Source organism: Girardinichthys multiradiatus, chromosome 23, assembly GCF_021462225.1.
Source record: "Girardinichthys multiradiatus isolate DD_20200921_A chromosome 23, DD_fGirMul_XY1, whole genome shotgun sequence".
In the NCBI taxonomy this organism is placed as follows: domain Eukaryota; kingdom Metazoa; phylum Chordata; class Actinopteri; order Cyprinodontiformes; family Goodeidae; genus Girardinichthys; species Girardinichthys multiradiatus.
In genome coordinates this window covers 17,839,767-17,983,945 of record NC_061815.1, presented here as the reverse complement: position 1 = coordinate 17,983,945, position 144,179 = coordinate 17,839,767, and the positions used below count along the sequence as shown (strand labels likewise).

Here is a 144,179-nt window from a genome sequence, read left to right as displayed (position 1 = left end):
TCACGATTGTGTCCCAATTGTTGTTGATCCTTCATAAAACATTAGAATGTTATATCTTAATGTTTGAAGCCTGAAATGTGGCAATAGGTTGACCAGTTCAACAGGGCCGAGTTTTTTTGCAAGGCACTGTATGTTGGAGCAGAGCCCGATCTAAACCATACAATGCACCTTTAGGACCAGGGTTGAGAACCACTGCCCTAGACTACTGATATACACAGAGAAGTGCATGCTGATCTCAGTGGCTATGCTGTAAATGTTCACATTCTGAAAGCAGGGAAACAAGCCCAAATCATCAGCCCACTTACTCTGTGCTTGACAGTTAGTGTTTTCTAAATGTGGTGCCATGCATTATGACCAAATGTGTCTGTCCAAAGTTTGTTTTTCCAAAAGGGTTTTTAGATGCCTTTCTGCAGACCTAAGCTGTACTCCTGGAAATCCTTGTTCTTTTTTTTCAAATGTGCAGCCATAAAATTAAACATTTGACATGCTCAGTTAGGCCTGAGGAGTCTGAAACAGTAAGCTTGAGTTTTTGTTTTTTTTCCTGGACTGTAGAATCTGACCTCATAGTGAACATTCAGTGGTGATCACTCCTTGGAGGACTTGCAGCTGTCCTGAAAGCAGTCCATTTGTGAATAATTTCTCTCAGTTTTAAATTATTAGTGATGAGCTTTGTTATTTGTAAATGACCTCATAATGTTTCTGAATTTTTGGATAGCAACAACTGCTTCTGTAAGGAATGCTGTTGTGTTTGCATTATTCCCATTATGCTAATGCACCTGATTGCTCCATACCAAATGTCTAGTCTGCTTATAACAAGGTTGTCCATTCTCCCGAAGATCATTAATTCAAATGTGCTTGATTAGTAGTTCCTGTGTACTCCTTTTTGGTTTTTTTTTTTTGAATGAATGCTCGAAAGCTTCTTTAGTAATTTATCTTAGTTTGTATAAAACAAATAATATTTCATCTAAAGCTGGTTAAGTATGAGACCCAGACATTGGCTGTTAATTTTAACTTTGTCCTATTGTGTAGACCTCTGACTGTGTAGTGCTCTGAAAACGTATCTGCCCCCTTACTAATTGCTTTTCTTTGGCATTTTTGTCACACTTGAGATAAGACAGATATAGGTAACAAGAGGAGATACAAAATCAGAATCAGAATCACCTTTATTGCCAAGTTCGTACATACAAACAAGGAATTTGACTCCGGTACACTTTGCTCTCTGGGGTTTTTTTTTATGCGTTATAAGATATATTTATGCATATATCTTTATGTCCTTAAATACATATATACAAATATGAACATATACAAAGGTGCATTTGCACCTTCAGTATGAAGTTGTTTGGTACTTTTTTAAATGTTCATCAGAGAAACAGCCTGGAGGAAGAAACTGTCTCTGTGGCGGCTGGTTTTAGTGAACAGTGCTCTGTAGCAACGGCCTGAAGGTAAAACTCTAAACAGTTTATGTGCAGGGTGTGTGGGGTCTGCAGAGATTTTAGCAGCTCTTTTCCTGACCCTAGACCTGTATAAGTCCTGGATGGAGGGAAGGTCAGCCCTGGACCTGTCCTGTTTTGTGAGCCAAACCACACTGAGATGGATGAAGACAGGACAGACTGAATGATGGCAATGTAGAAGATGACCAACAGCTCCTGTGGAAGGTTGGACTTCTTGAGTTGCCTCAGAAAGTACAGTCTCTGCTGGGCCTTCTTTCGAACAGTGTCTATGTGTGAGGACTATCTCAGATCCTCAGGAGATGGTGGTTCCTAGGAACCTGAAGTGGTCCACAGCTGACACAGTGTTGTTGAGAATGGTGAGGGGGGTGTATGGGGGTGGTGTTCTCCGAACGTCCACCACCATTTCCTGTCTTGAGTGGGTTGAGTTCAAGGTAGTTCTGACTACACCAGTGTACCAGCCGATCCACCTGCTGTCTGTATGCAGACTCATCACCGTCCTGGATCAGTCCAATGACAGTGGTGTCATCTGCAAACTTCAGGAGTTTCACAATTACTTTAAATGAAGATTATATTTATTAAAGGAAAAGATAACTGCTTTCTAAATGTAGATTAATCTTTCTAGGTTACATAAAAACCTTAAATTTATTGTTTTTTGAGTTATTCTTTACTAGTTGTTGTGCTGTGGATCATTGTCCTGCTGTAAAACCCGAGTGTGCTTAAGATGACGTCCAAAACGTGGTGGGGACTGAGAAAAAATGAATGCGTTCAATACTTGTGTTGACCAGTGTATTTTTTTTCCTCATGTTTGACACATTGCCATGCAACTTTAAAATCAGACATCAGCATCTTTGTGAAGATTCTCAACATCACTTATTTCTGGCGTGACGGGTTCTTGTAAGCAAAGAGCTCTAAGTTACAGTCATCCAAAGGTGGTGTCTTGTATTACATCAGGTTTGATGATTCCTTGAATGAGTCTAATAAAAAAGCCTGAGCAAAAACTAAGCCTTTGGTAGGTTCTGCCTTTAGACCCAAAAACGTCACCCTCACTGATATTCTCCAAATATACTGACTGTAATATCCTCCAGAATTGTGTTACTTGAGTCAGCAGCATAATTTTTGGCCTCTCTTCCTCCATTTGACTGAATTTTAGATTTATGAAACTGACAATATTCCCTTGCTGGTCCTATAAGTAACCAAAGTGTTATTAGGTTCTGTTGCTTTTCTTTTCCTTGCTATTAGATGATAAGCACTGAAAGTATCACTAAGTTTAGGTGCCAAAATACATCATTGTGGCTACAGCAGGATCACTGCTTGGTGTAAAATACAGCCTTCCAAACACTGCACCCTCCTGGCATTTCATGATGAGGTGAGAGTGGTGCCAGGTACTGCTCTGAGGAGCTGAAAAAAACATAGATCCATGGTTTCCAAAACAAAATGTACATAAAAATGACTTTTTCTTTTTGAAAACTAGTTGCTAAAGGTTATAAAGAAAACAATGAATTTCAAATTTATTTTAACATTTTTTCTGTAATTTGGTATTTTGCTTTTGACATCTTATCTCCATACATCTTCCTCCTCTGCATCATATTTAAGTTGGCTTGACTTATTTTTTCCCCCCTTCAAATACCTTAATTCCTATCATGTAAATTTCAGTCCATCTCAGAGTCAGATAAAAGTCAGAGGACTTTTGGCAATGATAAGCACCACATTGTTTGTGCAAGGGTCACACAGAAATGTATTTCCGTGTTGTTGTGCCTTTTGATCTTGTGGAATTTTATACACAGTGTGACACATGTGCTTTTAAGATGAGAAATAGAGAATCCATAAAAGTTGTGCGTCACATCCCACGCAATGCATGCCATATAACCATGAGGTCTGGTGATGCCGTGTGGGAGAATGTTTGCAGTGCACGAAAAGCCCATGTCTGAAACCAAGGTCTGTGCTGCAGAACCACATGTACTAATTAGACCTGATACAAAGCCTGATGTGCAGTGATTGAAAGCAGGCTCATCTTAACTCAGGACAGAGTCCTATTGCACTGCTGTCGAGAGCTGGAGGGTGGGATTTTTTTTCCACTCACTAGTTCTAAGGTCAGCCTCTTGGTATTCACACAAACTTTCTTTGGTCTTAATTTAAAAGGGATTAACTGATGCAGATCTGTGGACTTTAAGCATTTATATCTTATTAGCCGTGAAAAGGGATTTGGCAGTTTGCATTGTGCAGGTCACAACCAGCTGCCTATGTGGCGTCAGCAATCAGCAACACACAGAAATGTGTGGCTTGCATCAGGCTGCACAGCTCATGGCACCATGCCAACCATGCCAGGCACTTGCCTGAAGCTTCGTACAGCATTCCAGATTTGCTACACTTTCGTGCCTTGCTTGATAAACTGTAAGCACTGTTTATCTGTATCTCTCTCTCTTCCTGTCATTACTTGTTCATATTTTTTTCATTTAATAATTATTTTTCTAGCGTTGTCTGGTCCTACTGTATCTTGTTGGAAAACAGAGCTTCGGGAAAGTATGAAAAGGCAGGCGTTGCAGGACGGTTATTAATAAGCTGTTTTTGCTGGAATGCAGATCATGAACTGGAACGGCTCTGTAATCAGACAGAAAGCCAAATCTTTATTATTGAGATAACACATTCAGTGCTATATCTAGATATTATGTTTTTAATGACAAAAATGCCACATGTCGCTCTTTTTTCTGAACACTATCCAGGATGTAAAACAGTCAACACACTGTTGACTGTTTTACTGTTGACTAAAAACTAAACTTGATCTAATGAGATACAGCATAGAACAGTCCAATACCTGATGAAAGGGTAAGATTTAGGTGTGAATGCTTGCCAACAATAAACAAACACAGCTGGACTGATTGTTTTTCCCACTTTTGCCTTTCCAGCATTTTTCTTTGGAGACTGCCATTCGCTTACACAAATGATACTCCACCAACCCCTTCATTGATCCAGAAGGTGGAATAACTCTCCCTTAACGGGATCATGGTGAGTCACAATATTACATTTCTGTTAGATTTTTCTAACAGCTAAACATCCGGTTAAGTTGTTAACATGACTGACAGGGGACAAAATATTGACGCTGGCACTTGTTGTAGCACCTATGAAGGGTGCAATCACACACAGCAAAGCACAGTGTTAGTCAGATTCTTAATTTCAGATTAACAAAACTAAAATATATCATCACAGTGTCAACAGACTTCCTATGCAGCCTTGCTGCTGCTGTTTTTGAGTTGTATGGATGGAGACTATCACTTCATGGACTTAAAGACTATCCTTATATCCGCACCAAAAATGGTCTGCATAGTTACATTTTACACACCACAGTTGTGTTTTAAAGCCAAGACCTTTCCTTTAGAACTTTGAACTTGGCTTTAAAAGTCCTACAAGGCAAGGTAAAAGATACTGGTTCAAAACCTACAACATATTGCATATAATCCATATTCCACTATCACATTTCCATGTGAAAAAGCAAATGTTGCTGTATCCCACCCCTTAAAATGCATTTAAAGAACTGATACAATGCTTAACATTGTATCGTAATTTTCTACATTCTATATTATATACAGATTGCCAATGTGGACAGATACAGCCAATAGCTTCTGTTTTGCTGCTTGTGTTTTATATCAAACCGCTAATGCCACAGGTCAACTTAGAGGGGACGTATTATGCAAAATCCACTTCTTAGCCCTTCAATACATTATGTTGAGTACGTGCAGACTGTAGGAATGCAGAAAAGTAGAATTTAGTCTGTCCTGGTGCGGCGTAGATATCTTTATATTCTGTTTGGGTCATATTTTCCTCTTTGTCCGCTCAAAGCATTTCAAGGACGGGGGCTTGACACAACCTTCGCTAGTGTCAAGAAAAATTTAAAGAAAGACTTCATCTAATAAATGGCTGAGTTCCTTCTGTCTATGGAAACAACAGACACAGCAAAGCAGTAAGCTGCAAATAACGCTAAAATGACAATTCAATATGAAAAGACTCACAAAGAAAGGGATGGCAATTAGAAACGTTTTAATGATGAGAAATTACATGGTCATTTCTTTGGTGCTCGGACCTGGGAGGAAGACAAGAATGCTGAGAATGACATGAGCTAAGATGATCATTTGTCAGGCATAGATTTAGAGATGTCTTCCCCCTGATCCAACACTGGTGGTGGATTGGCGGCCAGGGAGCGAGGAAGCCAGGAGGAGATGCGAAGGAAGATGGTGGAGGTGGGGTGGAGGAGGGATGAGCTCAGCTGACAAGCGAGGATGAACATTGCTGAAGGTCCTTTAAAACCGAGGCGTCGGAAGGTGATTGGATGATGAATAAGACGGACAGGATGCTGATTGGAGACACACAGAAGAGTCATTGGATGGTGGAGGCGGTGAAGGTGAGTCTTTCATTCTGAATTTTCATCTAAACTCCATTAAACTTTAATTTAGACATGAATTTATTGTGTGTTGGTATTACATCCTGGCCATTGTTTTAATAGCAGTACCATCGTGCCTCCTTATGTTAGTGCTGTGTGCTGCTTTTAGCTCCTTCAGGACATGACCGTACTTCGTGTTTTGAATAGTATCATGACAGAAACTGTTTTGCATTGTTTTTGCCTTTTTTGTTTTGTTTCTGCTCTGCTAGATAATTACACGTGTGTTATCAAACTACAAAAATGGCCAAATGGGGTAGAGTGGAGCCTCAGTAACATTTAAAGGGACCGCACCAAAACGAGTTGCTCTCAGACACACCTCAGAACAGGGGTAAAAGAGGAGCCTGTGGCACTACAATAACAAGGAATTCCGACCAAAGCATTGCAGTTCCACTTTATATAGACCACAACTGATTTGTGGTGTGAAAATGAAGGATTTAAAAGCATGATATGTCCCCCTTAAACTATGAAAATATTATAGCTTCCAGGAGGACCACTTGCCAGCTGTAACAAGTGTTTCTCTTTAATTATTAACAGATTGCAGCAAACTGAAGACTTTCTTTTAGCTCAGCCCCCTTTCACTGTAAACAACTATAGATGTCCAGACTTGCTCCTGGTCTATGTAACAGCTTAACTCAAAAACAATTTCAGCTGATTCAGAAAACTTTAATTTCTCTGACTGCTGTCTGCTATAGGTGGAATAACAGCTCATCGTTCTGTGTTGCAGGCTAACTTTGGTACAAAAAGGCAGCAATGTCCCAGCCATGGAACGCCTGGCTTTAGAAAGATGCTGATGCTGTTCATACTGGTCAGCATCTGAAAAAGAGCAGGAGCTCTTCCTGACAGAAGATAAATGCAGGAGAGATGCATGATTGTCCTGTGATTAAGCTACCAGTTGGAACCACTTACGGCAGCACAGATATTTTATACAAGTCATTTCAGCAGCACCGACTCAAGCCAACAGTAATGATGAGTTGCAGTGCAAACCACATGGTGGATGCTACATTACAGTGGCCTCCACAGACCTCTGGCTGTCTTTATGGAGAAACACCTTACTATTACGCTGATTTCATGGTTGAATCAAACATCTTTTGCTTTCCAGGCACCAGAAGACAGTTGCTGTGTAGCAGTGATGTGAATATTATGCATTCACAGGAAAAAAAGTGTCTATGTATACATTTTAACAGTTGAAATGTCAACCTACATGGAGACTTTTGTCTTCTTTAGCTTGTTTCCTCCTATCCCTTGTATGTCTCCATCTTCAAGTGGCTTCTCCTTCATGTTGTCAGCTTTCTCAGCTGAAAAAAACAAGTTGAATTACTGAGCAAGAGAAAAAAAAAAGAGACCAAATAACAGCTCTGAGAATGTTTGGATTGTGAAACCAGAACATTAGTACAAACCATAATTACTGGCCCAAAGAGCCCAGTGCCTCTCCAGAACTTCACTCTCACAGGCAATGATGTAACGCCAGCCATTTCACATGAAGCATTTACTTGTTGCACTATTCAGAGTCTATTTATACCTTCTTCGTCCACTCAAAATAAAGCAGCTTATGTTAGGCTGATGTCCTTTAAATAGCCTGTTTGTTTAAGCTGGACAAATTAGAATACAACTTGCCCAATGCAATTTTGGAAAATGTTTAATGTCCCTAAAGCCTGCAGAGTAGAACAAGATATGATTTATTTCATGAAATGAGAGAAGGAGATTTAATGCTTGTTTGTCACAATACTTTGCATTCAGATAAAGAAGCTGTGTTATAAAACATGTTTCACAGTGTATTTCACAGTATTCAGTACCAATACAAACTTCAAAGTGTTTTATTAAGTTTTTATGTGGTGAACCAAGACAAAGTAGTGGATAATTGTGAAGTGGAAGTAAAATGGTACAGTGTTCAAATTATTATGATTTTTTGGAACAAAGCGTTACAAGCATTTTTATTTAGCCCCTTTCTCTTTGATACTACCGAATAAAGTGCACTGCAACTAGTAGGCTTCAGTAGCCACCTCATTGGTAAGTTGAGCTCACCTGTATATAATAACATCTGTTCTGTGCAGGCCTCAGAGGTTGGTTAGAGAACATTAGGGGACAAACAGCATAATGAAGACCAAGGAAGGCACCAGGGGTCATAATGGTCAGGGGATCTGTTGTTGTTTAAGGCAGGGCCTACTTACAAAACAAAAACCAAAGTTTTAAACATGTCATGGAGCACTGTTCCCTTCATTCTCCAAAAATGGTAAAGGTATGGCACAACTGCAAACTTACCAACACCAGACTGCTAGGCTGGGCAAGGAGACCATTAATAAGAGCAACAGCCAATGAACCCTTACTCTGGAGGAGTTGCAGAGATGGATAGTTTAGGTGGGAGAGTCTGTTGACAGGGCAACAAGTAGTTGTTTATGCCACAAACCATGATTTTATGAAAAACGACAATGAGAAAGTCATTATTGAAATAATTCCATAAGAAGATTTGCCATTTCTCATAAGCCATGTAGGGGATGGAGCAAATATGTGGAAGAAGGTGCTCGGCACTGATAAGACAAAAACTGAACTGTTTGGCCTACATGAGAAACATTATATATATGGCGGAAAAAAAACACGTCGCCTGGAAAACATATTCCCCACTGGAAACATGGTGGCGGAGATGGATGGAGCTACAGTAGATACAGGGTGCTCCTGGAAGAAAACCTGAAAGAGGTTGCAAAACATTTGAGACTGTGGCAGAGTTTCACCTCCCAACAGGTCACCAACACTAATTATACAGCTGGAGCTACGACTGAGTAGTTGAGATTAAAGCTTAAACAAGTTAGAATGTTCCAGTCAATGTCCAGACCTAAATATAGTTGTGAAACTATTGCAAGGACCAAAAAACATTCACAGACATTATCCAACCAACCTGACTGGGGGCGATCAATTATGCGAAAAGAAAAATGTTGCAAAAATGTGCAAAGCTGGTATAGGTACGTTTATTCCAATAGGATATGTAATAATGTAACTGGAGCGAAAGGTGTTTTGACAAAGTATTGCCTCAGGTGGCCTGAATACAAATGCACACCATACTCTTTTACTTTGAGGACAGTTTGTAAAAACAATGACATTGTATGCATTTTCTTCAACTTTACAATTATGCACTACTTTGTGCTGGTCTATCACACAAAATCCCAATAAAAAACATTAAAGTTTTTGGTTGTAGTGTGACAAAACTGAAGAGTTCCAGGAATACGAATGCTTCTGCAAGGCTCTGTAGATGAGACATACTTTACTGGGTGGTACAACCTGTGCCATCCAGGAGAGATACTTTTACTACCCTTAATCCGTGTATGACTGAGCGGGTGTGTGGGGCACGTGTGCTTGTGGTGGCAACCAGGCCTCAGTGTATACTGTGCAGCAGAATAAACAAGCCTGTCTGTGTTCACAGGCTGTAATTAAAGCCGTATAAAAGTACACACGCATGCAATAACAGCACACGTCAGTGTCTCTCAGCATGGGTTTGACAACAGCTGACCTAAACCATCTATGGCTTGCATCTCTGCGCAGATATATAGTAAGGCATAAAAACTTGGCACGAGCTTAGCTGCACAGGCACAGAGCAGCAGGGCTTACCTCTATGAAACCGCATACGATAAATACAGCGTAATAACATGCTGCTGCGTCTAACGGCCGCCCTTCACCGTCCTGCTTCAGTAAAGCTGTCCTCACAATGCAGCGCTGTGTATCCTCTGCCACTGCAGAGTATGTGGACTGGACTGGCTTTTTTCAAACCTCCTTGAGGCTCAATAACATCATAAATGAGATTAGTCTACACATATCAGACATAAAACCACATCAGGTCAAAGCCAATGAGAAGATGTTTGGCTACAAAAAACATACAGTATGGCCCAGAATAAAGAGGTCTATATCAAGACATTATAAATTAAAGACTTCTGCTACCTATGGGGAGGTTTCAGTAATTTATTTATTCAGTCCCATTGATCCCAACTGAGATATCATTATTACTGTCCCAAGGCTATTTAGTGGTATGGTAGGTTTATGCTTGCTTTATAACTCAACAGAATGTGTAAGGTTGATGCTCTGGACTGATATGCTTTATATAATCACAACTGGCTGAATGAAATGCTAGCATAATATGGGTGTTATTTGAGTGGAAGAGTATGGGGTGTGGATCTACGCTTGATGAACATGATCGCCTTTAATTGTGTGTGTTTCTAAGTGCATATGCACGTGAGCTCCACAGACTCAATGTGCTATCCACAATGGTTTTTAACCAGCTTTTGCCCTCTGCTGGTGCAGTTTAAGCAGCACTGTATTTGTCAGCCTCTCGACCTAGTTTAAAAGCATATATTTGAATATTTGAATTTACTTTTTTGGCCTGCAAATTAGCTCCCAATCATAAATCAACCACTCATAAAAAGGTTCCTGAAGTTTCCTCTGAGGCATATTACAACCAGACAGACCAACACAAAGTGGCACATGATTGTGAAGTGGAAAGGATTAATTGATTTTGATTTTTACAAATGAAAGTATGAAATTACGAGGAGCTACAGAGATACACAGTTCAGGTGGGAGAATCTGCTGACAGGACATTTATTAGTCAGGCACACCACAGGCCTGGCATTTGTGAAAGAGTGGCAAAAACAAAACTTGTTAAAATAAACCCATACGCAGTCTTGTTTGGAGTTTGTCACAAGCCATGCAAGGGACACAGCAAACATGTGGAAGAAGATTCTGTAGTCAGAAGGGGCAAAAATTTTACATTTTGGTCCAAATGCAAAAACAAACACTGCACATCACCTGGAGCACATCACCCCTACAGTGAAACACGGTGGAGGAAACTGCATGCTTTGGTGATGTTTTTCAGAAAACTGTCAGAGGTTACTAAAGTCCTAAAACTATGGCAGAGGTTCATCATGTAGCAAGAATATGATCCTAAACATACAGCCAGAGCTACCATGGGATGGGTTAGATTAAAATACAGTCAATGTATGTGTTGAAATGTCCCAGTAAAGCCTAAACTTAAATTTAACTGAAAATCTGTGGCAAGATTTTAAAGTTTTTTGAAAGCTTTTTTGTCCATTCTGGCTGACCTTGAGCTATTTAGCAAAGAAGGATAGGCAAAAATTTCAGTCTGGCAAGTTTCTGGTGGTTAAGTCTTGGCTCCTGTGGCCTGGCCAGGCAGAGCCTGAAAAGGCGGCAAGGGGGCCCCCACCTTGAGGGCCTGTAGCGAGAGAAGTGGAGGTTGGCTGCTACAGCCTACTCAACTACATCTACAGCAGACCAGCAAGCAGTCTATAGTGGGTGGCCTTGGTGTGCTGATTTGCAGGAAAGAAGCCAGAGTTACTGTGTGAGGTTGAGCATTACTAATTTGAGATAGTTGGACTCTGGAATCCAACTACTGGAGAGGGGCTACACTCTCTCCTACTCTTGCTTAGGTGTGGGAGTTTCCCAGTGATTTAGAGGGTTTCCTTTTTGTGGCATGGAGGGAAGGTTCTGACTGTTTGTGCTTATGTGCCAAACAGCGGGTCACATTACCTGAACTTGTCATATCCTCTGAGCTGTGAGCTGCTGGTTTTTGCTGGTGTCTCTCTCTCCAGCAGGAGGTGACTGGCAGGTGCTGTTCCACAGCTGCAGATAATCAGCACTAATCAGGAGGAGCATTAAGAGAAGCAGCATCCTTGAGGCTGATATCAGATTGTTTTTGCTCACCAAGCTTGGTTATCCAATCAACCTTTGCTAACACTTTGTCTCAAGACTACTTTCTAATATTAACCTTCACCAAGGACATTGCCTCTCATTCTGGTTCAAGTTGCCTTCTCCGATCTCCTCGCACTCCCGCCTAAGGACTCCAGAAGTAATCACCTGGGATGTGAATCGGCTTGCTGCTTCTCTGGTTAGTCTCCTGTTATTCACTGCTGGATCTTCCTCAGGTATCTCTCGCTCACCTGCCTGTCCACCCAGGCCAATGCTCTTCATCTAACAAAGGACACCAGCAAGAACCAAACTACCTAGCGTCCATCCTCCAACAGCAGCACACTCTGTCTCAGATGATAACATCATCACCTCACACTCGTTTCCACTCATTAAATGTAAGACCCTCAACCACACTCAATTCAATTCAATTCAGTTTTATTTATATAGCGCCAATTCACAACACAGGGCTGCACGGTGGCGCAGTTGGTAGCACTGTTGCCTTGCAGCAAGAAGGTCCTGGGTTCAATTCCCGGCCGGGGGTCTTTCTGCATGGAGTTTGCATGTTCTCCCCGTGCATGCGTGGGTTCTCACCGGGTACTCCAGCTTCCTCCCACAGTCCAAAGACATGCCAGTTAGGTTAATTGGTCTCTCTAAATTGCCCCTTAGGTGTATGAATGAGTGTGTGCGTGGTTGTTTGTGTGTTGCCCTGTGATGGACTGGCGACCTGTCCAGGGTGTACCCTGCCTCTCACCCATAGACTGCTGGAGATAGGCACCAGCTCCCCCGTGACCCACTATGGAATAAGCAGTATAGAAAATGACTGACAAATTCACAACACATGTTGTCTCAAGGCACTTCACAACAGTCAGGTACATACATTCCAATTAATCCTAACCATTGAACAGTGCAGTCGGAGTTAGCTTTTTATTCAAATTGGATAAAAAGTTTTTCTGTCTAAGGAAACCCAGCAGATTGCACCCAGTCAGTGACTTGCAGCATTCCCTCCTCCCGGATGAGCATGTAGAGACAGTGGACAGTCACTGGTGTTGACTTTGCAGCAATCCCTCATACTGAGCATGCATGTAGCGACAGTGGAGAGGAAAAACTGCCTTTTAACAGGAAGAAACCTCCAGCAGAACCAGGCTCAGTGTGAGCGGCCATCTGCCACGACCGACTGGGGGTTTGAGAGAACAGAGCAGAGACACAAAAAGAACACAGAAGCACTGATCCAGGAGTACTTTCTATGGGAAGGAAAAGTAAATGTTAATGGATGTAGCTCCTTTAGTCGTTTCACCTAGAAAGAAAGAACAGATAAACTCTAAGCCAGTTTTCAAGGTTAGAGTCTGAAAGAGAGCACATATAATTAGTTACAGTTAAGCTCAGTCAATCGCCATGTCTAGGAGAGAGAAAGGGTTAAACACTAAAAGACAGGGCCATGTGGATCATCGGTAGATGGTGATCATTAAGTTGTTGCCAGCAGAAGCTCGGACGATTCCCCTCTCCAGAAAGGTGTCACAGGTAGACACAGAGCCAGGCCAGGTGTAGCTTCTAGGAATACAGTAATATCCTCTGGCTGCCAGTTATTAACTTCATTCTTTCCTTCCCAGTGCACCCCCTGGAGGCCTGTGTGGAACCTGCATTGAAACTCAGCTTGCTTCATCTGTTTAATAAATCTTGCTCCTCAATCCATCGAGTCCATACTTGTTGCTTCCACCAGAATCAGAGTAAACAAACATGACAGAACTTGTTTGAGCCTCTGGATGGTGTTCTGGGAGATGTGCAATCTGTTGCTTTGTTGTGATCATGGGGGATTCAACATACATGTAGGCAATGATGGAATCCGCTAGGGGGGTGTGATTGAGAGGAAAGGCCTCCCTGACCTAAGGTCAAAAGGTGTTTTGTAATTGGATTTCGTTGGTTGGCTTACAGTGTCCAAAACAAATACCCTGTTCAAGCACAATATGGTCCAAAGGTGTACATGGCACTAAGCTCTGTTCAACAAAGGTCAATGACTGAATTATTTTTATTATATCACCAGACATATAGTGTTATGTCTAATCGAGTGAAGAAAGAGTTGACTGGTCACCACTTGGTAGTGAGTTGATCAGCTGGCAAGGGAAGCTTTCCGACAGACCTGGGAAACCCAAGTGGTGAGAAACTTCTGGCCAAGGACCCAATATGAAAAATCTCACACCTTTTCGGAGATGATATGCAATACGAACAGGTCATGCTGATGGTTTCCCTTGCAAATGTATCCTCCAGTAGCTGTGTCCTGTAGGGCATTGGTGCCTGTTGCTTCAGCAATTACAGGTCCCATTTGTGGACACCAATGGTGATGGAAGCTGTCAAGCTAATGAGGAAACCCCTTTAGGGCTTTATCGGCTCTGGGGCCCCTGGAACAGCTTGGAATGTATTGGGTGGCCAGAAGGATTGCTTATTCTTTTGAAGCACTTTCAGTTCACTTCAAGGAATTTCTAGAAAACCATTCAATGAGTCATAAATGGAACTCAAGGACCATGCTACTTTTGGTCTGTAGGGACATGGAAGGAGTATGCCAGGAAAAAGGCGAGTCTGTTACCATGGCAGAAGTCGCTAAGGTAGCTAAAGAAGTCTACAGATGCAGGTTCCCAGGAGTGGACAAGATATGTGCCAAAATCCTGATGGCTCTGAACACTGTAGAGCCGTTGTGGTTGATGGACAAGAAGTGTCTGACCAGTTGTCAATATCAGATTGAGGAGGAGCAGTATGGTTTTCGTAGTGGCCGTGGAACAGTGAATTAGATTGGCTACTCAAACTCTTGAGGCCGTAGTTCGCCGAAGATGGTTCTCAAAGGTGGATTGTTCCCTCCTGGTCTAGGGTGAGTCTCTGCCTCAAGCAAAGGAGTTCAAGTACTGTCTCTTGGTTTCCTTTTCACAAGTTAAATCATAGAGATGGATAGGCACATTGAATAGGTAAACATGGTCCTTGTCTGCCATAAAATGTTGCTCTGGGTGTTCAACCCTTGCATATAGCATGAGATATGGATCATGACCCAAAAAACAACATCCCAGATACAAGCCAGTGCTTGCTAGGATACTTCCTAGACATCTCCATTTCTGGGTACAACCCACTGTAAGGAGTCTCAAGGACAGATTAAGAACACAGTGGAGGGACTTTGTGTCTCTTCTGGGCAGGAACTGCCTCAGTTAGAGAGGGGTTTGGGTTTCCCTCCTGGACTTGTTTCCCCTCCTGCCCAGTGTTGAATAGGTATAACCCAATGGATGGATGGACTTCAGCAAAGAACCAAATTATTGTAGATATTTAGATAATTTGTTATTATCAGCCAGACTTGTTAAAGCCAACTTTATATGACAGACATAACCTACAATTTCCGAATCTAAAAAGTTATTTTCAAAAAGGTATCAAGTCAAAAGTTTGTCATGTCTTGGAATTGTGTTATTTGAGTGGAATTGTGTTTTGAGCGTGCATACAAGAAACCTTGAGCGACAGAAGACAAAAGAATAAAAAGGTAGGTGTTAAAAAATTCTGACAGGGGACTTGAGAAATGTGTTGTCCTTCAGTTAATCATTGGCTGTATGCCAGATAAATTCCTATTAATGTAGATAGTAAAGCCAACAGATTGATGATGGGCCATAAGTCCCACGCATTTCCCATGCTCACTCACACCAAGCAGCGAGTTCCACCTCGCTGTCTCACCCCTCTCCCTTTCATTCTCTCTCTCATTTTCATCCTGCCATGTCCTCTTCCCATCTCCTTTTCATTCTGGCTTCCATCAGACACCACTGTCATTATTGCCACTTTGTTTTTAGCTCATTTTCAGCCTGACCTCATCTCTGGAGGACGACAATTATGAAATGGGTACATTGTGTTTTAACGTTGATTTCGCGGTCAGTGGCTCGCTCACGTTTCCTGGTCTTTTTTGTTCTCTGCTGCCCCATGCCCAATCCCTCCATCCCCAAACCACATCACCCAAACTCACTCCTTGAGCCCCAACATATACATGAGTCCATTACCAGAAAGGTTTAAAAGTGATCATATGAAAGGATTTTGGAACATGTCAATACACTTCTAAATGTTAAAGGAGTGTTTAGTATAAGGTGCAACACACACGTAGCCTGGCATTGCAAAGAAATATATAAGTGGAGCAAAAGCATCTGAGGAGTACTGTTTCTTATGCTCAGTCTGGTGACCACCTACATTCTGGTTTTATAAATGTGACCTGGTTTTAGAAGGATGTCAAAGCAGGTGGCAGATGGTTCAAACAGCAGAGAGGCAAAAACCTTGGGGAGGTTGAAAACTGGGCAAGAGGACTGTGGGTCAGCACATCAGTTTAATCCTGGTGCTTCCTGACAGGAGATAAAGTGACTTAACTGATGTGTTATGACAAAATGTATCAACAGGGAGAAGTGACCTGAGACATATGAGCCTTTTAGTAACCCTTTAATAAGAAATAGAAGACACATGCCTAAATCTGCACCTTTTACTTCCCATTCGTTTTGCCAGAAGCACTCATCACTGGCTGTACATTTCAGATTGAAAGAGCAGCATTCAGGGAATGTAAATAATGCTGTACGTGCTTCGGCGTTGCCACAGAAATGAAGCACATAGGTGTTAAGAAATGCCAGTCAGCCTCTCCATGGCTCCTTCAGTCCAGCTCCTGGCAGTGCGCTGGCAAGGCCAAGGCCCAGGAATGCTGTGCCTGTCTGTCAACAAGAAGCAGCCTTCCCTGGCAGATACCGCAGAGGAATTTGGTAACCTGGCCTTGGGTGGATTTCATAACCTGGCCAGAGGCCTGAGGACTGTGAGAAGATTATGTTCAAGAGCTGTATACGTTTGTGTGTCTGCAGCAGAAATAAGTTCAGAATCACTGCAATGTGAAAAGATTCTGTACTGTGTCACCTCACAGAGACTGTTTTTCTCCTAAACTGAACAGAGACAGTTCAAACTGTTTCATTATAGTGAGAAATGCAGATTCCATATTTGGGAATCATGGTTACAGACATCTGACTAGAAAGTTGGACTGTGTGTTTTTTGAAAGAGTCTTGATCAGACTGTTTAGGATCACAATAATCCCTGAGTTTGATTACAACAATCTGAAGCAATCGACGAGCTGTCTTGTTACCAAATTTGTTATCAAACTCCCACCTTAGTGCTTTGTTATTGAAACGTTGCTGTCATGTATTTCCTGGGTTGATTACATCAAAACAGTGTATGCCAAAGTATTCATACCCTATAACGTTTTTCAAACATATTACAAGCCATATTACAAACATATAACAAGCCGAAACATAATTTAGTTGGATTTCATGTAACAGACTAACACAGAGAACTGAATAATTGTTAAGTGGAGGGAAGTCATACATGGTATTCAAATTCTTTACAAATCGAACTTTGAAATGTTTGGTGTGCATTTGTATTATTCAGTCTGTTACATTCTGATACCACAAAGTAAAATCAAGTGCAAAAGATTACCAAGAGACATCTGTTAACTCTGGAGGAGCTGAAGATTCAAACGTATTGTTAGAGAATCTGCACTCCACAAATCTGGCCTTTGTGGAAGAGCAACAAAAAGAAAAATATTCCTTAATGAAAGTTTTAAGAAGTCACGTTTGCAGTTTGGCACAAGCCAAGTAAGTGGCAAACGTGGAAGACGGTTCTCAGGCCAGATGATTTGGTCCAAAACATTAACCTCTATCATGAAGCATTTTGTAGTATTGCTCTGGGGCAAAATACGGTAATGTGGAAAACTAACACAACACATCCTCCTGATGACACCATGTGATGAAACATGGTGATGTGGGGATACATTTCTTCAGCAGGGACACGGAAGCTGGGTTAGAGCATTTATGCTGGCCTATTTTTGGGAAAATACGTTTTTTCCATGTCATCTAACCAAGAAAAATAGCTTAAATTTTTATCACTGTTCTTTTCATGTAATATAGATATGTGTAATTTTATACATTTACACTGATAACCCTTGCAAAATGTCCAAAGAATTTGACATGACACTTGCTGTACCTTTAAATAATTAATCAAAGGACATAGAGAGCTTCTGTAGTCCTCAAAGCTTCTTTTTTTTCAAACCCTCTTTCCTTTTTTTCTTTCAGACTAAATTTCACAAGAGTTCTGGTTCAAAATTGATGCAATTAAGCATCTTGGAACTCATAATTGAGAAGAATTTAGGTGCAATAAACTTGTTTTCTTTATATCTCTGGGGGATTCTGTTTTAATGAAGTAAATATGTATGCTTTCTATATTTTAGTGCACTCATGAAACAACTGAGCCCAAACATTTTGTTCTTACTGAGACAGGTACACTCAAGGGGGTGCTACTGAATTATTAACATCTTCTATGTCCTGCATCTCTCTACTCTGTTCTTTAGCTCATTCTGCTGACCGACGCTGTCCTTCATCCTCTCCTCCCCCACCTGATGTCCCATCCAGCCAGGTTCCGACCTGATTCTGTTGCTCCGATTCTTATAATGAATGGTGTTCTCTATGTGGGGCCTGAATATGTGCGGTGGACCTGAGGGAGCACCCCCTGAGTGATGATTCTGTCTGCCCAAGGCTAACTCTCTACCTCTCACATGCAAGTCTTTCTTCTCTCTCTCTCTCTCTCTCTCTCTCTCTCTCTCTCTCTCTCTCTCTCTCACACACACTCACACACACACACACACACACACACACACACACACACACACACACACACACGGCTAAAATGCTGGGAACACAAGGTCTTGGTGTGTCAGGCCTCTGTGGCAGGGGCAATTAGAAAGGTCCAGACGGAGCACAAGCTCTTTCTCATGCTGTCCCCATTAGTGAGGGACAGACAAGTAGTGAGGACAGACAGGAAGAGGACACATAACAAAAATCAGTATCACACACACAGTTGTTGTAAAGTATCCTTAACATCACTAAAACTTTTAAGATAAAGCTGTCTCCTAGCTACTAAAAGAGTTGTGGTTTGGTCCAATCAGAAATTATTTTTTAGCTCCCCTGCTGTGTCTTTCCATTTTTCAATAAAACAAGACAAACCCGCATCATCATGGTAGCATCCCTGAAGCCAACTGTGAAATACAAGGAACAATAGGGCATAGTGGGATGAAGCAACGTCCCTACGTGCCTAGCCAAGATTATGACACAATCATTGAAGTTTTGTATGCTACACTTGCCACACAAGAGGAAGTGATAAAACGTGATCCAAAGTAGAACATGTGTTTATGTGATTTCTGACAGGAAGCAGTCAATTCATTGCCAAAGACAAGTTGGCCTTTGCCAGTGAGTGTATGTCACAGCTAACAGTTTCTGTGTTGACATGTGTTTGTGTCTCTTATGCTTGACCACAGACATGCGCAGAGACCGGAGCACGCCACCTTTGCTCCACATTAATTATCTATTGAGCCAAGTGTGGAACTGAAGCTGCCCTGGCAAGCTATTATACAGGTCATTTAGCTTGGTTGCAATGTCCTTACCTCATCTTTTGGTCAACTCCAGTTGCATGGAAAATGGGGCTGTCAGCATGTTAAATAATCCCGGTCAACGGCACCAAATGCTGCTCCAGGAGGCTTCCAGTTAACTGCGGCAGAGCTCAGGCCCCTGTGGATGGACTGATCACTGGAGGACTCTGTCACAATGATCTCACAGACCTGTATCAAATAGGAAACAAATCCCCAACAGATCATCACACTTTTATAGCTTTCAAAACACCACTGGAGAAGAATCTGCAGATAAACAAATATTTTGTGTATTCGGTCCAGCAACACAAGATAATGAATAAGATGATGGTTTATGTATTTGAGTTGGGGAAAAGAGGTGTGCTGCTGCCCTCCAGTGGTGGATTTTCATGCTTCCTCAAAAAAGTCCTGCGTGGAACCATAAAGTATCACATTTAGTTCTATATTCATAAAAAAATGAGAATTACAGGTGTAAAGAAGGAAGTCAGTCCTCATCATAATATTGACATTTTACAATTTATTATACAATGGGATACTTCTTATGCTATAAGAAACATGTTTTCTCTAATTTACAGTTTTATTAGATGTTCTTACTTTATTTTATATTAAGACTATATTTGTATCTATTTTAAATGCACTCTGTAAAGCACTTTTTAATCGGTGAAAGGTGCTACATAAATGAAGTTTACTTACGTACCTACTTAATAATTGTACACATTTTGTCACCTTATAACAGCAAATATTCAAATTGCGATTTTATCTGACAGACTCACACAAAGTAGTGCATAATTGTGACAAAGAAGGAAATTTATATAATGCAAGTCTTCTGTAGTATGTTTGCACCAGCTTTGCCAGTCAGATCTGAGCAATCTACCAATTCTTCGCAAAATAGCTCAAGCTCAGTCAGATTGGATGCAGGGCATTTGTATACAACAGGTTAAGCCTTGCTATAGAGCCTCATATTGATCTGAATAATGACTGGACATATCTAATACAAAACAAAATAAAAAATAAAAAATCACAATTTCTTGGAATGCCTGTTATCCTGATTTGTTTCAGCTCCTCCAGAACCGTGCAACCATTTATTCATCCCTTTTTTACTTTGGAGTTGTGTGAAATGTCTCCCTTCTTTTGCTTCCTGTACTCTGAGCCTTGGCTCCAGTCTCAAGCCTCTACCAGGTTTTCTTCATTTATTGCCCTTTTTTCAGTTTGATCCAATTTCCCATCAGCTTTAACCATCTTCCCTGCAACGTCTCCACGTCTCCCTGCACATCATATGGTGGTGCAATGTTTTCCACCACTGTTGTGACTGAGAATCTGAAAATGTTATTTAATATTTTAATATTTTATCAAATAATATTTTGGTCTGTTAAGGGTTGTCCTGTGAATACCAGCCCAGTAAGGCGATGGTATTAGGACAAAATAGAAAGTTGTGAGCCAAGATCTGACATTATTGAACAGCAAAACTCTGCACACACACAGAATGAATTCACACAATTTCTTAAAATACAAGAATTTAACAAAAATAAGTCAACTCAAAGTCAAACATATTTCAATCAACAAACTCTTTACTATGCTAAAACAACCCAACTAAAGTACTAAGCAGAATTAAAGAATAACGAAGACTAATGGGCTATGTACAATATAAACAAGTTGATTAAAGATGATTGGAAATCATGACTGAAGGAGTGATGCAACATTACCATGCAATGTTTATGTCTGAGAACCAAGGATTATCTTGAAGAATCTGGAAGTGAAGTTAAGTTAGTCTTGGAACCAACTTAGGCAATAATCAGCAAACATTTAGACAACCATTCACAATGCAAGATAAGATAAAATATTTTAATAAAATAATGTTTTAAAGAATGATTTGCTAAATAAAACCAACCTTCTGGATGACCAATTCTCAACGGTGTCTCATTAGATGCCTTTATTTATTAAAATAATATTCAAAGAAATATTATTAAGGAAGTGGTAAAATATTCAAGGGAATATTTTGGAAAAGAGCCAAATCTTTCTGGGGAAATGGGGCTTAATGGTGTTTACTTAGTTATCAAGTTTAGTAAAATAATGTTTAGGGAACTATTATTTACTGGACTGAAAACTAACAACATTTCTGGGTAAATATTCTATAGCACCAACCACATGTTCTAAGCTGTTAGCAGTTAAAGCTAACAAAGAAGCTGATAGCTTAGCACCAGAATCAAACACACACCTTTAAAAATACAGTCAATAAAAGGGTTAACATGCATAAGCGCGGACGGCGCGTTATGATCGATCTTCTGTGTTTAAAATCACCCTTTAACTAAAGTTTGTCTTAACTATAAAAACACACAAACACAACACAAAACTGAGCACATGTGCTGCAGATAGCCTGCTAACACCAAGATAGCTGAGTTTCACACAAACAAAACCAAACTTCATAAAATGAAAAACGTTTAGATCATTAATCTTTCTCTATTACTTCTATCTCTCTGCCCAAACCCTAACCTCGTCTGAACCATGCTGAGGAGTTGTCCGAGCGACGACAAATTTTGAAGAAAGCTCTGAACAAAGGGTTAGCTTCCAGCTTCCAGCTAATCCCCGGAGCAGTGGCCGGGCAGCCCGTTCTGTCCGCTGACCACACTGCACTTTACCACGGGATGAGGCTCCTGTTGTCGTCCTTTCAGACCGGGAAAAAACGCTCCACTCGGCTTGTAGAGACAGCGTCTCTACTGGGGTCTTCTTTGGAACACAGTTTGCTTCTGCAGGCCTCAGAGAGAAAGTAAAGCAATGCTTATACCTTAATTTCCCCTTTTTATGAATGAATACCAGGTACACAAACCGTAATTCATCCGTACTTAACTTAGTGCATATGATCGCATGATCTTATGACACCCTTAGATCCAGTTTGAAAAGTTTATGTCTGTTTGCCAGCAAAGAGACAATAGCGCGCTGTGCCTCCCCTGTCCAGATGATCACCGGTGTGGAAGAGGCAGGATGTAGCAAGAGCGGTGCTTTTATTTGGACAGTGATGTCACAGCAAGTCCGCAGTTACCCCGTTTCCTGGCTGTGTCGGAAGTCTGTACTGGCCTTTCATGTTGTTTCCATGGCTGTGGGTCCCAGCATCACTCAATAGCATTTTGCAGGTAGCCCAAAAAATATAACTTTGGTCTCATCTGACTCTTCTTCCACATGTGGCAAACAACAAATAGGTGGGCAGTCATGCCATACTCGTTTTCTGGTGATAGACTACACCGAGCTCTGTGAGATCCCAGCTTATATTATTTTATACCCCGCTTTAAACTTCTCCACAACTTTCTCCCTGACCTGTCTGCTGTGTTTCTTGGTCTTCATTAAGCTGCTTGTTTACTAATGTTTTCTAACAAACCTCTGAGGTCTTCACATAACTGCTGGATTAATACTGCAAAGGCCATTAGTTGCGTTTGATTTGGTGTAGGGGTAGCTGAAAAAAGGGACTGAAAATAAATGCATGCCACACTTTTAAGATTTTTATTTGCAATAATTTGACATCTTATTTACTTTAACTTTGCCATTTTTGTGTACTTATGTTGGTCTGTTGCACAAAATTCCAATGAAAACAGTCTAATTTGTGGTTGCAATTTGACAAAATATGAAAAGGTGGAACACTTTTGCAACCCAATCTAAATATGAAATGTCCTTTGACACTTTTTATTTTATTATTATTGTACCTTAATGTCACACTCAAGGTTATTTAAGTCAATTATGAGGTTGTGGAAAAATTATAACCAAAAATATATGCAGCTACTACGGAGAGAGTACTGGGTCGCTCAGATTAAATGCAGGTGTCAGACTTAATTATCTTGAGGGTCAGAAAAACTAAGAGTTTCTGAATTTTGCTGAACTGGACTTTGCTTCGGAGGTTTTTGTTCTAATTCTTTGTCAGTAGTCTGCTTGTAGACCGTTAACGCGAAAGAAATAACTTGCTGCATTCTGTTTGCTTAAAGTCCCTTCATCGTCTCATAAGCTACAACACAGGATCCCTTCTCTGACCTCAAACATCAGCTGCTAAGAGTTGTAGACAAAACTAAATTAGGCACAGAGTAAGATCCATCCTCTGTTTGTCCCCCGAGGGCCCTCACATCACCTTGAACTTAGCAGAAGGCTGTGTGAAGTGCTGCCAAGTCTAAGAACATGAACTCTGGACTGTGTGTGACTGTGAGACTGGGCTTGGGGAGATGGGCTGGAGAAGGTAGAGGATGGAAGGGAGATGAAGGAGATGTTGCTGAATTCATCACAGACAAGACAAATGATGCATAGACAGATGACACTTAACATGGTGGCCAGATCCAGTGAGTTTCCAGTTACAGCAGCTTGAGTTTGGCTCCTTACTGTTACAGTCATGCTGACAATGCTGACCCCTGGATGATCTTTGCCCAAACAGGACTGCTATATTTTTCATTCTCCGAGATAAAGTCAATTTATTCCAGAAAGAATAAACACAACATGGCTCAGCAGTCACAACATTCTAACTCATACAGCAGCAAAATACCAAACATTAACCAACTAGCCAAGACACAACTTTACTTATAATTCCAGTCAGTTTGTGAAATGTGTAGCCCAGTAACTAATGCTATGCGATATAGACACATAATGAATACATAGTTGCCAAGATCCCTGCTAAGCTGGACTATGACACATCAGTGGATACATGCAGGGAAACAGAAATACAAAGTATTTAACTTAATTGGGAATCTGTTAATGCTTTAGCAGCAGTTTGCAGCTAAATGATGTTCAGCTGCAATTTGTGTTCGGTTTGAGATGCAGTCATTTTTGGGTTGGTGTATTATCTAAATACAGGCCAGGATAAAGCTACTCCACTCATATTAACTGTGTACAGTTTCATTTGTATTTGTAAAAGGGTCAAAATAATGGTATTTTTCCTGAAAGAAAACAATTAAATTTTAAGACCCAAACGGAGCACAAGCTTTATTATAAAGCTCTGCACTGAGTCCTTGCATAACTTATAAGTTATATAGTTAGTTCATTCTTTTGTGTTTAGTTTCTTAATTTATTATTATGTTCTGTTCTTTGCATTTTGTATGTTTGCATTTATTTCTATTAAATCACTGTATTCTTTTGCCCCTGGTTATGTAATTGATGTCTTAGTGTAGCTCTTTTTGTGTTTATTAGTCTCCCTCCCACAGACTCCCTGCTTCCCCTCTGCCTCAGGTGCTCTACATATTTCCCTGAATACCTCACCTGCATTCTGTGTCATTCTCCACTCTGCCCTCAGCATATGAGCTTACTGGTTGTCATTGTTCTTTACTGGGTCCTTCTTTAAGACTGTCCATTTCTCTGTCTATTTTAACACCTGTAATCTACAACCTGCTCCTCCTGTGATTCCATGCAAGTGTTCCTTTTGTTGATCATTCTCTGCACTTGGGTCCTGCACACCTACAAACATGACCTTCTATTTTGAAAGTACCATGGCTTGCTGGAAATCGGCTTCCAGAATAAAACATATTGAGAATAAAGTTTGCCTTTTGTCTCCTCAGAAGATTTCACGATCTCCCCAATTAAGACCTTTCCTTCTTAAATTTGATTTTATTTAGGATAGTTCATAAGACCATATTATCTCAAAGTTTCTTGAAAACACTTGGCTGGTAAAAGTAAGTTGAAATGTTGAATAACCAGGACAAGATTACTTTATCAGTCAGTCATTTTCTACCACTTATTCCATAGTGGGTCACGGGGGAGCTGGTGCCTATCTCCAGCAGTCTATGGGCGAGAGGCAGGGTACACCCTGGACAGGTCGCCAGTCCATCGCAGGGCAACACACAAACAACCATGCACACACTCATTCATACACCTAAGGGCAATTTAGAGTGACCAATTAACCTAACAGGCATGTCTTTGGACTGTGGGAGGAAGCCGGAGTACCCGGTGAAAACCCACACATGCACGGGGAGAACATGCAAACTCCATGCAGAAAGACCCCTGGCCAGGAATCGAACCCAGTACCTTCTTGCTGCAAGGCAACAGTGCTACCAACTGCACCACCGTGATTACTTTATATCTGCAAGAAAAGTTTATTTGAATTGCTGTAGTTTATGCGCTCTCATAATATCTTTCTGATTGTGAGTAAACATGAAAGTTTGCTTCTCAAACGCAGCATGATCTGTCAAGGTAAAAAAGAAGTGTGTCCTATTTAAATCCTAGGCTTTACCATATTTTTTATGCATTGAACGTTTTTTGGGATGTATTTGGTTTTTCATATTATTTCCGTTTAGGCCTAATATTTGTTTAACAAATATTAAAATGATGCAATCAGTGATGTGTTTCTTTACACTTGAGGTTCAATATAAATAGTTTTAGAATCTAGCTAAGATAGACAGAATTAGCAGAAGGTGTACATTATTTTGCAAATGGACATTTATTTACTTTTTAAATCATATTTAGCTTTTAAGACATTTGTGTTGCTGCTATTTACTTTAAGATAAATGTTTACCAAGATTTTTCATGAACAAAGCACCTCGCTGTCATTAAGACTACAAGAAGGAAAATTCAAGAAAGTCTGAAACAAATTCAAATAATTTATCATGACAAAACAGCATTCTTTTGAGCTTTTTTATTTCATTCTTACCATATTTTGACTATTCCTTTGTTTTTGAATATGTATTTTTACATTTCTATGTCATACATACATTTTACTATCACTCCTACAACAAATGTCTTGTTCCTAATGTTTTCTGTATCCCTATTGCTTTATTTCTCTATAAATCACTTTGATTTATCCTGTGTATGAATAAAGTAATTCAAAGAAATGCATTGCCCTTAGTTGAACACGTTTTTTTAGGATCACTTTTGTCTTTTTGTAAGCACTCTGTTCAGATCATTTTCATATAGACTGCACTGTGTTACTAACTGCCTGCTTACTAAATACTGGATGCATGTAATTACAATTTAAAAAAGTAGAAAAGAACAATAACGAATATTAAATTTGCAAAATGGAAAACTTCACACCCTGAAGTCCACACAAATAAATGCTAAAAAGAACATTTTAAAATCTATTTGTATGTATTTCCATTGATATTTCAATCAATAATCTATTAGGTTTTTTGGGGGGGCTGTCTTATGTAGATTTGCAACTGTAGTTTAATTATTTATTTCAGCCTATACTAGTCACTTTTTTCAGAAGAATTTGAACCATGGCAAAAACCACCCAAGCTCCTCCAGTAGGAGGCCCCCAAGAGCTGTTGACTTCTTACGCAGAATACTTCAAAGCTTCAAATTTGTTACATTTGCTTAAAAAAATAGGCCCACTTTTAAGTTCACTCCAAAAATGTCTGAATATCAGATTAAAAAGAATTTAGGATTTCTTACAAGTTAAAGATGTATTTACTGTTTAAAAGAACTGACACTCATTTTCATTGTTTGATGGGTTTGTTAATCATGCTTTAAGCAGTTAATTAAATAATTCTTTCTGCTTGTGAGTGCTGGAGTCTCATCCACACCCACAGTAACCGCTATTAATTTCAATATTAAAAATATAGAATGTTAAATTCTTAATACGTCCTACACAATCCTGGTGAGGACTGTGGACTTAACAGTTATCCAGCAGACTACAAAAAGGCTGCCTGTGCCGTATACAAGCATATTTGTGGAATGTTGAGAGGAAGGAAAAAGTGAGGTGGAAGGAATTCCACAAGCAGCAGGGATAGTTGCAGCCGTGAGAGGATTGTGAAGGAAAACCCACTCACTATCACGTTTGAATTGCATTTTTGAATTGAATTACTGCAAAAAATTTATTTTTCAATATCTACATTGAGATCCAACTAAAATAAAGTCAGGCTTTTCTTCCACCAGCGCTGACTCCAGCCACAGTCAGGCTGTGCATCGACATCAAGAATGGGCTTTCCATCACAATCTTTCCAAAGCTGCAGTTATTTCTGTTATCTGTGCACATTGTTCTGCCAAACGTTTTCCTTCCACTCAACCTTCCATGTAGATATTTGGATATAGACCTCTGGGAACAGTCAGCTTTTTAAGCAATGACCCTTTTTGTGGAGGGTGTCAGTGACTGTCTGCTGAACAATTGTCACAGTCTTCTACATGATTCAATAGTCCATCCCATTCCTGTATTAAAAATCCCTTTAAAAAACCGAATGGTGAGTTTTCATTAGCTGTAAGCCATAGATGTATTATTTAAATATGAAAATATGCGTTTTATTTTCTAAATTGATTACTGAAGTAAGTTTTTTTTATGATTTTCAAATTTATTGAGATACACCTGTATATAATACTGATAAACCTGCTTGTTCAGACATTTTAACGACGTGGCAATATACATTTGTGGCCTAATTAAAAAGACGTATTCTATGATTTGTCTCCTAATCGCTCTATTCAGTCCGAAATAGAGTCTAATAAATGCATATAAGTTAGTGGAGCAACATAGAAGGGTTTTGGGGGGGGGGGGGGTTAGGATGTGGGAGGTTAGGGGGTGGTCATGCACACCCTCACTCCGACACGCATCCTTTAAAAATACCCACTCATTCGTGCAGCGGAAGTTTTTAACCGACCTTATCTGCAGCTTTATCTGAGCTAGAGATGTGCTGCAGAAAGACAGGTCAAAGGGGGCCGTTGGGCTGCTGCAGGAAGGGGCATTAGGGATATGAAACACATGCCAGGCCTGTCATGTTCAATTTACAGTTGACAGAATAAATTAGTGTCCAGTAGAGTTGAGGCTTTGCTTGGATTGTGAGGACAGTTTGCTCAGCATTCTACTGATCTTTGAGTTTAATTTCTGCAACAAACGACGGAAAAAAATGTGGCAAATGCACTCTGACTCTATGGAAATCAATCACGATGGAAACATTTCTCAACGTCTTGTTTCACTCTCTTTCCATGATTATTATAGAAAGAGCAGGGCCAGTGTTGACTCTCGCTGCAGCCGAGAAGATTTTAGGGCCATTCATCAGCTGGCGAGGCGCACAAATAGTCTTAAAAACTATAAACACCACAGCCGGCTTGGAGACAGGGGGACCCATTTCCCCCGTGGCTGCGCTAAACGCTGAAGATAAAACAAACGATAATACTGTCTGTCTCCTGGGACCGTCTCCACAGGCATTAATGCTGGCTTTAATGCCAGAGGATTGAGAAACGCATGGAGGCTATGCGTCAATACGCATATAGAAACAGGTCATTAGTTAATTACAGCGGATTTTGTGGTTGGTGAGCATACATTTTCATCAAGGAGGAACATATTTTTGTTTCTGTATTATTTTGGACAAAACAGCAGAACTTTAAAATTGGAAAAGGTAAACAAAAAAGAATCTAAGGCCATGAATACATTTTAAGCAAGCCAAAAGTGTCACTCCTGACACTTTCTTAGGATAACCTGACCGGCAGCGTGGGTGGGAGTGTGTGCGTGTGCGTGTGTGTGTGTGTGTGTGTGTGTGTGTGTGTGTGTGTGTGTGTGTGTGTGTGTGTGTGTGTTTGTGTACGGATTTGTTGTCATTTGTTATCATATCCAGATAAGACAGACAGCGGCTCCAGAATCTCTTGGAGGCAGACAGCAGCGTGTGTCGCTCCTGGTTTCAGGTTCCGTTCTCAGGGACCCCAAACTGTTGTCTGAGCTCCTTGTCCCACCCTAAACGCTTGTCTGCCCCATTTCCCTTGATGAAGGACAAACTGACGCCTCAAAACCTACAGGACTTATCAGACGCATTAACCTTTCTTAATTAGACCAAGTTATGAAAGTCTGGGATAAATGTCTCGCTTAAACAGCTTTCACGCGCAGAAATTTGATAAATCGTCCCTCTTGGGAATTGAAAGTTTGTGTAAGATCACTATATGCATGCTGGGCTTGAATACAATGTTATGACTAAAACTATACATGACAGGGGAGGTTCAGTCAACCAGTTATATAAATTAGTTCATAATTTTGCCAAACAAAAAGGAACAGAAATTTAAGTTAATGATCTACCTGAAATTACTGTAAATGAGATGAATAAAGTCCGTATTTGGTTATTGTATACGTATTTACACCCCCTTGAACAGATTTAAAAACAAATTGTGAAATGTAAGGAAAAGGTTTTTAAACGGTTTACAAAAAAATCTGAAAACCGGTGAGTGTTTGTATTCAGCCCCCTTTACTCTGCTACCCCCAAATAAAATCGATTGTAACCAATCACCTACATACCTCAAAGGCTTGTCAGAGAGACCTCAAAGGTTTGTTAGAGAACATCAGTGTGCCACGCCAGATGTGGAGGTGTTTAGAGCACAGTTTGGTAAAAAAAAATGATATTCTAAGGTTTGCAGATCTTGCAGAGCACTGATCAGTCCATCAACTGAAATTAGAAACCTGTTGACAAGAAGCCATAGCAAGTGCAGTTTGCAGTTTGACATAAGCCACAGTGGACACAGCAAACGGGTGAAATAAGGTGCTTTGGTCAGAGCGGACAAAGATTTTGGGCTATATCCAAAATCTTATGTGTGGCAAAAAAAACTAGGTCAACCTAAACACACCAGGCCTATGATGAAACATGGTGATGGCAGCACCATGCTGTGGGAATACTTTTCTTTATCAGGAACAGGGCGCTAAAGGGTAAGACAGATGCAGCTAAATACAGAGTAATATTTAAAGAAAACCTTTTGAGACTGGAAAAGGTTTGACCTTCAGCAGGACAATGACATAAACCAACAACCAGAGCTAGAATGAAATAGATGAAATCAAAGCATATACAGGGGTTTGAATGAACCAGTCAAGGTTGAGACCTAAATCCAATTGAGAATTTACCAGTTCCCCCATGACCCAGTATGGAAGAAGCGGGTGTAGAAAACAAATGGATGGATAGATGGGTTAGGAGTCTGTAGCAAGACCTATAGGTCGCTGTTAACAGATGCTTATGACTGAGGTTGGGCTTTTTTGCAGAAGGATGGGGAAACATTTTTGATTACCATGCAAAGCTGTATAATGTTCCATCCACTTTACAATTCTGGGTTACGTCATGTTGGTGATTTTTATTTTAATCTAAAGCAATTGCCAAAAAAGTATAAAATATTGTATAGCACATTCTGTATGGCATCGCTTTGCGTCATTATTAGAGCAGAGGCTTGAGGTCCATCTCCCCTTCTTCTCTGCTCCTCCTCCCTGCGTCACCAGGAAGAGAGAGAGAGAGGCCCAGAAAAAAAAAAAAAACTTTGGAGACAGAGCTGACATTCAAAATGCACACTTCACTCAAGTCTAGTCTGGTTGAACCAAACTAACACTTAAATCCAGTAAATATTCCCAGGAAGCAGAGTCTTTGTTGACATCTTTTTTGTTGCTTCCATATGACAGATTCATAGCTTTTTTTTTAAATCTCCTTTCTTCTGCGTCTTTTGGCAATGTTTCCCAGCCCCAGCACGTCCACACCCTTCTCTGTCAAGGATATATTAAACTTGGAGCAGAATCCCGACGTGATGGTATCTTCTCTGGACGTTTCCCCACGCATGGATTGCTCCACCTCCTCCTCCTGCATGCTGGCCCGCCTGAAGCAGGAGTCTCTCCGTGACATGTCCACCGCCGCCTCCACCGCCTCTCTGTTTCACCAGGACATCCAGGACTCCAATAAGGTCGGCAGAGGCAACTGTGCGTCTACCTTTTATGGCAAATCGCTCATGGGAATGGAAATGGAAACGGGTGCAAAATCAGATGCGTTTGAGGGAAAACGAAGAAAAGGTGAGCAGAAAATCGTCGGCCTGTACACAAAGTCAGGCCAAGTGGTTGAGGTGCTTCAATTGGAACAGATCAAAACGGTATAAACTACAAGGAGATCTGCAATTTTGATTTAATTTAAGCAAAAATAAAGAGATTAATCATCCTGATAAATGTGTGATTAGAATCTGGAGGTCAGCAACCAATTTGTCATTGCGTTTGTTTGTCACCCGCAAATGTGCGTTTACACTATAAAAAAGGAAGTTTGTATGGTATGAAATAATAGCCATACCATTATTTAATCTTTAATCAAGCACATCTGTTTGTAAATGTGATGTTCAATAATGGGTAACTTCCAACAAAATCAACTATTTTATTGTTTTTACAAATCCGTCCTTTTATTAAGACTCTCCCTGAAGATGTTGGTTGAGTCAGTGATTTATTGTGTGTGGAAAATAAGGTTAATAAAGATTATAGTATGACAGAATATTTCAATTTAGTAAAAGTTGGGACTGCCATAGAACTTGTGGTTGAGAAAGCTTCTGACTTTAGAGCAAGAATTTTAGTTTTAACTCTTTTAGCAATAATGATGATGCCAAAGAAAGACTTGTTTGGAACTTGAGCTTCTGGTTCCCTTTTTTCTTTCATTTGATTATTAAAATGTATATTGGTAAATATTGCATGCTGTTTCTAAGTCAGTATAAAACAGAATGGCTAGAAACTAATTTATTTGAAAAATTAAATGAGCTATTTAACTTTATAATTAGACCGAATTATATTATATTGTTTAATTAGTATATTTATTTATTTTCTTAGTTGTCTTTTAAAGCTAAAACTTTCACGATTTCTATTCAGAAATGTTAATTAAAATTTATCTAAATAAAATTGTATCCAACTTGATGTTATTAGTACAATTCTACCTGTATGGTTGGCACCATTTGATCGTTCTTTTACACCAGTAACACACCTTATGCAATAAGGTTTATAAAAGCTTTATGTATTTATTTAACTATTTTCTTGTCTGTGCTATTAGAAGATTTCTGCGCTCCTGTCGGGCCTCTGGGAGACACAAAGTCCGAGGACATGCAGCGGCCCAAGCCTCGGAGGCGCAGGAAGCCGCGGGTCCTCTTCTCCCAGGCGCAGGTGTACGAGCTGGAGCGTCGGTTCAAGCAGCAGAGGTATCTGTCCGCCCCGGAGCGAGACCACCTGGCCGGGGTGCTCAAACTTACCCCGACACAAGTGAAGATCTGGTTCCAGAACAGGAGGTACAAGTGCAAGCGGCAGAGGCAGGACCAGAGCCTGGAGATGGTGTCCCTGCCGCCGCCCAGAAGGGTGTCAGTGCCGGTGCTGGTGCGGGATGGGAAGCCCTGCCTTGCTGGAGAGGCGGCCGCCTACAACCCTTCCTACAGCGTGGGCCACATCAACCACTTCGCTTATAACAACTACCCATCCTTCAGCAACTACACCGGCCCCGGATGCAACACAAACTATGCGTGCAATTACCCTGCAGGCACCATGCAGACTGTACAGGGGTCGTCCAGCAATGGGAATTACGTGAACTTTGGGGTGGGGGACTTGAATAATGTCCAGAACACATTTTCTCCCAGTAACGGAGTGTCCTCGCTGCACGGCATTAGAACATGGTAACACAAACATCAAAAAGAAAACACATCTACTAATTCAGTTTGAGCGGATTCTAAGACTGCATGCGGATTTCTAAAGGTGTCCAAACAGTAAGGTCTATTTATATAGCTATAGCTATCTGAGTTTCCTATTGGTTTTTTTTTTTTTTTTCCTTAAATACCTAAAACTTTCATTTATGGCGCAGTGTGTAATTTCTGCGCAAATAATAATAATAATAATAATAATAATAAAAGGTTGAAACAAAAGATAACATAAGCTACTTTTATTTTGAATTTTACATTTCTCAGAACAGTTTATTACTATAAAGAATAATAATACTAAACGTTTTCTAATATTACGTTTAAGTTAAAGAAACTAAGCCCAATTATAATGTTTACTTCAAAAATGTGTTGTATGAAAATCCATATTTTTCATATAAGACTGCATTTGAAGGAATTTGAAGATTAGCCATTGAAAATATTTAAACTTAATAATTTAAATTTCACATACAGCAATGGTCAAATTCTAACAGCCTTAGCTGTTAAAATACATTAATAATATTTAAATTGGTGTATCAGGAGATTTGGGTCAATATTTCTGAGGAGACATTAAGTTAAATGACAGCACTATGAAATTTCAATAAATTTTTTAAATGCACTTCCCCTTTAACATCAGGGAAATTGAAGCCATTTTTGAGATCATTCTATTAATTACTTATTTAATTGTTATTTTGTATAGACTTAAACATTTAAACACAAGAGGTAATGTTTGTGTATTTTATTAATAAAATAAAAGCACAATCTCTTTGCACAATTAATATTTTTTAAACAGGATAATGATCTTTGGTGGATCCTCCTTGGCAGCAGAACCATAAATGACACAAATCTCCAGTTTCTTTCATGAAGTCATCTGGCTTTGCCCCCACATGTTGAAGAGAAAGAAAAATAAGAACTGGATTGTGACTAAGGCATAAAAAGTTACTGAAATAGTAGTAAACAGTGTAAAACTCTGCTAACATGGAAGAATGTAAACATTTTCCCTGACAACAGCGTACGTAATCAAGCACCATTCATTGGCAACGACTGAGTCAGGGTAAAGAAATTCAGCTTGCTAGGAAATTATACTTTATTATTAGCGCTGTTGCTAAACCAGTCAAGGGAACACAAAGTTAAATTCCTGCTAGTCATTCATAATACAGCTTATAAAAACATATCAGCCTTAACATTCTCCTGGCAAAACATGATCTTCAGTCAAATTCTAATCAAAATCATCATGTAGAATTAATTAGCAAAACACAGCTTATGTTTATAAAATTTAAAAGTAATTGAATGTTGCTTTTACAAATTACACGCTTGATCAAAGTCTTTTGCAATTTTAATGGTTCTTATATAAAACCCTTCAAAACTCAGTTTTTACAGTGTACTTTGTTAGAGATTTTGCTTGTATTATGGATGACTATATTAAGTTTGTAAAAATTAAGAACACTTATAAGACGTGTGGTTGTGAACTTGCTTTTTTCGAGCAAGAACTCAAGTCTATATTTAGTTTTAGCTAGATAGACCTGTTGAGCTATCCCTAATGTCAAATTTGCTGGCAAACAGAGCTTCTTAACTTTGAGGCAGCCATTGCCAATGAACAACATATAAAGGTTTGCCTCCAACCTTGTTAGAACAGATCCAAAAAAGATAGTAGAATTACAGTCCAATTTGGGTTTTTGGGTTTCTTTTTAGCTCAGGAAGACAAACGAGTGAGCAAAATTACCTAGCAATTATTTTGAACCGTTTTGACTTAGCTGAGGGTCTGTTAGTTGTAGAACTACTATAGATTTTTACCTGAATGAAATGTATGCAATCAAATTCTTAATTAAATTCTAGCTGTTGGTTTTGTCAGTGTTCTTTGTAATTGAAAACAAATAGTTTGGAAGTGGAGAGTAAAAAGGAGCTATAACCCCTGCGTGGTAATGACATACTGACAGAATGAGCTATTAACCCTCATAATGGAGATTAGCGTATGTTAAAACCTGTTGCATGGTTCGTGTCAGGTTAAAATGTTCAAGTGGCTGTTAGAAAGCTTCAGTCATTTTTACTTAAACAAGGTGAAAAGGTTGTTAAAGGTTTATTCATTTTTACAACTTGCTGTCAGCCGCCTTTGCTCTGTACACAAATTCTAAAAGACACGGGGACAGAGCTGGCTGCCAGCCATGACCTTGACCTTTAAAGACAACTACAAATTTGAAAATATTTACATAGAAAACTAAAAACCCCCAATTTTTCCCAGTATTTCAAGTTTTTTTACTAATTTTAAACTATTTTCTATGTTTCTTTTTTTTTTTCAAAATGCACAAACTTACTAAGAATTAAGTTTAAATGAAAGCTTCATTTAAAATAAATAGACCAACTTTAAATGGACTCAACAGTAGGGATGGGTGATATAGACGTTAACACAAAGGCTTGTGTTTTTTCCCAAGATAATAAATATACAAAAAATAAGGGTTTTGGGCTTTAAATGTATCACTGCATACAGTCAATGCCCAACAGAAAACCCACAAAAACATGACAAAAGCTGCCTTAATGTTAGGAAGATCAGCTTGCAAAAAGGTTTTTACTTTAGTAATAGTGTTGTGGCTAAACTAGCTGGAAACAAACGTTTAGCTTTTCCTCAAAGTTTCCCAAACACAAGTTTTAAGACGGCTCCTGTTGGTGATTTGATGTTTTCATCCATAATATCTGCCTCGGGTCATCGTGTGGTAGAGCAGACGCAGATGTCTTGGGTTTAATTCCTGACCTTCCTGTCAAGCTACTCGTGAAGAAATACCTCTATTACCACAAAATGTAAAAAGACATAATCATGAGATAACTAATTCGTAAGTCTTAGATGAAAAATTGTCCAGATGTAAATGGCTTGCCGTGTGCTTGTTGCCTCTTAAAAAGCTGTGTGTTCAATAAAAGTGAAGTTGCTAAAGTTTTCGGTTCAGGCTGCCTCTTGTTACACACGCTTAGTGTGCGGCAATATGCTCTCCATTATGCTCTTCAGAGACCCCGGCCCACTTGGTGAGATACAAACCATAGCACTCGGTTAACAATATCTCGGTGCTAAATGCAAGAATAGTCTAATTTGCTCAACAGAGTACCAGATCTTGTCTAAGTGTCCAGTTATATGAACAGGCGAGGAGCTGGCTCAGCCCAACTGCCTCCACTTCAGATGAGAAGGACATGCTTACGCATCTCTCAGGTCTCTTCACACGTACTCTGTCCGTCATCCTCTTTAAAACAATAGACACAATGCAGCGACACAATTGAGATGTAAAGCCTGAAGCATGAATGTTTATTAGAAACCAAGAGAAAAAAAAAACTTCATGACAAATATAAAGACAATGGAAAACAGTTGCAGAGGGTAGCAAGGTCACGTAGCTTCTGCGATCACCCTCTCCTCCGTGGTGTTGAAATGGCAACGTCAGATAACACCAGTGCACAAACCTAAAAATATCCACCCTCTCTCATCCACCACCCACACTGAAATAAGGGGGGTTGGGGGGGCGTCTCTCACTATAATCTGCTTTTCCGGGTCTTATCTAGAGAAAGGCAGTGGATGAATGTGGCTATGCCAGTGTGAACAGCTCTGCTGCTTTACTGAGCTTCTCCGCTGCAGCAGGGACAGTGCAGCTGCTGCGTGCAGCATCTAACACAACAAATCCAGTATGGTTTAAAACGGGTAGAAAACACTGCGATGGACAGAAGAGCAAACACATGCAATAAGTGCTATCCATTAATAAAATACAGAGTACAGGGCCGGAAGGAAAACATAACCAATACTGGAGTCCTTCAAGAGAATCATGACACATTTAAGCAGTTCTAATTATACATAATAGTAATATTACAGTACAAAGAGGAAAAGCATTAACACAAAAAGGTTTAAGTGTATTTGCAAGTTGATTATCTCATATTAAATAATAAAAAGCGGGGAAAAAAAATTCTGCTCCACAGAAATGTTCAGACCTGGAATTGGTACCAAAATACACATCTAGTGTCATTACAAGTTGCTTTTAAAAATAATAATTAATGATATTGTAAATTATCACCTATTATCTGCTCTTTCCACTTCTAAAATGATTTAAGATATTTAAAAAGAAAAACGTAAAACCAAATATCACTTCGAAGTACTGCAGACATGCTAGATTATCCTTCTATCTGTGGAGAATATTTTTACACAACAGCATAAAATTTACATTGTATGTAGGCCAACTATGGAAAGCGGGAGGGATCCTCTGAAGCTTGTGGTCTATAAGAAAGGGAACAGCCTCTTTTTGAGGATGTAGAGGACTGTTGCAAAGAACAGAGCCAAGGCCAAGAAGATGAGCAGTTTATCAGTGAGCTCCCTGCGGTTGTACTTGGTGATGAGCTTTCTGCCCAGCTGAATGGTCCCCGTCATGGCCTTGAACTCCTCATTTGTCTCTTGAATTGTTCTCGACGAGGTTGCTTGAACCAGAATAAAAAACAAGGTGTTTAATATAGAACTCTTTCTGAAGAGGAGAGCAGGATTTCTTACGTATCAGTGTAAACAAAACATATTGTAACCTCATATAATGTTACCTGCTTTAAGATGAATTACCCTGAGGAAACGGCATATTAAGACAATGCTTGTGACACAGTTTAAAGAGGATTTCAACAATATTAATAATTGCTATAACATGTGAAGTGTTTGTAAAAGCATACATCAGAATTTAGTGTTTACATTTGGCCTTTTCATCACTGACCTATTGTTGTTATGGTCTCTTCGCTCTGCTGAACCTGCTGGGCCATCATCCGGCTGATGCTCATGAGGTTTTCTGTGATGTCGCTGGCATTTTGGGCGAGGCCCTTTTTGGTCATCTTCCTGATTTGGAAATTGAAACCAGCTCTTCTAATGAACTGCTTTATTAAAGGTAGGCCCACAAAGCTTTCTTCTGAAGAGAACGCTAGGGTAGTATAAATAGATTTTAAGGTAGACCTCTAGGCTGCCAGCTCACCTCTGCCTCACGGCGCCATTAAGCAGCGCCTGCTTTTCCATTTTGTCGATGGACAGTTTGCTGGCGAGGTTGGCTTTCCTCCAGGCCGTCTGGTTGCTGCAAACAAAAATCATGTTCACTGAGCAGAAACATTTAGACGTATTAAAGAGAAAGATGTGACTGTTATCTGAAAGAGATCACCTCAGCATCTGTTTTCTGTGTCCCTCTACTTGACTGAGCAAAGCTTGCTTGTCCGACTCTTTGTCTTGTTCCATTGCCATCCGCTCAAAGTCCTGATAAAACAGCAGAGCAACACGGACATTTTGGGAAACATGTTCTCACAAGATGCAATGTAGTTTTTCACTCATCCCGAAAATAACGACTCTCACCTGAATCCTCAATCTGAGATTGTGGAAGTGTTTCTTTACGTCTGTGTTTACTTCCGTCAGCTTGCTCTGAGGGCCATCGCACTCTGTAATGTCCTGCTGAGACAAGATGGAGGAGGCAGATCTAGTAATATGTCAATGTTAGGCTTAAAGTGATTCATGTGTCGTTCTCCACCAACATGAACCACAACTGAATAGTCTGAGACGGACGCCCCCACTCAGGTTTAAAGAAAGATCGAAGAGGAACGAAATCCTGGGCGCAGGGCAGCATTCTACTGTAATTATCAGTCTAAAGAGGACCCAGACAACTGAAAAAATATGATTAGTTTCCTAATGATTTATGCGAGATTAATTTCCTTCAAAAAAAATAAAAAAACATGATAAAATTCTTAAATAAATTTGACAAATTTAAAAAGAACCTAAATATTACTGCATATAAAGTTTCCAAGGCCACATATTAATGTCTCCATTAGTCTGACAAACAGTGCAGGAGCTTTAATAATAAACTGAAGAGAATACAAAGTGAGCAACTGAAACAAAAGCTTTAGTTGTGATTAAATCTAAAAATGTATTTCTGGTTTTAAAGAGCTGATTGTACGCAGGGTAGAGGAAGCTGCTGTCAGCTGATCACTGATGAAGAATAAATTCAGCTCCATCTCAGAGTTAAATATAACTAAGGTATAAATATGCTTTATAACAGCTGCACAAATATTGAATAAAGGAAAAAAAAAATCATCAGGAGAATAAATGGACATTTTTAAACTTGTCCCAGGCCTAAGTAGATATTTTACATTAGAAGTGCATGGCGTAGATCCACTCTGGCATTTTGTCAGCTAGTTAATGCCATAACCAATCGGAATGATAAACGGAAACATGTAGCTGAACATTGCTATGTCAATATGTATTACGATTAATTCACATACTCCTGATTCTTTTCTTTCATCACATTGTCCCCGACACTGTTTTGGATCTTTAGCATTTCATCTGTCTTACTGAAATGGCATGTGCTCTTGTCTTTCAAGGTTTTAGAAGAGGCTCAGAAATGAGCCACTCTCTTTTTTAATTTATTTATTTTATCAGAATCAGTTAGGGTGCCAATGATTTCCACATTTCATTTTGTTAAAATAATTCATGATCAATTAAATTTTTTTTTTTAAATATGCATCAACTGTAGGCATGGGGGGTGAACATGGTTCCAACTGGCCAAATATATGTTTGGCATGCAGAATTTGCATCCGTGGCACTTAGAATGTGCTTTCCCACCAAATATGTCGTCAAAGGACACGTTGATGTTATGATAATGATCCCAATCTGATATATTGTAATCAATGGTTATGCATCTTTTATTTGCCTTGAATTAACAAACCTCTTTGTCAATTTTTCAATGATGTGCGAAATATTTCCTCAATGGAAGCTGAACGCACCTGGCGAAAAGTGGGCAAAGAACGACAGTATTAAAAAACAGATTACTACTCTGCCACGGGACAGGAAACGCCCACAAACGTCACACTACCGGAATGACGTTCCCTGTCTAGAATTAATGACGTAGTCGGCTGACTGTGTTCTTTTTATATCTTTTATTTTCCATACTTAGAATAACTACAAAAACCTCCTTTGATATTGTTTAATAGTTAAAGAAGAGGTTAATGCGCAGTTATAACCTGCTCTTAGAGGAGTCTCGAGCTGTCGCCGTTTTTGATCTAGCATAAAGGCTAGCAGGTGTGCGTCTTCACCATGACAACCTCCAACAGCTGCGTCTCCTAATATATGCCTGGATGGTCTTACCAGAGAAAAAATCGCACCTGGATGAGAGCCTTGATTTCCAAGTCATATCTGAGTAGTTCTTGCTCACACACTCGGACGTGGACATCTGGAGTCGCCATGTTGCCAACGCAGCCGGCGGCTACAACTACGGCAAGCAGGAAGCTAAACGCTAAAATATTAGACACCTAAAAAGCATCTCCTACATTTTTTTAAATGCTTTTGGAAAATAGCCAATAATTATTGTTTTTACGTTTATGAGAATGCAACATGTATTTGTATTTAAATAAAAATATATATGTCATTCACATCGGCATTGTATGGCTGCGCTTTTTAAAGGTTTATAAATAACACAAAAAATATAATATTAACCAGAAGAACTGGATAATTTAATAATCACCAATAACACTGGCTGGATTCATCACTAGAAAACAAGCAGAAACAAGTCGGGCTCATGTCAACCTCAAAACAATTTAATTAACTGTAATTTACACTCATATTACACACAATGTACACAACATATAAACACCACAGCAAGTGAAGGCTGCTTTAATTTAAATTCAGAATCAATATCTCTTAAATCTTTGAAGATCATTTTTAACAAGGCAACCATGTGGGCTTCTCTCCAAAACTAAAGGCACAGGGTTCTGGGTTTTAGATGAGCTGAGGAACGGTCTGGAGGGGATCGCATCAGTATCCAGTCCATCGATGCTGGGAGAAACTATAGTAAACATAGTTTCAGAAAAAAAAACAAGTAAATGCACTGAGATGACTTTCAAAAAGTGCTTTGTGTTGATAAGGAGAAGTGTACCTACAAGGTAAGGAGTCCTTGAAAGGCAAGTTATTTCCAGGCGTAGTTTAGGTACCAGATGATGTCAGTGGAGAGGGACGGCCCAAAAAGCGGGTTCAGTTGAGCCAGAATTGCTATCAACCAGCTAATGGAGAGCACAAACACATAAAAAGGTAACTTGTCAACTTCAAACCGTATTGCAAGACACATTCTTCAAACCTCAGTAAGCACATTTATTATAAAAAAGGTCGGTCCAGATTTACTCTAAACTGAGCTGCTCTAGGATGAGAGGACTGGGAAACAGCTTCGCTTCTACTGCCCTCTTCTGGTCAGCCGTGTGTAGCAGATCAGGTGCGCAGTTGGACCACAACATACATGTTAATAATTAATCTTTTAAATATCCCATACATAGTTTATTACACTAGTAATAAATAAGTAAACAATATAAACCAATGACACCCAAGGAGTTAGATGCCCCCTTTGCTGTTTAGGAAGAAATGTTTACTAGATGCAAAAAAAAAAACTAAACAGATATGTAAAAATGTGAAAATCATTCATCCAACAAACATGTATAGACACATTACCCAAATGGTTAATACTGTGGCCATAATTACAGTGCCTTGCATACATATTCACACTATTAAACTTGTTCACATTTTGTCAGATTACAGCCACAAACTTCAATGCATTTGATCAATATTTAATGTTATAGACCAATACAAAGTAGTGCAGAGCTTTTAAACGAAAATACAATTAAACTTGGGTTTCAAAAATGTTTTACAAAAAAAAAAAAATCCAAAAAGTGTGCCGTACATTTGTATTCAGTCCACTTTCGTTTGAAACCCCTAAATAAAGTCCAGGGCATCCAACTGTCTTCAGAAGTTACCTAATTAGTCATCAGATTCCAAGTGCGCATAATTTATTCTCAGTATAAATCCAGCGGTTCTGTGAAGGCCTGAGAGGTTTGTTAGAGAACACTAGTGAACAAACAGCATAATGAAGACCAAGGAACACAGCAGACAGGATGTGGGTAAGTTGCAATGAAGTTAAAAACACAGTATCCCAACCTTTGAACATCTCACTGTTCAATCAGTCATCTGAAAAAGGAAAGACATTGGCACAACTTCAAACCCGTCAAGAGACCCCTAACAGGCCGGGTAAGGAGAACAATCATCAGAGAAACAGCCAAGAGAACCATGGTTACTGTGCAGAAGGTGCAAATGTCCACAGCTAAGGTAGGATAATTTGTTGACAGGACGACCATTAGTGGTGGACTCCACAAACCTGGGCTTTTTGAAAAGGTGGGAAGAAAAAAAAGCCACTGTTAAAAATTAGAACCAAATGAGTCCCATTTGCAGACTGAACCTTTTGGCCTAAATGCGATACACTAAGTGAAGCACAGAACTACCCTCAACACATCATCCCTACTCTGGAACGTGGTGGTGGCAGATGAGAAGATCTTTGGAGCTAAATACTGGACAATCCTTAAAAAAGGCCTGCTGGGGGCTGAAAAAGACTTGAGGCTCGGGCAAAAGTTCACCTTCCAGCAAAACAACGATCATAAACACACAGCCAGAACTACAACTTGGGAAACATTTTTCATGCATCATTTTCCTTCTTCACAATTACGCAATGTTTTGTGTTGTCGCATAAAATCCTATTTAAATACATTCAAGTTAGTGGCTGTAATGTGACAAAACGTGAGAAAGTTCGGAATACTTTTTCAAGGCACAGCAACACATAAAACCAAAGATGACAAAGCAACCGACGAAAGAAACACCCAAAAATAAGTCAGATCACATCAAACAGATGCATCCACTTTCTGTCCCACAAGTGTTTGGTTAAATATGGGGGTTTCAGTTTAGCAGGATAAAGGGAAAAATCCTGGATGGAAATACTCACAAGAGGTAACAGCAGACTGCAGTTAGCACCAGCATTGTGACAATAACTCTGTAGGAAAAAAGAGAAGATGTCTTTACTTTATATAACCTGGATCTAAAGGCGATTTTTTAATGTTTTTTTCCTCCACACATATTTGGAATTCATCTTGTGAGCCAAGGAGGAAAAAAGGGAAGCTGCATTACACTTTGGGCAAAATTTCCATGGTTTTAATTATATTAAAGCGAGTGCATTTATTTAAACAGGTAAGAGTCTGAAATTTACTAATGTATGAATTTATAACTTCGTCATAAACAGTACCTGAAATGAAGCTGAATTCATACTTATTCAGGGCTATGAAATTAGCTTCCCTTAGCTAACCTAAAGTTTTACAATAACTTCGCAAACTTATTTAACTCTTAAAGCCACGCCAAGAGGCGTTTAAAAATCAACCTAAAGTTTACAAATAAAACACATTCTTACGCAAACAAGTCTAATATAAACTTTCGATAAATTGTAGCTTTATGTTGGCTCGTTTTCGCCGGATGAAAGCTAATATGAGCTAACAAACTCACCCTCTGTTCGGTCCTTTGGGGATAAACCAGGGCACAACTCCTCCAACAACAACCCAAAACAGGGTAATTAGAGACATGGCGATGGCAAACTTCTGATCCGCCATTGTTTTTACAGAACAGGAGTTTGTAAAAGCAGAAAACCTTAAACTTAAGTCAACTTCAGTTGTGTGCCAAAATAATGTACCCTGTGACGGGAGAGCAGGCAGCACGTATCACATGACTGTGACAGAGACAGGAAGTAGAGGCTGGCGGTGGACCCGTCTATGTGCTGGAATAGTGTACTTTTGGGCACATTTATTATTAGTAGGGATTAATCCTTTGAAAACTGGACATGTTGTCAGATACTTGTTTTAACGTGAATAGAATAAAAATTTTATAATCTTAATATTTAAAGAAGAAAGTTACAATTCCGTTTATTTTTTATGCTTCAGTTGTATCGTTTGCTGCATCAACTGCAGATGACCCTACTTTTGTTTCCCCCCCCCCTCACCCCCCCCCCCCCCCAAAAAAAATTAATATTTAGGCTATTTATCTATTACAGCATAGTCTAAGCCTTACAAAAATGTTTTAGGCAAAAATTCAAATTAGATTAAAATCAGTAATGAAAATCAAAACTTCACTAGATTAATTCCACTTGATACAACTGGAGCTCAACTACAAAATGATTGTTTTAAATGCTGAATTTATAGAAGTTGCCTTTGGAACAAAACCAGAAAAATAATTCAAACAGCACAAACAATGTCAATATTTGTCAGTTTTAGGAGTTTGCCAACATCAAAATTGATTATAGGACGACAAACAATTGCACCTTTATTTTGCCATCCCCTCCCAGGGTAGGAGTAATTGCTCAATCCTACCATGAAGCCTTCATTTTTCAACTTATACAGGTCCTTCTCAAAATATTAGCATATTGTGATAAAGTTCATTATTTTCCAAAATGTCATGATGAAAAATTAACATTCATATATTTTAGATTCATTGCACACTAACTGAAATATTTCAGGTCTTTTATTGTCTTAATACGGATGATTTTGGCATACAGCTCATGAAAACCCAAAATTCCTATCTCACAAAATTAGCATATTTCATCCCACCAATAAAAGAAGTGTTTTTAATACAAAAAACGTCAACCTTCAAATAATCATGTACAGTTATGCACTCAATACTTGGTCGGGAATCCTTTTGCAGAAATGACTGCTTCAATGCGGCGTGGCATGGAGGCAATCAGCCTGTGGCACTGCTGAGGTCTTATGGAGGCCCAGGATGCTTCGATAGCGGCCTTTAGCTCATCCAGAGTGTTGGGTCTTGAGTCTCTCAAAGTTCTCTTCACAATATCCCACAGATTCTCTATTGGGTTCAGGTCAGGAGAGTTGGCAGGCCAATTGAGCACAGTGATACCATGGTCAGTAAACCATTTACCAGTGGTTGTGGCACTGTGAGCAGGTGCCAGGTTGTTCTGAAAAATGAAATCTTCATCTCCATAAAGCTTTTCAGCAGATGGAAGCATGAAGTGCTCCAAAATCTCCTGATAGCTAGCTGCATTGACCCTGCCCTTGATAAAACACAGTGGACCAACACCAGCAGCTGACACGGCACCCCAGACCATCACTGACTGTGGGTACTTGACACTGGACTTCTGGCATTTTGGCATTTCCTTCTTCCCAGTCTTCCTCCAGACTCTGGCACCTTGATTTCCGAATGACATGCAGAATTTGCTTTCATCCGAAAAAAGTACTTTGGACCACTGAGCAACAGTCCAGTGCTGCCTCTCTGTAGCCCAGGTCTGGGGAATGCGGCACCTGTAGCCCATTTCCTGCACACGCCTGTGCACGGTGGCTCTGGATGTTTCTACTCCAGACTCAGTCCACTGCTTCCGCAGGTCCCCCAAGGTCTGGAATCGGCCCTTCTCCACAATCTTCCTCAGGGTCCGGTCACCTCTTCTCGTTGTGCAGCGTTTTCTGCCACACTTTTTCCTTCCCACAGACTTCCCACTGAGGTGCCTTGATACAGCACTCTGGGAACAGCCTATTCGTTCAGAAATGTCTTTCTGTGTCTTACCCTCTTGCTTGAGGGTGTCAATAGTGGCCTTCTGGACAGCAGTCAGGTCGGCAGTCTTATCCATGATTGGGGTTTTGAGTGATGAACCAGGCTGGGAGTTTTAAGGCCTCAGGAATCTTTTGCAGGTGTTTAGAGTTAACTCGTTGATTCAGATGATTAGGTTCATAGCTCGTATAGAGACCCTTTTAATGATATGCTAATTTTGTGAGATAGGAATTTTGGATTTTCATGAGCTGTATGCCAAAATCATCCGTATTAAGACAATAAAAGACCTGAAATATTTCAGTTAGTGTGCAATGAATCTAAAATATATGTTAAATTTTCATCATGACATTATGGAAAATAATTAACTTTATCACAATATGCTAATATTTTGAGAAGGACCTGTATAAGACTATGTCCGTTAGAGCAGTGGTTTACAATCCTGGTCCTGGGGACCCACAGTCCTGCATGTTTTAAGTGTTCCCCTGCCTTCACACACCTGACTTAAATAAATGGGTGATTAACAGGCCTTTGCAGAACTTGATGGTTGTTGAGGTAATGCAGTCATTTGATTTAGGTGTGCTGGAGCCGGGACACATCTAAAACATGGACAGGGTTGAAAACCGCTGCGTTAGAGAACACCATTAAGCAGCAGGCCTAAAACATTTAAACTCAGAAAATATGCGAATCTTCATGATAGTGGAAAATTTAAGACCTAGTCCATTTTCTTATACAGCTTTTGTCATCAGCCAGGATTTAAAGTGTACGTTTCACAACATATATTAATCAGTCACAAATCCAGACAGCTACATTTTGTGATGTCTTAATTTTGTGACCTTTATATGCATTTATTACACATTGAAAGATTAAGAAAAACTACAGACAAAATGAGGTCCATTTATACAGTTTATTAATAGCAAAAGATCATTTTCACTCCTGCATCTTCTCGATGGTCTCCTCCTTGTATTTGCCCTTGTCCTTCCCTACAGCACGAGACTTGGCCTTACGTTCTAGGATCTTCTTGCGATCCTTGTCCAGCTTTAGTCTAGTGATGACCACCTGGCAACATAAAAAACACAAGTTAGTGAACAAAATGTGTCACTACCAGTCTAACTAAGGCTTAGGAACAACAAAAACTGCCCAAGGCTGTTTGCTGTCAACAAATGCATAGTTTTGAAAGAACTATTGAAACCACTGCAAAGCCTCCACATCCATCAAGGACAGATTTACGCACGAAGGAGTCTATGCAAGGCTCAAATGACAAGGAACCACAGAACAAATGTTCAAGTAATGCTTCAATTACACCAATCGATCCTGTATTTAGTTTTTACCATCCAACATAGTTGTATCGTTTTAATTTCTTAAAACATGGAAATTGTTTATTCATAACCTATTTATTGTTAACTGGGTTCGGCTTAATAGAAAATTAATTTGTATTCTTTAGACAGTGCTTAGCCACATGATTATATGTAGCTCTGCAAAACCTTTAAGGTGCAACAACCAAAACAAAGGTGCAACCTATAATTAGTTGGTTAAATTTTGCTTTCAAATAAATGATTAAAACAACGCTGATAATCTGTACACGTTTTGCATGTAGTGCTCCACAGTACGACGTCAGGAAAATGTTAAAGTTGCGTGAATACGTTTGTCAATCTGTTGATAAGTTAACCCTGCTGTTCATAGACACTTTTTAAATGGAAGTTAATAATCTGAAATTGTGGTTTAACATGCAGTCCCATGACAGTATCTAATTTAGGTGCACTTACATTTATTAAGAATATTAGAAGTAGATTAATAAATGATGAAAACAATCATTTAGAGCAGTCTTTGTTAAAAAAACAAAAGCAATTACTACCCGGAAAACTTATATTTTCACTGCTGATTTGAACATTTGAGGAATAGTTCTACTTGTTTTTGTCAGAAGTAGGTTTTGTACAGAATACTTATAAGTAGTCAGTAGCACATTTCACTCATCATTTGTATGTTGACAGAAAAAAATCCCCAGTTCTGATCCCTATTGTTAATCTACAAATGACAAGAGCTTTGGGTTAGTTCAGAGCGCCACTTCACACACCTACCAGCAGCCGGCTCTGTGCAGCTACACACACAAGACAACGTTGTCTGGTTAAAAACAGAGCCATGTAAGAATATTAGTTTATGCCTGGTGTAATCCGAATGATGCTTTATGGGCCATGTCCCAATTATTTTTAATAGGTGGATGTAATCATACAAACAGATTTTTAGTTATCGATGCATTAGATAAATTGACTGATAAACACGTTAATGCTTTTAAAAGACTGTCCCCATCCTTCACTCAAATATTTGCTTGTCAAGCACATATGGATTTCTTTTGGACTTTTCACAGCACCAAGTAATATTCAATGTGAAAAGGTTTAAAGTGTCAGTGTATGGCCTTAGTCAATAGGCACAATAAAATCATTCTTGGCTTATTTCTGACTAGGTAATAGAAATCAGTGAAATAGATTTTCTTCCAAATATATTAAGAATGTGCACTTACTCTATAAACTGTATCAAAATGTTATAATAAGATTCTTTCAATAAAACAAAGGCACCATTTCATGCTGTAATGTCTACTCTGTCTTAATATGTTGCACTCCATCGTGGCCAGAACTGCAAATATCGACCAGCGACATTTTTTAAACTTACTAGAAAAAAATAGATAACTCAAATAACTTTCATATAAACAAAGTTATGTGTAGCACAGAAGGCTGCAGAGTTCTTAATTATTTAAGGCTGTGACAGCCAGTATGACTGAATTTGAGTGCCAAGATGAAACTAGTCTCTAAATGTAAAACAGAGCAAACACTAAATAACAGTTCAATTAAGCAGCAAAGTCAACAGCAGAACTTCTACACATTTTTTCATTTCAAGTTTCCCTGAGAAATTTCTAGATTGTTTAAGAGGTTTTATAGGGTTCTGGACATTTTTAGCACAGAATCATTTACCTTAAAATGCTTGTAGAACAGTCTGGTTTACCCGAATGCACCACAACCAATAATACCGTTTCTAGCAGTGTGGTGAAGTGCTGTTTCACCAGTTATTTTGGAATCATTTATTTTAGATCAGTTCCACTTCAAAACCTTTAATGCTTAGACTTCTTAAATCAAGATAGCCAATCAAAGCAGTTTGTGATCTAGATAGCTTTATTTTAAAGATTTCAAAAATAGCTGGTTTCATGCTTTGTTTGGCCTCTAAACCCCTTCAGAAAACCCTTAGTTAAGAAACCTCTGGTCGAGTTTAAAACACCTCAATAGGGCGCAAAAAAAAAAAAAAAAAAAAAAGAGCAAACACAAACTAAACTTTGTTTTGCTGTGTGTGTTCTTTGGCAGACACAAAACTCATGGCTAAAATGTTGAACCAAAGTTGTGAAGCAGCACAGTTAACACAAAAGGGATGTCATTTAGATAATTTTGTGTTTCCAAAGCTTAGTAAACGATAAAAACATATCCAATATTTTTTTAGGACTATGTAGGAACCCTGTAACAGTTTCTATTAGCTCATCATCTGTCTAACCACTTTACCCAAGCAGGCCAACTATGATCATTAGAAGTTTTTTCCAAAACAACATACGCTCTTCATTGGTACATTTTTTCCACCATCCTTCTGAAACACTTAAATAAACATAATGGTCACCAATGCAGAACAAGATCATATTTCTCAAGGCAATCTTCTGACAAGCGCACCCTTTCAACAGTTGGGTGTATACACGACTATGTGCCACACAGGTCACTTATGCTGCCAGCAGACTTGTTTACGCTAAGCTGGCACAGTCTTACAAGTAGATCACGTTCACAAAATTGTCTCACCTTGCTGGGGTGGATGCCGACATGGACTGTGGTTCCGTTGGCCTTCTCTCTCTGCACACGCTCGATGTAGATGACGTACTTCTTCCTGTAGACCTGCACCACCTTGCCGATTTGCTGCCCTTTGTAATGTCCACGGACAACCTGAGAGCAAAAGCATCACTGGCTCAGTTACTGTGAATAAATCCCATCATGTTGACCAGAACTCCTCAGCTCTCAAAACTACAGTACCTGCACTTCGTCATCTTTGCGGATAGGCATGGACCTCACGTTGTATTTCTGGCGGAGCTCCTTGGACAGCGGGGAAGACATGATCTTCCTCCTGATGTGTGAGGGGGCATTGAAATGCCTCTTGCGGTTCTTGCGGCGGGAGGATGTTACAAATGGGTTCAGCTTCATGATACTGTGGACAAAAACAAACAGGCTATGACATTAAACAGTACAGCAAGCGTTTCCGAAAGGTAACAACACTCATTGCTTCAAGCCTCTAAAATTCCTTTATTATGTCAACAGGCAAACAATTGTGAAGGCTAATTTGAGTTTTAATAAACGTCTCATCCGTTTGCAAATACAAGCCACTGTAGTCCTGACACGGTAAAGCTACATGCTAAAGCAGCTAACGGCGCTCGGACGTTTGTACTACAAGCTAATGAGAGAAGCTTTATTTTACAAATACGTGAGCTTGTTGGAATTACTTGACAGAACGCGTAAAACTGTAAACCTCGCAGAATAATTGTCCCTTTTACTCGAAAATAAGTATTTCCACTGCAGCGGTAACGGACATGCGGATTTAGCGGTAGCTAAGGAGACCAAATTCTGTTTCTCCGTATTCAATAATCTACCGCTAAAATTACAGAAATATTATCTGTGATTTATTAGTATTCATTTTCACATTGTGTTACTAGTTGTACACGGCGGCACGGAAGCAATACACGCAGGATGGATGGTGATAACTTTGGTGAATTTCTTTGACAGGAATCCTTACCCTGCCGTTTGCTCCTCTATAGCCGGCGGAAAAGAGACCTGCAATGTACTTCCGCTTGCATTAGTTCACACTAAAGTCTCGCGAGATGTGAAGGCTCTTGTAAAAATAATGCAAACACTTGCACGTAAACAAAATTTGAGACCACCCACTTTTAGCATTGACACCTTTACTGCTTTTGTGAATATTTAGTTGTTACATTTTTGCTTGTATGGTCATTTAAAAACCTTTCCATTAGCTTTAATGTTTTTCCTTTATTTTGTGTTACTGCGAATTAAAAGTCATATTTCAGAAGAATGCACGACAGAAAAATATTCTCTAAGATGATCATTTTAATTATGCCACGTTACAACTTTGGTTAGTATAAATAAAAGTGTCACAAGATGGCGCCAAACCTAATTAATTATAACCTGCTCAGCAAACAAGTTTTGTTTATGATTCATCCAGTTCATGCCTCTGTTCTTCACCGTGTGTCATATCTTGCTGTTCGACCTCGATGATCAGCTGCAGTTGTTTTCCTCACTCAGAGCAGCTGAAAAACAAACAGGGGAGGCTGTTTTCACCTGCAGACCACACAACACTGACCTCCTCAGCTGTCAGGACAGAAGCGAACCCCTAGTGTCCTGCTTAAACAACTCGGCTTTGCTCCCACCCGCTCGGAGCGCAGTTGTACCAGATCCGGAGAGATGCTGTCATAGCCCCCCTGCGCCGCCGCGGACATAACAGTCTCTTTCCCCTTCCGCGCCTCCCCGGCTCGTCTCTTTCTGGCCGCCGCGGCAGCAGTGCGGATGTGGAGCCCGCAACGCAGCGCTCTTCACCCGACGGCAAGCACCGGAGAAGATGAAATGCTTTTCCCGTTACCTCCCGTACCTCTTCCGCCCTCCGAGCACCATCCTGTCCTCCACTTGCCACACCGAAGGTAGGGTGGGACCCCCGAAGAGGGGCTTCCACGGTGCCGTGAGTTGTTTTAATTTGTGCGAGTGACATAATTGGGTGTCCCCTATACGTGCATGTGGAGAAGTCATGCTGGCATTGCCTTTTGCAGATGTGTCACAATGCATTAAGTTGTGTTGGTTTTTAGAACAGGGAAAATGCAAACATTTCTCGTGGAGTGTGTTTCTCACTGTGTGCCTACGTGGAGTACGTTTAATGTTGCTGCCTTAAAAGGTGTTAACACAGAGGCCCATGTCAAGAATACAGAAAGTCAGTCGGTTCATGGAGTTGCATGACAACTACCCCCATGGTCCCTTAACCCTTAGTCCTCTAAGTCCTTTCACTAGTAATAGGCATGGGTCTATGTGCGACTCTCAAGTTGTTATAAGCTTGGCATTAAGACACAAATTTTAAACAAAAATGTAAACGTAACATTTATTTCTAATAATATGGTAAAATATAATATTTCTTGCAATTGACTTAGTACCTAAACCTTTCAGTTTCTGACTCACAAATGAACAGTGGGAAGTGGAGACTTATGACACAATCAGTTTAGTAAAATTCTATCTCAACTGAACAAGGGTGTAAAGATAGTCCAAACAGCATCAACAGCCAATACCGTTTTTATCTGTAATACTGATTTTGCAAGCATTGTATGTTTCCACACCATAATAGTTCAGTTTTTTTTGGAGGCAAAATTTGTCTTACCTTTTGGAAAGTTAAAAGTGTGGTAATTTTTTTTTGCCACCAGCTGTCCTACATTGCACATGTCAGCTGGAGGAAGATCAGTGCTGCGTAAATTTATGTTCCATATACAGCCTGAAAATATCCTGTTCTTTCCGGTACTTCTTGTGGCATCTTATTAATATGATTTTCATTTGCAGAAACTGTATGAGGAGACATTTTTGAGGTTTTGAAACTGTAACTTTTTAAATCCTTGCTGTACTTGTAAGCAGTACCCATTTTGTTTAGGGACAACTCCCTTCCTGATTCACCTAGTTCAGGATGTGTTTCACTCTGGAAAATTCAGAGTTATTTTTCTATAGTCCAACAGAGTTGTAATGTCAAAAGTACCCAGTAGCCTAAATCACACTGTGACCAGTTAAGACTGTGCTGTCAGATTTGGCCCATGAGGGTCTGAGTCGGTATGACCAGCCATTTACTAGGTCATAATGTTGAGACTAAGGTATTGCATTATTTAACTTTGCATGGTTGCCTGTCCTCCTTCCTGTGTATGCTCTGCCCTTCTGCTCAGCCCTTTGGCGCAAGAAGAAAGATAGTCTGATGAATACCATTATGTTGTGGTCATACTCAAAGCCTTCTGTAATCTGACCTACTTATAAGCTGTGTTGTATATGTTTATGAAAAGAATCAAGTTCTCCATGCATGGCTCTCAAACTGTGGTATAAGTTCCAGCAGTAGTACGGGGTCTGCTTTTAGTGGTACGCTGAATACATTTTGGTATTAATTGCAAAGTAAATATACGAATAAGTTAACTATAAAGTTGGAATGACAAGGACCAGCAGTCAATGGGATTATTTGTTCAAACACATTGATCTTTGCTTCATCAGATTATTCTCAAAAAGAGAGATACCGTGGAGAGACTTTTGAGAACTCTCAGTATAAACTGAAGTGGGCGACAGTAAACAAAGAATAAGACCTTGTGGTTTTAAATGTATTATGTTGAATGTACCTGTGAAACTTGAACTTGGATCGGGGAATTAAATCACATCCTTAATTACTGCCAGTTCCAACTTTGATACGCAGTGGACTTTAACCACTGCTAACCACTGCTAATGCATATGTCTGCATTTTTCGATTTCACACAATTTAGCAACATCTTAACTATACAAGGTTATTGAGATACAAAACGTTAGAAGCGCAAACACACAAATTGTGCCTGTGGCTATGACAAAGTTATATAACCAAGGCTGCCATATTGGATTTTAAGCTGGGATTGGTGATACTCAGTATTCCAATTTATAGGAGACCTTTCTTTCTTTCTTTCTTTCTTTCTTTCTTTCTTTCTTTCTTTCTTTCTTTCTTTCTTTCTTTCTGTCTTTCCTTCTTTCTTTCTTTCTTTCTTTCTGAACTTCAAACTTTTATTTGACCTTTAAACCTCATCCTTTACCAAATGATGCAGTGCCAATAGAGAATAATGTTTTATTTATTCATTTATTTACTTTTATGTTTTGAGGCAACATACAAAAAAAATCCAAGTCATGTTTGTTTTGCCATTGTCATATTTGACACTGTGGTTGTATTTAGAACAGTTAGTACTTAGTGAAGTAGTGCTTATTAGAGTCACTATTTGTGTTCTCTTTACTAAATTGGTTTCTCTTTTTTTATATTTCCTTGAATCAACTAGTGTTTAAATTCTAATTGTATGTTTAACAGATGATGTAAAGTGTGGTGAAACACCCCTCATGTCTTTATGCTGTTCTTCCAAAGTTTCAGACTCTCTTGAATCCTTTTACATGGACTTTGATAAATAATCCTCCAAACTTTCTGAAAATGTCACTGAAACAGAAAGAAATAGCACCCAAAGTTCAACGAAAAAACTTAAAAAAGCCTTCAAAAACCCATCACTTGAGAACCATCACTCAAGACCAGTTCAAAAACATAAGAAGGAAGTCTGCTTCCTTGGAAGAAGGATATAAAGACAGCAGCGCATAGTATTGCATTTTGGGTATTTCACAATATTGAAGAATTATAACAAATAATTTCTTTAAAAACAGTTAGGTTAAACAAGTTTAATTCAAATCAATATGTTACGATATGATATGTATCTGAATAGCATACAACAACATAAGACAGCATTTGTCAGGGATCTAAAGAAGTGTGAACAATAATTAAATATGTATATATATGTATATATATATATAGAGAGAGAGAGAGAGAGCGAGAGAGAGAGAAAGAGAGAGATATTTATATCATAGATAACATTAACAGATGAATAAAATACTTATGATATTTAACAGAAGCAATAAAGTCAATCGCATAATCTTAACAGCAGTTGGGAATTTTAACTACCTCTGGCAGAGAGATGAGTACAAGTTGGCTGTTGGTTCTGCTTCCAATGTTGCGGTACAGTTTGACCTGATGGTAGAAGTTTAAAAGGTTCATGGCTATGGTCAGTTCCCTGTTCCTGCAATGACCCTGAAACTTATTCTGGAGAGAGCTTAGAAACACTTCAACGTCTACATGGCCTGCTTGTGTGTCCTATTGCAGTAGGAAATACCACAATAAAAAAAGATCAATTTGATTAATAATTTTTATAAAACACTGTTTGAATGGGGAATTTGGCCTACGTGAGGCAAAAACATTGTAACCAACCAGTTATTTCTTTGCTTAAAAAATGGCCACAACCGGTTGAGGGACAGAATCCGCTTGTTCTCCACGGGGGGCCTGGGGGTCAAGACCCCCAAGGGTTTGGGGGTCAAGAGGATAATGTGATGTGATATCAGAAACATTATCTTGAAGCAAGAATCTGAAAGTTAAGAGGTGAAGCAGACTAACAACCCTTCTTTCTCGGCTCACCCTCTAACACCCTCTTAACTCACTTTCTGAGTCTCAATCCCTCTGGCATGGGTATCATAGGAAGAAGAAATGGATCACAGACCATGGACCTTAGTACTCAGCCACAGTAACACAATCTGGTGCTGCTCTCTGTGTGCAGAGACATTACAAAACAGTCAGAAAGCAAAAGCGAGAGAGGTTTGGATCCTGTGTGCTGGATGCTAGCAGGATGTGATGACACAGCAGATAACCCTGGAAATGTGATGAGTAAAAAAAGACCCACACAATCTCCTCCGTCCACTATTTGTTTTCTACATTAATAGTCATGCAATTACTTGGTGTGTTTTTGCATGACCCGAGGTGGCTTCAAACTGAGTTTTAAGTCTTCATGAGGCAGGTCAGTACATTATGATAATCCATGTTCTTGTCTGCTGTCTCCAGCTGAGCAGAGTTCACCTCAGGGAACATGAGTGTGCATTTACCATGTTGGTGGAAAATGTATTATATAAGCTCTGTGCTGGATGCTATGTGTGTGTATGTGTGTTTTCCTTTTGTTTATCTGGGCCATTATGAGGAATATTGTGGGGAGCATACCTTGAATTCACCTGGGTCTAGTCTCTGAGGGATGCAGAGTAGACATTTTGTTAGCCTCTCTTTTGACCATGTTCTTAGTGGTTTTATCTATGTTTTGCCATTGGTGTGCTCTTTTCTCCAGTTTCACATCAATCCTGTCAGTTCTCTTGTGATGGATTAAGTCTTAATATTTTTTGACAGGCTTTGCGTTTGAGTCATGAAAAAATGTGGTTCCCTAAGCGACACCTCACCATTTTTCAGGTTGCTGCCAATCCTGTTTACTTGTCTTCCTACTTCCGTTTGTTGCTTTGTGTGACAGAAATTCCTTGGTTTATTTTTGTGAGACATTTTCCGGGGTTCATTCCTTGCGATTAAAAGCAAGCACTTGGCCATGTATGTTTGTGTATTGTTCCTTGGTGCACTGGGTGATTAATTCATAGAAGGAGCAGTTTGTGGTGCCGGGGGCAGGGGACTTCTATCACCCCTCTGACAAAGCGGGCCGTGTGTGAAGAACGCGGGGTTTCTGCACTGCTGTGCATGTGTTCTGTTATCATAAGTCCTGCTACGTTGACGTTTACCTCACGGACACCCAACTCAGAGCTCCGAAGGCATTCCTCAGGATTGTCCTGTCCTTGAACACACTGCCGGGGACAAACACTCTGCATATACATGTCACATACATGCCTGTTCTGTTTCGGCTTTAATAAGCAGAAACATGCTGTTTGAGCAAGTTTAACCTGATAAAATCATGATAGCATCTGCGTCACATCATTGTGGTTATTTCAGGTAACTTTGCAGGCTTATCTAAGGATGAAGAGCACAATCTCCTTCACACAAATGTTTTTTTGACAAGCTGAGCATTGCTCTACATGAGGAGCAAACAAGAACTGATTTGTAAAGTGGATTACGACTGCACAATTTCATTTTGTAATAGAATTGTATAGTAAGACATTACTGTATAGTAAGACAATATTATGACTAGCTGAGGAAAGTTGTATAGTTATAATAAAATATATATCCCCCTCACGCAGGTCACTTTAGAGGAAATCAAGAATAGACAGATTATCAAGAAAAGTCCTGAATGCTCCTGCTTCCAAACAATGTTGATCGCCGTTTAACAGTACTCTAGAGAATCATTTGAAGGCCTCATCAACTGTATGAAGTCCACCTTGGTTCCCCACGTTTAGCCTTAGAAGTTGGGTTCAACAGAGTTTTGAAAAGATTCCTCAGAGATTTATATTTGATCCTGTATTGACATGATAGCCTCACCCAGTTGCTGCAGATTTGCCGACTGCACATCCATGATGCAAATCTCCTGTTCCACCACATCCAAAAGAGACCCATTGGATTGAGATCAGGCAACAGTGGAGGCCATTGAAGCACAGTGAACCCAATGTCATGTTCAAGAAACCATTTTAAGAGGATTTGAGTTTTGGAACATGGTACACTGTGGACATAAAGCGATGAACATGATCAGCGACAGCACTCAGGTAGGCTGTGGCCTTTAAACGTTGCTCCATTGGTACTAAAGCCTAGCACACACTGTATCAGTTTGAAAACTAGTCCAGAGGTTAAACATGTTACAGTGCCTGGGAGCAATATGAAAGTTATTGCTGTCACGCTGCACCATGGGAGATGCCAGACTGCACAATTGTGTTGCTGCAGGGAGCAATATGAAAGTTATTTCTGTACAATCCCATCAGACATACCCAACAGTATGTCCATATCAGTCCATCAATAAATGGACAGCGAGTTGTGGATATTGATTCATTTTTTGGAGTTGGACGGTGAAAAGAAGAAAACGAGGAGGGACCGGAGACAGCGGCCATTACAGCAGCAGGCACTCTGCACCATTTTCTCAGAAAATATTAAACACCTCTTGATAGTTGTCGTAGGTTGTCTTTGGCCGTGGGAGCTTTTAATCAGCAGTCAGTGCATCTGTCACGCTGAACAGCAGACCACTGACTCAAGCTCAGAGATTTTCTGTCACAAATTTCAGGATTTTCTTTAACAACGAAAGATTTTCGCTAAGATGGCTGTTAATCGTTCAGTGTGAACCCAGCTTAGGGGACACAAATGAAAATATCCCCCCACACCATTATTCCACCAGCCTGAGCCACGGATGCAAGACAGGATGAATACATGCTCTTAAGTTGTTTATCCCAAATACTACAGTTAAGCCCAAAATCATTCATACCCTTGGCAGAGGTAGATTTAAAATAATTTTTATTAAACTAATAAGTCTGTTTCCGATAGTAAATGAGACAGATATCTTACTAAATATAGTAAAACAATCTAAAATGTGTATCAATTACAAAAAAATAATTTATATGTTTGTATTTATATTTTATTAAAAATAGCAAGTGGAAAATTATTTACAACCTTCTCAATAATCAAAGAAAAAATCTTTATTATCATTACACAATCAAAAGAGTCTTATAATTGCTGACCTGCATTTTACATGTTTCCACTGGTATTGTGATAATTTATGAGTCATGTTTTGGGATAATTCCCTGATCCACATGCAGAACCACACACAGAATGCCAGGTAAGAAATTTCAAAGATTTATTTATCACGTAATAAGAAGACGTACTGGTGAGGCTGAATTCACTTGAGTATGTGGAAGTAATAAGAGAGTAATAAGAGAGGCTTACAGTTCTCAGTTCAGGCAGAAAGGTTGGAGATGGGGTTGCGATCCTGGGGGGAAGTACAATGTTTGGAGGAGGAGGGAGTTCAAGCTGGAGTTTTTATTTTTGGGCGGTGGATGGAGAGCAGGCAGGAAGGGAGAATAGCTGTTGGAGGATAACAGTTGTTGAGGAGAATACTGGAAGCCTTCAGCCAGCAAGGAGGCTGCGGAGGCAGACCCGGAACAGAGAGGTTTCTTTTTGAGGTCATCATCCTAATCTTTAGTTACCTCCACAGATTCTCAGATTCAAGGGCTGAGGACTGACTGGGTCACTTGGATTCAGGACTGACTGGGTCACTTGGATTCAGGACTGACTGGGTCACTTGGATTCAGGACTGACTGGGTCACTTGGATTCAGGACTGACTGGGTCAATCCAAAAATGTTAATATTACTTCCAGTCAGAGAAAACATGTTGGTAAAATTAAAATTAAAAGTGTGTATGTACTTGACTTGAAATCTGTATGATTCGATTGAATTGACTTTGTAAAGTATCCTTGAGACGACATGTGTTGTGAATTGAATGGAATTGAAAAAAAACAACATTGAAACATGAAATCTAAATCTGCCGGGGCTATGAATAATTTTGTGCTCAATTGTACAACTTGACCTTGAATTATCATTTTATGTTGCTGTGAGGTATTTCAGCAGTTTTTGTTTAAACCTGTGTTTAATTACTTGCATCTTCATCCACAGAACAAGGACGTGTACATAATACGCTTTACTTGCTCCTCAATGTTATTAAATTAGGAACTATGTGAATACCCCGGTAGTGTACATTCAGACGTTTTGTCCTCGGGGTGAAGCGTTTCACTGGGTGCCCCTATTAGCCTTTCATGGATCTTTGCAGTTCAGTCTATGTAGTTCTGAGCAGGGGAGTTTGTTTCCAATTATTAATAAGGCAGGAATGTATACAAAATGTCATGTTTTGCAAATACAAAGTCAGGTCCAGGATTTGTAATGTTTATGTTTAAACATTAGCCCTGGCAGATTCTCACCTTTATTCAGCAATGACTCTAGTCAAGGTGATTCGACTGAAGAGGAACAAATTGACCTGGAAAAAACACTTCCAATGTAAAAACTAAAAATATTAGTTGGAATAATGGAGAAAAAATGTAATGAAGTTATATGTATCAGAATCAGAATCAGAAAAGCTTTATTGCCAAGTACGTTTTTGGACATACAAGGAATTTGTTTTGGCGTAGTCGGTGCAATACAATACAAATTAAACAGTATAAACATATCTACAATATAATATAAATATATGTGCACAGTTTTAAGTGAGTGAGAGTAAATATAGAGCTGTATAAGATGCAAGAGCAATACAACAGTGCAGGTGATCATTGTGCAAGTAAAGCAGTGCAAGTAAAGCAGGAGTCCAAGCTGAGCGTTAATGTAACTCATAGAGTTACAAGTTACAAGTGTCCTGTCAGCAAAAACAGGGGGGTTGTGGGGGAAAGGGAGAGTGTCAGGGTGGTTTTCGGGCTTTGTTAACCAGGCTGGTGGCAGATGGGAAAAAACTGTTCTTGTGGCGTGAGGTTTTGGTCCGGATGGACCGCAGCCTCCTGCCAGAGGGGAGAGTTTCAAAGAGTCTGTGACCGGGGTGGGAGGGATCAGCCAGAATCTTCCCTGCCCGCTTCAGGGTCCTGGAGGTGTACAGTTCCTGGAGCGACAGTAGACTGCAGCCAATCACCTTCTCAGCAGACCGAATGACACGCTGCAGCCTGCCCTTATCCTTGGCTGTAGCAGCGGCGTACCAGATGGTGATGGAGGAGGTGAGGATGGACTCAATGATGGCTGTGTAGAAGTGCACCATCATAGTCTTTGGCAGGTTGAATTTCTTCAGCTGCCGCAGGAAGAACATCCTCTGCTGGGCTTTCTTGATGAGGGAGCTGATGTTTGGCTCCCACTTGAGATCCTGGGAGATGATGGTTCCCAGGAAGCGGAAAGATTCCACAGTGTCAATTGTGGAGTCACAGAGGGTGATGGGGGCAGGTGGGGCTGGGTTCTGCCTGAAGTTCACAACCATCTCCACTGTCTTTAGAGCGTTGAGCTCAAGGTTGTTCTGGCTGCACCAGTCCAACAGATGGTCCACCTCCCATCTGTACGCAGACTCATCACCATCAGAGATGAGTCCGATCAGGGTGGTGTCGTCCGCAAACTTCAGAAGCTTGACAGACTGGTGACTGGAGGTGCAGCTGTTGGTGTACAGGGAGAAGAGCAGAGGAGAGAGAACACAGCCTTGTAGTGGAATAAAACATTTTTCCCCTCTGAGCACTGATCTCAGCGTGATATTCTCGCTCGCAGCAAGAAGAAAACACTGCGGCATATCAACATTTTTTTCTCACACAGCTCTCGCTTCCAATCTCACTTTACCACAAACACTTCCTGCTAGTTTTCCACATAAAAACAAGGAGAGGGAGAGACGAGGCTCACGGGGTTACAATATTATTCCAGCTCAAGCAGCGCTGTAAGTCTCTTTCTCGCTCAATTTTATCATTGTTTCACAACGTGAAAGACCAGAGCATATCTTTAAACCCTGGCCTGTAAGTTAATGGTGGACCATATGGTTTTGAACCTAGGCTGTTAACCAACTTTGTCTCTGTTGGGGCAGAAAGCCAAACAGAGAGACTTCTTATCGGGCCTTTGCTCTGGCTGACAAGGCTGCAACAGAGACACAGCTACTACTGGGATTGGGGTAAATATAGAACAACAGGATGGGCTTCCTCTTTTTCTCAGTCCTCCCTCTCCACCCATCTGTTTCTGCTGTTTTAGAAAAGATCTCGGTCACATGACCTTTTGTAAAGCCAACTTTTTAAATCCTTGTTTATAGGAAAATTTCTACATCTTACCACATTTTTGTGATGTAATCGACTAAATAATAAATCATCAATACACTCTCACAATCTTGAAACATACAAGTTTGTTTCTTAAATAAAGACATGCAGTGAAAATTATATAAATTACTCAGAATGAGTGTTTAAAACGTGGGCAGGTGCTGCTCACTAGTAGGGCCTGCTTGTATGCACTGCAACATTTTAAAGTTGTGTGAAGCTAGAAACAAAGAACCGAGCAGCTTAGATGAAACATTAATGAGAATGTGCAGAAGCAGGGAGGAGGATATTCAGCTGATTAGAAGGACAAATCAGACAGCTGATAATAAAACACAGAGCGACACACAGTTTAAACAGTGTTTGTGGGGAGACCACAACGGTTTAGGTTTGGGAACATTTAGTTGTGTTGTTCTGAATATGTTCAGGAAGTCTTGAGAGTGTGTACTGCATAAATTAGGGATTGGATTATGAGGGAATATAACTGCTACCCAGATAAAAAACCAGAGACCTTCTAGTTAAGAGGTGACAATGCAGTGTGTTTCCTGCAAAATAATAATCAACAACAACCAAACCGTTCCAGAAAAACCAAGCCTACCAAGGAGTATTAGCGCCATTGAAGATAGAAGAAAAAAAATTATCTGACCACGGAGAAGTACATTTCTGGCAAGAAACTCAAAGTTATAGATTAAAGTGTATGTAGTAGATCTGGGCTTTTCCTATATCGGGACATCTCAGACTCAGTGCAGCCATGTTGCAACTTCTTCCTCAAAGTTTCGGATCCCGTTGAAGGGGTTCATGCATATGCACCTGGTAGATGCAGTTTTTATGCAGGAAAAAAGCCTGTTGGCACTTGGGAAAATATATAAAATAGCATCTCAAAAATTTACCACTTGAATCTTAGATGACTTCTGGCATTTTTGTGTCGCAAATTTCTGACTTTAAAATCTCAGTAAACTTTTTTCATGCAAATTTTCTAATTATAATGTCAGAGAATTTAATATTGCGAATTTATCCCTTTAATCATGGAAAATTATTCTTTTTTTTTTCTTTCAAATTTACAGCTTTTTGACATCGGAGTATTTCTGTGTATTTTGGCGGATATTTTCTCTTGTGTGGCCACATTTTTTTCCTTTATCTACAATGGCCTTTATACTCGTTGAACAAGGCAGGAGATATACTCATCAGCCACTTTATTAGGTACACCTGTCCAACTGCTTGTTAACGCAAATTTCTAATCAGCCAATCACATGGAAGCAACTCAATGCATTTAGGCATGCAGACATGGTCAAGACGATCTGCTGTAGTTCAAACTGAGCATCAGAATGGGGAAGAAAGTTGATTTAATTGACTTTGAATGTGGCATGGTTGTTGGTGCCAGACGGGCTGGTCTGAGTATTTCAGAAACTGCTGATCTACTGGGATTTTCACGCACTACCATATCTAGGGTTTACAGAGAATGGTCCGAGAAAAAGAAAATATCCAGTGAGCAGCAGTTCTGTGAGCGCAAATGCCTTGTTGATGCCAGAGGTCAGAGGAGAATGGCCAGACTGGTTCGAGCTGATAGAAAGGCAACAGTAACTCAAATAACCACTCGTTACAACTAAGGCATGCAGAAGAGCATCTCTGAATGCACAACACGTCGAACCTTGAGGCAGATGGGCTACAGCAGCAGAAGACCACACCGGATGCCACTCCTGTCAGCTAAGAACAGGAAACTGAGGCTACAATTCGCACAGGCTCACCAAAATTGGACAATAGAAGATTGGAAAAACGTTGCCTGATCTGATGAGTCTCAATTTCTGCTGCGACATTCAGATGGTAGGGTCAGAATTTGGCATCAACAACATGAAAGCATGGATCCATCCTGTCTGGTATCAATGGTTCAGGCTAGTGGTGGTGGTGTAATGGTGTGGGGGATATTTTCTTGGCACACATTGGTCCCCTTAGTATCAATTGAGCATCGTGTCAACGCCACAGCCTACCTGAGTATTGTTGCTGATCATCTCCATTCCTTTATGACCACAGTCTACCCATCTTCTGATGGTTACTTCCAGCAGGATAACGCACCATGTCATAAAGCACAAATCATCTCAGACTGGTTTCTTGAACATGACAATGAGTTCACTGGACTCAAATGGCCTCCATAGTCACCAGATCTCAATCCAATAGAGCACCTTTGGGATGTGGTGGAACGGGAGATTCGCATCATAGATGTGCAGCTGACAAATCTGCAGCATCTGTGTGATGCTATCATGTCAATATGGACCAAACTCTCTGAGGAATGTTTCCAGACAGTGCTGAAGGCAAAAGAGGGTGCAACCCGGTACTAGCAAGGTGTACCTAATAAAGTGGCCGGTGAGTGTATATCAGCTGTCATTTTCTATGGACAGCATGTTTTATAGCAGTTTTATAGTTTGAGACCCAGCTGAACACAGTGCTCATCTCCAAACCAACACATACACACAGCAACAATGGTAGAGACCCTATTAGATCTCAGTTTAGGTGCCCCTTTATAGCTTTCCAGCATAGTTTTTAATACACCCTTAAAAATAGCCATTCCTGGTTGCTAAGTCATCACAGTATCACTCGTGTAAAATAACCCGGGTAATAATATTATAATTCAATATGAAGCAGAGATCACAGCCAAAACACAGTTTAGACTACATATAGCTGTAGACGGAAAGGCTATGGAGCCTTTATCGTTTTCATGATGTAGTATTATGTGTCAGTCTGTGAGAAATAGGAAGAAAGAGAGAGGGAAGGAGCTCTTTCCCCCCCTATGCCACACTGTACTGGAAGCTGTTACTATTATGTCTGAATGGTGCTCTACACAGGAGACATGGCAGTGGATAAATAATGCAGCATAAAACAGTCTGAGGCTGCAAACTGCACCCGTACCAGTCCGTTCCTAATTTCTGAAGCTGATTTACACTGTCCTGCACACAAATACAACATTTAGGATGTAAAACACTGAATGAATGGTTGGCACATGATGTTACAAACAAAAGATTTAAACTATTAAACTGCTCATTTCACTTAAGGTAACAATGTTGTATACCAGCCATTACATTTTTACTGTTTGGTTTGGTTTTTATTCAAAGTAAAGTTATGACCTAAATTAATTGTAGAAGTTAATAAATGTGACATAAGGTTCAGGCAGGTCCTAAGTTAGAATAATAACCCCTTTTCCATTGCTTGTGGAAACTTCCAGGCTTTTGACAGCCCAGGGTGCGTTTCAGTACAAATTTACCCGGATTTCACTTTCCCAGGGCTTTACTTTCATCGGTAAAAGGTCCAGGTCTGAGGTAGGACTTTTCTGATTTCCTTGGGATAGTTAAAGGGGCTCGTTGTGCGCAGCAATGCATTGCACCATCATCTGCAGTAATGTCTTTTTTATACTATTAATTTGGCATAAAGTACAAATTAGTTTTAAAATGGTTTTTAGTGAGAAAGTTGACCTAAAACTTCTCCTGTGAAGTCAATTCATCAAGAATGAGCCTACTGTTCTTTCAGAGTTTTCGGAGCAGCTAGACTGGGACTTCCACACTAACCACTGTCTGATCTTGGCCCGGCACTCTCAGATGTCGCGTTACCTGTTAATTATTTGTGGTGCCTAAACATGAACATAAAGTGTTTACCTTTGCAAGATAATTCAGACTCAAACACACCAACATCATCTATCATTTGGTATTAACATTACACTTTTTGATGTCTGCTGAGTTCAGTTTTTCTGATAGCGAGCATATTACAATCTGTGATAGTGAAGGACATAGAGCACTGTCATGTGGCTCATAGATATTGATTATGAACCATATATAATAACAAAGGAATGTCACCATCCTTTACTATCTTTAAACAGCAAATATTAAGATGAGTGTCAAAAGTTGGTTTACAGCTGAACAAAATGTGATATTTGCTTTCAGGTTGACCTCACTGCACTATAAATTCCTGATGTTTGTTTTGCCTAACTGCTGCTTTACCAAGCTTTATCTCATTGGACGTTCATAAGATTATACAATCTGTCCGTTACAACGATACTACATTATGGGATTATGGTGACGTGACTGAGTGACAGTCTGTTGGATCAACAGTTATTTCAACAGCCTCGAGAGACAGAAACACTCCACATGATTTAATTCAGGGGGAAGGATCTCCATAGGAAGAATATGTTGAAACCAAATAAAATAAGTCAGTTTTTCACATTTAAATCAAATACTACTTGAAACTACAACTCCTGTCAAAACATATGGAATTTCTACACTGGGAGACCTATTAAATATGAAACGAATATGAAACTATGACAGAAAAAAATCAAAATGATAAAAAACATTCCTTCATCAGCTTTACATGATTGATCCTTGTCATAAAGATTTATTTTGAATTTTCACAATTAAATTTAGTAGGATTAAGACCCAGATTATGATCAAATTGAATCAAATATTAGGGTTTGGAACCTTTGTTTTACACCTTATTTCCATTTATTTGGTTTGATATTAACTTTATGTAACCATGTAATTTGACAGTTTATGACCACTGATCAAATCACAATTACTCAATGAGTTCATGCTTGTAGATATTATATGTTTGAGTCAAAAACCCACTTTTCTCCAGAGTAGACTGTGAGTTGAACATAAAAAATTCCTTTAAACTGTTAATTGTGAGAGCGGGAAACATCCCTCCTGGTTGACACATGATTTTTAACAAATGCCCAATCTTAGACAACTCCTGACTTTTTTGGGTATGAAACCATAAAACATAAATAGTCTGAATATCCAGCTGTTAAATGACCTGTTTATTTAAATCTGTGTGTTTATTTTGTTTGCTATAAACTAAACCAGCTAACTAAACCTTTTCTAACAGAAGCGATTTATTATTTTTTTGCCAGGGGTTGTACTTTTTTGGATGTTGCTTGTTGATTATACCCAGATTTCAAAAGGTATTCTTTAATTAAAACAGATAAGGCTGATGAAAAACATATTTGATGGAATCTGTGACCCTAAATGTTGATTCATTACTGTGTTGTCCTACATAGCAAGCAAAGTGTTATTGCCTCTAAAAGCAGCAATAGTAAAAGGATTTCCTTGAACTTTTTTATTTTTATTTTTTTACATTTTAAAAGTGTTTTGTTGGGATTTCATATAGTATGGTTGACCAAAACCAACTAGTAAGTAATTGTGAAGTAGAAAAATTGTTTTTCAAAAGCTTTTACAAACAGAAATGCTCAATGAACAATGTTATTTATTAATTATTTATTTAAAAAACAAAAAACAAATTAAAGAAATACATTTATATTAAACATCTGACTGAATATCCTCCAATAGTAGTGAATTCGTATTTCCTGCCAAGGGTTTTGATGACAATTACCATGACTCGTGGATAACATGATGTTTGATGTAATCTGCAACTGTAAAGCTTAAGGAATTACTGTATTGTTTTACACAGCAGGTACCTGTAAAAGAATCTGTACGAGGAGGTTTGAACCCATCTGGTTAATCTCAGTGTTGTGCACTTTCTGTAGTCCTGACTCTCAGTGATTAGCTCACATTGATCTGCTCAAATGGCTCTGTGACCCACCTAGCATAAAGTGTGTTTGTAGGCTTGCTGTGCGACAAACTGGGGTACTGAGCTCAAATTAGGTTTCCCACCAGCAGTTAATTTTATGCTGGGAAATGGCTTACAGTAAATATTTTAGGGGTCGAAACCCAACATGCTCCCATCAAATAAAAAAATAAAAAAATCAACAGATGCTGGGAAGGATAACTTACCTCTCTACTTCTACTTGTCACAGAGATGGAGGCAAAGCTGTGATGTGGATGATACATACTTTTACCGGAGCCTATCTGGGCGGTTTGAAAGAAGGTGCTGCTCATTCTAACAACAAAGTGGAGTCGAGGGGGTGATGGATGGAGTGGAGATGCTTACGAGGGGAAGAGAGAAGATGAGAGTGCAGATTTTTGTTTGGAGGAAGGAGCTCTTTTCCGGCAGTCTCAGGCTTTGGCTCTGACACACTGCTCAGCCTGTTTTTTTATACGAAGCTGGCAATGAACCAACTTCTACTTACCAACCAACCATCACGCACTTTTCTTTTCCCTCCCTGTCTAACATTTATATTCATTCCTCCCCTTCTTTATTCTCATCTTGACTCTCATTCATCACCTCCTTCCTTTTGTTCTGTTTTTCAAAAATTCATCACCGTTTCTTTTCCTTCCCCATTTAACTGTTTTCTTCTGTCTGTCAGTAGTACGGACGGGTGTGGGGTAGGTCTCCAGGTTACCATAGTGATACTTTGTGTCCTGATGTCATTAGTATTGACGGTGTGTAACTAGGCCAAGCTCTCCATGCACAGGGACTGATTTTGTTTATCCCAAACTTAAGCAAGTGCCTTTTTGATTAGTGTGATGTTGCATACAGTGTCTCCCAATAGATGCTGAACATACTTCTTGTTTTACATCACTTCCCCTTTATTCTGCCAGCACACAGAGTTTAATAATTTAGTACTGTCATATGGTTTCTGGCAAAAGTTTTTGCATGCCTTGAACTTTTTCACATTTTATCATAATACAACCATGAAATTCAATGTATTTTATTGGGGTTTAAAAAAAAGCAAGAAAAAATTTACATATTTGTAATAAAATGCTATATGTGGTGGAAACTAACATTGCAAATCCCCCTGAACACACCATACCCACGGCAACACATGATGGTGGCAGTATTATGGTGTGGGGATCCTTTTTTTCAGCAGAGACGGAGATGCTGGTCGGAGTTGATAAGAAGATGAAAGCAGCTACATGGAGGCAATCCTGGAAGAAAACCTGTTAGAAGTTGCAAAAAACTTGAAACTGGGGTGGAGGCTAACTTTACAGCAGTACAATGAGCATAAACATTCAGCTGGAACTCCAATTTGGGGTTTACATCAAAGCACATGCACAAGTTACAATGGCCTAGAAAATATCCGAACCTAAATCCCATCGAGAATCTATGGCAAGACTTCCTGTTCACATCCAATCTGTCTGAGCCTGCCCTATTTAGGAAAAAATAATCAGCAAAAATGTATTCTTTAGATGTGCAAAGCTCAGACACCCCTCAAAAACCTGCATCTTAAATGTAGCTAAAAATGATTCTACAAAATCTTGTTTTAGGGGGTCTTGAATATGCACACCACACTTCTCAAAGTTTTATTTGTAAAAAAATGATTAAAAAACATCTATCTCTTTATTTCCACCTTACAGTTATGCCCTACTATGTGTTGATCTGGCCCATAAAATCCCCATAAATCACATTGAAGTTTGTATTTGTAGTATGCCAATAGTAAAAATGTTTGTGGTATGAATCTTTTTGCAAGACACTGCATGTTAATGTCCTCCCACTGATGCTTTTTTGATGCTGTATGAATAGTTCTTGACATGGCAGGAACAGGATGATTTGGTTACATGAGCCTGTTTGCACCAGGAATCTATGGTGTCCATCAAAAATGTGATTGTTAAGCACATTTGCCATTCTGACCATCATTTCCTATTCTCCTGCCTGCTTCAGGTTGTCTGCCTGAAAGGATGTTCCCCGCGTCGCTCCACTCACTGCGGAAATGCATGCCAGGCTGTTTATGTAAACACATGTAGCCTGATACGTTTGCGCTGACGTCTCAAATCACAGGGCAGCTCCCTGTACATTTCCTCCTTCGGCAGCTGGTTTAGCTCAACGCTCTCTTGCAGGCCCCTGGCTGGCAGGTTCCAGCGCCTGCACCGCCAGAGTAATTAGTTCTGCTCAGTTTCCAAAATCATCAATGGACAAAATATGGATCCCTTATTGATGATGTCACATTACATGCAGGCAGAGGGTATCTTCTGCCCAGAACACATGTGCAGACCCATTTTGTCCACATCTAAATTTGTCTTTGCAGAAAAAAGGTCAATAAAGGTCTGGAATTGAATTTTTATCAATTTCAAATCCACTTCCTAAAATCCTCAATACAGTATTGTGTAAGGAAACTATGCTGCCTTAGGGAATACTCCAGCATCACTTTCCTATGTATCTGGTACTGAGCCAAGCAGCCAATGATGTAGTGTTGAAATTTAGTGGCATAATTGTTCCAATTTAGAGACACCATATAAAACACTTACGCACCGCTACTACAACACGGATACATGTCCTTTTAATAATAATAATGTCATCTCTCCCTAAGTGCTGCAGGTGCTCTGTCTGTGCTGATAAAGATTCACTCGTCACAAAATGCTCTAAAGGTTGAATTTTTAAAAGGTTAAATGCTTTTTACCTAAATGACATCCATTTTTCTTTGATTTATGACATCAAAAGTCATTAAAATCTACTCATTCAATAATGGAGCATTTCACTGCTTTTTCTGACTCTGGACTCTGGATAAGGGTTTTAAACAGGACCAATGAATCTTAAACTGGATCCAGAAAATTATAAAACCTTGAGTCTGAAACTGGAAACATTTGGAATTTGAAATGGAGAGATGGAATTTTTCTCTCTGTTTTAAAAGCTAAATTTTTCTTCTTATTCCATTTTTAGTGTCTGTGAAGAGTAAGTGACAGAAAATATTAGGTACAGAGTTCCTTCCAGCCTGAAGAAGAAGAAACAATTACAGCCTATATGGACACATGGACAAATTTAAATACTTATTGAGTTACCCCTTAGTGATGTGAGCACTCTCCTTCATACAAGAACAGATGTTCAGTTTAAGTGGATTACCTGATGGATCTGGTTATCTTAATTAGAGGGAATGTTTCAGAATGTTACTTTAATTTATAGGCATGTATATATCAAACAGTTCCTGTCAGAAGAAATCCACTCAATATTGGCATGGATGTCATATTTATTTTAGGCTTTTAAGGATGCATTTGAAACAATCTTTTTTCCAATGTGGAATGAAGAAACAGCATAACCTCTGGGATCTTTAAAAACAAGAATTTTCTGAACAACTTCAAATCCATAGTGAGTTTTCTCAAGATCAAAACTATACATACAGACTTCTGTTTTAATTCTGGCTGAATATTTGATCTCTCGTCTTTTCAAAAATAGTAGAATTAATTTGTTCTTTTCCTGACACAGACGAGGCTTTTAGACATATGCCAAAACATTTTCATAAGGATGAGGTCTAATGTTAGCCTGATTTGTCCGTGTCAAAGCAACTACTAATGAAATTTGGGTTATTGTCCCAGTCGACCATCTAGCTATTAATTTAAAGTTGACATATTTATATCTAGTCTTCTTTCTTAGTATATTAAGCCACTTTATGTAATGCACCAGTACATCTGACAGCCAAACAGACCAGCATCATTAAGCTACCACCACCATGCTTAACATGTAGTATGGCATTCTTATGTTCAGAATGCTCAGCTTGACTCCTCCAAGCATTATTCTCTCCATTATGGCTAAATATCTCAATCGGTCTCTTTGACTATAAACATTTTCTGTAGAATTTATTTGAACTTTGGAGCTGGAGATTAGTTTTTTTTGTCTGCTGTCTTTCAGTCCATGTCGATGTTAAAAAGAGGTATGCTGCACAGACATATTTATCCATACAAAGCTTACAGAAGTTCCCATCTTCATCTTAAATTAAAGTTGAAATCAGATTGATTTGAGCATTTCTTGACTTTATTCTGTAGCTACCATTATTTATGACAAGAAGAATAAGAAATGAGGCATTTGACTGAGCGAGGCTTCGCCACTGATCAGATTTATTGCCTATCTAATAAACTACAGGTGTTAATTTAGACTTTTCTTATATTGTTCTGTTTCATGCAGCAATAATGTTTTTTTTAAAGAATGTCAAAGTTTTGTCATCAAGAGCTGTGGCTTTTTTAATATTCTTTTAATGAATAAGATGATGTAATTGGCATATCATTTTCTTCATTGGCTGCTCTGATCAGTGCTGTCAACTCTTAGACACCAACTTTCCATTTTAAAAAAGGTGGTTTAACACTTCAGTTAGTAATTAGAAAAATATACAGTATACTGTAGGATTTTGGTGTTTTTTGGAGGAAATTGTCAAGTTTATTCATGTTATTTGATTCTCCACAAAGGTTTAACAGTGTAATATTTATTTTTAACCAGCTGGTGGTGCTCTAAGATTATCTCCTCACTGCTGATGTTTTCTGCTTCTGTTAATTTTCATAGCGATGATAGATAGATAGATAGATAGATAGATAGATAGATAGATAGATAGATAGATAGATAGATAGATAGATAGATAGATAGATAGATAGATAGATAGATAGATAGATAGATAGATAGATAGATAGATAGATAGATAGATAGATAGATAGATAGATAGATAGATAGATAGATAGATAGATAGATAGATAGATAGATAGATAGATAGATAGATAGATAGATAGATAGATAGATAGATAGATAGATAGATAGATAGATAGATAGATAGATAGATAGATAGATAGGGAAAGGAAAGGAAAGGACATATTTGACCAATTCTCATGTTTTGACAGAAAGCCAGATTGATAAATAGACAGATGGATGGACCAGTCGACCTTTTGTCAGCCAGTCTTCCCACCTACTACATCAGAAATGTTCCGATCCCTGAGGCTGCTTTACTGCACAGACCTCCTCCTAGCAGATCAATATATTGGAGCAATAAAAATTAAGCCTTTTCTAAACGTGAAACTGGCCTATGGCGATTATTGACATGTTTCTATTAAAGTGGCAAGAATTTATCATCTTTGTTGGAGGGACTGTTCTCGTTTGAAGTACGTCTTTTCATGTGTGTGTTTGTTTGCCTTTAGTTGATGGAAAAGTGTAGATGGACAGCTTGCCACCCTGTGGGCACCACAACTACAGCCTATCTGTGATCCTCGCTGGCAGCTGCTCTGCCAAATGGGATTTTCTTGGAGATTACAGCCTCTATCTGTCACACTGGTGCATTTGTTTTCTCTTTGTTGTTGATAGACTGCACTATTGGAATAAAGCTGTGCTTTATGTGTGACAGGGTGTGCGTATGGTTGTGTGTTTCTGGAGGAGGGGGTGGCTACTGAGCCGAGGTGCACAGAGAACATGCTCCTTTGTCACATGGGACTGGTTGGAACATGACTCAATGGCTGCAGGAAAACCTTTCTGGCAAGCTGTGGTGAAAGAAAATGGGGAGGGAGCACGCTCAGATGAGGGTCAGGGCGTTTCTACATTGCTGCTGTTCTGATCAGTGATATTAGCTCTTGTTGGTTGCACACTCACTGTCCATTTTAATGGGTGCCCACATATGCTAGGTATACAATATGGTAGCTTTACTGTTAACCGCTTTACTTTGTGGTTAGAAAGACATACAGCAGACTATTTAATTTTGGCGCTTTTTGGATGAAATTCTTTGAGGTAAAAATTGTTGGTGATTTACGAATTAGATGCAAAAATCATCACAGCTGATGTGGATGACAGTGCCTTAGTATTCATAGCACTGAAGCGTTTTTCATATTTTGGCAATTCTGCCTTGCCAGATAGATCAAGATTGGATGGAGAGCATCTGTGAACATCAGTTTTCAATTCTTACCCTAGAAGATTAACTGGGTTTTGGTCTGGACTTGACAGAGCCATTTTAATAAATGAATATGTTTTGATGTAAACAATTCCATCGTAGCTATATATTGTCTCACTGTTTGTTGCTGTCCTGTTGGAAAGTGAACCTCTGCCATCTCAACCTCCAACAGGTTTTCTTCCAGGGTTAGCCTCTATTTAGCTTCACCGGTCCCCCCATCAACTCTGACCAGCTTCCCTGTCTCTGTAGAAGAAAAACATCCCCACAGCATGACGCTGCCACCACCATTTTTCACTGTGGGGATAGGATTTATTAGTTATTTCTCGACCGCACATAGCACTTCTGTCCCTCGTATATCTGAGGATATTAGGGGAAAAGAGAAATAAACATAAAATATTAAAATGAAATAAAAAAATAATAATTTTTTTTGTCAGAGCAGCTTGATTGTCAATATTGAAAATAACACCGATAGCATGGTGCTGCCTCCATATTTGGTCTCATCTGGCCACAGCACTTGTTTTTTCCAAAAGTCTGGATTTGTGGGGTACATCACAAATAGTGTCCTGTCAACAAATTTAGATGTGGTTATCTGCAGTAACCAGTAGCCAGAGTAGCCATGGGTGTACCCTTTGGTTTTTATGATGAAGTTCACTAATATTTGCAGTTGTGCCTTTTTTGTGCTCCCCGGAAATACAATATGGAAAAGATCACAGGGTGGGAATACTTTTGCAAGACACTGTGTAGATATATTTCCCATTTTGGACCGTCTTTTGATCCTGTACGTCTTTTTTGCGCCTGCTTCTTAAAGAGCTGTCCGCGGTGCTGAACATAAGCTGTGCATGGATTCCTGGTTCTGCTTGGGGAGGGCAGCATTGTAGTCATTCACTAACCTGCTTAACCTACTTTCGACGGGCTGGTCTTTTATCTGGCCACGTAGAGGAAAGTGCTGGAGGATAAATATAGCATACTTAACAACATAGACATTGTCAGTGCAAGCCTTCCGGGCAATGCAAAGGGTACGTTTGCTCTTACTGTATTGCCTTCCATGTCGCTTCTTTTAATGCACCACTAATCATTTCAGTAATGAAATCCAGTTTTACTCTGGACATGTTCGTCTCATTAACCCAACTGGTTGAAAATATGTTGGGATGAGCTAGAACCTTTTTATTGAGATGAATATGAGCAAAAATGATGGCGTTGTAAGATCTTAATTGTCCAATTATGTGGGCAGCTGTTGTGCTGCGTTGCAATGGCAGTTCAATTGCTGTTTCCTAGCAACCGGAGCAGGCACAATGCAACGATTTTCTGTTAAGTGCCATCATTTCCTCTCAGCAAGACTACACTGTGTTCACTAAACAAATCGTAATCGGAATTGTGTGTGTGTGTGTGTGTGTGTGTGTGTGTGTACACGCGTGCGCATGTGGTTGCGTGTCTGCATGCCTCTTCACCTTTCAGGTAGCAGTGCTTTATTGCTTGCATCATTGTGATGCAACATGCATGTTTTTTGATTGGGTTCCCACTCAACACGGGCTTCCATATGTTTCACATGTACTCCCTTCATCCTGCAGGAGGACAAATAAAAGGGACATGCCGCTGCAAACAAAATTGTTACAGTTGATTAATTTTTATCCAAAAGGCTCTGTCCTGAGCTAATCATTGTACACACATTTTTTTCAATTAATTTATTATCAAGGGAAGCAGGGGCAGTCGAGGGGGAGGGTAGAAGAGAGTCGGTTGGGAAAAGAAAATCCAATCCTGCTGGTCCGAATTCTCAGAGCATTGGAGCATTAGCATCATCCTGATGTAATTGGAATGACACCAAGAGCAAAGCCTACTGATTTAGGGACAGCCTCTAGGCTCGATTTAATACCCTTTACCAAAACTATGAATTCATCTTTTTTATCTTTCTCCTCTTCCATATCCCAGCACCGTTGCTCTCACTCTGAATCCCTCCCCCACTCTGTCTCGCGCTCCATTCATACACCTACTGCCATGCATCTCCATCTGTACACTATATTATTGGAACAGAAGCAGAATTTTATAGTATTAAAAAGCCAGAAGGTTATAAACTTTAAGCTAAGTGGGTATTTTCTCCTCCATTTTACTCACTCTTTGTGGCATTTACACACTTGAATGGCTGTGTTTTACTTCAACAAAGGTTAAGATTTAAGACTGATTAAATATCTCCAGGGGAAAGCGTGAAGAAAAGGGCAGGCTGAGAAGGTGTATGCAGGGAATGGGTGACTCTTCTTAGAGGTTTGCAGCTCCTCAGTCCTTTGACAGATGGACTGCCGGGGCAATCCTATTACCCCCATGTGTTTAGCTGCTCCTAATGCCAGGGTGGGATGCCTGGCTAATGAGAGGCAATGAAGGTTTGGAGGGAAAATCTTAAGCTACTTAATGATTATCATTGTTATTTGTTTGATAACACAGAGACACCCTAAAACTAGTGACACGAAGGAAAAAGTAGGACCACAGCAGCGACGTAGCTCAGCTGGTGCCCTCTGATACAGGTCATCTGACTCACAGATGTCATATCGGATCGGCTCAGAAACTAAACAGGCTTTACAGTAGAGATGTCTAATAGCAGCTTTACCTTTCTAAAGCAAAGAGTTTTATATGTCTATTTTCTTTACTTACATTCTTGAAATATCAATATACAATATCATTTCTAAAAACGCTTTCAAAATACTGAATGTTTCTTCAATATTGTTTGTGTGCAACTTATATTGAGCATGTTGCATGACTGTAGAACCTCCCAGAACAGATTTCACAATCACCATGTTTTCCCATTCTGGGAGCTATTCATCGGATAATGTTTCCTTGTTAAAAATGTGCATAATGTCATAGGGAGCTTAGTCAGAAGGCAAGTATGTGAGCTGCACCAAGAAGGGAAGCTGTGTAGCCAATTTCATTCACTTGAACTAAAATATTACCGGGAAATTACATGTCAATATGTTTTGTATTAACATTTTTGGTAGTGGTAATACATTGTGGCACCTTTTGAATACCATTATAAGTACAGATATCCATCAGATGTTGCTAACTTTTATAATACAACAATACCAGAAGTTTACCAGTTCATGTTTCTCTACAGCTGATGTAATTTTTTTTTCAAATCAGGTCAGCTAAGTGCTAGTATTTATATTATTTGGTCAAAATATTTTTTTTTCTTTAATTGTTTGGAACAAAAATCAGAATCTTGCCATTTTCCTTGGGCATGACACACCAGGGTACTAGTACTCCAATACAAGGTGGCTGTAGCAGCATTATCAGTGGTGGAGACATTTTAGGTGAGTATACATTTATCAGGTTAACGGTTCTTGTCCGTTTCTCTCACAGTCTTCAAATGTAAAAGATTCTTCAGTCTATATATTTCCGCCATAATCTTTGTTGTCCCCCTCTAAGCCACACCTGACTTAGTGCTTAGTACTGCTGCCATCATGTAAAAAAGTAGCAGGAAAATCCACAGGTTTGATGGAAATGGCTAGGACTGTACATGGGGGGGAGAAGGGGGATCAGCTCAAAAGGTAGTCATGCCCTCGATTGTGGTTAAAAGGGAAGGATGAAGCAAAAATGTTTGAGTGATTCTCATGCAATTCTAGTGTTCTTGTGTTTGAGTGACGAGTTATCCTGTTGTTGCAATCAGCAGTCTCCCTAGAACACGTTTCCTTCTTAGATTGGTGAGAGGTTTAACCTCACAGCTTGGATAATCGTACATAGTTTGCAAGCTCACACAATATCCAACTCTCGTACATTTGTCCTGCTAGCAGATAAAATGTATCTCCCATGGTTGAGCGGATGGTCAAGCTTATTGGGAAGCATGTAGCGGGCACGATGCTGCGGTTGCACAAGATTAAAATTACTTAAATTAAACATCAGCTTTAATTAAACATCCCCAAATTTTCAAGTAAAGCACTTCTTTGCTTAAATAAACTAGAGGGTAAACAAACCCCCCCCCCCCCCCCCCTCAAAAACAAAACAAAACAAAAAAAGACAGACCTTTTGAAATTTTCAAGTTATTTTTTACCAACAAATCTGGAAATCTTGAGGAGTCCTCTTTAATATTTTTCCTGAAGGCTGTGAAGTGATATCTACTATGGTGAATATGTTTCCAGGAAGGGTGCATACGGAGTTCCACCGGGCATTAGAGGGCAGATGTGTAGTTGGATTATTTTGAGCTTCCAGGAGGAAAGAGCTGCCAGTTGACAGTTGTAGAGGAAGGTTAGTTGTCCAGGTATGTATATTACAGCAGGTGTTCATGGTTATTTATGTGAGCTCTGGGGGGATCACGGAGTTTCTCACAGGTTGACCTTAGTGGGAACGCAGTGTTGTGATTATTAATCTGAGAACATTATTTGATATTTAATTTTAATATTTTATCAAATAATATTTCGGTCTGTTAAGGGTTATCCTGTGAATAAGGCGATGGTATTAGGACAAAATAGAAAGGTCTGAGACGAGCTCTGACGTTATTGAACAGCAAAACTCTGCACACACATGGAATGAATTCGCACAATTTCTTAAAATACAAGAATTTATTAATAAAAATAAGTCAACTCAAAGTCAAACATATTTCAATCAACAAACTCTTGACTATGCTAAAACAATCCAACTAAACTACCAAGCAGAATTAAAGAACAGGGAAGACTAATAGGCTATGTACAATATAAACGAGTTGATTAAAGATGGTTGAAAATCATGACCAAAAAGAATGATGCAACATTACCATGCAATGTTTATGTCTGAGAACCAATGATTATCTTGTCTTTTAATAAAATAATGTTTTAAATAATGATCTACTGAATGAAACCAACCTTCTGGATGACTAATTCTCAACAGTGTCTCATTAGCTGCCTTTACTTATTGAAATAATATTTGAGGAAATATTATTAAGGGAATATTTTGGAAAAGAGCCAAATCTTTCTGGAGAAATGGGGCTTAGTGATGTTTATTTAGTTATCAGATTTAGTGAAATAATGTTTAGAGACTATTATTCACTAGCTTGAAACTAACAACTTTCTGTTAAATATTCTGTAGCAGCAAGCACGTGTTCTTACCGGTTAGCAGTTGAGCTAACAAAAGAAGCGGATAGCTTAGCACCAGAAACAAACATATACCTTTAAAATACTTCGGTTAATATAAGGGTTAAAATGCATAAGCGCGGACGGCGCGTTATGAGCAATCTTCTGTGTTTAAAATCACCCTTTAAATAAAGTTTGTCTTAATTTTAAAAACACAAACACAGAACACAAACAGGGCACGTGTGCTGCAGATACCCTGCTAGCACTAAGATAGCCGAGTTTCACACAAACAAAACCAAACTTCATAAATGAAGACGTTCAGATCATTTCATCCTGTTATTCTGCCCAAACCTAACTTCTGACCATGGTGAGGAAATGTTGTCCAAGGGGCAAAGTTTGAAGAAACGTCCACAGTCAACAAGCGGTTAGCTCGGTAGCTTCGGGGGGGTTGAAGGTGTGTTCGCTCTGTGAACAAAAGGTTTAGCTCCGGAGCTGTAGCTGGGCGGCCTGTCCTGTCCGCTGACCACACGATGATGCGGTCTCTGGTGTCTTCCTTCCAGACTGGGAGATTGCGTCTTTGCAGGGGCTTCTCTCGAACACCGTTTGCTTCTGCAGGGCTCGGAGAGAAAGTCAGCAATGCTTATACCTTAATTTCCCCTCTTTATGAATGAAATCACCGGGTACAAAACAGTGCTTCACTCATACTTAACTTGTGTATATGATTGCGTGATCTTATGACACTCTTGGATCCAGTTTGAAGAGTTTATGTCTTTTTGCCAGCAAAAGACATCAGCGCGCTTTGTCCCCCTCCTATCCCGATGAACACCGGTGTGGAAGAGGGCAGATGTAGCAACAGCTGTGCTTTTATTTGGGTAGTGGCGTCACAGGAAGTCCGCAGTTATCCCGTTTCCTGGCTGTGCCAGAAGAAGGTTAATGCACTTTATTTTGAAAGTTCCAGAAAAGTCCGTACCGGAGTTACTGTTGGAATCCATGGCTGTGGGTCCCAACAGCAGAGACGGAGCCAGAGCCAGCTAATTCATGGAAGACAAACACCAGAGAAGTTCTCAGAGGCTATCACAGAAGATCAACACTGAGGTGCTGAGAGGCTGTCAGGCAGGTCCTTAAATACACAGTCTTGGTGAGCCTGATGTGATGTACCAGGTGCATCTTGCTCAGCCCCACCCTTCAGAGCTCAGTGGAGCAACATCGCACTGACACCACACAGGCCCCAGAACCGTGACTGACCTTAGCACAGTATCACACTGCAATAAAATGGGAATTGTCAGTGGCATTCCCAGTATTTATTGTAAAAAGTTGAAGATAAAAATAAATAGGGTTGTAACGGCCCAACTATTCAGTCCAAGCTGGACTTGCCAAAATGTTGTTGTTTTTTTGCCACCCCCCAAATACATTGTTTTCTTAACTCTTTATATTAGGCCCTGCTTCCATTTAATCCAATTGGGGTTTTATATCCAGTTGATTTATGAAATATAACCAATTATGACCAAATTCATCAAACCAAAATACCTCTATGCGACCCCCTCTGTTGATATTATTTATTGGAGTCATAAAAACATTTTTCCTTGCAGCACACTATGATTAGATGTAGAATGTGACTTTAAATTGTTGGCTGTCAAAGTGGGTAAAAAAACCTTCCTCTGGAGGGTTCATATTGATGCATTGCTGGTATGAAACACCCTGTGGCAGACAGGTCCAAACAGGCAAAAATAACCAACACCAATCTCACACAGAGTTTTAAAGAAGCTCTTTGTAGACCTATCCAGTTAATGTTTGAAAGGTATTATATTTTAAACTACAGCTTCAAGCGTAAAGAACTCCCAATTATTTCAAGGGTTCCTAATAATCACTAAGGTATACTTGAGAAAGACTTTAACAAGAAACAATTTGGTGTTTTTAACATTTTGAGATCCCCTGGTGCCATTTGCAAAACAAATGTACATGAATGCACGCTAAGGTTTTTACCTTTGTAGTTTTATTATTTACACTTACCGAAGTTAAAGCATTACTACTAATACGTTAAATGGATTTTAGAGGATTTACCATACTCTTGTATCTGTTGGACTAAAAGCATAAAGAAGTCAATATCTTTACCTATTTAAGCCTAACATCATCATGTGGTCAATACATTATTGACCACAGCCATGAGATATTAGGCAATTGCAGCAAAGGTATGGATGTATTGTTTAGGAGCACAGCTGCTGGAATAGCTATACTCCCTGTGAACTCGTCTGTGTTGCTTGGTATGCAGGCAACGTCTTTACCGCTTGTAGTCTCCTGCCACCGCCACCCACACCTGCATCCCTCACAGGTTAAGCAATTACCACACATCAGAGGAACCAATTGGGCATGACTAAAATATCATTGCTGTGTGATTGTGTCCCTATGTTTGGTGCCGCTCCAGCCTAATTTAACCCACTTTGTCCAAACGGTCGAGGAGAATTGAGGACACGCTGTCCAATTCTGGTTGGCCCCAAGAGCATTTCCTGCAAAGTCTGATGCACAGCAAGCAGGGCCGTAGATGTGCTGTCACTGGTTTCGTACCCAGCAGAGTGGTTGATGGGGTATAATGAGCGAGAAAAGCGGGGTAACAAAGTAGAACAGCTTGCTGGAGGTTTTGAGGTGATGCTTTTTTTTTTTATTAATCTGAAAATGAGACCTTTTGATTGAACCCTTTTCAGAATAAATACAGTCACTAAGAAAAGTATTTATACCCCTTGAACACCATACAAAAAAAAAAAAATCCATAGTATTTTGTTTTAATTTTAGGTGACAAACAAAATAGTATTATAATATAATTATGTAAATTAATATGAGAAAAGAGTGGCAAGCATTTGTTTAGTCCCTTAAAACTATATTGTGGAGATAGATTTCTCTGCCATTACAGCTTCATGACCTTTTGGGGACGTTTCTACCAGCTTTGTAGATCTAGAGACCTTGCTTATCCATTCTTTTTACAGGACACCTCAAGCTCACTCAGACTTGATAGGGAGCTTTTATAAACAGCTATTTTTTGTTTGCCACATTCTCAATGCTTTAATCTAAACCATTCGGTTGTAGCTCTGTTGACTGTTGCTCGCCACGCATATCTTGTGTGCTTAGGCGGATGGCCATACTCTTCCATACCCTTTATATTTTCAGATGATTATGTGAATGGTGCTTTATGGTATGTTTAATGTTTGGGACAGTGCTTTATAAGCTAAGCCAGACTTTATAATAATGTGCTACTTTGTGTTGGTATATCACGTAAAATCCTAATAAAATACATTGACATTTATGGTTTTAATGTCAGAAAAAGTGCCACCAGTTGAAGTGCTATGAATGGAATAGGATGAGCAGTAAGTCAACCTTTAAATAGTTGGGAACTTATGTAATCTGATATTTTAAATATTTGGTTGTGCATATATTGGCAAACAAATGCACTGATTAAGTGATGATAGTGGTGAGGTAGTAGTGATCCAAGCAGAGGCTCCAGGCAGCATTTTCCAATTACTCCTTTATAATGCATGCAGATATCTTTGCTCCTTTTACTTCTATTCCTGTTGTACATCCCTTCTTCATCACCTCCTCTTCCCCCGCCCCTAAAAAAATCTTACAAAAAACCAAAACCTCTCATCCACATGGCTTCACAATGATAAGTGCATTGTTTCACTTTCAATTCCATTCGCTCCACTCAGCTGTAACTTAGTCTTTGTGTGTTTCTTTTGTCCTTGTAAATCCTGTTTAAATATTGATAGAGATGGGGAATTGGCGCTGGCCACTCGGTTAGAGCTAAGAGGGTCAAGGATGGCAGCATTTCTCTGTAGATTTCATTAGAAAAGCACAGGAGTGTAAATACAAAAACACATGAATCGGAGGCCTCCGACCTTCATTACACACCCCACATACCCCCCACCCTTCATGGATAATGCCCTGTATTAAATTCAGAGATGGAGATGGAGGTTGGAGGGTGATGGGGTGTAAAATACCATGTGTAGAAAGTGCCTCTTTTTTGCTTTTGCTTTGCCTATGAACAGCCCGCCACCTTCACAGCCGGATTCCCATTAGGAGCTGAGGACTGCATGTGCAAATGGTTCCCGCGGATTAGACAGTTAATGCATTTAGGAGAGAGGGCTCCACAATCTATTGATTGCTGCTGCTGCTGCACCGTGCAAGGAAGATACCCAGTCCCTTTGTGGAAACAGAGATTTAGAGTAAAGTGAGTAGATAAGGGCAAGGATGCACGACACACTGATGATACACACACACACGCTCATCAGAAGATTAAGGGTTGACCAAGATGTGTGCTCTGTTATTAAACTCAGAATGGAAATGAGATCATTCCAGAAAGAGGAGCAGACGGTGACCTTACTAATCTTACTAATCAGCTTCTGGGTTTTTTCAGTTTCTTATTTTTGGTTCTCTTTCCTTTCATATCTAAGAGGAGAACAAAAAGTTGTGTGTTGTGGAAAACTAACCCTGAAAACACCATCTTCACTTTGAAACATGGTGTTGGTGGCCGCATAATGCTGCGGGGATGTTTTCCTTCAGCAGAGGCAGGGACATTGGCCAGAGTTAGTGGTTAAATGAGGATACAGGTGCATACTGAAAGAAAATTTGTCAGAGGCTTCAAAAGACTTGAGATGGGGGCAGAGCTTCACTGGCGAACAAGACCCTAAACATACTACTGGAACTACAATATAATGCTTTAGATTGAAACATTTAGAATGACCCTACATAAATCCAGACCCAAATTCAATTGATAATGTTGCAGTGCTTTAATGCTAACAGATATTTTCTATCCAATCTGAGTGAGCTTGAGTTGTTTTGATGCGAAAAATAGGCAAAAATGTCAGTCTTTAGGTGTGCAAAACCAGTATATCCAAAAGACTTGCAGGTGTAACAGCAGTGAGAGGTGGATCTACAAATTAATATTAGGGGTATACTGAACACCAATGCATGCTGCTCTTTTCTGACGTTTTCTTTTCACCTCAAAATTATGAACTATATATTTGCAACAACAGATACCTCTGCTTTGTGTCCTGCTCTGCCCTGGTTTCTTTGAATCTGAACTCCACCACCTCTGGCCAAATGTCCTGCGTTTCATCAATCCCTAAAAGTCTCTTTACTGTCCTTCTCTGTATGGATAATTTGCTGTTAGGGATGGCTCTAGATGCACAGGAGGATTCCCCAGCTCTTTCTGCTTCAACAATGAAATGATTTCTCTGCAGTAACAGCAGCAGTAGCAGGATGGGGGGATGCTGATGATTATTCCTCCATCAGTTCAGAACTGAAGCTGCGTGAATGTCGGTCATCATGAGGCAGCCAGTGGAAGACTTTAAAAGTCTTTCTCAGATGGTGGCGGCTGCTGGTGGTTTCTTTAAAGACCCAAGCAGCAGGGAGGGGCCCCTTCTCTGCTGAAGCGCAGCAGCACCAGCTACAGTCCATCTCTGCGCTAAACGCCACAGTGAGTCAGTTAAGCTGTGCGCAGGTCCGCTCCGATGAATGAAGGTCAGAGAGAAGAAGGAGAGACAGTCAGGGGAACCCTGCATGATCTGGGATGCAACTCTGGAAAGTCTGGCATGGAAAAGCCGAGGTACCGGAATGAGCTTGTTGACGCATAATCCCACCCGCCCCGCTGGCACAGGGAGGGGGAAAATCTAGCATAAACTCAAATCCTCCAGAAGAGATTTACGGAGCTGCCGCTGCGGGTTCAACCGTGAAGAAGACGCATCATTTCTCCACATTTTCCCGCCTCTGCATGCTATGTGGTGACGATCAGTACTATTTTAACATCTCTTTCTTGGATACTTGAACCAGAGGACCAAATGCGCAGTAATAAGAATTAGGCAATAAAACCTTCAGTTTGCATCGGCACGATCTCCAGATTGTGGATCTGGTGTGGCTGAGGCGTGGACAGATCCAGCTCCAAATATCCTCTACATCCCAACTCATCATCACAGGTAGTATTTGATCTCGATCCGTGTTGATTATACACCGGGGATCCGGAGCCACGATGACAGGCCCCCCGCTGGTCCCTCGGCCCGCCTGTTGACGGTAACCGGGCAGGATGGGAGCAGGTCTGCCGCTATCAGGATCTCGAACCAGCCGATTCATCAATGGAGGAGGAGAATGAGACCCGGAAAATTAACAACAGCTTCCTTCGCGACCACAACTATGCAACCGAAGGTATTTATTGGACTAATTTAAGATGATTGATGGGTGGAAAACCTGAAAATAAAAATCCATTATAGCAACATAAAAATCCAGTTCATAGAAATTCTATTAGGTTTTATAAGGGAACCCATGTAGATCTGTTGGCACTTTAATTCACCTCAGTTAAAGCTGGTGAGGAGAAATGAATGGAAAATTCTGGTTATATAAAGACCAATGTTGCCTGTGTTGTAACTGTAGATGAGGAGGTGGCTACCAATCATACCTGCTATTTTAGAATGACCAGAGGAATTAGGACATCTTGACAAACGGGATTAAATCAGCCTGTACTGCTGCTGCTGCTGTAATCTGGATGTAATGCTGTTTAAATAATATTTAAAAAATTGCTTTCTTCACTTACTTGTTGAGATTGGTTACAGTGAAAGTGCCCTAATTATGGGGAGGTAGCACAATGTAGTAGGCTCTCTTTCTTGCTCTCTCATGTGGACATATAAACACAGGGTAATACTCTGCATAGATGAACAAAATCTGCTTCCTGCAGCTGAAAATGCTGCCAAGAGCTTGATGTTTTATAAATAATTAAATGTTCAAAATAATGGAATAAATAATGATAAAGCTTTGATGATTCAGGGTTATTTGATTTTAGCTGATGCTTTGCCATCATCCTATCTATAAATGCATTACTCCTGAAACACCTAAAATATTAATATTAACATATCCATATGTACGACTCTATGTGGACTTTTTGGCATGATTCTTTTCCACCATGCTAATTTTAAAGCCCATTTCCCATAAGGTCCAGAAAAGCGACAAACTGGAAACCTGTTTTAATTCAAAATATAACTTTCCTTAATGAAGCCATCAAATAAAGTATTTATGCAAATGACCTACAGACCTAAATCCTACTGTAAAACTGAATTTCTGAGGATGTGCTTTGCTGCAGGGCGGGTCAGAGCCACTGCAGCTTCTTCGCTTGCCCCTTGAGCTCAGGTTACAGGTGCCACTGCAGGCCGGAAGGCAGACAAAATCAGAACAGGAAAAGGGTAGAAAGTCTTACATTCTCAGATGCTTTCTTTGTGGCTTTTTTGACAGCTTTTTTAAAATGCAAAGGGGTGCCCCATCATTTGCTCAGCTTTGGCGCTTATTAGATGATTCCCTGTCACTGCTAAACACAGACGCTGGTTCACAGCAAGAGGAGGCGAAGTGGGGGTGGGTGTGATGGATATCTTTGTTTGATGTCTGAGCTGAGATGAAAAACGGGAGGGGAATCTTCTTCACTCCGTCTCAGTCTTTTTCAGTGTGTCGTGCATCCATTTGATAAAGGGAACAGAGATGAGGGTTAGACAGATTGTAAAATGAGTCTCCTTGAAGAAAACGTCTGTCTAGTCTGAGGCCCATCTGTGCGTTTCACACGTCTACTTTTGTTATTTTTTTATGGTTGTAATTTACGACTGATTGTCACACTTCATGTATCACGAATAAGTGCATGTCCCTGGATCTGTGTGTATGCATCTTTTGAGTGCTATGAAGTCAGTCTGCAAGCCAAAGATCACTGCACAGGCCAGTGTCGGGGTCTACCGCCTGTCCTCATAAATTCACAAAGGTGCAAATGCTCCATCAGGCCCAGTCTGTTCAGACCACACACACACACTGGTCCTTGACGGGTGGTAGTGGTGGAGAGCCTGTTGGGCTTTCAGCAGGACACTTTAATGATGTCACATTTTAATGATGTCACTCATGCTGACCCGTTTCTAGCGCCAATCCCACGCCTCAGCGGATCCATTGGTGGATATATGGGTTGGTCACCCTGAACTGGGTACAGAATCAAGTCTTGCTTAAAAGGATATAGCTCAGACTATTTTAAAGTGGGGTTCTAGTCAACCTGCAGTAGACTGAATGAATGTGTTCAGTTTTGATAAACAGAATAGCTTCTCCTGGAGGTTTGGAGCTAACAGCTACTTAGAGCAGGGAAACAGACTTAGACTTTTACATTTACTAGAGAAGCTCCTAGAAATCAGCTGATGAGCATAATCCGATTTGATTTTCAGCCTGGCCAGCCTCTGCATTATTAAACCATCATCTTTTTCAAGTCAATGAATGCACCATACCTAGGGGCTGCCAGGTCGCTCCAACCACACCATTCTTCAGTGTGAAAGCTGTTAATGTTTCCATTTAACTTACCAATATTTTCAACATTTGTAAGGTAAAAGCAAACTCTTCTAAAGAGGCACATTGGCTCTTTATTTAGGCTGCTACAAAAGGAGGCTTGATTTTAGCAGTGCTGGTCATTTTGCTCTTTTGCCATTTCATGCTTTGTACCTCAATATTTCAGGAATAAAATCAAGCTGTCTGCCACTGGACAGCATTTCGTCCCTTACTTTGAAAACGATCTGTGGAATTTGTGATGAAGAGATTTGACCCGATTTTAGTCAATACCAGTATTCTGTATCCTCTTTAGCTTTCAACCTGTATTTGTTACAGAACACACTAGATTTGGAAACTTAAGGTGGTGATCTACATTATCTATGCGATTCACACAAAAACTGGTTTACAACAGGTAATGCTAATTGCACTAATTGAATTGCTAAAATCAGATGGTTGAGTTAGTTTAAAATGTGAGCAACAAATTGTTTTTTCCTTTTTTTAAATAAGTAAAGCCCTATTTTACAACAACTGTTCTGTAACACACTGAGACATCACCTCTGCTAAAAACTGAGATTAGAACATTTCTACAAAGCTTATTATTTTAAATGCTAACACTTAGGTAGTTAAAATTTTTGAGAAAATGATTAACTCTGCCTTAGTACTGGATCTGCCGTGTCTTGACACTAGCTTCAACTTCTGTTGAAAACTGATGCAAAATTAAGACATTGAGATACTGACTGTTCATAGCCTCTCCACAGAACCCTATTTAAAATACCCAACCTCTTTTTATGTCACTATAAAGGTTTCAGAGAAATCAGGATCATCTGTAATGTGGAACTTTAGATCACATTTGCATTGAACAGCTGCTTGTCGATGAGCTATTGCTAGCTTGTGTTGACAGGACTGATGTTTGTATCAAGCTCTGGCTCTGTGAGTTTTTTGGGATTCTCATGCTCCTCCAACATTCAGTTGTTCTCCTCTTAGAAACTCCACTTTAGATATGCATATAATGGATAATGCTGTCAAAAAGCAATACACTAAGTTCAGAAATGTAAATAGCTTCCACGCTGTGAGGCAAGACCTAACGTAATGTCTGCTTTGGTATTGATTTTTGATCCTTTACAATTTAGTTGCCGGAACAATGACCTAAAGATCTATTGGTAGGACATGCGATCCCTTCCTCCCTCCCTCTTTCTCTCTCTCTCTGTCTCTCCCTTTTCCCTCCACCTTCTATCTCTTCCTCACAGCTTTGCCATTATGCATCCCTCTGGTGCCTGTACAAGCGGGTGCGTGACCTCTCTAGCCCCAAGAATACTGATGCAATCCTGCAATGGCGCTCAAAACCTTTATTGCCGCCTCTGATGAGAGCCGAGCGGGGCCCAGTTGCCTGTGCCAACGCAAACGGCCCGGGGCCACACTTTAGGACCACGGCATGAAAAGACTTAGCTCACCATACCCTTAGGTCCCATATATTATTCAATAAGAAACATTCAAATCGCAGAGCGAGGAAGATAATGTGTATATGTGTGTATGAGGGTTAACATTGAGGGGTGGTGGGGGCTTACTGGCAAGCTGTGAAGTTGGGGCGAGTCGGACTCTTTCTTCAGCAGCTGCTTTCATCCCCTGATTAGCTTCTTATTAAGTCGGGGGCGCCATGAAATTTTAATGAGAATTTATTAAAGTGCACCCGTTGTGTTGCAACTGTAGCATCAGGACCAAAATGTCCTATTTTCTCCACCGTGATACGGGGTCCTGCACAGCTAGTGGTTGAAGCAGTGTGTTTGAGTCATTTCTTGCACAGTTAGCCTGGAGGCTTGGCCTTGTTCGACCTTTCCGTGTTTGTGAGTGGATGCATTTGTAAGTTTTGATAGCTCATTCCTGCGTCCTGTTGAGAAAGCGTCATCGCTCTAGATCCCTTTGTATTTTGGTGAAAAGGTCACCAAAAAATTACGTTTCTTGTCTGTGCTGCAGACATCTAATCATTGATTCACAACAGCAAGATGAAAACGATTGCACCAAGGCAGCCAGAGATAAAGAGAGTCAGTGGTTGATCCCAATTCTACGCACCCTCGGATCTCTACCATCCCCCCCAAGTCCTTTTTGTGTTTTCAATTTCTGACAGACTACCAAATAACAAGCATTTCAAATGTTGCTCCATGGTATTCAGCAGTAAAGTTGAACTGATTTCACTCTTGGCACCTCTTTTGCTGCTTGGTCTTGTCTTGTGTTTTGTCTACAGTCAGATGTGTGCCACGGCGACATGTTAATGAAGTGTGAGGAGAGGAGCTGAAACATGTCTCGCCCATTTCAACTGTTTTTTTTACTCCCTGGAGTGTGATGGGATTGGAAAAAAAAAAATTAAATCACAGGGTTTTGCTGAAAGATACTTGCACAAAAGAATCAATGCACATAAACATGCAGGGGAGAACACGCACCAGGCATCAGTCTCAAAGGGCTGATCCTGGAGAAACCAGGTTAATTAGCTTGTTCTCTCCAGATCTCTACAAAGAGAGTCATGCTCTTCATACGAAGGGAGCTGCATTGTGCTCTGCTGCTTTGTGTGCAGCTAATAAAGCCAAATAAACCCCTAATCATATGACTGGGCACCAGGTTGGTAACGAATCAGGCTTTATTCAAAATTCTGATTGATCTCTATTGTTGCTAGTGTAAAACCAAGCAGTTATCAACTGCTATAGTTCTGCCGAAGAAAGCTCTTTATGTCCTAAATGAACAGGAACATGAGGTTTGCACGGTCCTAGAAGAAAAGAGTGAGAGGGATACATTTCATGGATGATCAGAGGTGGAAAAATGCCGGCAAGTGGAAGAGCGTGCGAGACCAGACCAGAATTATCCACCCAGTCTGATCCTTTGACGCAGGCAGCTAAGCACAAGTGAAATAATCCTCTACTCTCCATGTCTCCTACTGCTAACAAATCTTTAGCACAACACCATGTTGCTCACGTCCCTTCCCTTTTACCTGGAATTACAGCATGCAGCTTACGCAACTAGATTACTATTCAATTTTAGGGTTTACATGTCTTACACAACCCTCCGATGCTAACGTATCAAAGCTCTATTTGCTTTGCTTTATTTGCTTTCCCACCAAGACAGGATGCTGTGCTGAGGTTAGCTAGGTCACTTCAATTTTAATCCACAGGTTTAGCAAACTATTTAAGGGAACAACATTCTCCCTGCTCTATCAGATGGAATGCTCAGGCCTCTATAAATACATTATATGCCTCTGGATCTTCCTGCATTGTTTTCATTCCAGAATCAATGCATATCTATGTTTCCAACCTACTGGTTGGATTGCTGGCAGTCAATATCACATGTTGAAGGGGGAGGATCGGATTGGCAAGCAGAAACAAAAAGAAATCTGCTCCATGCTGGGGTTTTTTAATTCAGTTGTACATACACCCATTACAGCAGCAGGCCAACAGCAGACTTGTCTGCATTATTACTGTTGATGGATGTGTGCTTTCCCAAGCATCCCCTTTGCAACATCAAGAAGCGCTGACCTGTCTTTGTTAGACCTCGCTAGCCACAGGATTTATGGGCTTCATCTGCTTTTGGTCTGCTGATACAGCTTTGTATGTGTCTGTCTGTGTGTGTGTGTGTGTGTGTGTGTGTGTGTGTAAGAGAGAGAGATAGAGAAGATGTTTAAGTACACATTTGATCAACTGAATTTTATGGATGCTGATTTCTCATGTCCATCTTGAACCTGCTGACAATCCTGAAGGGGAAGTATCTCGCAAGAAGAACATGCCTGTCTATGACCTCATGCTCATCTGTGTTTCCCAAAAAAGAAAATCTAATTTAGAGAAATTGTTGCCAGTTTGACAAAATTCCATCATTGTATGAGGCTGAATAGATTAATTTCCCTGACGTGAAGTCATTTGCATGCAGAAAAACTCATCAATTCATAATGTTGCTGTGAGTTTCCGCTTCGCCGGCAGCGAAATGATTGAAGGATGTACCCGTGTGTAAACTAGTTAAATGGTATCCATCAATTACTGTTTCCTCGCTGTGGGTTAATGTGATGATGATGAGCTAGTGGAGAGGAAGAGAGCCTAATATCTAATATTGTATAGGAGGACTTGATGTGCACTAGATTTTTTTCTTTACAAAGCATATATATATATATTATATATATATATATATATATATACATATGTGTGTATTTTAGAAGTTAGACATGGCCTGGTTACCAATATCAACGTGTACTAAGGTTTTAGAAAGTTATGGTTTCAAATAGGGATAGGCATTTATCGAATTGTTTTTCTTTTTCATGAAGATTTTCTTATGATATTGTGACAATAAATTTCAGTTAATGATGACCATATTATCTGAATTATTATTGTTTTCTCCACTGTTCTATGGGAGCATTAATAAATCTCAATAAATTCAAAAATAAAATCAAATGCAGTTATTTTTTGTAGTTTAGTGATTGAAGAAACCCATTTCAAAATGGGTGTTTCTGTTTGTATGGCTGTGAGCCTATCAGTCTTTTGCATCGAAATGCTAAGACTACACATGAGATTGTCATTGTCAAAATTATCATGACTTAATGGTATTTGCCCAAAACGTTTAAACAAAAATATGTCATATTCATTTATTGTTACTTCTTATTATTATGATTCATGGACTAAGCCAAACTATAAACAAAACAACAGCAAAATATATTGGAAAACATATTGTACTTTCTTGCAATTCTGTTCTAACACATGGAGTCTAACACGCTGGTTAGTTATTCACGCTAATGTAGCCAGCCTGCATTCAGCTGCTTAACAGACATCCCATACTCCTATTAAGTAATTACCATTACCTAATAGGAGTGTGGTGGCAAGCATGCACTTTGATGTAACATATATTTCCAAACAACCTAATTGGTTTTTCTTGTTAGTGAGGGGAAAGTGTAGTAGTCTTCTTTCCGCCAGCTGATTGGCAGTGCACAGCAACAGGAAGATGGAAAAGGAACACTGTATTAATCTCAATCCAGCCACAGAAAGCTCTGGTCACTCCAGGGCAATAAACCTTAGGAACAACATGATGGAGAACCTTGTAAAAGCTTTGTATATCTTGATATCAAAAAATGTCATATAGTAAGTTGTGGCATGCATTCTTGATATTTTTAACCAGAGAAATGCTAGGCAAATCTTCCAGAACCCATCATCGTACCTTCCCTAAGATCATCAGGCTGAAACCAAATATTTGAACCAATGTACACTTCTTCACTGTTATCCCACATACTCCTTTTTTAAGCTTTTCTTGGTCCCTTCTCTCTTCCTTTCTAGTAGCTCATCATCATCACATCAAGTCACTTCGAAGAAGCACTAATAATGGATTCCATTTAACTAGTTTGGGTACATGCTTTAATCATTTCTTTAGCCCCTAAAGTACTTTAAACTGCAGAAACAGAAAGATTGAAAATTTTGGCGGGTATTGATTCCGTAACTGTTTAAAATATTTAAATGCTTTAATTCTGGTAACTGGCTCATGTCTAACCATGAATGTTAAACTATGACGAGCAGCTGACTGCAGGCGCTACCTGAACAGGTAGCCTGACTAACTAGCTAGCTAATATCAGCTTGTGTTACTCTATGAAGATCGGAATGGTAAAAATGGAAAATATCTTGAGCAAAAAGCACTTGAAAACTGCTTTGTCATATAGTAGGTAAAAATTACCTGTATGCACGTAAAAGGGTTAGTAGTTTCTCTAATCAAATATGCTTAGTATTATAGCCTCCACCTCATGTTATTATTGACACAGGATCATGAGGATCTCTCTGGCCTCATCTGTGAATGTCTTTCTAGCAATTAACAGAAACAAGTCAGGCTAATATACTCACACATCTGTACAAAGACACACACTTAGTTATTTCCAGCATGCACAACAGCTTTATGTGACGAGATGAGCCTGACTACAGGGACTCTATTGTCTGAAGCTGTGTGCTGCAGTGAATCGGCCTCACTCCCCCTGATAAGAAGGCAGGTTTTTCACTCCGTTGCAGCACTTTCCTGCTTCTTTCTGTGTCTGCTGAATTACAGCTAGCATCAGCAACTAAGTCTGAGAGCTATTGGCACAGACACACTCGCATATACTCTGCCGCTAGCGATAGAAACGGTCGCCATGGAAACATCCCCCTCTCCCGTTCATAGCTCCACCAGCAGCAGGTCCACAGAGGGCTCGGGGAAGGGGTACGAAACAACAAACGCTCTCATTTTCTGTCTAATGTTATTGTCACTGTTAAACCAAAGGGCTACATTCACCGTAGTGTGTGTGTGTGTGTGTCTTGGTGTGTGATAAAGATACAGAAACGATGCTCTACCCTTTTTGCCTGGGGCTGTGTAATAATTACAGTTACCATTAGCCTCTCCTAAATCCAGGCAGATTTGTGTCAGTGTGGAGGAGAGTAGAGGCTACCTTTAGAGTAGGTGTCTATTATTTACTTTTTGGTAAAACTGCAGGTATACAAACATCTTAAAGATGCTCGGATCCAGAGATACCAGATATCAGAGCCAAAGCAGGACAGCGTGGAGTCCCAGTCAGTGGCAGCAAGATGAACGTAGGAACAGCTCCCTTAAGAGCAAAAAGCTGGAGTACAGTTAAAAATGACACAAATTGTCTCATTTTAGCCAGACGAGAGGCTGAATTATCAAGCAGTGACTCACCCATTGGTTTCTCCTAACCCATATTCCACCAAACTGGGTTTCTGTGCCAAATACTCCTTTGTGGGTTGGTCACAAGAACTACCTTCTCCCACTGTGTCCTGAAATGTTTTCTAGAAATCCCTAATGTAAATCTTCCTGTATGCCTTTTTTTTCTTTGCATGTCTGGTTGCTCATGTCCACACTGACATTTCCTCCCTTGCTCTGCTCTGCTTCTTGTGTTGCAGCTGACATTATCTCAACGGTGGAGTTTAACTCAACGGGGGAGCTGTTGGCCACCGGGGATAAAGGAGGAAGGGTGGTTGTCTTCCAGAGGGAGCAGGAGGTAAGAAATGCCAACAATTTGATGCTAATTGTGCTGCCCTTTTCTGCAGAAAGCAGTTGACACTCATAACGATTTAGCTGGATTGTTTGTTTTTGCTTGGTGTTTAAACTGCTGCCTCACTGTTTATAAGGGAATAAAGCCCCCTTAACAATTACTGGCAGTCATTGAAAAGATATGTAACAAACATTAAAATGAACTAGTAGCATAGTGTTAGCAAAACCTCGTACTAGAATTGATAACATTAAATAATAACTGTTTATTTAGATATTAAATGGTGACACCATAATTGGCATATTTTTTTTTCTAATAGCTCAGCAACATTTCAAACATTTGGGCTAAACAGAGAGATAAATTTATGACTATTCCTTTTTCCACAATTTCTAGATCATCCAAAATCCTGGATTGTCTCTTATTCACTCTGCTTCTCTGAGAAGCTGACTTTGTGTCTGGTAAACCATTTCTGAGTTTATTTGGTCCTTGGTTTTAATCATCCTGTTGAATGACCTTATGTCGACCCCTTTTCAGTTTATGGATAGAGTCTGTGGTGACCACTAACACACCAAATCTGCCCTTTAGCATGCAGGAACTGCTTAGCTTTAGATATTTTCCAGTACCTTCAAAAAAAATCTTCATGGACCTCTTATATTTAGACAAAACAGCTTTTATCCCACACAGATGGACCCTTGGACCTAAACTGTCTTGGTCAATGAATTTGTCTTATTGTCTGTTAAAATCCTTAAGTTCTTCTAGATGAATGACAATGTTTTGCTAATTTAGAAATCAAGAAAACTTTAAAAAACAATCCAAAATAAATTAAAATTAAAAACTGAACAACAGTTAAACCTAGAATGTGAGCTTATCTTTTTATTCAATACAATAATAATAAGAAGAATGGTAAATAGACAACATTTGTATTGCACTTATCTTGTCATACTGACCACTCAAAGAGCTTTACACTAGAGCCGCATTCCACCAGTTCCTGTCACAAATACACACACATTTATACACAGATACACAGATCAGTGGCCAACTTCGGGTGAAAGGCCTTCCCTAAAAACACACTGACATTTAGCTATTCTCATTGAGTCACAATCGCCCTAGCATCGGTATTTCAGAAATATTTGGAGATAGTTTTTCTACAAGCATAGTTTACATTCCAGCTCTCTCTTTTGTCTAAAGAATGTGGTAAATAAATAAATTAGAATCCATTTTTCTTGCTGATTGACTAATGCGACTTGGTTACCCATTTTTCAAGTCCGGATCTGATTGGCTCATCAGGTCTTTGTGACGACTCTGTCCCTCCCAAGATAATGGCCCCTGAGGCAGCTGGGTTCACTCAGAGAGAAACAGAGCCAGCAACAAGTTTTACCCATCCAAATCAAAACCAAGGACCTATCACCCTCTTGGATGCTGTTTCAATAAATGTTTTTATATTCTTTGCAAAAACGCTGTGACTTTTCTCTAAAAGTTTTGTGTTTTTTTTTTTTTTTTTTTTCATACCATGGACATCATTAGCCCCAGCATTAACTATTTTTAATTGTGTCACTTAGTTCCAAATCCAAAGTGATGAACCCCAAAACACTTAAAAGTCAGTCTCAGGTAAAACCAGTACAGCCTTTCTATGTCTGGGTAACATTCCTGCTGAATGAAATGCTGTTGTGAATAGATTCCCCATCAGCCAAGCTGAGAAATGGGAAATTCTGTTAGTGAATGACTGCCTGATTTTGGACCACACAGCAAGAGGCTCAATTCAAGAGGCATCAAAAGGCATCACAGATCCTCCACCGTACCTAGCAGTGTGTACGAGGGGCTTCCCCTCAACAAGCTTCACATGCAATTTTTACATTTGTGATGGTAGGACAAAATAAGGCTTTTGTCAGGCATGCTCTGATTCTAAAATGTTAGATTAAATCTCTGTGCCAGTGAAGCATGACCTTAACCAACCTTTTTAACTTTTTTACAGACTAAGACACAACCCCATCGTCGAGGGGAGTACAACGTTTACAGCACATTCCAGAGTCACGAACCCGAGTTTGACTACTTGAAGAGTTTGGAGATTGAGGAGAAGATCAACAAGATCAAATGGCTGCCTCAGCAGAATGCAGCATACTTTCTGCTTTCCACCAACGGTCAGTTCTTCACGTCTCTCTGAGTGGTGTGAAATGAATTCCAAATGGAAATGGGTGTTTTATTAGCATTCTGTAGTTATTTGTCAGTGACCATGTCAAATTATTTAACTTTAAATTCTAACTGTGCAGAATGGATTTGAAATTGGTCTAAAGCAAGATGTTAATATCAAAGAGAAATGCCTTTTTGGCTACATGTGTAAATGCATGGGTGTTTCGCTTGGCTGAGCAGATGCCACCAGCAGAAGAGTTTCAAATTAAGGACTTCATGCATAGCTCCTGCAGAAACACACACTCACACACAAACCCATGAAAGCGTGTGCGACCACAGCTCAGACAGACACACTCATATGAAGCACAGAGACGTCTTGCAGATTGCTGGCTTCATGCATGGCTGCTACAGAAGTGCTAGCGGTGGCTGGAGCAGATGGTGGTGGGTCCTGTGGCGATGGCCTCGATGCTCTGACACCAATATACACAGTGGAAATTAAAAGAGGAAAAAAAAGAGGCAACACCCTGACTGCTGTTGCCATCCACCATCCACTTCAGTAGACCGAGAAGATTAGATGTAACTGGTGTTTATGTGAAGTAAGATTGAAAAGCGCCCAGATGGCTTTCACGGGGGGGGGTACAGCGTAGTGCTGCAGTGAAATGAAGTCAACTTGTAGATTGATATCAAAATGTACACACGAGCCACCATTCATCATCTTCGCTGGCTGCTGCCCAGTTACGTGCCAGATTGGCTGCCCAACCCCCGCAAATAAGTTGGAGGGAGATTCACTGCTGTGAGACTCGGTCTCAATATATTCTGTATTTGTGTGATGTTTCCACCTCTAGACAAGACCGTGAAGCTGTGGAAGATAAGTGAACGAGACAAGCGTCCGGAAGGCTATAACCTGAAGGATGAAGACGGACGCTTCCGGGACCCGTCAACCATCACCACATTACGGGTAAGAGGTCACAGAAAACTGTCAGGTCCGACGGCATCAGAAGACTGTAACATTTGTGCTGTTAATCGAAGAAGATTAAGCAAAACAAGAACATTTTATGAAGATTGAAGGAGTTCGAAAAATTTTACAATCTCAGTATAATAAAGAAAAAAGTATCTGTGTAATTCTAAATGGATTATGCCTCTGCATAATCCACCATGCAGAGACAACACCTCTGCATGGTGAGCGGTGAGTGTGATGGTTTCTTACTCCCACACAGTAGACCTGACACCAGAGCACAGATGCAGAAACAAATCTTTAAATTGAGGTGTTCCAATCACTTTTATGGCCACAGGTAAATACAGCCTAGCACCTAAGCATGCAGACTTTTTCAACACTTAGAGGTCACCAATTTACTGCAGAGTTAGTAGCTAATGACCCAGCAAACCAACACATTTTGGACAATGTCATTCATCTCAGCTTAGTGAGAACAGTTTGGAGGTGGACCTTTCCTGTTCCAACATCACTGCACAACAGCGCACAAGACAGCCCATAAACACGTATATAAACAAGCTTGCAGTGGGAGAACTCAACTGGTCTGTAGAGAATCTTGGCCTCAACCAGCGAAAACATCTTTGGGATGAATTAGAACTGAGACTATGAGCCAGGCCTTCTCGCCCAACATCACTGTCTGACCTCACAAATGTCCTTCTGAAAGAATGGGTACATTTTCACATTTTTGATCAAAATTTAATTAAAGAAAGACATTTTCTTTCTATTGTTGGCAATTCTTGAAAGATGTATGAAAAGCCTACATTTATTGAGTTGAGAAAAAATCCTATGTGACAAAAAATGTTTTTAACCAAAATCCCTGGTGGCACAATTACTGATGCTTCCTTTGGATTTAACTGAACATTTTTATTTATACTTTACTTTTATCATGTTAACAGACCTTCTAACAAACAATCCATGATTTTCCATTTACACTGTTTGTTATGGTGAAGGACCTGTGATGCTGATGGTCTCTTTCTCCCTAAAAGGTTCTGGAAACCTCGTTAGAGTGCATGGTATCATGAACTCTTTGACATTTCTGGATATTTTAAATACAATTCTAGTGGACTCTGCCAGTAGACAACAATTTTTTTCTCTTTTCTACAAAGAAAGGCTTAAAAACAGGGCTAAAGTTACACAGAAATGGTTTAGCAGGCACAAAATCCACCTTCTTGCATGACTAATTCAGTCCCTAGAACTAAATCCTGTAGAAAACCTATGGAGTGAGCTTAAGAGCGAGTATAAGTATTTTGAAACAATTGTTTCTCAACAATTTCCCCCACTCAATAAAGTTTTCAAATTAAAGTTAGGATGTCTCCGTTTGTGTTAGTGTGATATTATCGTCTTGCAATAAAAGCTGAAATTGCAAACTTTTACGAGAGCTGCCAAGAAATGTGACTGGCATAAATTGAACCTGCAGCGTCGGTTCAGTGGTAAATGGCACCACCCACACACAGAGGCTACAGTCCTCGACACAGCCGTCGCGGGTTTGAGTTCGGACCCCGTCGACCTCTACTGCATGTCTTTCCCTCTTTCTGTCAGCTTGCAAAGTAACTACTGCCACAAAATAAAAGTAAAAAGATGGAATTCTCAAAAGTGGAGTCAATGTAGTCCTTGGAGTTAATGCAAATCATGTTTTTGTCCACAAGGTTATCTTTCCTAAACTTGAATCTCTCTAAATTTATCTCCAGTTAAATAATCTATGAGGAACACTTCACTGTTTTAGAACATAACACGAATATTTCAATACAGCTTCACTACATATTAACTCTAGGTGCAACACCTCGGTAAGGAATCATATGCATTTAAACACCCTCTCAGGACAGTCTCCACAAACCTGACTTTTTTCTGACTTAATACTCAATGAGACACACTTTACTAACACGCTTGACGTCATGCAGACACATATCTTACTGGGCTACCGTTACTCATGCTAGGTGTCAGGTGGGAACACAGTTGTTTTCATCATGAATTTTGTCATCATGTTTTACTACGTTTTTCAGTTATGATGTCAGATAATCACTTTCATTTCTTACAAAGGCAAGGCCTGTTGTCTTTGAGCAATTTTGACCTGTCCTCTCATTTATTTTTATCGCTTTGTCACCAATTTCATTTTTTACGCAAGATGATTGTGTGTACACAGTATGTGCTTGTCTGCCACTGCAGATTAGTGCTGAGTTTAGCATGTCTGTCCCTTCTTTGTCTGGCTGGCCAGAGGATCATAGCTGCCTAGAGGACAGGCCGCGACTGTGGCAATCCTGTTTAAATGATGTGAAATCTGGGCAGAAGGAGATTGCTGAGCAGGAGGAGGGATATTTCTCCATATAGAGTTGTCTGTTAAGAAGCAATTCAAATGGAACGCATGTTTCAGATTATTTCTTAATTCAGCATATCCTGTTTGCAAACTATAAGGGAGACTCCTGAGATGAGACAGGTTGAAGACTGCTGACAGTCAGTGTTCTGGGTTATGGGTTAATAAGGCTCTCTCTGGACTACAAGTGAAAGACATGGAAGGGAAGTGACACCCGTGGAGATACAGCAGCCTGCTGGGCTGCCAGGTCTTTCAAGCAGCGCCAGCAGCGGACAAAAAAGACCAATCGGGGAAGAAGCGGATTATTTGTCCTCCTGGCTCCTTCTCCTCTTTTCTCTGTTTGTCTTGGTTTATCTGGGTAACTGGGGGGTGCATGCAGGCCGGTCCCTGGCCATCTTTGAAGCCCTTGCAGCTCTGTACAAACAGTGTGTGTGTTGCTGTGACTTACATGCGGTGCGGTCCTAATTCTGTAAAGTTCGGATATCATTCCTCAGCAGGGCCTTGCAACATCCTCAAGATCGCTCTTTTGCCACCTTCATCAGTTTTTCTCAATTTCACTAACATATACAGGCAAAACAGAGAGCAAGACTGATTTCTTCAGCAGTCATAAATGAAAGATAAATTGAGGTGTGATCACTGACTAACTGTGCGGCATTACAATCTGCATGAACCAGCACACAAAGCAGCTGGAGAGCTGCTCAGTTTCCATGTCTGTTTCATCATAATTCACAGAATAAATGTCAGATTAGTCCTTGGAGTCATCTCCAATACACATGGATGCAAAAACACATTGGGAAATCCATACTAATCCACTGACAAAGATACATATTTGTGAATGCCTCTCGGAAACAATGTTTAAATCAAATTGAATATTTTATAAATTTGTCAGTACATATCAACAAATTTTTGTTTGCATATTTTTCTGTTTCTCTTGATGTTTTTTGTTAAATACTCTACGTCCACCCCAAGGTGCCTGTGCTGCAGCCGATGGATTTGATGGTGGAGGCGACAGCCAGGCGCGTCTTCAGCAACGCCCACACGTACCACATTAACTCCATTTCCGTCAACTCCGACCTGCAGACCTTCATCTCCACGGATGACCTCCGGGTGAACCTGTGGAACCTGGAGATCACGGACCGCAGCTTCAGTATCCTTTTAAATCCACTTTGGTCTTCTCTGAACCTGATCCTAAATAAACAAAGAGTTATCATTTTACCTGTGGCATTGTGTTGGTAGGGCTGATGTGAAGTGTCTGGTAATGGAGAAGAAAAAAATACTTCAAAATTTCCGAAGTTTCCATGAGAAATAAACAGGTGTCTCTCTTAGACCAAAGCCCTGAATTTGTGAAAGGAAAACTCACATTTATAAGAGAATAAGTGCCAACATTGTTGGTCATATTCCAGAAGTCTTTCCTTAGCCCGTGTTTCTCAGACATTGTGGACATTAAGCCGGCCAACATGGAGGAGCTGACGGAAGTCATCACCTCAGCAGAGTTTCATCCCCAGCAGTGTCACACCTTCGCCTACACCAGCAGCAAGGGCTGCATACGTCTCTGTGACATGAGACAGGCCGCCCTCTGCGACAAGCATTGCAAATGTGAGTATCAGAACAGTGCATCACGGGAAAAATAAATCATTAGGTGTCAAAGATTAGGACAAGCCATGGCTAATGTATTTAGGATCCTTATATTTATAGATTTTCTTTGGCATGAGGTGTGTACTGGTTTTCATGCCCATTTTAGGAACACAGAGGATTTTGTTTAAAGAACTCTCCTAAAACTGTTTTTTATTTCTGTATTTCATTTTTTCCATTTGATTTTTGCTTTAAACCTTCCTCAAGCGAGCCCCCATAAGGAGTTGTGACATCTTGCTGTGAATTCTGAGAAATGTTATTTTGTGGTATTTCCTTACTTAGCAATAACCTTCTAGTTCTGCTGAACAGTAACAGGTTAACTCAATGGTATGTATGTATGTATGGTTAGGGTTATGGAAAACAAACAAGAAAGGGCTGACAAGAATGTCTGCCAACAAGCTAAAATAGGGAAAACAAAAATCCTCTGTGTAAACCACATAATGATATGCTCAGTTTTCCCTGAAATGGCCTGTCTTAGTGTAGCAGTGACACACAGATAATCAATATGCCACGATTGATAACCCATCAATGAATCTTGGAGTGTGTCTCGGACAATGATCAGTCTTCTCTAAGCCTTAACATCACATGCAAACACTTTGCTCAGGTGAATAATGAATACATTGACATTTTCGTTGGGAAATCAATGTCATAAGAGCAATTGCATTAGTCCCTCATGGACACACCTTGTTGCTCGATAATGTCACTCATTGTCTCAGACATATTGATGAATCCACTGGACTGTGTGTTAACACTGCCTGTTGAATATCACATGAGCATCTGAGTCTTCGCTATGAAAAAGAGATTCTGGATGGTTTTTAGAGTGATTTTGAAGGCTTGATGTAAGAAAAACCAGAGAGGGAGTAGGAGGGTTCTACTATAATCTTTAGGATGGAAATGTTAATGCTCATAATGTAGCACCATTCATACACAAGGAAATCTAAGTGGCTTTACAGGATGTCAATGAAAGACAAAAAGGAAATAACAAAAATCTTAAAGTGTTTGCTTAAAAAAAGAGTCTAGAAACAAATGTTAAAATGTAAATTTAAATCCAGATGTCCTATTCAGGTTTAATTTTAAATGTAAATCTAAGTCCAAATCAAATCTTCTGTTTCATGCTTTAATCACTTATCAGTGATCAGGCAAATAGTTCATTAGTCAGATTCTTTGATCAAAAGTTGATTTGAAGGAACCAACACTTTCTGCACATCTCAGGTTTTTTAGGTGGTTTGTTCCAGAGCTGAGGATCATAAAACCTAAATGTCACCTCACTACCTCTGTACTTTGCTTCATCCACCTTTTCTCATCGACTCTAAGCAGCTTTGCTGTCCCCGCTATAGAAATGCATTCCTACAGCATGATATCACCAACGCCTGATTTCGCAGTGTAATGACTGTGCCCAAGGTGATGTGCTAAACACATCAGTGTACTGCTTATACAGGTCCTTCTCAAAATATTAGCATATTGTGATAAAGTTAATTATTTTCCATAATGCAATGATGTAAATTTAACATTCATATATTTTAGATTCATTGCACACTAACTGAAATATTTCAGGTCTTTTATTGTCTTAATACGGATGATTTTGACATACAGCTCATGAAAACCCAACATTCCTATCTCACAAAATTAGCATATTTCATCCGACCAATAAAAGAAAAGTGTTTTTAATACAAAAAACGTCAACCTTCAAATAATCATGTACAGTTATGCACTCAATACTTGGTCGGGAATCCTTTGGCAGAAATGACTGCTTCAATGCGGCGTGGCATGGAGGCAATCAGCCTGTGGCACTGCTGAGGTCTTATGGAGGCCCAGGATGCTTCGATAGCGGCCTTTAGCTCATCCAGAGTGTTGGGTCTTGAGTCTCTCAACGTTCTCTTCACAATATCCCACAGATTCTCTATGGGGTTCAGGTCAGGAGAGTTGGCAGGCCAATTGAGCACAGTGATACCATGGTCAGTAAACCATTTACCAGTGGTTTTGGCACTGTGAGCAGGTGCCAGGTCGTGCTGAAAACGAAATCTTCATCTCCATAAAGTTTTTCAGCAGATGGAAGCATGAAGTGCTCCAAAATCTCCTGATAGCTAGCTGCATTGACCCTGCCCTTGATAAAACACAGTGGACCAACACCAGCAGCTGACACGGCATCCCAGACCATCACTGACTGTGGGAACTTGACACTGGACTTCTGGCATTTTGGCATTTCCTTCTCCCCAGTCTTCCTCCAGACTCTGGCACCTTGATTTCCGAATGACATGCAGAATTTGCTTTCATCTGAAAAAAGTACTTTGGACCACTGAGCAACAGTCCAGTGCTGCTTCTCTGTAGCCCAGGTCAGGCGCTTCTGCCACTGTTTCTGGTTCAAAAGCTGCTTGACCTGGGGAATGCGGCACCTGTAGCCCATTTCCTGCACACGCCTGTGCACGGTGGCTCTGGATGTTTCTACTCCAGACTCAGTCCACTGCTTCCGCAGGTCCCCCAAGGTCTGGAATCGGCCCTTCTCCACAATCTTCCTCAGGGTCCGGTCACCTCTTCTCGTTGTGCAGCGTTTTCTGCCACACTTTTTCCTTCCCACAGACTTCCCACTGAGGTGCCTTGATACAGCACTCTGGGAACAGCCTATTCGTTCAGAAATTTCTTTCTGTGTCTTACACTCTTGCTTGAGGGTGTCAATAGTGGCCTTCTGGACAGCAGTCAGGTCAGCAGTCTTACCCATGATTGGGGTTTTGAGTGATGAACCAGGCTGGGAGTTTTAAAGGCCTCAGGAATCTTTTGCAGGTGTTTAGAGTTAACTCGTTGATTCAGATGATTGGGTTCATAGCTCGTTTAGAGACCCTTTTAATGATATGCTAATTTTGTGAGATAGGAATTTTGGGTTTTCATGAGCTGTATGCCAAACTCATCCGTATTAAGACAATAAAAGACCTGAAATATTTCAGTTAGTGTGCAATGAATCTAAAATATATGAATGTTAAATTTTCATCATGACATTATGGAAAATAATGAACTTTATCACAATATGCTAATATTTTGAGAAGGACCTGTAGGTCAAAAACTTTAATTTAGGTCCACTGACCTGATTACCATTTTTCACATGTTTACTGTGTTCCCTAAGATGATTGTGGCAAACCTTAAGTGGGAAGATTTTCTTTGAACAGAAGCTTTCTTCTTGCCACCCTCCCATAAAGCTCATATTTGTGGAGTGCATGACCAATGGTTATCCTTCTGATTGGTTCTACCACCTAGATTTCTGCAACTCCTCCAGAGTTGCTGTGGGTTTAACATGTGTTCACTAATATCAAACCTCTGTTGCCCTCACTGAACAGCTGTTTATCAAGGGACTGTTTACCTACTAACTGGCACTTTGTTGTACTGGCACCTATTTAGGGGAATAAGGATAAAAAGGACTTAATAATAACAATAATCAACATCATCATAATAGTACTAATAATGAACATCTTTAATATTTTTATTTGTGAAAAGGATTTAAAACCTTTCTATTCTTTATCTTCCACATTACAATTATGGACTATTTTGTGTTTCTCTATCCACTAATCTACCAATAGGAACATTTTGAGGTTTGTGGTTGTAAAGTGATAAAATGTAAAAAAAATCAGTCATTTACAGTACAATTTTATAAACCGAGGAGATATCCTTGAGTGAGCCCCAGAATGATTCTGAATCTCCCTCTATACCCATAAATCTATGAGACTGCCGGCTGTCAATCAGTGTTACAGCCAGGATGGATGGATGGGAGAGGGATGGATAGAGGATTTAGGAGGGGATTGTCAAATGCCCCAAGGACAAAGCAAGAGGGACCTAACAAACCCCTTGCCCTCCCCCTGTTGACTCCCCAGGGACCCTATTATACACCCCTGGAGCGGGAGGGCAGGGACGCTCACACACATGTATATATACATGCACTCTTCCACTTATTCCCAAACACTCCTTCCCTGGCACACACACACAGAGATATCCAACGGGGCTCATATTTGGCCAGTACTTTGACATTGATTTGTTTTTCTTATCCCTTCCTCATCCCCCTTCATTTTTCATCTCTCACGCTGCAGCCCTAGTGAGACTCCCCACTGACACATCACAGAGTGATCCTCCAGGCCTCAGCTGAGGAGCAGGGCTGGCGGTGGAGGGGGCATTTTCCAGAGAAATAGAGATGAGATGGGGGGAGAAAGGAAGGAAGGGTGGGGAGAAATATTGGCTTGACAGCTAACGATGGAATGCCTGGTTCTCGTCCCCAGTGTGCTGGCCTGCACATGGACAAGCAGCTGTCAGAATCAATATGAATCATAACCAATATTTGCCCACTGTGCTGACCCATGATTATCTCCCTACGTAATTCTGTGAAGAGATGCAGCTGCATCTCTTCACAGAAAAACAGCAACCTTCTGCGATCTAAAGGGGTGTGTTTTTCCACAGTGCATGAACTGAAGTGGTTTCTGGTTCTTCTCTGTCCTATATAGACTTCGAAGAGCCAGAGGATCCGTCAACGCGCTCCTTTTTCTCAGAAATCATCTCATCCATCTCCGACGTTAAATTCAGCCACAACGGGCGCTACCTGATGACAAGGGACTACCTCACTGTCAAGGTGTGGGACCTCCAAATGGAGAACAAACCACTGGAAACCTACCAGGTGATGAATTCATCGTCTCGAGCCTTGGTCTTTAAAGTCATCTTAGCTGGTGAAGCTGGGAAGTTCCAGATTGACCCAGATCAAATCAAAACGTATTGATTTAAAGCTAATCAGTCAGTGTAATGCTGTTTCACTGTCACACTGCCGGCCCGTAACCTTGTCATCTTCAGCGATTATCCCAGGAGGGCTTATTGAACCAAATACCCATTAGAGGGTAGTATTAGTGCAGATGCAACCTTAAGGGTAAAATCTCCCACTGTGTGGTCATTAAGGTCAGATCCAACCTGTCTGATGTGGGGAAGCAATCCTACGGCAGGTCATGATTGATAACGCCATCAGGGGATTCTTCCTCTGCCTCCACTTGCTGCCTAATATCTTAACATAGGTCACCAGGTCTGGAGGATTACTGAGAGCATATGGCAGCGGCACTTAGGGTTGTCCACTCAAAAAGCCACGCAGTAAAAAGTAGACGTTTTCTGATGAGTAACGGTAATTGACCCTTTTTTATAGGTTCATGACTACCTGCGGGGCAAACTTTGTTCTCTGTATGAGAACGACTGCATCTTTGACAAGTTTGAGTGCGTCTGGAACGGATCGGACAGGTGAGACGTCTTAGTTAATCATCAGAGAGATCAGTCAGTCAATGCACAGATCTTAGTAAACCTCACCATGCATTTCCTTCCTCCTTAAGCGTCATAATGACCGGTTCCTACAACAATTTCTTCCGAATGTTCGACCGGAACACCAAACGGGACGTCACACTGGAGGCTTCGAGAGAGAACAGCAAACCCAGAGCTATTCTGAAACCTCGCAAGGTACGTCACTGCACATAATAATTAGTAACTTCTAATAGAAACTGGCATTGAGTTATTAAACACTTAAAACTCCAAATCTGGATGCTTAAAGTTCCACATCTTTGCCTGAAAAAAACAGCCTTAAGGAATATTATTAGTTATTACAAATAAAACATTATGTGCATGAACTGGTTGTTCTTGCTTTGAAATTCCAGGAATGGAGCAATCTGATGTACTGCCAGTTTTGTGACATACTGCATACTAAGTTTATGGGATGTAAAAAATAAGACCATGAGAAATAATTTCCCCTGTATTTCATCCTTCAATGTGACATGTAGAATATCCCATACAATTCCACCAAAAAAGAAACAAGCCTGTTAGGGGGAATAAATAAATAAAACGCAACCTGCAGGTTCCTGGTTGTACACCTTTCAACTAATAGGTTGTTAAGCACCTTTTCAGCTGTCTGTTATTCAAATTCAATTCAAAAATACTTTATTAATCCCAAAGGGAAATGAAATGTTGTTATAGCTCATATTATGAAGGTTTCCTCAAAGAGCCGTTGTAGATGCTGATGGTTGTGGGCAGGAAGGATCTCCTGTAGCGCTCCGTCTTACAGCAGATCTGAAGAAGCCTCTGACTGAAGACACTCTGTTGTTGTAGGACAGTCTCATGAAGAGGATGCTCAGGGTTCTCCATAATGTTCTTCATTTTATGAAGAATCCGTCTTTCCACAATGATCTCCAGAGGTTCCAGAGGAGTCCCCAGAACAGAGCCAGCCTTTTTTATCAGCTTGTTGAGCTTTTTTAAGTCCCTGGCTCTGATGCTGCTTCCCCAGCAGATGATGGCAGAAGAGATCACACTCTCCACAACAGACTTATAGAAGATATGCAGCATCTTGCTGCAAACACCAAAGGACCTAAGATTCCTCAAGAAGTACAGTCTGCTCTGTCCCTTTTTGTAGATGGCTTCACAGTTGCATCTCCACTCTAGTCTGTTGTCCAGGTGAACACCGAGGTATTTATACTCCTCCACCACCTCCCCCTCTTCTCCCATGATAGAAATAGTTTTTGACTTATTCCTGTTTCTCTTAAAATCTACAATCATCTCCTTTGTTTTAGTCACGTTCAAAATGAGATGATTATTTCCACACCATGCCACAAAGCGGTTATCTATATACGCTCATCCTTGCAGGGTCTGGGGGCGGGGTGGGAAAGCTGTCCCTGTAGGATTTTCTTGACCTTCACAGCCTTTAGCTAAAGGCATAGTTTGCAGAGAAATTTTCAAATGATCAAAATAATCTCATTGTGCAAAGGAATCAGTCAGGGAAAGGGAAGAAAAAGATATGCCATGGCACAGTAAAGAAAGTCATCAATAACTGGAGGAAGTTAGTACAATAAAATAAAAGAAGTTTCCCAAAGCTGATGAAAAGACCTGATAGAGACTGTTGAGGAAGGCCGTCTGGAGGCTGACGTCAACACTGAAAGAGCTGCAGGAAACCCTGCCATCTACTGGTAGTGTGCTACATTTGAGAACTGGGACTTTTATTAAGGTGAATTATGAAAAGTTTTTAAAACCAGTCCATATTGACCCATAAACTTTAGATTTGTGCTAAAAAGCTGAAGATGAAAAGGGGTTTCATAGTTCAAAAGTTTTAGTCCAGAATTTAATCTGTGGGGTCACCTGAAGCGGGCTATGGACGAGATGCCCTCACAATCTGGCAGTTTTTGAGAAACCTTGCAAGGGCAATTGGGCAAATATTACCAAGACTGAATGCATTATTTAATTAAAATGTGCTTCAACAAAATATTATTTATAGAGTGTCCAAACTTTGTTTATATTTTTCAGTATTTTATCAGGTAAATTGTACAGAATGCATGTTAAAAAAACTGCTTATGTGTAACATTATTTATCCACTACTGTCACTATTGTTACTATTGTCTAGGGCTGCAACTAACGATTACTTTGCTAATCAATTAATCCATTGTCTATCTTTTCGATTAAGCAATTAATAATCTGGTAGCAAAAGGTGTCTAATAGGAGATTTTTTACAGAAGTTGACCCAGGTGAAGCTAAAGCTATGCTAATTGAGCAGTTCTGGATAGAGCATATTAACAGACAAATAAGGTTTTTCATCTTAAATGCAAAATGGATATGTTTTTGTACAGTTTTGACCTAATTACTGCTTTGACCGGGTCATTCATTCAGCAAATGGTATGTTTTTACAGTCTGTTAACGATTTTTCAATTACTAAATTAGTGGACAATTATTTCAATAATCGATTAATTACGATTAGTCCTTTTATTGTTTCAGCCTTACTATTGTCAATACCCTCATTGTTCACTCCTGCTTCAACAACAAATAGTGAATTTTATCTAGCATAATGTAGTTTTTACCATTAAGAAAAATGGTAAATACATCAACAACATCCCAAAAACCATTCTTGATGTAAATTGATGTAGGTGTAAAAACACCTGACTGTTCCTCTGCCCTCCAGGTGTGCGTAGGTGGGAAGCGTCGCAAGGATGAGATCAGTGTAGACAGCCTTGACTTCAGCAAGAAGATCCTCCACACGACGTGGCATCCACATGAGAACATTATTGCTGTAGCGGCCACCAACAACCTCTACATATTCCAGGACAAAGTGAACTAAAAAAGGCAGTCTGCCCCCACTTACTCTGGACCCACACATATGTGAGGGGCTGCTGTCTTAAATCCCCAACCCCCCCCCCCCCCCCCCCCCCCCCTCACCCCCGACTCTGCATTAACAGAGTCCAGTGTCCAGAGACTGATGTGAGAAAGTGGACACTGAAACGGATACAATGCGAAGAAAAGGTTTCATTTCAAGACTTCTGATTTAATTTATTCAGCCATGCGGACAGCCAAAAGGATTGAATTCTGTGCGTTTATGCAACATGACAGATCGCTGCATGAATAATGTTATGTAGCAGCCCTCTGGACTAAGAAGAAACAGGCAGATAAGGCAGCAGGGAATTTAAAGCAGAGCACAGAGACAGAAAGCCAGCTCACATGACGGTGGCTCGTCTCCATGTAGCGACAGTGCCCCCTGTGTTTCAGCCACCTCGAGCTGCAGCGCATGTGATGAACCCCACAGCCTCTGACTTAGGTCAAAACTGGACAGCGCAAGAAGACAAGGAGACTGTTAATGTCTGACCCCCAGAAACTGCACGCAGCACGGTCAGCCTCACCGGTAACGCGTCTCCTTGTTGAGACTTCTGTAGTCTGTGATGTGAATGAAGCCCTTCCAGGCAGCGTGAGTCGACTTCATTTAAAGCCGTTTGTTTTGTCGAGTCCTTCTCTTCTCGGTTGGTGAGTCTGTTTAGAAGCTGTGGTGCCTTCTTTTGGTATGTGGAGCTTTGATGTAGTGGGTGTGGGTGGGAGGGAGGGGAAGGGGCTGTTTGAATGTTTTAAATTAAATGTTAACTTAGGGATTCTTTTTTTTCTTTTTCTTTCCCTCTCTTTCTTCACCAATGAAATGAAAGTAAGAAAAAAAGCTTCATGCTGATTGGCAAAGTGCTGCAAGTAATGACAAGGAGAAGACACTGTTTTCTTTTGTACAGAGGAACTGCTGCGTGTTCGATGTCATCGGTTTCTCAGAGAAATGATAAAGACACCACTTTTTCTTTGCAAAAGTGACTTTTTATTAAATAAAGCAGGCAGGTGTCTTTGCTACCTGTTTGGATAGTACTGAAAATGATTTGTAGATGATAAGATCACAACGTTCAGCTTCATGATTTAATAGGACCCTATCTAGAATATCTTGGCATCACAGTGCAACACTAGCTCCTTTAGCATGCGTTGAAAGTTAATCTGTTGAAACTGACAGTCGAACATCTACAGATCATTTGATGCACTACCCCATGAAAGCTTTTTTTTTTTTCTCCCCAAAAGGCGTCAGCGTAAATCGTTTTTATATGAGATCGTTCCAATGCTTGTGCATGTTTGTTCCCTGGAGGAAGAAGGGCAACGAGGAGCAGCAGCAGGTCGTCTCACAGAAACCGGCTTGGATCTGACTCCGATTTTGTGCAAGGCAGTCAAACGCGTACCTGGACTCTGTAAAATCAGGGAATATTTGTGTGTGAGTCTGTTAACAGTGATATCTTCTAAACCGCCCTCCTTTGTGACACTTCTAATTGAAGCAAACCAACTTTTATAGCTCAGAATGTATCAAAATGCAATGAATTACCATGCATTCTTTATGCTTACTGGACTTACTTTGAATAAAAAAAGATTAAAGATTTGCAAGCTCAATGCCTGCGAGTGTGGACTCTGATTTGTAAACATCTGTTGAGGCAAACATGAATCACAGTTATACTTGCTATGTTCTGCCTAAGATCAATGCAGCATCTAGTGTAAGGTCGCCCTCTAGTGGAAAAAGAGTGGTAAAATGATTCTGGCTAGTCTAGTTTGAAAATTTTAGAGATGACCAATCATACCCGCGACCTACACTGGAAGAAGCGGTATTGAAAATGACTGACTGAGCAATTATACACACTGCAAAGCATTACATCTGATTGATTAAAAAAATGCAAATTGAAGTACAATGGCTAGCAAAAGTATTCGTGCACCTTTATCTTTTCAACATTTTGTCACATTACAACAACAAACGTGGATTTTATGTGATCAATACAAAATCATGCCCAGTTATGAAGGAGTTAAAATACTAGTGAACCAGCTCAGTTGTTCCAATTGTTCCGTCTTTTAGGGTTCATTATGCGTCTACCAGCTTTGCACATTTAAAAACTGATTTATTTGCCCGTTGTTCTTTGCAGCATTGCTCAAGATCAGTCAGACTGGATAGAGAGCTAATGTGAACATACATTTTTTTAATTCTTGCTACAAATTATCAATTGGATGTAGGTCTGGACTTTAACTGGGTTTTTCTAACACATGACTATGCTTTGATCTAAACCAACTCCTTGTAGCTCTGGCTGATGTTTAGCTCCATTAATCTTCCCATCAACTATGACCAGCTTCCCAGTCCCTGCTGAAGCAAATAACCTCTACAACATAATGCTGCCACCACCACCATGTTTGACAGTGGGGATAGTGGGCTAACACTGATACCAGTGTTAGTTTTTCTCCACACATAGTGATTTGTTTGTATGCAAAACAAAAAGTTCAGTATTGTTCTCTGCCCAGAGCATCTTCTTCCACATGTTTCTCTTCAATAAAAAATAAAATTCTGGAGTCGCAGGTAATAGTTTTCCAGTCAACAGATTTTACCCAACTGACTTCTGGACTCTTCCTACTGTGGCTCAGTAGGAAGAGTAGTTGTCTTGCAATCAGAAGGTTTTGGGTTCAATTCCAGCTTCCTCCTGCCATATGTTGATGTGCCCCTGGGCAAGGCACTTAACCTACTGATCTGCATATCGGTGTATGAATGTGGGAGCATTAGTGAGTGCGATTGGGTGAATGTGGCTCTAGTGTAAAGTGCTTTGAGCGGTCTGTATGACTGGAAAGGTGCTGTATAAATTAAGTCCATTTATCTCTGTAGCTCCTCAAGAATTACTATGAACCCTACCTATATCCTTCTCTGACTAAAACTACTCTTGATCTGCCTTTGAATTTAGCTGGAAGATAGTTTGAACAGTTCATACTGAGATGTTAGAAGCCTGAGATATTGTTTTTATAACCCAACTCTGTTTTAACCTCCCTCCAACTTCATACCTGTGTGGTCTGTTCCTTGGTTTTTATGATACTGTAGTATCAATAGTAGATACTGTAGATACTGTAGAAGTAAAATTACTTCTGAAGGCCATTGGTTGTACTGGATGTTATTTAGGTGTATCAGAGTAGAATGATACTGGAATTCTAATTTCCCCTCGGGTATCAATAAAGTATCTTTGAATTGAATTGAATTGAATACAAATGCATGCCATTTTTATTTGTATATTTTGCTTCCACTTAAAAGTTTCACACCACTGTTTGTTGGACTACGACCTTAATCCAAAGGAAAAACATTAACATTTGTAGCTGTAATGTGGCAAAATGTGAAAAGGTTCAAAGGTTACGAATATGTTTGCCAGGCACCGTATAATTCCAGCTTATGATTTATTTAGTGGTCCGTTCTTTGACAATGCTATTTTATTTTGTGTAAAACATCCAAAACGTAGGCATGATTACCCTCCAAACCCTGTTAAAAAACTATTACAAAATGTATTGTAATTATGTAAAAGAAACCTCTAATGTAAACTGTGGGTATGTTACATTACATTTGTGCACATTATACAACGTTTTACTCTGCCTAATTGGCCCCCTGTGGGTATAGTCTGCATGATTTTAGCCAGCTGGGGAGAGCAGCTGTCAGTCAAACTGCCTCTTTATAACTCACCACAGGGGCTGCATCTCTGCGTCTCATGATAAAGCAGAGCACAGACAAGAGCTCCACTCTTAATCCCTGACTGAAAGCTAGGAACTTTTTTTTGATCCAAATACATTTCTGTCTTTATATTGCTTTATTTTTGGGAGTTTTTCCTCTCCGGTATTTATTTTTTTTTGTTGCCCTTCTTGCTATCTCTGAGGTCTCTGATATTTTTCTTGGCAGATCATCATCTCTTTAAAATCAATGGATAAGCTAGTTGGAAATAATACAACTGTGGACAACAGCTCCTTAAACAAGTGGACATTCAATGAACAGGGCTTATTCCACAATCAGGATCCCAGCGAGCTCAGGGTCTTGGTGCCAGCTATTCTGGGTGTCATCTGTGTTTTAGGCGTGGCTTGTAATCTAACTGCAATGGTCATCCTGTTCTCAAATTCCCACAGGGGCAAACTGTCCCTCATCAACTCGCTCATCTTCAACCTAATGTTCGCTGACGGGCTGGTGCTGATGTTCACAGTACCTTTTAGGGCTATCTCTTACTCCAAAGCGAGCTGGAACCTGGGCTGGGTGGTGTGCAAGACGGCCGACTGGTTCCTCCAGTCCTGCATGGTGGCAAAGAGCCTAACAGTGGTTTTCATGGCAAAAGCTTGTAGTCGATACGTGTCAAACCCGACCAGGCAGGTGAGCATCCACCTGGGCTCCATCCTGGTGGTGCTCTTCTTCATCTGGCTGTCTGCCTGCTCTGTCACCATTCCACTGTGGCTGTTTGCTAAGCTGCACAGAGAGATCCGTGGTCTTGTGTGTGTGCTGATGTTTCCTCTGGAAGCTAAGAACTTCATGTCTGTGTATGTCAAAGCATATCCTTTGGGGGTCTACTTCTCACCTCTGAGCTTGGCCCTGATGTACTTTTGGAAGGCTTATGGCCACTGCAAACGTTGCTCCAGTAAGTCTCAGAACCTGCGCACACAGATCCGATCCAGGAAGCTCACATTGATGCTTTTCAGCCTCACCTTGGTCATGGCTATCCTGTGGCTTCCTCAGTGGGTGGTATGGGTTTGGGAGCGCCATCTGGCAGAGAAAGAAACTGATGGAGCTCAGCCACTGACTTCCTCTCCTCCCCTTTTCCTCACCCTGTCTGCTCAGCTGCTCACATTCTCTCTGTCTTTGGTGAACCCTCTGATTGTCCTCTTCCTCTCTGAGGAGTTCAGAGAAAGTTACCGGGGACTGTGGAGGCGTCTCACCCTGCGCAAACAGCCTCCACCTAAGCCGAAGCCAGGACCCCACAACCCTACCTCTCTCCAGTCCCCTTGTCCCAGACCAGAGACATCAGGGCAGCTGAGGGGAGAGAGGTGGCTCCATCTCAGCTCCAGCCAGGAAACAAGCACCGAGGCTCAGCCTTCGCTGGAGCAAGGCAAACCTAGAGGGGAAAGAGAGGTGGACAGGTTGAGCCTTAAAGATGGGATTGTCTTGCCTGACGTGGAGCAGTTTTGGCAGGACAGGGAGACTGGATCGCATACTGATGAAAATGATCCGGTTCCGTGGGAGAACCAGACCCATGAAGAGAAAAAATAACAACCCATTATCAACACACCTCTCCCATTTGCTGCAGTGTAAATCATTGATGTTCTGTTTTCTGTGTGTGCAATATTGTTCAAAGGTAAGAACGGCCATCAAAGTGAGTACGGACTACAGAGCAGCATCATCTGCATATGTGATAACCTTTTGCAGTTTGTAAAGTAATTATTAGTGCCTGTAAATTAAAGCTTTATAGTAGGATGACTCAGTTTATTAAAACTTGCTTTCTACATAAAGTCCGTACCATAGAGAATCAAAAAGCAGCCAACTCAAGGTGTTAATAATAATTAATAACGTTGACCTCTACTTAAGGTTCACATGTGAAGTTCTTAATTTAACTTTGATGAACAAAATATACATATGTGCAATCCTTGTATTTATGAACATTAGAAAGTAATGTGTATGTAGCAGTTGATGTGATAGTAAAAGGTCTGTCTTTACTTTCACTGTGGGACAGATTTGTTTGCAGCGTGTGTCTAAATGGGAAGTGTTTTCAATAAATACATTGACAAAATGTGGTCTGAGCACAAGTTTTTGTGGGGTTGGGTTTAGAGTTGCCCATTAATATTCACTCACAGGTACAGTAGATTCTTCATGTGACTGATTCATGCTGGTATTGAATCATTAAGTATGTTTTCATTGGGAAATCTTTTGGTTCTGATTAAAGCTCCCATCTGAGCTAAGATGAGGAGTCAGTGGTCTCTCTTGTGTGGGGGTCTCTTCAGGTAATTGCTTCTGCATTGATTTAAAAGAGCATGCTGTGTGTAAAGCATTTTGTCATTGATTTACCTTTAAAAACAAGTTTTTTGTCTACAACAAAATATTTGTACTTTTTATTTCATGTGTGATAAAATGGAAAGGGTCTGGATCATATAACTCCTAAAAAAGTGCAAAAAGGTAAGATCTCATCTCAGTTACCTAACAACTCCTGTTTTCTCTCTCCCTTCCTATCTGACATTTCCCCCTCATTGATTATTTATGTTGACCTTTTATTGCCTGAGGCAACTCACTCAATCAGAGCAACACTTAACTGTATAACTCATCATCATTCCCTGGGGTTCTGACCTGCCCATAAACACTGAATGTGAAAGAACAGTACACACCTAGAACATTTTAGCCCTGACCAGAAAAATAATTAACTTTTTCTCCAGGCGCAGATAGAAAACAAAGTGTTGTTGCAGCATCTCTAAAGACAAACACAATATGACGGTTATCCTGGAGCTCTCTTGTTTATACCTTCTAGCCCAGGCATTTACCCTGCTAAATGAGCCACTAAATCTGCAGTTGTGGGATTTATCCAATTTCTGCAGAAAGCCTCAGAGCTAGGAATCACCAAGCACAACATGTACAAATTAGATTCCTGTTTCTAGCTTTAACATAAGCAGCACAAGCTGAGGCATCAACACCATGCTTGATGGTTGATATAAGGTGGGCTGGCCCAAATGAGGCACTGTATATATTGTGGCGTAACATCTCCACTTTAATCTCAATATCAATATGGAATTATTTTTAGAAAAAAGATGCTTATGGCAGCCCAAACAAGCGTATTCTTTGAGTCCTTTCTAATTGTACCATCATGAGCTTTAACTTTTACCATGCCAACTGAGGCTTGTTCTACAGTTTCTCTGAGCATCGCATGGTCTGACTTCACAGTGACATCCACTTTTAAAAAGATTGGTTTTTACAATCAGTCTTGTTTGCCAAACAACATACTTCAACAATTAGAAAATTGCCTCACAACCCTCGATAGAAAGCAAAAGTTATTTTCCCTCAGGTCATTGCTGATGTCTTACCTGCCTAAAGAGATGCAACTACTTCCCTATTAAATGTAAAGATGTGAACAAGTTTTCTTTACACGCTGGTATATAAAATGGTTGAACTCAAAGAGGATGTACTTTTTTTACACTGTCATTGTGCTCTCTTATTAATAAATAGGATCATAAATATCAGTATAACTGAGTTTCAACGAAATTCACAACTTAATTGCAAAACATGTACTTGACTATATATGGTAGCTGAATATTGAATATCAACAAATAGAAAATAATCCATAATTATTTATCATGATCAAAATATTTATCGAACAAAGTAAACAATACAAATGTAACCTATTATATAAACAATAGGAGCTGTGCAGTAAACCCAAATGCAGATGCTGATATTTGGGGTAATAAACCTTAGCAAAGATGCCAGCTTCCTGCTGAGTGTTCCTTGTTTTCCTGCAACAAAATAGAGGAGGTTTTTCTTCCATTTTTTCCTTCACACAGGGTAACACATGAAACTCAGAAACACCTTTGTGACCCTAATTTCATCCCTCATTTCATGAAATCAATAGCTCCAGTGCCAGGGGGCAGCAAAGCAGCAGAAGTCTAAATGTGTTTTCTTTGTGAACTTTTTGTCACTTAAACACACCATTTTGAAGGTTTTCTTTTCATTCAGCAGCATGTAGTGTTGTACCAGCTGTATTTTTATGTCAACAATCCTTAGTGGTACCCTATGTACCTCTGAGACAATGAAGACACTAATGCTGCAGATTCCAGATATTGATAGGGACACATAAACATAATGGAGATCTGTAGTTTTTGTCCGAATAAAGTTCAAGTGTATAGTTCTTTGCAAAACTAAGCATCCTCCTTTAACTTCTCTTCATTTTGTCACAACACATGAATTAACGTCGATATAAACCACATTGTCTTAGGGTGGTCCTGCTTGAAGGGGAACCTCCACCCCAGACTAAAGTCTTCAGCAGCCTCTAACAGGTTTTCTTCTAGGATTGCACTATATTTTGCTCCACCCATTTTCCCATCATCTCGGACCAGCTTCCCTGTACCTGCCGAGGAAAGGCATCCCTGAAGCATGATGCTGGCACCACCATGCCTCACTGTGTGGATGCTGTTTTCTGGATGATTACCTGTGTTAATTTTTGGCCATAGGACATAATGTTTTTTTAGTGCAGTCCAAAGAGTTTCAGTTAAGGTCTCGGGAACTTTTTTTCAACAAATGCGTGCATCTTGGCCAGGTCGTAATGCAAAAGAGAATTAGTTCTCCACTGACCTACTTGGTTGAATAAAGGTAAAAATAAGGCAAGTGGACTACATGAATAATAGTCCTACCCGCTAATTTTCCCAGCTGAGTTGTGAATCTCTGCATCTCCTCCAGAGTTACCGTAGACCTCTTGGCTACATCTCTAAGGCTGCCCTTGCCCCATCTGTCAGTTTAGGTGGATGGCCCTTTTTCTTCCATTTCATTCATGTGCTGCTTTCTGTTTGTCTACCACAAAGTCGCAACAAAACACAGAAGCTTCTTGGTTGTAACATAACACAACATGAAAAGGTTTAGGATGCACTGTAAATTATACTGAACAGAGATGGATCACACAAAGACACTAAGGACTAAAAGGTCAGCTGAAAGCTGATACTAAAAAATTTGTAGGGTAATCAACATCGCAAGTGGAAAAACAACCTGAGCTTAATTGGGTCATTACGCCATGCAGGGAAGCTTTCAGCAGGTGAGATTCTCTCTTTACTGCCCTCCTTGCTGAGTCTCCCTCCCACTGGGAGGGGAGGCAGGGGTCTCACCCTTGTGTTTTATCCCTCACCCAATCATCATCTCTCATAAATGAAACTCTCCTGGAAGTGACACGACAGCGAACGCTAATTATGCTCAGCAGGGGAAGCTGGCTGCAATTAAGCCACGTGCTAAAACCTTTGCTTGTCAAACCTTCTACCTCACAGTTACAGTTGCCGTCGTCTCCCTTTGGTCCTGAGAAAAATCACCTGGCTCTTCAGTTTGTGCAGCAATTATATGAGAGTGTTTGTGAGCATGTGGGGATGAGTTGGGGTCTTGTTGCGCTGGAGGTTGGTTGGTTCAGGGGGTCTGGTCTGTGGTATTTAACAGTCTTTTGATTAGAATAAATCAGAGTGCTTTCATCTCAGTAAAGGCTGCAGAGATCTAAAGGGCAGGAGCATTTCAACATTTCCAGCTACACTAGGGAGGGAAAACATTTAAACCTTGCAGTGCATGGACCCCTGTAGGCAAACTGGAAGTATGGACTGTAATAAACCCCACCGTTGCAGAGCAAATTGGCTTTGGATCACCTTTATTAAATGTGCATTGCAACATGGAACCGTTTCAGTGTTACCATAATAGGGACTTTACAATTACTAATGACAATTATATGTTAACAAACCGCAAAAATTAAGAATTTTATAGACTGTCACAAAAAAAACAACTTTTGTACAGGTTTTTATTTGACTTCCAGTTTCAGATGCATGGTTGGATCTATTTGCATAGGTCAGGTGAAAAAAGGTAAAACATGCCATCTGACAGAGTGATTTCAATGGAATTACAATATTACCACAATATTGTGAAATTGATGGACGAATGACGCATAAATTTGTCATAGTGACCCAACCTGCAGTTTCACAACATATATTTCGGTTGTTTTACTTGAGCATTTTCACAATCACATGAAATCGTTACAATCATTTGTGTGTTTTTTAGACCCCATGCATACACTTTGTTTAAAAGTATGGCTCAGTTTAGCTACTAATGTAAATCATCAGAAAAAAATAAGTACTGGGAAAAAAAATAGCAGTTGGGATGAAATGGGTAACCTCAAGTGACACTTTAACACTTGACTCAGGTCTCATAGGTGACATCTTTAATGTAATTAATATTATTCTGAAACGGCCTTTAATGGCTTCAAGTTGTGATTGTTTGACACACATGTACATCTGCATGCTTGTAATATTTTCTATGGTTACCATGACACCAGCTGAAAGCCATTAATTTCTTGATATCATTCCCATGTAGGAAGGTCATAATGCCATTTGTTGCACGTATTCTTAATATAAGACATTCATAGCTGATGATGCTCTCAGGAGTACCATGTTTGGTACAAAGGCTGAACTGTAAACATTATTTTCTCGCATAAATAGCTCAAAAACGTTCCATTCAAATCAAGCACAGTCGAGTAAAAAAAAAAAAGAATAAAATTCACAGTTCTGGTGGTTTCATGTGGATAACGCTGACATGGGAGTTTGCAAACTAATGGTGAGGCCTAAATCTCAGACAAAAAAAACCTATTTGGTAATACCTCAGTGCGCATAAGCTGAAATACACCATCAAGAATTTATCATGATACACAGTACAGCAGATTAAAATAAAAGACACAAGTACAAGGCAGTCCAGTTCTGGATGTAAGAGGTGGTCCCGGTGCATTCCTGAGCTTCTACTCTAAACTCTAGAAAGACAAAGTGCAAAAATTAGAAGCGGTTAAAAGATTTAAAGATATAAACAAACACATTAATCACTATGCTTTCCAAAAGTACACAAACTCATTAAGCTTTTTCACATTTTGTCACCTTATAACCACAAACAGCAATATGTTTTACTGGGATTTTATCTCACAGACGAAACAAAAAGTAGAGCATAACAGTGACATGAGCCACGTATGGGATACATCCAACATGTGGAAGAAGATGCTCTGGTCAGATAGGACCTACACTGAACTGTTTGGCCTATGTGCCAACTGCTAGGTGTGGAGGAAATCTAACATCACCCTGAACACCATAAAACAAGGTCAAACATGGTGGTGGTAGCATCGTGCAGTGGGCATGCTTATCTTTAGATAGGACAAGGAAGCTGAGAGTAAATTTGAAGGTGGATGGAGCACTTCTCAAATTTGTAAATGTATATAGAAATGTTTCCTTTGTCGCCCGCCTCACAATTATACACTACTTTATGTTGGTCAATCACATAAAATCCCAAATACATTGAAGTTTAGTTGTAACAAAGTAAACGTGTAAACGTTCAAGAGGTATAAATACTTTTTGCGAGACGTCGTCTTAAACCTTTCCCGTTTTCTGACCAGCAGATGGAGCCAAAGCCTCGTTTCCTCGCAGAATCACCTTATTTGTTGGCTGGAGCCTTTTCACGTTATGTTGCTCCTCAATTCAAAACAAACAAAAAAGACATTTCCTACTGTGTTCACAAAAAAAAGTTTCTATGTTTATGGAAAGATGTGTAAATGCATTTACCGCATTCTGCCTGTTGACTGGACAGGGTGGTGGAGGTCTCTTTGGGGGGTCTGGTCGCACCTGCCTTTTAGGGTCCTGTGAAGGTAAGGATGGAGCGATTGGAAATGTTGGAGACACCTGGCTTGGTCTCTGTCCAGTGTCCTGAACAGCCTTAAAGAGAGGCTGGGTGTATCCCTGAGGAGAGGTTTGCTTCTGAGGAGAACAAGAGACTAGTGGGAAGGGGGCCTGCAGCTTCCTTCTGATTTCCTTTTCTTTCTGCTCGGCAGCGTAGGCGGGGATGGGAGGGGGCTTCACCACCGGACGAAAGATTGCCTGTCTGGGCTGAGCTGGGCATGACGAGCTCGGATGAGGTGTAGACTGTCCGTGTGAAAGAAGACAATGAAGTTTAAAGAGTTGTACTGAGAAACAATACATCCCTGTCATGATAGCATGTTCTTTATTACCGAATCCTGCTTCTTCACCAGGAAAGTTGAGTTAGCATGACCGATGACATGAGCGTCAGTCTCCGTAGGTTTGCCTTCAGGTGTATCTGAACATCTAAGGGTCACAACAGAACTAACCACAGTGACGATAAAACAATATAGAACTTGGAAAGAAACATCACACATCAAGAGCTGTTGCTGTGAATCCTTTGCATTTAATGATGTGAATTTACATACTTTGGCACCGGTGGTGGAGAAAAGGCTTTCAGTGGGCTGAGTCTATGTTTGTAGCAGAACCAAAGTCCAAATGTAGCCAAAACTACAAACAGAACCAGGAGGAGCAGCACTGGAAGTGGAACACCTAAAGCAATTAATATACATGAAAAGACACATTTATTGGGAGCAAGGTTATACAATCTGGCAACACATGAAACCTCAGTATGTGTCTTACCTGGACTCTTGGGAGGTCCACTGTCCACACTTCCCCCTGACCCACTCTGGTCACACCAAGGAGGAGCCCAGCCTGGGTCGCAGTGGCAGTTATGGTTGTTGTTGCACAGCTGGAAAGTAAAGAACAGAGCTGACTGTTATGGTAAATGACTCCCCTACCAAATTAGGTCTGTATTTCAAACATAGATGCAAGTGTTAACATCTTAGAATAAAAGAGGTCCTTTGATTAGATTTGAAGTTGACTTAAAGGGGAAATATCATACTTTGGAGGCAGAAAACCTAAAAATCTAAATATGAAAGAACTAAGTCACAATGAGCCTTTCTATTGTGATAACAAGCTGATAAAAAGCTATTTTAAAGCATTTAAAGGACTACCATACTGTATATGAATGATGAGGTTTCATCTGTAAGCGAAGAACAAGACTGCCAACTGTTTTAAACAAAATACAGATAGCTGTTTTAAGAAAAGAAATTTCTAATGGAAATATGTTGAATGAATGTATAGCTGCTTGTGGTCAACTCAGAAAAGAAAGAGTGGGCACTTTTACTCTCCCAAAAAATTCTGTTATGCAGGAAAAGTGGGTGGAGTTGTGAAAGTGTCGAGGACGGATTTCTCCTCACCAACTAACAACTCTTTGTTCTTAATACTTTTTGGCCCCGGATAATAAATAGTTAAAATCTTGGCTCTAACAGAAGGAACAACCCAAAGCAGAGGGACGAGGACACATTATAGTTCATGCTAAAGTTATGACAGATAGTTTGAGCAGTGAGTCAAGTGCCAGACTTCGGTGCTGGTCAAGAGCACAAAATTTACAGGTAAAAAAAATTTTCTTGGGTGCTTTTTTATGCATCCTTTGTCAGTATGAAACATCTACGAGCCTAAAGAAATAACCGTTCTATCCAAACCTTCCTCTTAAAATAGCGCAGTAGCGCAGTTAAAACTTCACCAGTAAAACAGACTGATCACGTGCAAAAAAATAAGACTTTCAGCTGCTTCCGTTCACTCCAGCTATGTTTTACACCACCTCTCCATTCATTGCTAATGTAAAGCATCCTGGTGACACAGAACACATAAGAGCAGTAACTCTAGTGTCAAATCTGGAGCAGACGTTATGTCCACCTAAAGGTTGGCAGAATTGTGGTGTTTGAGCTACATCTGTTAAAATCAGTCATCTATCACTGTGACAAATTACAGGTCGACTAGGCTCACTGCAGAGTGTTTTTAAATCCCTGGGTATGGTGTTGATCTGCTCTCAGACAACATTGCTCCTGACTACCCCCTCCTCACCAGACAAATTAGCATATAAGTCTTTGCCTTATGAACTCCCAATCACTCCTTTCTTCTCGGGTTGCCATTTTGTCTTCTAGTTGGTCATCATGCACCTAGGAGTGCTTGGTTTCTTTATTTCATGCTTTTTCAGACACTACTTGATTTAGAACGTGGAAATTAATGTAAAATATATGAGAAAGATGTCTGGAAACCACTGACGAATTGTAAAAACTGATGGTATATGCTCTTTCGAATCAATGTTGGAGAGTAAAACCTGATTAATTTTGACAATTAAAACAGACATTGTTTAGAAAACTGTTTTGGATGTGTATTTTACCTTAACTCTAAATTTTCCTTTTAGTGTTGTCTACAGACGAATTGCCAGAAATCTTTACACTACTACATCAAACTGAATTTAAATTTATTTATTTATTATTTTGGAGGTAAATAATAAACACACAGACTGTCCTAGTCCACAAGCACGCTCACCTTAAACACTTTTACTTTATTTTGCTAATAATTAAAGCTGCGCAATATGAGGAAAACAAGACATATTATTTTTGAAGATTGCGGATGTCGATAATGATTATGATTAAGCCAAATTCTCCTCACTCTTCTTTTTCTTCTTTATTAGCACAATGGCACCTAAAATATTATAGCCTATCAAATATTGCAGCCAGGCGATATTGACCACATTGAAATTAAAAATGGCAGCTGCGACTCCGTAGATTTCGCTTCTCTACTTATAATAGTTTTCTGCATCTATTTAGGGACTGTAGCATTAGTTGTAGTATATTAAATTACATTTTAACAAAGGAATAATTTAAATAGTTATTGTGCCTCTGCTGCCAAGGATAGTGACTTTCCATATTAACAGACCAGCAGCCACATGTTTCCAACAAGTTGACATAAATCCACCATTCCTGCTATGACACACTGGGACCTACTCCATGTCCGTGGCAATTGGAGTTGCACTCATCCGCTCTCAGAAACGATGCATTGCGGCACTCTCCGTTAAAGCAGATCTGTTAGAAAAAAGGAGTGTTGTAAGGAAGAACATTAGAGAAGTAGCTAAATAAAATGCAGTCATTATGAAGTGAAAAAAACACTTCAAAGTGGGACTGAAGTCTAAGAGGATTTCAGTCTTGACTATTTCTGTAAATCCCATTTAGCATATTTTCCATGTCTCACAGAGTTATCGCCACACTTGGTTCCTGTCATCACGAGGCCCGGGTCCAGAGTGTCACCTTGCGTCTCCTCGTCTCCTTGGCCGGGCTTGTATACGTGTGTCCCCAGGCACACAGTTTTCTTGCTGTCCACTTTGACTGTAGTTTCAATGCGAACTGCATTGTTCTCAATGGGCTTGGAAGCTGAAGCAGTGCACTGGATTTTACCACATTTAGCATCCCTAAAGTGCAATGATAACGACATGCATTAGATGAGGGAGAGTGAAGGAACATTTCCTGAAGTTCTGATCTTCACCTGTCTCTACAGATCCTGTATTTTCCTTCTTGATCTTTTCCACAGTTGCCGTACATGTCGCCCGCTTTATTCACCTCTTTAAAACACAGGTCAGGGGCTGGGCGAGCATCTGTGGTTTGGAGAAAGAAAATCCACGATAACAATACAAACACACACACACGCACATCTCTATGAACAAAGACCGCCTGATGAAGACCAGATGGATTCCCTTCTGGTTCTGATATAGCTCCTGTGGTACATCAGAGACGCTACAGGAAGACTCTGCTACAACATCAGGGAGTGGACACTTGATTAGGAACAACCCTGAAGTACTTCACCAAAACAGCCTTAATATTTTTAAGATAATAAAAGAGTATGAATCAGCAATAATTAATCAATTACATCCAACATAGATAAGAGAATGTATGTTAATGTAATGTAAAACGTAGGGGCTGGTAATGTGAAATGGTCTTGAAGTGTGATAATTTGAATAAGAAAATAACATGTCATTTGTCAAACATGATGGCATCTAAAAAGTACTGATTGAGGGATTTCTTCTAAATGTTTTCACTTGGCCTGTATTCAAAATGAATGTAAATGTGTAAGATTATCAGAACATTAGTACTTAATAAGGCTAAATTACTGCATCATATGTTTCATCGACTCATTGTTATTTAAGACTTGGAAAATCTACTTTAGTATTGTATCAAAAGTGGCTTTTTAACTAAAGTAAATACAGAAATCTTGTCACCTCTCAGGGCTTAAAATTTGGTTCATTTGGAGCAGCGATTCTGTAAGCCTCAAAATCAAACAGTAAACATTTTTACATTTTAAAAAATTTTCAAAAGTGGCCAAGGATTAGGCACAGTTATTTTTTAAGTTGAATTTAGGAACTTTTAATTAGTAATCCACGACTTCTTGTTTACTCATTGAAATAGGACATCTTTGATCAAAATCTGGTGGCCTCTGCCATAAAACTGAAAATGGGTTGTCACTGGGTCTTTCAGCAGGATAATGATCCAAAGCAGATGTGCAGAACAACGTGGAGCTGAATTGAGCACAAGAGATGATTCTTTATGATCTAGAGAGGTAATAGTGGATTATCTCCCCCGCTGAATACATCTTAAACTGTGAAATATTCAAATTTGCAACTAAAGATTTGCAGATAACATGTGTCTAGTTTACCCACCTCGCCCCCAGAGAGACTGACACTGCTGCTCCTGGGTTAGACACATTCCCGTGTAGCAGTAGGCCCGACCATGTGCACATGATGTACCGTCCGCTAAGTAGAAATTGGCTGGACATGACTCCGACTTTCCGTCACAGTACTCTGGAAGATCACACAGCCCAGAGGTAGCTCGGCAAAGCTCTCCGGGGCTCTTTATCTTCACAGTGAGACACAGAGAGTAGCTAAGATGATTCAAAGAAAGCCATACAGAGGCTTCTACCTCACAGTTTTTAAAAACAGTAGTGGTCAGTAATACAAAGGAGATGTTTCATTTATTGCAAATGGGAAAATTACATTTCTTCCATGGCTTAGCATCAACAGTCTAACATGCATACCTTGCAGTTATGGCAGCAGACTCCATGGGCACACTCAGCTCCAGCTTTCAGGGTGCAGTTGTTGGCGTTACAGCATGGAGTGGTGCATTCCTGTTCACAAAGTTTATCAGAGTAAAATACCAAAAATACCCTGCAAAAATAAACTGCCTGCAGACAGACTCCTTCTGACCTCTTCCTCTCCGCAGTCACATTCCTCTCCTTTCTCCAGGTAACCATTGCCGCAGCGCTGCCCTCCATACAGCGAGTTGATGTTCGGCAGGTTAAAGAGACACTTGCCCCCTCCAGAGTTCAGGTAACTTTTCAGTTCCTTCAGGTTGCAAGCATTGAACACACGGGGAAACGGAGACCTGCGCCAGTGGAAGAAGAGGGGTACAGGCCAAACGTTAGATGAAAAATCCAATTGCATTTCCTATATTTTTTTTTTTTTAAACTTAAATAGCTTGATTTTAGATTATGTTTCCAGTTTGTGCATCATACCCAGTAGCAGCAGCCATAATACAGCCACCATCTTCTGCCTTGGCCTGGCAGCAGCCCTCTCCGTCGTGATTCATCCCAAAGTTGTGCCCCATCTCGTGTGCAATGGTGGCGGCGACCCCAACGGGCTGTGGTGAGTGGTCCTTAGCATTGTCATATGGCATAACATTAAAGATTAAATGATAGAGGCTTCTGGTTGCAATTGCAAGTGGTTACTTCTCTCTAGATAGATTATGATTTTCATTTAGTAAAAAGCAGGATTAATGTTTGCTCAGTCTTTCTTCTCTTACCGTGTTCACCCCACCGGATTGGTATTCGGAGCACATGGTTTTGAGCGGTGCCAAGCCAATGGTACTGCCCTGGAATGGCACCCCCCTAATGCACATAAAGACCATTGGTAGCTCGTGTTACTTTACATTATACACAGTAGGTGAAATACGGCAGGAGAAATTTACCAATCAGACTGGGAATTATAACGAGTTGTGAAATGTATTTTTTCACCACAAAAACAAACAGAAATAAACGAGAGCTTATCAAACAAGCACCTATCTAAAATTTTAGTCAGTTTGGATCAAGTGTTTTAAGTGTAATTCTGTGTTTAAACTGTAAGAGAGATATCAAAACTCTACCCCCTACCATTTATGAACAGTGAGGTAACAGGGTAAACAAGTAGTTTGCGAAAGCAGGGTGAGGTGCAGAGGGTTTCTGAATTATTCAGCAAAATTGTCAACCGAAACCAAATTTGCCAAAACACTGTGTTCTCCGGTTCAGTGGAAACATTACAAAGGATCGTGTAAGTTATGTGTGAGAGCGATTTGTCCAAGTGCTGATGTGCTTATCCATTAGTGTGCAAAACAAAACCTAAATACGTGAATCCTTTCCAATTACTGTGTGGAGATCTTTTACAATAAGAAGGTCTGTCCAGTTCAGGAAGGCGAGTCGTGATCCACAGGGGACAGGGTGAACCAATCATTAACTGTGTCTGCAAGAGAAACACAGGACCATTTTTCTTCATTTCAAGCGTAAATAACTGGATTTAATAATGGTCAACTCCAGACTTCCAAGGAAGGAAGGAAGGAAGGAAGGAATGAAGGACAGAAAGAAGAGAGTTAGGACAAGAGAAGCACAGATGGAAGGTAAGACACAAAAGTTGAAAAGGTAAGGACACAAGAAAGAAAAGAAAAGAAAAGAGGGAGGAAAATGAGTGAGGAAAAAAGGAAGGACCCAAACAATATTTTTCTAAACTCTTATTTTCCTTTTTTATATTTATCCAGAACTGAAAAACACTTGAATCGAAACTACGTACTTTTCCAGATGATATAGGAACCCTGTAGTTTAGTTGTCCTGTAGGTTTTAAAAGGTTTTTGTCTAAGTCAAATAGGTTATCTACCACAGCTTTGAAGCCGTGGTGAGGGGAGAAGAGGGGAATCATGCAGATGAAGGCCAAGGAGCCAACAGGGCTGTAAGCTGAGCAACTAACAAGACATGAACATGTCTGCTGATGTTTCTGTAACATCACTGATACATTTAATCCCTTGAATTATGTTACTAGACATTAACTCTGCAGAAATTCACCTGAGTCACATTTTTAAAGAGTCATTTAGGCTATAAAAAATATTTTTGAGCTTTAATTCTGCAGTATGAGACAAGCAAAGGACAATCAATTATGTGTGAACTTACAGAACGCCGTGTGGGCACAGAGACACTAAATATTTCAACTGTTAGAGCTCCACCACCAAGAAGCACCTGAAGCTGGCTGGTAGAGCGCTCAATAATAAAATCAGTGATCGTTTGGCATAACACTATTGAGATTGTTGTGTGATTTAAATGTTTTTGGTTTCTTTTTCCTACATTTTGCTGCTAGTACAATCAACTCAAAAAACAACAAGACCCACGCTACAAAGGAACCCCACTCATCAACCGTGTCCTATAATGCTCTGATCGTCTTGTTTTGTTGAAGTGAACTCCAACAAGGCGTCTTATCAAAAACTTTTAACCCGAACAACAATCATTTGTGCGGATAATGTTTTAAGATACCTATTAATCACATAAATTACTCGACAGCATTTTTATAATGCTGTTTCATAAATATATATTTTTACATATACCTAGGTGACATCAGACTAAAACAGGTGAGAGCTACTGACGTGACAAGCTGAGCGTTGTCGTTGGGAAGAATTTTAAGCATTTTTCGTCTCCAGGACAGAAACGCTGCCAAGGTGCTGTGCGAGTTATTGGACACGTTGATATTGTCCTGGTCGCTCCACACCTCCAGACCGATTAAAGCCACGCGGATATTCAAAGCCTTGTAGTACTGTTGGGAGTGGACAGAGAAATGAGTTACACACACTGAGAATAAACAGGTGCAGTTAACCTAAATCTGAAAGATAGCATGTTTTATATATGAGATGCTACCTTGTCAACCAAGTTGACTGCTTCCAGTAGCTTCTGCCGCGTCTTGTCAAAACTCCTTTCATGCTTCTCGAACTGCAACACAACATGAACCACAAGAAAACATAAATGATGCCTGTGCTACTTTTTTTATTACTTCCAACTGGGGGAATTCCTCAGACCAGATCAGTGCAGTGCGGTGTTTATGAGTAGGTGTAAATTATTATATATATATATATATATATATATATATATATATATATATATATATATATATATGCATCTCCACAACTCCTACGTGTAGAGATGTGAAACCACAACTGCCATCTGATGGTATGGTGACCATATACAGACATTTTACCATCTACTTTACCCTCACCTCAGCTCTGTCTGCAACCAACAGAAGCTCCACATACTTCATATTCTGTATCACCTCCCTCTTCTCCTGCATACAGAGAAAGTTTAACAGTGTCATACGTTGCCTTGCATTAGTATGCATACTGTACCTCTTGAATCATTAAGTGGGAAAAATTGACATGTTGTTTTTAATTTTCTGAATTATTCAACACTCCTTTACTCTGATACCCCCAAACAGAATTTCCCTCATTAGTACTTTGAGTTTACCTGTGCGTGATTTAATCTCAGTTTAAATACAACTGTTGCAAGCCTCAGAGGTCTGTTAGAGAACTTTGGTGAGCAACCAGAACCATGAAGATCAAGTAGCACACCAACATCTGGAAGACGGTCCTCTGATCAGATGACACCAAAACTTACTGGCCTAAAATAAAGTGCTATGTTTGGCTACAACTAACAGTGCACATCACCTTGAACATATGTTGTGGGGATACTTTTCTTCAGCAAGGTCAGAGAATCTGATCAGAGTTAAGTGGAAGATTGATAAAGCTTTTCCTGAGAGAAACACTTTCAGCAGGACATAAATGTTTGAAAAGAAGAACGGGAAAAGTTTAACATCTAGATGAGCAGAACTGGTATTAGAAGCTCGGAAGACCATACGTCGATGTCTCACTTTCCTTGTTTCATTCTCATGAGTTAAGTATTGATTGATTGATGGGACTACTTTTCAAACTTCACAATTATAAACTACTTTTTGTTGGTATATTACATAATATCTCATTAAAGTACACTGAGATTTTTCTTGTAAAAATAAAATCTGAACAAGTTCAAGGGTTAGGAATATTTTTTTATTTTTTCAAACGTGCAATGATGTCATCAAGATGGCAACTCACCCTCCCACTCCGTGGCGACGCCATTCGTCGGATGAAGTCATTTAGCCCGCCCTGGTGCTCTTTGTTGCCATGGTGATGCTTGCAGCTTCCCTTGGGCAGACGGAGACTTTCGGCTCTAAACACAGCATGCTGCTGAGCATCCGTGGAATCAGGAAGGGGCTCTATTAGGTAGCTAACGCTTGCGTTCAGAGAAATCAGTCCCCTAGGGAAATGACCCAACACAGATGGTTCCATCCTGTCACCTCGAGAAAATCCGTTCACATCAGTGATCTTAATGTTTCCCAGTATGGTGTAAAGGTTTACCAAAAGGACACAGTGACAATAATAAAATCCTCTTCCTTCTACTATTTGAAATGTTTATGAGTAATGACTGAATATGTTTTCAGGTTGAAACACAGGGAAAAACTGCTGATTTCGACTTTTTTTCTTTTTTTTTACTATGACAGCTTTGTGTTGGCAGAACAGAGAGGTTCACGTTTCGGGTGATTTCCTTTTGTTGACAAATAAAAATCAGCTGCAACAGATACAGCTGAACTAAATCCTTTTTTTTTTTTGACATATGAGTATGTACATAAATATGTACACAAACAGCAGGTCACACAGCTGCCGAGAACATCTGGGATAGTCGGACGCCCATGCGTTGGAGTCCCACTTTGCTTTGTTTGCATTCCTGAAAAGAATTTACATGAAGATGTACTCTTCACTCGCTCTCCAGATGTACAGCCCTGCATAAACACATGATTTATGGCAGCGTTCACAGGGTTCCTCTTCTGCAGAAGGTCTCTCCTCTGAGTGCCTCCAGCATGAAGCATCAGCAGCTCTTGAGCCACAGGAGGAGAAAACAGGGTCTCAACACTAAGCTGTACTCGATGAACCAAACTTAGAGCCAATAGGAGATTAGACACACTGTGTAATGTTATACTTTTGGCCTCAGCTTGATCACTGTCTAAGGGTTTGTTCAGTATTTTCAGACTCGTTCACAATCTGCTCAGAAGTGTCAGCTGTTACAGTCTTAACATAGTTTGTATACAAAAGACTTTTTCTCCAGTGGTTTTATAGTATTTTGGATATTTGAATAAAACCAACCTTGAACCCCTCTATTAGTCTTACTTTTAGGTCCCACAAAACACAAAATAACATGGAGCTGAAACTGGCTTCCAATATTTAGAGTAAGACATTGCATCATTTCACTCCTTATTTTGGCATCTGGATTAATTTAGACTTGCTATACTTCAAAATCTCTAACTCTTGTACTTGCCAAATAAAGATTTGAGTATTCTTTCAGTGTTTGGCATTTTAACTAGACTCTTTTGAAAGTGGTCCATTTCAACCTGACTTTATCTAATGTCAGGTTGAAAATCACTGAAAAGTAAGCCTTTTCAGTGATTCAAAAACCAGAAAGCTGATAGGCAAAATGCTAAAATCAAGGTGTGGCATGTCAATTCAAAGATAAAGAAATGCAAGTTAAATAAAAAAACAATGTAAACACTGAAGACAAGAAAAACTGTTTAACTTAATTACCAAAATAAATTAAAAAATTCAGTCAGTCATTTTCTACTGCTTATTCCATAGTGGGTCGCGGGGAAGCTGGTGCCTATCTCCAGCAGTCTATGGGCGAGAGGCGGGGTACACCCTGGACAGGTTGCCAGTCCATCGCAGGGCAACACACAAACAACCAAACACACACCTAAGGGCAATTTAGAGTGATCAATTAACCTAACAGGCATGTTTTTGGACAGTGGGAGGAAGCCAGAGTACCTGGTGAGAACCCACGCATGCACAGGGAGAACATGCAAACTCCATGCAGAAAGACCCCTGGACGGGAATTGAACCCAGGACCTTCTTGCTGCAAGGCAACAGTGCTACCAACTGCGCCACCGTGCAGCCCAGTCCTAAAATGTATTTACCTAATTAGAATTTCTCATCCCCAAGCCTGGTAAATGCTGCCTGGAAAGAGCGATCCAAGCTCAGAACTAAGGACCGGAAATAATTGAAAAGTATATGAAAAAATTCAGTCGTACTATAATTTACTGAGATGCACCTATGCATATCTTTTATAAAACGATACTCTGTAAAAAATTGTCATTATCAGGATGTGATGATGACACATATATAGTTAGAATACTAGAAACATTATCACTGCATCAACTGATCTTCCGGTTGTTAGAGGAAGGAAACCTGTTTCTTCTGCCAGCCTAAACTCTTACAACATGTTCTAAACTTTAAGGACTGAAGCATTTTTTTAAACATCAGATTCTATCAATTCTTATTTTTCAATAAGCAAAAGTTTGAAACATTTAGGGGAACATTCAAGTGTTATCTTCTAAACGCTGCCTAACCTGAGTTAAATTCTGAAATTGCAAAGATTTCAATTGCATTATGCATGTATTTAGGGGAAAGCTCACCCATATCTATGTAAATCAGAACCAGAATATCCTTGGCATTCTGGGAGACCAGGGTTTGATGTAGAATGCAAACATTTTTAATCTGAATAATGGTCTTTTTTTATCCCTGTATGTATCAGTAATGGAGGTGTCTTTTGCTATCTGCATCATCACTTATTCATTTCGAAAATCGTCCGACATGTTTCCTCCAGTCAGATGTTGCTCTCAAAGTTTTCAGTAGTCTTCATGAGGTCAGATCCTAAACAATAACCAATAGGTTTAAAAAAAACTCTAACTTGTCCTTTCAGAAATACGTACAAAAATGGGTACAAGAAGCTGAACTTGATAGGCTTGTCTTCTCCTTCATTTATTTAGTGCAATCTGCTTTGTGAATCCAGTGCAGCAATAAAGCAAATAGGAGGAGCAAACAGCTGTAAAGGTTCTGTGAATAAAGGTGAGTTTCTTTACCTGAGCCCCAAACAAGTGCTGACAGCAACACAGGAACCTTCAATGCCCAGAACCTCGCCGTGGTAAAAACAATTTGCCTGGAAAACAGAGTCTCATTTAAACCTGCAGCTATGTGTGTGCAATTTATAACATAACGCTCTTGTATTTTCAGAAAAATGTTCTCGCATTTTACACCAGTCTCGATACTGACTTGATTTGCTTAAGTTCACATCATATTTTCCTTTTCTTAGAAATAAGTTAAAACTTCCCTGTGTAGTTTGGGAGCAATAAATTGTTTCTTTAGACTCACAGTGCTGGCAGGAGAAGAGGACTGGCGAGCTCCATCAGGGGTGTACCAGATTTCCTGATACCCAGGGGCCAACAGCTGTCTAGAGGCAGTCAACACAAAGGGGACACACAGATTCAAAACAAAGAAAAAGCACAGAATATAGAGACCTTAAGGGTGGACGTGTACCGGGGTGTATATTTAATCAGTAACAGATGAAGGAACTAAGATAGTAAAAGAGAACAGGGTATCTCAAGCAGTCCAAAGCTCATAAATTATTCGTTCTGGGAGATAACCTCACTGAACCAAACCAGTTGAAAGATGTTCCAAGTAAATCTCTGACAGTAAATCACAAAAAAAAAAAAAAATCTATACATGCTTTCCTGAAATCATTAACCAACTCGCTGGATTGTATAACTGGAAAAAAACAGATGATAACTTCACACAAGGACAGTTTAAATGCCCAAAAAGCATCTTTTTGGATGGAGCTAGCTACAGATAAATGCTCCCCATTTTTTTTTCCTCCTGCAATAAAAACATTTCTCAATTGCTATACAAGGCTGACTCTACCACATAGGCTGATAAATCAGTGGCGCTTGCATGCATGCCTGGACAAACATTGGTTTTGTTTGGGTGAAACATTACATTTGTCTTATCCTACATCTGCGTGTGTATTTGAGACAGGGCCTTTTGGACTCAAACCAGTGTTGATGCTTCTTTTCCTGTAGCACTCCTTCCAAATGTCTCAATCCATTCTTCCTGTTTTCATTCATAAACTTTGTCTGCCCTGCAGATGGTTTTCTTTTGCTCTGCCTCTCTGAATATCTTTCCTCCATTAATGTGCTGTTTTGCGTTTCATATTCAGTATCTCTTTCATACTCCAGCACACAAGACAAAAAACACTTTTGATGCTCTCGTTCTAAAAGCTGTGTGTAGTTTGCCTAAATCATAAAACAACTCATTTAAAAATAGACTAAGTATCCTTTCACTAATGTGAACCCAATGTCAGGTAGCATTCTTAGCTTTAGCATTGCTGAAAGCTAAGCAACTATGAATGTCTCTGAATCTGTAATTTAACTGAAATATGGAGGTTTCTTATGAACTCAAGTTTAAACTCAATTTAGCTGCATTGACAACCAGTTTCCTTGTACTTCGAGCATTTTGTACTTCATTGAAGCAGTTATGCACTTATTGTTCAGCCAGTAACCCTGTAGCAATACATTAATTGTGCTTAGGATTTTTAACAAGTCTGCGTACCATAAGAAATATATTGCTATCCATTTATGCTGCTGTTTGAGGAATAAGCACACTGGGACATTTTCAACAAGTCTGATGATCATAATAATGAATTGAGAACATTACCATTAGCTCAAGACTAGTCAACTTAGGCCGCAGTGTATGATGCTTTACGATAAGTGGAAATGGAAAAATGGCTGACTCACTTTAATGTCTAATTCAGACATAGTTAAAGTGTGTCCACTGGTTTCCAGCCTTTATGTTTGCTAAGTCAGGACACTTTTTGCTTTATAAATCGCATTTCGTAAGAATTCGAGATTTCCCAAAATTTCTGTGTCTTTAAGGCATGATTAGGACTACTGAATAGAAGTCTTTCCTCTCCCATGTCAGACGCCCTGAGGGAGGCGAGCCACTTAAAACAATGACAGTCTGTTGATGCAATCTGCAACAAAGCAAGTCAAAGACAGAAAAAAGCTACTTCTTCCTTTAATAGTTCACCACTAAGAGAAAAGAGGGACTCTATATTCACATACAAGTCAGCCAGACGATTTAAAACTGATCAGTCAGTAGTGATGTGTAAAGCTGATGTCATCGTAAGCAGGGCAACTCCCACAGCATTTAGATTTGACCTCCTAACCTCATCTGGTCTTCCTTTAGTTTTGCAGTCTCTTGAACTCAGATTCCCATCACAATCTTGGATTCTTTTTAAGACTCTGTAGTTTTCAGAGGCCGAAATAATGACTGACTTAACTTCCCCCTTTTCTTACATGAAGGGCAATTACTTCTTCTGGAAAAGAAACAAATGAATCCATCTCCATTCTCACTTCTGTTCACACGCCAATCAACAACTCTGTGCCTGAGCGAAACCACTCTGACATGCCAGTCCTCGGGGATAAGAGTTTGTGTACACTACCAGACTAATGGCTATATAACCTGCCCCAGTGTGACATGTAGTCAAAACACACCATCTATGAATATAGAATTAGTCACTACAGCTAGCAATGCATCTACCATTTCCTGGTGTAGCTCCTGCTGGTTCTGAAGGGGGTATGTGACCCTTAAAATATTTTTGTTATCCAATCAAATCAACACATATGACATATTACATTAACTTTATTGTAATTCATATACATGGATGCAAAAATCTGTTCATATGTTCATTCTTATGATCAATTGGAGATGTACCAAAGATTAGTTAAATTAACCTGTAAATGAGTGGTGAGAAGTGCTGAAATGAAACCACCAAGAGAACCACAAACAAACACACTGAGGGTGTGATCAAACTGATCAGTTTCATTTTGTCTCAGCAGTTTCTGAAAGATGGTAGGTGTGTCTATAGGTGTCAAATAACTGAAATAAACTGCTATTTGTGCTTCAGTGCTAGTTGAGAAATCATTTACTGTGTGGTGACACACCTAATCTCCAAAAATGATTATCCCTTTGAACAGCAGAGCAAACTCGCACCAGAACTCTCGGAGTTCTATGAGAATTGTCTTTATAAAAGCATCAAAGATCTAACCACAAACACTAACTGATGAATGGAAAATATAAAGATAAGCTCTTATAAACAAAACAATAACAACTGTGAAACACGGTAAAGGCAACATTATGCTGTAGGGATACTTTTCCTTAGCACAAAGAGCAAAGCTGCTGAGAGTTGATGGGAAGATATATGGACCTAATCCTGGTAGAAAACTTGTCAGAGGCTGCGAGACTTGAGACTGGTGTGGAAGTTCTCCTTCCAGCAGGAAAATGACCCTAAACATGCAGCCAGAGCTATAACCAAATGATTTAGATCAAAGCATATTCATGTGCTAGATTGGCAAAGTTAAAGTCTAAACCAAAAAATCCAGTTATGAATCTGTCAACACATGAAAGTTGATGTTCACAGACATTCTCCTTCTGATCTAACTTGAGCTGTTTTGTCAATAAGAATAGGCAGAAATCCCAGTTTGTGGATGCAGAATACGAATATGAATAACACCTCAAAAGACTGGCGGCTATAGTTGCAGCAAAAGGCTGTTAAAGAATTGAGTAAGAGGGGGCTAAATAGACATAAACACAATACTTTCAGGGCTTTTGTGCGATTAAAAAAAAACAGACCACTTTCTTTCCGCTTCATAATTATGCAGTTCTTTGTACTAATCTAGTACATACAATCCCAATAAAATACAGTAAAGTTTGTAATATGACAATATGTGAAAGAGCTCACGAGGTATGAAATACTTTTGCAAGGCTCTATACACCAAGGCAAATACAGACATCGTGAACCTTATTTCACTGCCAAGGTTTGAGTCAATCAGCCTAAAACACACCACATCGCTTTTATAAAAAAAAACTCAGACCATTTAGCTTATTTGCATTCCAGTAAATACCATGAGAGCTTTCAAAGTAAAACTGTAAAAGTTCTATGTGCTGGCCAGCAACGTCTGGATGCCTTCCAACGCTTGGACAGACGATAGGATTTAGCACAGCAATGCTGCTGGAATCAGGGGCTGTCCAGCAATGAAGCTAAGACAAAGGGCTGGTTCAACATTGGCTGGAGAAAGCCGGAGTGGGGGAGTAATGCTAATGTACTTTGGAGATAGTGACGGGTGGGGAAGGAGGGGGAGTGTGGGGTAATGCAACAGGGTCAGTGGGTTGCATTCTCTCATAGTATCAGATGACATCACTGCACAGAGGTGGAGGAGGGCAGGAGAGTGATGGCTGATGAAAAGTAAAAATACATTTCTGCAATACAGTATATGATGAAGAAGCTTTTACTGCCAAGAGAAAATGTTGGGGTCAAGACCAATACGGGACACAGCAGAAACAAAGACATCGCTTGTCCGTTTTCACCACTCCATCAGATCTTCTGTCTTTGTTTGTGTTCTCTTCAGGTGCTGAGTCTGTAAAAGTTGTGTTGTGGATGTCATCTGTCTGCGTGTGGCCACTGACTCCCTAGGCATCACTGTCGGGCTTGTTTATTTATGCTAGAGCCCTGGGGACCATCAGGCGAGGAGAGAGAAATCCAGTTTTCCGATCTGGTCAATGGAAGACATGCGAAGTGAGGACAAGATAAGTGCGGACAAGAGGAGAAGGAAAGGAGCAAAGAGGAGAAACAATGGCTACAATTCCTAAGGGAGAGCTTAATTCAGGTTCATGCACTTAATGATGTGCAGAAAGGGCATTAAAATGAAGAATCGAGAAAGTCAGACAGAGGAGGAAGCGGTAATATCCTCATAAGGCATATCTGAACCAGAGAGATATAATTCATACCCAAAACTGACCCCAGCTGTCATAATTTTCCTTACACCTCAGCCCAGCTCAACCCTTCTCCTCCGGTCCATCACACGTCCTCTCACACTGCTTCCTCTCCATCTCAATGTGTTTTTCCATTACCTTTCCTGCACTCTGAGTCAACATACACTTTGCTCCATGCCTTGCTCTTAACTGAATCAGCCTGACATGAGTGCGCTGCGCCTTTTCATTTAGATAAAAGCTCAGGCAGACACACACACACTGAGAAGAATGACTGGGAGGACAGAAATTGGTTGAGTTTGGACTCCAGCCACCAAGAAAACCAATGCCCACAAACACTCAGCTATGTTTTCTTCCACACTTTGTTGCAGTGATTCACTGAGTAAAGAACAGATGAGGTAAAGCAGAAAGAAAGGACAGCTGGAGAAAGATAGCGCTAGAAGGCCACAAGAGACAACTAAAAAGGATGACATCAAGACCATTCCACAGTTCTCATTTGTCTGCTGACCGGGTAACACAGTTTTGGGTGGAGAGAGATAAAAAGATGCAGCCTGGATACTACCATGGCAGTATTTACTGGCAACATTTCATCTGGCTGCTCCTGAAAAATCATTAATCTTCCCCTGACAAAAACTGCAGCCTTCCCCAAGCTTTTAATCTCATAGCCATTTGTGTCTCAGCATTAGAGTACAAATCAAAACAAATTTGGGACTCTTTATTAGGCAACAACGGGGGTAAACAGCGGTGTGATGGGGGGAAATGAAAAAAGTCTTAAACTTGAAGGGTGAAAAAGGAAAACTAACTGACTCTGTCTTGAAAGCACCAGAACTATTCTGTAAAGACTTGCATGCAAAGTATTGAGGTGGAGCTTATTTTAAACTCATCGACTACCTTATTAGATACACACTTTCAATTGCTTGTTAACACAGATAGCAAATCAACCAATAACAATGTGGCAACTGAAGGCATTTAATTATGGAAATTTGGTGAAAACGACTAAACAACTAAAGTTCAAACAGAGCATCAGAATGGGGAGGAAAGGGGATTCAACTGATTTTGCTTGTTGGTGTGAGATGAAATGGTCTAAATATTTCAGAAACCATTGATTTAGTTATGTTTTCATGCACAACCATCTCTCTGGTTTAGAGAATGGTCAGAAAATGAGAAAATATCCACATCTGTGGATAAAAACAGCTTGTTGATGTCAAAGGAGAATGTGCGGACTGGTTCAAGATGACACAAAGCCAACAGTTTTTGGTTTTAATGTAAGCACATACTATCAAGGCAAGGTGGGGTTGAAAAACACTTGGCATTATTGGAGCCCAATATTTTATTAAGCAGTATTATAACCATGTTGGTCTTTTTCACACTCAAATGTGCCTCTGTCTGTCCAGCAAAAGACAAGTCCGGTACAGAAATCAGTCAATCAAGTGATCTATTAAAAATCAGCAGGAGTTACAACACTCAGAAACATACATCTTTGGTTTCTTTTTAAAGGTACTTATTTTAGGCACTAGCAGCCTTTATTATTCAATTTTTCAAAAGTAAGTTGACAGGCAATTGGGTGGAGAGAGTGGGGGAATAATATGCAGTAAATGCCGGCGGGCCTGATTTCGATCCTTTGAAAGCCTGCGTCGAGGACTAAGGCCTCCAAAAAAGGGTCGCACGCTTAACCGCCTGCGTCACCAGCGCCGCGCCCACATCTTTGGTTTCTGCAAATACTGGAAACAAACATTTTTAGGAGCTGGTATTTAAAGGCCAAATATCATCATATATCAGAGCCAGTATATCTAAATCTTTTAAGCATGTGACATAAATAAATAAAACACTATCAGCCTTTCTACTGCTTTTCAAGCAAATACATGATAATAAAACACACTTTCTCGCAAAAAAACAAGCCTTTGGAGTTACGGATTTAAAAGCAACAATCCACTTCCACATACAGAACGGATGCTGACGCCATGGATCGATGGATGATGATGTCAGTTACAACACTGTCTTGAAGCTTGTGTCTAATGCTGTAAACAGAAAAGAGGCAGTTTTCTTTACGAAAATGAACTTTCTAAACTGCAGATGTCAGGTGGATGTGTGAGCTGTGTGAAAGTAAACTGGCAATTGTGCCAAATTTCTTTACACCAAAAAAAGCTATCTCTTTGCTGGAAACAAGTTTGCCCACGGATCAACTGAGGTGTTGTTTGTGAGCATAAAGTTTATGAGGTAAAAAAATAGTCAATTTATTTAATACACTAGGTTTTTCCCTTCTCAGTAACAAATGTCTGCTGATGTTGGTAGATCATGTTATAAATGAAATCCCTAACTGATCTCTGCAAACGTTTGCTCTGCATGTTTATCTGTGATAATTGGTTGCATCTGCAGTCTCTGAAAGAGACTACACTTAAATACAGATGCTGTTGGATTATCTTATGTTTTCTTCTAACCACTACATGTGTAGCATTAGTTTAAAGTGACCTTCAAGGGCCAAAAAACATGTTGTTGTGGGTTAATAAACTGCTGGCAGGATAGCTGTTCCTCTCAAACAAAACATTTTGATAGCTAAAGTACAGTGGCGATTGCACTAAGACTGCAAGGGAAGCTCAGCTTCCCCTAAAATGTCAAAAAATAAGTGATCAAATATATACTGTTGTGTGTACATGTCATTGACTAAATATGCGCTACAACGCGCTCAACTTTTGTTCAGAATCAGCTTCTTATCACTGGTAACGACGCGGCTTTCCTCTCACTCATTCCCGCAGCTTCACAGTGCTTTAAACAGTGAGTTCAAAAGCGAAGCAAAAATGCTGGGCTTTGTCCCGCCCATCAGACGCTCAGCGTCTCTGGGGGTCTATGGGGCAGTGGGCTGGCCTCGGCTGGCCCGGATGCTCAGCTTCTGCATGATGTTTGGATGATCTGTCTGAGGCTGAATCCCTTTTTGATTGACAGCGAAATGAGCGAATCAGCGATCTTGAAATTGAGCTTCCCCTCCTTGAAAGACCAGCATCCGCCACTGCTAGAGTACTATTCCACAGTTAAACATGAGCCCTTTTTTAGATCGCTGGTCCCCCTGATAAACATGAACACCCTGACACCATGAAACCCTCTATCAAAGATCCCTCAGTCCACTCACATTATACAATTTGATTACTCAGAATCACATGTGTGGTTTCAAAGCATGCTCTAAGATTGTGGAATCAAAGGGGTGGGGTTTAGAACTGGCAGAATTCACATGAGCAACGTGTAATACATGCAAGGGATTTCTTAATGGGAAATCCTCAAAAGGCTGAGCTTTATGTCACAACCGTGTGCAGACTTTTCAGATGGACCCAGTGCTTTAGACACAAGCAAAGCTGTGGTGCACCCTCCTCAGCATGCTAATATCTGCAACACATTCTATGGTTTTTGAATTACAGTTTTTGTCACAATAGGTCATTCACCGCTGTGGTGAATTACAGGCAGACTAGGTTCACCATAGAGAGCTTTTACACCCCTCAGTAAGGTGCCAGTTTCATAAATTTTCAGGCAACAATTCTCAGATAACATTTCTCTAAACTTCCTCCTCTTCTCTTTATAAATTCTCATATAGAGTTTTGCCTTGTATGGTCAAATTTGAGCCGTAGACTTTGCTAGTACTGCTTTTTGCTTGGGTTTTGGACATGAAGATTACTAACAATTCCGAGCTACAAATCGGAACACAATTAAAAAGGAAAAGTTGTAAAAATCATGATTTACGGCGTTTAACTGCGAGTGATGGAAAGCTACACTGTGAGAGCAGTGAGTGTGTCCTAACTGTAACTCGGCATGCCAGACAGATGGACTGCAAGACACCATGAAACTCTCAATGATCCAATTGGGTCTTGGAAGTTATGATTAGTGGAAATTTCAGCTAATATGTTCACATAATAATAAACATTCAGCTTCCTAGTGTGCATTCATGCAAATTAACACACACACACACACACACACACACAAAATATTATAACTTTACATATAAAACTGCAGCAGAAGTAAACCCCTTAAGAAATGTCCAGACCTTTTCCTGTTCAAGAAATAGAGAGTTGCATAGAATTGGTTTCAAAATACTTTTTTTTTTCTCTTTGTGAGTAAAGATTGGATATCCTCTTTCTTAGAACAGTTTGTAATTATTTCTTAACCCTATTAACACCTTATACAGCGCTTTGAGCGCCTTGTTGCTGAAAAGCACTATATAAATAAACTTGACTTGACTTATCCATCTTGTTCTGGGAAACAAACTCTGCGAGTTTTATCTAATCTATGCCAAAACGTCACAGGTCACTTCATCACTCATCGTTCCTGCTCTATTTTCTGATCACACATGTACAGACAGGCTATGACTGGTGAAAAGCCCTTCTCCCAGAGGGGGCCTAACAGTGTGACCACCTGCCGGGCAGATAGAACAGAAGTGAAAATCCCTCAGGGGACGTTCAGTCAGACTCACTGAAAATGTGGATCTGTGCAAATGCAAATGCGCCATGAACTCGAGGGAAAAAAACACATTCTCTTACTGCTGTTTATAAAGGCTTCGCTGTCCACTTGTCTGCTGGCTCAAATTCAAGTAATAAACATCTGCTCATTTATCACCAAAGCAGTTCTACATTGCAAACCCAGTGTCTATTAAAATGGGTGACACTCAGCTCTCTTTCTACCATAATCTCATTGTTACCTGACAGGAAGCACTCCATCAGATTGCAGGATGTTCGTTGGAGAGGAGGAATCTCGGTTCTTGTTAGCTCAAGGCGGGCAGATCAGGTGTCACACGTCTGTCATCCAGCAATATCCCCCCAGCAATATCCCCCTTCTAATATCCCCCACAGGGGCACTGATCAAACAAACAGGGGTAAGCAGGCCGTACAAGTACCCCAGTGATACTCAGACTACAGTTACTGGTACTTTAGAGGAAATTTCAATCCCAAGCTTTTTACAAGATAAATAAGGAACAAATTAGCTGTAGATGTAATAAAATAAAATAAAAACAACAGAACACTGATCATGGCTTCAAACAGGCACCAATCAAAACAGAAGCAGTGGGAAAAGTGCTTTTGGCTGCTTATACTCCATTCTTTTTGCCTCTGAAGTTATGGATCGAACAATAACATCAAACCCAACATTTCCATGGGGAAAACCAGGCTTAGTTGTAATCAATGACCAGACTAATTCCTGGTGGCAATACAAACTAATAGTTTATGTATCTCCATTTTATACATTTAAGCACTAATGTAAATATTGACAGATACAGGTTGTACATATATATTATTTGTGTGAAAGATTTTATGAGATACAAACTGCCAATAAATGCCTATAAAAACTATACATATATTTTTTTATTACTGTAGGTATGACAACATTATGAACACCGGGCAGCCATATTGAATTTTAAGGTTAGAGCGAGTATGCTTCCATCTTTTTTGACTTGAAGAGTCCAGGGGGCCTCCCTGATAAGTTTTTACTGTAAACATACACTACAAATTAAGTTTTCTTTTTGTGACAAAACACAACAAACAGAAAAAGTTCAACTGCTGCTGTAGCAATGTTTTAAAACCACCATACTGTCCAGACATAAATCTTTAGTGTTTAGAAAAACTTTAGTATTTAGTGAGGAGGTACTTGTTTATGAACTTTAAGAAAAAGGATATATTATTATTGTTTTTTTGTAAAATGAAAATTTGAAAAGTGTGACCTGCATATGTATTCATGTCCTCTGATTCAATACTTTGTAAAACCACATTTTACTTGTCTTGTGAGTGTTTGCAGTTGTGCAATTCAGATGATAGATTAAGAAGTGTCCTGTAAGATGTTCGAAGCTGGAGATATTATTCTATAACCTAACTCAGCTTTAAACTTCCCTAAACCTTTACCTGTGACCTGTCTGCTGAGTTCCTCGGTTCTCATGATGCTGTTTCTTCACTAATGTTCTCTAGCAAACCTCTGAGGCCTTCACAGGACACATTTGTACTGAGATTACATTGCTCATGGGGTGGACTCTTTCAACTATGACTTCTGAAAGCAACTTTGAAGACTGGATTTTATTTAGGGGCATTCAAGTTGATAGGGTTGCCACACTTTTTAGACTGTTATTTGTTAAAATAAATTGCTAACAATGTAACATTTCCCTTCTCCCTCACAACAATGCACTACTCTGTGTTGGTTTATCACATAAAATCTCAATATAATATAGTAAAGTTTGTGGTTTTAATGTTCAAGAAATATGAATAGTTTTGCAAGGCATCCTACTCCTAATAAGACAATAAATTCGGACCTAATGACTGCAGCTCTAACCTGATTAAATCAGAAGGAAAAACTGCTTACATTTGTCAAATTTGCCATATGAAGAAGCTTTTCTCAAATTTTTTCTTCCATAAAACTAAAAATCCTGTTGTTCCCTGAAGGTACTCACTCATTTTTTTCCAGGTGTATTCTAAGCTGCTGGCCCTCAGCTGAGATCAGAACCTGGACCTCTGCCGGATGCTGGAAAACATGAAACAGATGAGATTTAGACATAGCAACACATGCTGGCTTCACACAAGAACAAATCTCTGTTTTGTGAGGAAGGTACATATCCATCATTTCTCTCACACCCACCTCTTTGATGGCAGATCTGATGTGCCTAAGAGGATGCAGCCACAGAGGAGAGGTAATCTCATAACTCTGGATGTGTTCGAGGACGCTCTTCAATCTGTTCCGATTGTTTTCTCCTGCAGGAAATAACAAAGAATTGGTGATAAAACATAAAAATGCTTTTTATTGAATACTTCAAATAAACAAATGCATCATTGTCCAACTAATGCATGCTTTGACATCACATTTTAAGAGAAAAGGCACTGAGGTAGAATCCACACTGATTTGCAGCCAAACACACCGCCTCACCGTTATAAACAGCATCTTCAGAGCCAGCAGCAGAGGCTCGGTGCAGAAACACAGTGAGGCAGAGGCACAGAGAGACCCGCATTCTACTAACAGAACAACCGAGCGCACCGATACAGAACCGATCAGAAAGCAGCCTGCATAAAACCGGTGTTTCACATCAGATGGAGAAAGCGTCGCCGGTGAGACATCGCGATAGGCCGCCGCCGCTGTCGCGCACAGTCTGAATGAGATGCTTGGATAGCAGCAAAGAACATCTCTTTCATTTCCAGCCCCTCCCCTTTGGTTTACAAGCATGCACACACACTGACACTGATCTGCTACGAGCCAACCCAGGATGTAATGAAATGATGTTCTAGAGAACAACACCGTATCTGAGGGCTAATATTAGACAAGCATGTAGGACGACTGAATAAATTAATTTGGAGATGGCTGAAAATAAAAATAATTACCACAGCTGTTCATTCAGCAATGAAACATTGTGATTTGTCAATGGTATTTGGATTTGAATTTCTTTACGGCAAAATGACTCCAATTTACAGCCGGACAGAGGTAGAAGCGAACTAAGTGGCCACTTATGTCCTCCAGGGCACCAGGGGGAACCCAATTGCAGTTCAATAACTCAGTAATTTTTTTTGTGTGCAGCCCTTTTCATACAAACAGGTATAATCATACATATTAAAAAGAGGTTAAGATTTAAAATAAAATCTCCAGAAATAGGCATCTATCCATTTTCTATACCTGCTTCTTCCATACTTGGTCCAGCAGTCTACGGGCGAGAGATATGGTACACCCTGGCCAGGTTGCCAGTCCATCGCAGGGCAATACAGAGTCACACAGGAAGGAAGCTGGAATACCTGGAGAGAACATGCAAACTCCATACAGAAAGACCCCTGGCCGGGAGTCAAACCGAGGACCTTCTTGCTGAAGGGCAACAGAGCCAACGTGCAGCACGGAAATAGGCAAACCATTGAAATGAACAAAAATATAAAAATGAATGAAATTGTTAAACTGAAGATACCAATTGTGTAGTGAGGAAACACTAAATGTATATAGAACATTTTTAAAAGACAAAATTCTAATATAAACCATACATAGCAATCGCAGAAATAGAAATGTAAGAAATATCTCAAATTCTTCTGATAGAATGTGGCTTCTTAACTGAAACTATTAAAAGGCACTAGTTTGTTTGGTAAAAGAAAATGAAAAACTAATTTGAGTGCCATTGAAACTCAACAAATTCTGTGATTTCAAGTCTTTAATTAATATCCACTTCTCCTGTATCCCTCTGAAGACAGCAAGTGGTTTATCCTGCCATGCTGAGACCCATATATATATATATCTCGAGATAGATAGATAGACAGATAGATAGCTGATAGATAGACTGAAAAACAGGCCCTAATGGATGTAATTACTTTTTTGAATGAAATGGAATTAATCTTATTAGACTAACCATAAGCTTCCTGACGTCTGAGTCCTAAAATGTCAATCATTTTCTACCACTTATTCCATAGTAGGTCACGGGGGAGCTGGTGCCTATCTCCAGCAGTCTATGGGCGAGAGGCGGGGTACACCCTGGACAGGTCGCCAGTCCATCGCAGGGCAACACACAAACAACCACACACACTCATTCATACACCTAAGGGGCAATTTAGAGTTACCAATTAACCTAACAGGCATGTCTTTGGACTGTGGGAGGAAGCTAGAGTACCTGGTGAGAACCCACGCATGCACAGGGAGAACATGCAAACTCCATGCAGAAAGACCCCAGGCCGGGAATCAAACCCAGGACCTTCTTGCTGCAAGGCAACAGTGCTACCAACTGCACCACCGTGCAGCCCAGTCCTAAAATGTATTTACCTAATTAGAATTTCTCATCCCCAAGCCTGGTAAATGCTGCCTGGAAAGAGCAATCCAAGCTCAGAACTAAGGACGGAAATAATTGAAAAGTATAGGATTAAAGTAAAAACCTTAATAGAAGTAAAAATCTTAAATAGAACCATTCCTATGTTCTTTTTTTCCCCAGACAGCAGCACAAGGGGATTATGTTTTGGCACAGTATATAGATGCCATCTTTA

The 144,179-nt window shown here is 40.0% G+C and overlaps 7 protein-coding genes and 1 long non-coding RNA gene across 13 annotated transcripts; 3 read left to right on the top strand and 5 right to left on the bottom strand.

Moving 5' to 3' along the window:
- Positions 1-5,737: 5,737 nt before the first annotated feature.
- On the bottom strand, positions 5,738-7,445 carry LOC124860993. The gene is made up of 3 exons (XR_007036533.1): positions 7,281-7,445; positions 7,085-7,178; positions 5,738-5,796 (listed from the first exon to the last, which is right to left on the bottom strand). It is a non-coding gene; the product is annotated as an uncharacterized LOC124860993 (long non-coding RNA).
- A 22,920-nt stretch (positions 7,446-30,365) lies between these two features.
- On the top strand, positions 30,366-32,478 carry nkx2.5 (NK2 homeobox 5). Its single transcript, XM_047354522.1, has 2 exons — positions 30,366-30,704; positions 31,714-32,478. Exons 1-2 carry the CDS (start codon positions 30,371-30,373, stop codon positions 32,325-32,327), a joined length of 948 nt encoding a protein of 315 aa, XP_047210478.1. The 5' UTR covers positions 30,366-30,370; the 3' UTR covers positions 32,328-32,478.
- A 3,120-nt stretch (positions 32,479-35,598) lies between these two features.
- bnip1a (BCL2 interacting protein 1a) lies at positions 35,599-39,617 on the bottom strand. Of its 2 annotated transcripts, none has more exons than XM_047352711.1 (6): positions 39,476-39,617; positions 37,677-37,769; positions 37,489-37,580; positions 37,309-37,404; positions 37,057-37,175; positions 35,599-36,778 (listed from the first exon to the last, which is right to left on the bottom strand). In XM_047352711.1, exons 1-6 carry the CDS (start codon positions 39,554-39,556, stop codon positions 36,582-36,584), a joined length of 678 nt encoding a protein of 225 aa, XP_047208667.1. In that variant the 5' UTR covers positions 39,557-39,617; the 3' UTR covers positions 35,599-36,581. The 2 variants fall into 2 exon arrangements, with proteins under 2 accessions (XP_047208667.1, XP_047208666.1); XM_047352710.1 differs by having other exon boundaries at positions 37,677-37,772; positions 39,476-39,608.
- A 269-nt stretch (positions 39,618-39,886) lies between these two features.
- atp6v0e1 (ATPase H+ transporting V0 subunit e1) lies at positions 39,887-42,900 on the bottom strand. Its single transcript, XM_047354000.1, has 4 exons — positions 42,678-42,900; positions 42,127-42,174; positions 40,250-40,369; positions 39,887-40,155 (listed from the first exon to the last, which is right to left on the bottom strand). The coding sequence occupies exons 1-3, from the start codon at positions 42,779-42,781 to the stop codon at positions 40,276-40,278; spliced, it is 246 nt and encodes an 81-aa protein (XP_047209956.1). The 5' UTR covers positions 42,782-42,900; the 3' UTR covers positions 39,887-40,155; positions 40,250-40,275.
- A 2,710-nt stretch (positions 42,901-45,610) lies between these two features.
- On the bottom strand, positions 45,611-49,677 carry rpl26 (ribosomal protein L26). The gene is made up of 4 exons (XM_047353407.1): positions 49,527-49,677; positions 48,773-48,944; positions 48,545-48,685; positions 45,611-45,776 (listed from the first exon to the last, which is right to left on the bottom strand). Exons 2-4 carry the CDS (start codon positions 48,938-48,940, stop codon positions 45,648-45,650), a joined length of 438 nt encoding a protein of 145 aa, XP_047209363.1. The 5' UTR covers positions 48,941-48,944; positions 49,527-49,677; the 3' UTR covers positions 45,611-45,647.
- Positions 49,678-50,109: 432 nt separating this feature from the next.
- On the top strand, positions 50,110-108,664 carry LOC124860259 (serine/threonine-protein phosphatase 2A 55 kDa regulatory subunit B beta isoform). 2 transcript variants are annotated; one of them, XM_047353404.1, is made up of 10 exons: positions 50,110-50,442; positions 91,804-91,901; positions 93,865-94,030; positions 94,865-94,977; positions 98,288-98,465; positions 98,750-98,914; positions 103,429-103,598; positions 104,109-104,200; positions 104,290-104,413; positions 106,890-108,664. In XM_047353404.1, the coding sequence occupies exons 1-10, from the start codon at positions 50,364-50,366 to the stop codon at positions 107,043-107,045; spliced, it is 1,341 nt and encodes a 446-aa protein (XP_047209360.1). In that variant the 5' UTR covers positions 50,110-50,363; the 3' UTR covers positions 107,046-108,664. The 2 variants fall into 2 exon arrangements, with proteins under 2 accessions (XP_047209360.1, XP_047209361.1); XM_047353405.1 differs by lacking the exon at positions 50,110-50,442 and adding an exon at positions 82,085-82,777.
- Positions 108,665-110,234: 1,570 nt separating this feature from the next.
- Positions 110,235-112,827, top strand: gpr151 (G protein-coupled receptor 151). The gene has a single exon (XM_047354217.1). The coding sequence runs from the start codon at positions 110,982-110,984 to the stop codon at positions 112,308-112,310; it is 1,329 nt and encodes a 442-aa protein (XP_047210173.1). The 5' UTR covers positions 110,235-110,981; the 3' UTR covers positions 112,311-112,827.
- A 3,568-nt stretch (positions 112,828-116,395) lies between these two features.
- adam19b (ADAM metallopeptidase domain 19b) lies at positions 116,396-142,369 on the bottom strand. 4 transcript variants are annotated; one of them, XM_047353954.1, is made up of 23 exons: positions 142,105-142,369; positions 141,820-141,932; positions 141,635-141,705; positions 130,774-130,852; positions 130,485-130,561; positions 127,633-127,834; positions 126,765-126,830; positions 126,410-126,481; positions 126,142-126,308; positions 124,285-124,369; positions 123,998-124,137; positions 123,690-123,867; positions 123,521-123,610; positions 123,147-123,342; positions 121,979-122,087; positions 121,688-121,904; positions 121,444-121,521; positions 119,228-119,336; positions 119,014-119,137; positions 118,798-118,909; positions 118,355-118,711; positions 118,145-118,261; positions 116,396-117,558 (listed from the first exon to the last, which is right to left on the bottom strand). In XM_047353954.1, exons 1-22 carry the CDS (start codon positions 142,184-142,186, stop codon positions 118,163-118,165), a joined length of 2,823 nt encoding a protein of 940 aa, XP_047209910.1. In that variant the 5' UTR covers positions 142,187-142,369; the 3' UTR covers positions 116,396-117,558; positions 118,145-118,162. The 4 variants fall into 4 exon arrangements, with proteins under 4 accessions (XP_047209910.1, XP_047209909.1, XP_047209911.1 ...); XM_047353953.1 differs by having other exon boundaries at positions 118,145-118,264; positions 142,105-142,367; XM_047353955.1 differs by having other exon boundaries at positions 118,145-118,264; positions 118,798-118,891; positions 142,105-142,366.
- Positions 142,370-144,179: the final 1,810 nt, after the last annotated feature.

Coding starts and splice junctions, on each gene's coding strand:
- nkx2.5 (XM_047354522.1), top strand. CDS start 30,371: ATGTTTCCCAGCCCCAGCACGTCCACACCCTTCTCTGTCAAGGATATA. Junction 30,705..31,713: donor TGAGGGAAAACGAAGAAAAG/GTGAGCAGAAAA, acceptor CTGTGCTATTAG/AAGATTTCTGCGCTCCTGTC.
- bnip1a (XM_047352710.1), bottom strand. CDS start 39,556: ATGGCGACTCCAGATGTCCACGTCCGAGTGTGTGAGCAAGAACTACTC. Junction 37,405..37,488: donor CACAGAAAACAGATGCTGAG/GTGATCTCTTTC, acceptor TTTTGTTTGCAG/CAACCAGACGGCCTGGAGGA. Junction 37,176..37,308: donor AATGGCGCCGTGAGGCAGAG/GTGAGCTGGCAG, acceptor TTTCCAAATCAG/GAAGATGACCAAAAAGGGCC.
- atp6v0e1 (XM_047354000.1), bottom strand. CDS start 42,781: ATGGCGGATCAGAAGTTTGCCATCGCCATGTCTCTAATTACCCTGTTT. Junction 42,175..42,677: donor CCCAAAGGACCGAACAGAGG/GTGAGTTTGTTA, acceptor TTTTTCCTACAG/AGTTATTGTCACAATGCTGG. Junction 40,370..42,126: donor GCAGTCTGCTGTTACCTCTT/GTGAGTATTTCC, acceptor GCTCTCCATTAG/CTGGTTGATAGCAATTCTGG.
- rpl26 (XM_047353407.1), bottom strand. CDS start 48,940: ATGAAGCTGAACCCATTTGTAACATCCTCCCGCCGCAAGAACCGCAAG. Junction 48,686..48,772: donor GCAAAGATGACGAAGTGCAG/GTACTGTAGTTT, acceptor TTTTGCTCTCAG/GTTGTCCGTGGACATTACAA. Junction 45,777..48,544: donor TCGGCATCCACCCCAGCAAG/GTGAGACAATTT, acceptor TTATGTTGCCAG/GTGGTCATCACTAGACTAAA.
- LOC124860259 (XM_047353404.1), top strand. CDS start 50,364: ATGAAATGCTTTTCCCGTTACCTCCCGTACCTCTTCCGCCCTCCGAGC. Junction 103,599..104,108: donor AACCACTGGAAACCTACCAG/GTGATGAATTCA, acceptor CCTTTTTTATAG/GTTCATGACTACCTGCGGGG. Junction 104,201..104,289: donor GTCTGGAACGGATCGGACAG/GTGAGACGTCTT, acceptor TTCCTCCTTAAG/CGTCATAATGACCGGTTCCT.
- gpr151 (XM_047354217.1), top strand. CDS start 110,982: ATGGATAAGCTAGTTGGAAATAATACAACTGTGGACAACAGCTCCTTA.
- adam19b (XM_047353953.1), bottom strand. CDS start 142,186: ATGCGGGTCTCTCTGTGCCTCTGCCTCACTGTGTTTCTGCACCGAGCC. Junction 124,370..126,141: donor GACAACGCTCAGCTTGTCAC/GTCAGTAGCTCT, acceptor TATGTGCATTAG/GGGGGTGCCATTCCAGGGCA. Junction 118,910..119,013: donor TCTCCACCACCGGTGCCAAA/GTATGTAAATTC, acceptor CACTGTGGTTAG/TTCTGTTGTGACCCTTAGAT.